At 46.5% G+C, this 142208-nt stretch overlaps 4 protein-coding genes across 5 annotated transcripts; all 4 read left to right on the forward strand.

Moving 5' to 3' along the window:
• The first annotated feature begins 1669 nt into the window (after window positions 1–1669).
• On the forward strand, window positions 1670–19715 carry MOB3C (MOB kinase activator 3C). The gene is made up of 4 exons (XM_074221515.1): window positions 1670–1747; window positions 8607–9060; window positions 15490–15692; window positions 16429–19715. The coding sequence occupies exons 2-4, from the start codon at window positions 8643–8645 to the stop codon at window positions 16456–16458; spliced, it is 651 nt and encodes a 216-aa protein (XP_074077616.1). The 5' UTR covers window positions 1670–1747; window positions 8607–8642; the 3' UTR covers window positions 16459–19715.
• A 1107-nt stretch (window positions 19716–20822) lies between these two features.
• On the forward strand, window positions 20823–68642 carry MKNK1 (MAPK interacting serine/threonine kinase 1). Of its 2 annotated transcripts, none has more exons than XM_074221518.1 (13): window positions 20823–20962; window positions 33401–33586; window positions 37749–37850; window positions 41641–41738; window positions 44534–44613; window positions 46670–46743; window positions 48967–49071; window positions 52355–52410; window positions 58285–58380; window positions 63666–63860; window positions 64630–64794; window positions 66163–66206; window positions 67292–68642. In XM_074221518.1, the coding sequence occupies exons 3-13, from the start codon at window positions 37751–37753 to the stop codon at window positions 67518–67520; spliced, it is 1242 nt and encodes a 413-aa protein (XP_074077619.1). In that variant the 5' UTR covers window positions 20823–20962; window positions 33401–33586; window positions 37749–37750; the 3' UTR covers window positions 67521–68642. The 2 variants fall into 2 exon arrangements, with proteins under 2 accessions (XP_074077619.1, XP_074077617.1); XM_074221516.1 differs by lacking the exon at window positions 20823–20962 and adding an exon at window positions 25124–25212.
• A 12611-nt stretch (window positions 68643–81253) lies between these two features.
• Window positions 81254–91773, forward strand: KNCN (kinocilin). Its single transcript, XM_074221519.1, has 4 exons — window positions 81254–82444; window positions 85546–85614; window positions 87138–87212; window positions 87809–91773. Exons 1-4 carry the CDS (start codon window positions 82294–82296, stop codon window positions 87898–87900), a joined length of 387 nt encoding a protein of 128 aa, XP_074077620.1. The 5' UTR covers window positions 81254–82293; the 3' UTR covers window positions 87901–91773.
• A 23541-nt stretch (window positions 91774–115314) lies between these two features.
• Window positions 115315–115860, forward strand: TMEM275 (transmembrane protein 275). Its single transcript, XM_074220854.1, has one exon. The coding sequence runs from the start codon at window positions 115315–115317 to the stop codon at window positions 115858–115860; it is 546 nt and encodes a 181-aa protein (XP_074076955.1).
• Window positions 115861–142208: the final 26348 nt, after the last annotated feature.

Genomic DNA, 142208 nt, shown 5'->3' on the forward strand with positions numbered 1-142208 from the left:
TTATAGTCACATCAGGCCTCATCATGGTTCAGTTCATACTTGAGATGACCTTAAGATCTCATCCTCTGTCCCCAGGAGAGGCCACCCAGAGCTCAAGAATGCTCCTGCTCCCCAAGGCAGCCGGCCTAGAGTCCCATGCAGCGATGTGGTGCGGTGGGAACATCTAATCTTGGAGTCAGGAGTCTTGACTGTGGAAAATCAGTCCTGTTGCTTTCTATGTGATTCTGGATAAGTTGGTTTCTTTCTCTGAACCTCGGCTTCCTCCATCATTGTTGTATGACTTATTTCACAGGAGTCATTGTGAGACCCAAACAATAGGATATAATGAAGCATTCTGCAAACCTTTGTAGACTATGGAAATGCCGGCTTTCAGGGTTGATTTGACAGGAAGAGTTGGCACAGGTGGGACTGGATCCTATCCTATCCTTGGGTGCTCTAAGGTTCCCTCCATAATTTGCCGGATCCCTGACCCCAGAAACTGTTTGAAGTCCATAAACAGAGAATACAGTTTCTGCAAACTGTTCAACGGTAAGGGAGAAAATACCAAGACTGTTGCCCCACCCCACCCCTTTTCATATGAAGAAGGGCAGGAAGTTAACTCTCCTGTGGTCCAATGGCTAACAAATACCACCACCCAAAATCTACCCTCTGCTCTTACTACTCAAAATGCTACCCAAAAGCATTTGAACTTGCAAGATCTAGAAAGAACCCTACACATATATATGGAGTGATCATGGGCAGCAGCCCACGTGGGGCCCCAGCCACCAGGGCTCTCAGCAAAAGGATCCTACCAGCCCAGTGGGTCACATAAGGGGGGCTAGGTTAGGATCCCCATACCATGTAATCATGATTCAGAATAGGAGGCAGTCTTAGAGTCAGGCCTTATCAGAGACAACGACTTAGTCTAGGATCAAGGCTTAGACTGGGGCAAGGGTCAGGACTCAGGACTCAGGGCCAGTTTGTCCTTTGTTCCGGAAGAACATGATAGCAGGGAGGTGATGCGATGACAAACACATGAATTGGATTTGCTAAGTCTCCGGCCTCTCCTCCAGAACCACTGGCTCCAGGGTCCACCTGGAGACAGTCCTGGATGTGAGGCAGTCAGGGTTAGGTGACTTGTCTAAGGTCACACGACGAGTAAGTATGAAGTGTCTGAGGCTGGTTTCAAACTCCTGTCCTCCTGACTCCAAGCCCGGTGTGCACCACCTAGCTTAGGTGGCACGGCGGATTCAGTCCTGGGCCTGACTCGAGTTCAAATGCAATCTCAGACTGGCCGTGGGACCCTGGGCAAATCACTCACCTCGGTTTCCCTCATTTCTCCCCTGTAAAATAAGGCGGCCCCCCTGCCGAGGCGGCGGGGCAGATCCGATGAAATCCCGGGGCCGCTCGTGGGACAAGAGAGGCTGCTACGTTGTCACTGCCGAGGCGCTTTGGTCTGGAGCCGCGGCCAGGCCCAGGCCAGGATCAGGACCAGGGTCAGGGCCAGGGTCAGGGCTCCGCCCGCACCGGGGTCAGGGCTGGGGCCCCGCAGCCCAGGGCGAGCAGCGGGGCGGGGCGGGCCGGGGCGGGGCCGGCAGCGTGGCGGGGGCGGGGCCGGGGCGGGGCCGGGGCGGGGCCGGGGCGGGGCCGCCCGAGCTCCCCCGGCCCGGAGCCTCAGCCAGGCTGGGCCGGCAGTAGCAGCGGCCGCGGCGGTGCCAGGCCCGGACTCCTGGGTCCCCGCTCGGAGGAAGAGACGGGCAGGCAGGCGGTGAGTAACCCCCGCAGCCCGCCCCCCGCCCAATCGGGGCCCTTAGCTCCCCTGCAGTGCCGGGCCGCGGGGACCCTCCGGAGGGGCTGGCCTGAGCCGGGGGGCACCGAGGACTGGGGCGCCAGGCTGGGGGGATCCAGCTTCCGTCCTCAGGAAAGCCCCTTTTCTAGAGAGCTTCAGTCAGCAGATGGGGGAGTGGGGGGGCGGAGGCCCGGACACAGTTTCCCCTTCTGGAGAATGGGCACGGCCACAAGCCCTGCCAACCTCGGCTCCTTTCCGGCGCTAGGAGCTCTTCCCACCTTCAACCAGGAGGGCGATGTGGGTTTGTATGAACGCCAACCTCATTCTTATCTCTCCCCGGAACTCTTCGGCCCCGGGCTGGGTCTCAGGTTTGCCCTCTATAAAATGGAATATGGGGGGGGGGGGGTCGGAGGAGGGAGATGGGGCCTCTGCTAGCCCTAATTCACCTTGTGGCCCCGGGGAGCTCCAGGGCCAGCCCCACTCTGAGTGACTTCATGTGGGCAGGTTTGGGCAGGGCAGCCTTCCTGGAGGAGGTGTGTTTGAGGCAACTCTTTGGAAGAAGCTGAGATCCATGGGCTGTTGGGAAAATTAGCTTTTATCAGGGAGGACCCTAAAGAAGTCCAAGTCCTGTAGGAAAGTAGTGGCATGTGAGGATTCCCAGGTCAGTGCCCTCCTTCCCTCCTCTCCCACCCTACAAGTCTGAATTTCTTATGTGAGGCAAGGTAGGATGTATTGTCCTGAAATACCCGGAGGCCCAGAGCTGGGGGGGGGGGGGGTAAGAGAGAGGGGCATGGGAAGATACAACTTCCTTTTCACCCAATCCTTTGAGACAGGCTGGACTCATAGTTCCCATTTCCCCCAAAAAACAGAAAACTGAGGCCCAAAATGTTAGGTGACTTCTCTGGGGTCCCAGAGCTTCTAGGGTAAGAAAACTTCAGGCTGGAACCTGGCTCTGCATAATAAATATTACAGCTGAAAGAAACCTGAGATGCCAGGTTACAGTTAAGGAAATTGAGGCTAAGTACGAACAGGGACTTGCCCTGTTCATGCTCAGGTGTCTGATCTCTCAAAGCTGAGTTTTCCCCTTCAGAAGAGGGGCCTCTGGAGGACATCGGAGGTCCAGTGCTTGGAGAAGGAGAGCTGAAGAGGCAGGACAGTTCAGGGTTGGCATTGGGGTCTGTGTGGGGCGGGGTGGGGAAGAAGAAAAGGTTAAAAGGGAGATAAGGAGACAGGTGCCTCTCTGGACCCTCCTGATCGGAGTCTTTAAAGCTGTCCTGGGTGGAGGGGGGAGTGGCATGTGGATTAAATTGGCCCTGGAGTGGGAGGGCAGAACCAGGAGCAATGGAGGGGTGAGGAGAGTTGGAAAAGGGGGAGAGAATCACCAAGCTTTTGTAGTTGAGGCTGTCCCAGAGTGGGAGGGGCTGCCTCAGGAGGCTGAGCTCCTCTTTTCTTGAGGGTTTGAGCACAAGCTGGAGGCTCACCGGCCTAGGATGTCACAGAGGGGAATCCTTCTTTTATGGCTTGGACCAGACACTCTTGAGGTGGCTGCCAACTCCAATTCTGTGAATCTGTGAATCTAGGGAGGGGCCAGCAAAGGCCGGAAACAGTGATTCTTCTCTGTTTGAAAAGAAAAAGCTGTCTGCTCTCTCAGCTCCCTTAGTCCACATCAAAGTCCTGGGACAGTCCCATATCTGGGAATAGCTCTCATCCCTCAGCCCTCATTGTATCATACATTTTACAAAGGAGGAAACTGAGATCAAAGGAGTAGCTTCATGTCTGCCCCAGATTGCCCCAGCAAGGTCAGTCCATTATCAGCCATCGCCTGCACATACGCTGCTCTCTATGCTAGATACTGGGGATTCAGAGACAAGAATGGAAGCCCATGACTGGGGGAGTTCCCCTTCTCTGGGCACTGTGCCCAGATAAAGGTTATTGGATCATAGGAGCATCACATTTTAAACTGAAAGCTTCTAGAGCCATTTTATCATCCCTACCCCCAGGAAAACTAGCCCCTGTCTTGGGGAGGGACTCACTCCTGGGGCATAGACCAATGATTTGCCCCCAAAGAGTAAGATGTGGGAGGGATTGCTTGTGGCCAAGGGGGGGGGGGGTCTTCACACTTGCTACCTTTCAGGAATTTATGGGGAAAGTATTTTATTCACTTCAAAGTCTCAGAGGCTCCTTCGTCCTTCTTCAAGCTAGAAAGTGGGCCCTATCCATTTTCCTGCCCTTTCCCCAACACCCCGGATATGGATTTGCCCAAAGCAACCCACAGAGATTTCCTGTGTCCAAAGACTCAGAACAAAACAGGCAATCAGACTTACCTCCATGTGTCATACAAGGGTGACTTTGGTCCTTCACGTTGTACTTGATACACAATCTCTCTGCTCTAGGTAGGAAGGCCACTTCTCTTTTTGGAGACCCCTTTGGGAGGCTCACCTCTTTGGGGCCTCTTTTCCCTGTTCTCCACAAGGTTCAGTCTCTGTCCTGACTTTCTTCTGGGTCAGGGAAGACAGAGCTGGCTCCTGCTGACCCATTAGGCCTTCAATCCTGTGTAAAAGGAAAGTTAAACACTACTCAGGGAAAGGGCAGGGGTGGATTTGGTTAGGGTTTCTGTCATGGATTCATCTCCTTGGGGTTTCCCTTCCTGGGAGAGAAGCAGAAGAGAAAGGAGGGTTATATCTTAAATAGCAGTTCTGTTTGTGAGGAAGGGCTGTGTGTGTGTGTGTGTGTGTGTGTGTGTGAGAGAGAGAGAGAGAGAGAGAGAGAGAGAGAGAGACTCTGAGAAACTATGTAGTACAATGAACAGATGAACTGTTTTCCAGCCTAGTCCCAACAGTCCCTAGCCAGCCTCAGGAAAGTGAGAATGATTGTTCTAACTCAGAAAGTGCTTTGTCAGTATTGCTGAAGGTCTCTATGTTTCAAGGAAGGACACTAGGCTATCTGAGGAATTAATCTTTAGAAGAAGGAGTTAGACAAGGCCATTTTTAAGGGCCCTTTCAGCTCTAAAGAATGAGAGGAGCTACCAGTGGTAAGACCCACCCACTCTGAATCACTAGGACCCTACAGAAAGGAAGAACAAACAATAGCCATCAGGTTTTGAGGACTTGGTTTGCTTAGAGTATTGTTGAGATGCCAACAGCCCAGGGGAGGGCTAGAGTATCCCTTGGGAGTAACTAGCCAGAAGGTCTTTCCATCTAGAAGAACCATGCCCAATGGGTGCCTCCTCAAAGAAGAAGGAGCAGAGTGAGCTGAGTCCTTGACAAACCCCCACAGACTCTGCAGTGATGAAAGCCAAAAGGGGCTATGTGAATCAGACACATCACTCTGCCAGTCTCCCTGGGCAACACAGAACCCACATCCTCAGGAGAGGAGACCTCAGAGAGGAGAACAGGCTCTTCAGAGGGACCTGAGCCAATCCCCCACCCCACCCCCGAAAATTAAAAAAACTTCCAAGGGGAGATTTGAGGAGGAGGGACTGCTGTCCAGGAATGATCACCAGCCTGTTAGGACCCTTGGGTCAAGCTTGGGGAAAACTGGTTGTTGGCCAGAATACAGAGTGTGTGAAGGGGAGTCGAGAGAAACAAGGTGAAAATCAGACCAGAAACCAATTGTGAAGTCCTCTCTGGCCTGGCCTTCTGGGCATCTGGTAATATGTCAACTGCTTTTCACTCTTATCCCGTAACTACTGTGTGCCTTGTCATTGGAAGGCCCAGAACTAGAAAGGAGAAAGTATACCGGGATTGTCAGTCAATCAACAAGGACCTATTAAGGACCTACCATAGCCAGGAGCCATAGGAAAGCAGCAACCTCATCCCTGCCCTCAAGGAGCTTACTTCCCAATAAGGGAAACAACAAATAAATTTCTAGGCACACAGAAAATCCAGATTGGATGGAAGGTTATCTGAGAGGGGGAGGACTAGCAGCAAAGAGTACCAGGAGAAGCTTCCTGCAGAAAGTGAGATTTGAACTGAGTCTTTTTGTTTGTTTTTACAAGGCAATTGGGGTTAAGTGACTTATCCAAGGTCACACAGCTAGGTCATTATTAAGTGTCTGAGGCCAGATTTGAACTCAAATCCTCCTGATTCCAGGGCTGGTGCTCTATCCACTGGGCCACTGAGCTGTGTCTTGAAGGACACTAGGAAGACTGGGTGAGGAGGGAAGGCCTCCCAGGCACGAATGACAGCCAGTGCACAGACAAGGAGATGGGAAATGGAGTGTTGTGTTTGAGGAAGAGCAAAAATGTCTTTGTAGCTGGATGTGAGGCCTTTTAAAGGTCCTTTGCCCAGAAGTCTTTGGAGTCTGTGGGTAAAGGAGGGCTTGGTTACTGATCAACATAGACAGACTCTGTAGCCTCCCTTGCCCAAGAATATGGGATGGAATGGGAAGGCGTAGAGCCATATTTAAATGGTCCAGCCTTTGGTAAGTAAAGGAGATAAACCGTCCAGTCCCAGAATCAGGAGATGTGTCTATATAAGCTTCCGCAAAGCCATCCACCCTCCAACAACCCCCATGACTAACCCAAAACAGGATGAAACAGTTGAAGGCTGAAAGACAATTTTAGTTTATATGAAATCAGGTTTCTTTGGATGCGTATTGAGAGCTCACAGACTAGGAGAGGTGGGGCACCCCTGCCAGCCTGATCACCCCCAGATAGATATATATATTATATGTGTGTGTGTGTGTGTGTGTGTGTGTGTGTGTGTGTGTGTGTGTATATATATATACATATATATATGATATACCAGCTCTGTGCAGACTAACTAATGAATCCTAGACAAATGCAGGTGTTGGAAAGGTACGGTGCCAAAGTGGATAAGAGCAAGGGCAGGGTTCATGGCTTATCAGGATTCTGCCTATGAGTCAGCAGGGTGGCATACTAACCAAGAAAGCAAGTGAGATGGAGGAGGGGAGAATCCCTCTGGTCAACCTACAGTTGGGGGTTTGTGATTAGTTCTGGGCACCTCAAATAAGGTGGAGGGTCCAGAGGATGGCCACACCCATAAGGTGAAGTGTGTGAGTCTGCCACACCTATTCCATTGGAGTCTCCATGGTCAAACTTCCAGAAATAAGTATCTCAACTGAAGGAACTGAGGATGGTTAACCTGGAGGAGACTCAGGAGACATGAAAGATACCTTCAAGTGTCTAGAGAACTGACATGGGGAGAAATGATGAGTTTTGTTTTCCTTGGCTTCAGAAAGGGGGGGACAGCCAAGAAACACTTCCCCAACAAGACAACTCTCTCCAAAGTCACACAGTCCAAAGTCATCTCCTTTGGGGTCTTCATGTAGATACTGGATAATCATTTGTTGAGATGTGTTATCAGGGATTCTGGGACTAAGTGGCCATTTCTTCTGTAAGGTCTCTTGAGGCTGTATCCCACTGTGTCTGGGTTCTGGGTATAAACAAATGATTGCTAGCATCCTTCCCTGCCCACCCACCCAATGTCCTTGGCAGGGATAGCGATACCTGATTCCTCTTTGCCACACATTTGCTGAATCAGAGTCTTTCTGGGAGAGGAAGTCTATTCTTCCCTGTACCCTCTCCCTAAATATGGAGAGTTAGCCTTTTCTTAGTCCTTCCCCTCTATCACTGCTCCTGTCAGTCCTCGGAGATGGCCCCTCCTTCCCCCCAACAACCTCCCCAGCTTACAGCCCACACATCCTGCTGGGCTCTTTCCTCTTTTGGTCAGAAAAACCGGAAAGAGCTTTTTGGGCAGAGACGTCCCTCCCCCATGCCCTGGGAATCCCCAGGCCGGACGGACTACGGGATATCCAGGAGGAAGTATCCCACTGCCAACCAACACAAAGCATTTGGCAGCTGTGGCCAACAAGGCCATTGTGTCCAGCCCCCTGCCTCGGAACTGTCCCATTGGCAGAACTAAGAGAAAGTTCTTGCCTCTCCAAGGCAGATAATGGCCAGTGACTCTGCAGAGCAGCTCCTGGAGTGCCTGGCCATGGGTCCGGTCCTTGACCCTGATGTAGCATGGGAAAAATGGGAACAATGTTGAGCCATGACTTGAATGGGGCCTGGGGTTCATGCCAGCCCAGCCCCTCCCCTCATGGAGCTCATCTTCTGGCAGTCTGCCTGGACTCTACCCAGACCTTCCAGAGCCCCAAGATGGCATGCTGAGGACATCAGGGAAGGCTCCTGAAGCTTCTGGGAGAGGTTTGAGAGGGGCAGCCTAGGACTATAAATTAAATTATTAAATATCAAGTGGAATTTTAATCAAGAAAGTTTCCTGTATATATACACAAATGTTATGGCCTATTTTTCCTTAAAAACAAAATTAAGTGTAGGTATTTTGAGGTACTGGTGTTTTACTTCTTTGGAAGAGGTGTGTACAGCAAAAAGATTTCCAATTCCAATAGTTTGTGTACAAATGTAATTATGTTTATTATGTTTATATTTATACAATGAGCAGATGCCATATAAGCATAAAAAGTTACTATTATTTAAATGCAATATCCTCCTTGTCCCTTTATTTAAATGCTTATTTCATTGCTTTTCTATCATATTATATGAGTGTTGATAGTCTTAAAAAAAGAATGAAAACTTCCTGTAGGAGATGGTATTTAGGTTGGATTTGGAAGGGTGGTGGGATTTTAGTATGGGGGGGTGGGTAAGTTAGACATTCTAGGTTTCAGGAGTAGGGAGAAAAAAGGCAGGAATGATAATATAGGCTCATAGATCCAGAGATGTCTGGGACCTTAAAGAGCATCATTTTACAAATGAGGAAACCGAGGCACAACCAGGTTATAAAGTCTTGGCCTGGTGTCACCCAGGGTGTCATGGGAGAGGGGGCTAGCCATTCACGGCTCTGTCCATTTCTTCCAGACCAAAGCTGCTCCAGCTTCCTACCCGGCTCTAGCCATGGCTTTGTGCCTGAAGCAGGTGTTCAACAAGGACAAGACATTCCGCCCTCGGAAGCGCTTTGAGCCGGGCACTGAGCGCTTCGAGCTCTACAAGAAGGCACAGGCCTCACTCAAGTCTGGCCTGGACCTGCGGGCTGTGGTGCGACTGCCTCCTGGGGAGAGCATCAATGACTGGCTAGCGGTGCACGTGGTGGACTTCTTCAATCGCATCAACCTCATCTATGGCACGATGGGCGAGTTCTGCACAGAAGCCAGCTGCCCCGTGATGTCGGGAGGCCCCCGCTATGAGTACCGTTGGCAGGATGAGCACCAGTATCGGCGGCCCGCCAAGCTACCTGCCCCCCGCTACATGGCGCTGCTAATGGACTGGATTGAGGGGCTCATCAACAATGAGGATGTCTTCCCCACCCAAGTGGGTGAGTATCTGACTGGGGTAGGAGGGGGACAAAACCCGAGGGAGAGGGGGAGTGGGGAAGAGTAGGACAGACTCAGCCATGGCCTGGTCTGAAGGGAGCTTGAACTCTGGGGAGCTCCCTGAGAGCGACACTGTGACTCTTCCATCAAGTGACCATCCCTGAGTAGGAGACTGAGCCCTTGAGGGGGAGGATGGGGGCTGCTGGAAGGAAAGAACACAGGGATTTTATTCTCCTCCTCCTTGGAGCCTTATCTTATGGCCTCTGTCCAAAAGCCAGGGCTGTGGCTTTAGCCAGTGATCATCTCCAACCTACCCAGTTGCTGAAATGTCCTTGACCTTGGTCTGATGGGGGTGGGATGGGGGCAGCAAGGGAATCAATGAAGGAAAGACACCACAGGAATAACAACTGTGGGATCTCCCCCCCCCCCCCGTTCCCCCACTTAACCCAACTCCCTCTCTGGGGAATGGGATTTCCCTATTTCTCTATGACCTGTGAACTCAGATATAAACATAGAAAGACTCCCTCTCTACTGGTATCTGGGTTCCATATTGTTTGGCAAGCTCATTGGACTGTGCCGGGTCTTCCCAGGAAGAGCTCCATAACATTCTAGGCATTCCATCAGAGAGTGGGTGACTCCCTCAAGGTCCTACCTTGAGAAGGAGGTAAGTCTAAGTGAACTTGGAGGTTCCTTCCAGTTTTGAGACTCTTGAAGTCTCTCTACTCATCCCCTCAAAAAGCTACCCTCCTCCTCAGGATTGGAGAAGGTGTGGGGGAGGGAGAGCTTAGGATCTTGAGAAGAACTGAGAAAGTTTGGAGATTGTAGAGGCCAAGGGATATGAAGTCATGCTGTTAAAGGAACAAGGAGGATCTAGCTTAGAGAACCAAAGACCAAGTGCATGGAGACAGCCCAGTGGTGAGAAGGATGCTGGATGTGGGTTCAAATTCTGCCTTTGCTAGTCACTACCTTGTAACCTGGGACAAACTGCTTCCCTTCTGGGGACCTCCACCTTATTATCTCTAAGGCCACTTCCTAGTGCCTCCAAGGAGCTTTGTAGCACTAGCTCCTGGGGAAATCATAGCTCCTGTCAGGATGGCAGAGGGGACAAGTGGGAGCAGAGGGCCTTCTTTGCCTCCTTTGGAAGACTGGGTTCATTTCTGGGCCCCATATTTTAAGGATATTGATCAACTGCCTGGATGGAGAATAGTCTTGGTCTCATGTCTTAGGAGGATCTGTTGAGGAAACAGTGTTTAATTTGGAGAAGAGAAGGCTGAGGAAGACATGAGAGCTGTCTTAGGTATTTGAAGGGCTAAGAAGGATCAGTCTTGTTCTGGACTGGTCCCTTCAGTCAGAGCTAGGAACAATGAAAGTAGAGGTAATGTTGTCCCAAAGATACCAATTTATTCTAGATGTTAGGAAGAGCTTACTAAAATGAATTGTGTATCTCAGGAACTGACTAAAGTGGATTGGGCTATCACAGGAACTTACTAAAGTGAATTGGGCTATCTCAGGAAGTAATGAACTTCTCATTTTGGGGGGTCTTTAGGTAAAAGCTGGACAACTCCTTGTCTGGGCTGCTACAGCAGAGATTCCTTCTTGAATAGGTCCCTTTCAGACTCCATGAGTTTGACCTCAGACTGCAGGCCTGCTCTGTCTCCTTGCCTTGACTCCAGCTTGATAGAGTCTACCAGAAGTTCTGTATTCTTGACAAAGCCTTTGAGAGCCACCTCCCATCCAAACTAGAGAAGAAACTCCCATGGATCAGTCAGCCACAGATACACAATATGGCCCCAGGACTCAGTGTCCCATATGTATAATGTTTAGGGAGTGCCATCTCCTTTCCCAGACTGAGTAATACAAATCATAGGGAAAGCAAGCTCCATATGGGCTAGGTTCCAGAGATAGAGTTGGCCTTTCTTCCAACCTCTGGTGGCTGAACCAGTCATTCCTTCTCTTCTGGATCCCTCCCTCCCCCAGAAAACCATTCCCAAGCTTCTTTTCTTTCTTGACTATAAGCCAGGTAGTCTTTGAGGCCTTGGTGCAACCTTCCTTGCTGCCTCCCTTCCTGTCTTGGGTCATGCTCCCCTTGAGCCAATCACCAGTCACTCTGACACTCACCTTTTCTATATGTCACACCCATAAGATAACGTTATTCTCCAGGAAAATAGGGTGTAACTGCTTATTTGAAAGATAACAGAACCCTAGAGTCCCCAGTTGGAAAAGACCTTTGAAGTCATCCAGTTCCAGTGAAAAAACCTGTCAACAGGTAACTATCCAGTCTCTATTTGCATATCTCCAGTGACAGGGAGCTCATTACTGGAGCTGACCACACAGCTTAGTTTTAGAATGTCCTTTCTAATATCTAGCAGAAATCTCACCACTGATTTGGCATCAGGGATAAAGGGAGGATAAACTACCTCCAAGTGGAAAAGACCTGTGCTTGGAGTAGATGAGGAGATAGAACTTTGTTCTGACCCAAGACATAATCTCATAGCACTGCCAGGCAATAGTACCCTTGATGTTACCTAATTGGAGAGGAAAAAATGGAGTGTGATATGGGAAAGATGTTAAAGAGTTGGGGAGTCAGGGGAGGAGGTTTCCTGGGATCAGTGGCAATGAAAGACTGAGAGGAGTTCAACAGTAGAATGCAAGCTCCTTGAAGGCAGGCCATTTTGGAGAAAAGGACCATAAGGAGCTTATGACCTATGCAGAGGTTCAGAGGTGGGACTGAGGATGGCTTAGGGCACCTTCTTAAGGCAGAGGTATCTCAATTGGCTTGAGCATAGTGTAGGTGAAGGAAGGTGAAGGAATGAGGTAGGTAGAGCCTTGAATGCCAGAAAAAAATAAATCTAATTAAGACTCAGTGGGCAAAAGGGAAACAGTGAGGTTTAGAGCAGAAATGAATCCATGTGCATGGGTGATAAAGATGCTTTTAGCAGTGATGGGGAAGTGCTGAACAGAAATTAATATCCTTGTGGGTAATGACCTCAAGGCCCATCCCTACTCTGATTGCCTTCCCCTGGCCACATTCCAACTGGTCAATGCCCTTTCTACAATGGAAGGCCAAAAGTAGAACACAGTTCTCTAGATGTGGACAATTTAAGGCAGAGAACAAAGTGATTCCCATCTCCTTATGCTGTTCAGTGATTTCAGTTCTGATTCTTCATCAGTAGCTGCTGGGGTGCTGGTGGGGGGGGGGTGTCCTGCCTGCCTCAAGTCTCCGCTCATTCCAGTTCATCCTCCATTCAGTCTCTAAAGCAAAAGTCTGACTGTGTTAAGATCCTGTACCCTCTCATTAGACTCCAGTGGTTCCCAAGTACCTTCAGGCTCTAATAGAAAATCCTGTGTTTGGCATTTAAAACTTTTCCAATCCTGGCTGTTTTTCACCTACCTTTCCAAGCTTCTCTTCCAGGAGTTACATCGGAGCCAGTGGAGTCAGAGATGAACTGCTTAGAGACACAGAAGAGTGAGAGACTAGAGGGTCTCTGAAATGTTGGAAGGAGAGACTAGCTCAAAGGCAACTACATGAAATAGGGAAAATGAGCAACAGTGGGAGACAGGAGACACCTGTATTCAAACAGTTTCCTCATCTATAAAATGGGGCAAATAACCCTTACCTCCTTCAGAGGGTTGTGAGGAAAACATTTAGTAAATTTTAGCGAGATTTAGGCACTGTTGTAGAGGTGGTTTTCCGGTCACATCAGAGGATAAAAGTGAACACCGAATAAAGTCCTTTAGGGATGGACTTTAGGGATGGATCCTGATGGACATGCTCTCTCCATGCAATGATCAGGGACAATTGTAGGAGATCTGTAATAGAGAATACCACCTGTATCCAGAGAAGGAACTGTGGAGTTTAAATGAAGACCAAAGATTATTATTTTCAATGTTTAAAATAGTTGTCGTATGTATTATATAATTTTGCTATCTCTAATATTTTCTTTTTTCTTTAAAGATATGTTTTTTCTCTCAACACATTCAATTTTGATCTATGCACAGCATGGAAACAAATGTAAAGACCATCAGATTGCCTTCTTTTGGGGGGGGGTGGGGAGGGAAGGGGTAAAATTGTAAAATTCAAAACCTTGCAAAAAATGGTTGGTAGAAACTACTATTGTATATAATTGGAAAATAAAATATTTATATAAGTAAAAAAAAGAATAAAAAATTTAAGGTTGAGAGTGGTTTCAGTGGCATGGAGGAAATGGAGGCCAGATTGAAATGAGTTGAGAAAAGATGTAGAAATGCTATTTTTCCATCTGGTGAATGAGTTAAGATTTTTAGGTTCTCAAGTCACCATCTTGCCAATATTTAGTTTGGGGCTTTTGTATCTGTTGCCTGGCACCCAGTGAGCAATTAATAAGTGCTGGATGAAAGAATGCTTTTTTTAAAAAAGGAATATTATTTTTACAATATATTGGAGCTATTCTTTGCATATTACACAATTTTTCTTACTTTTTCAATGCATTCATTGATAAGACTGATCCCCCCCCCTTTTTAAACCTTTGCAAAAATTGCATTTGTTATAGGAGATGACTCTCTGGAAGGGAGAGGGATATAAGAGAAAATGCACTGATGTTAAAAAAACCAAAACATATTAATAAATATTTTTTTACTCCCAGCTTGGTGACCTTCAGCAAGTTACTCTACTGGATTTGGGCATCAATATCTTATATTTGCAGAATTAGTAAAACAAGCTAGAGAAAACAGTTCTGTCTTAGAACATGAAGACAGAGAGAAGATGAGAAAATGACCAGGAGCCTCAAGTCTGGGTTCTAATCCTTGCTCTGTCATGAGATCCCTGGTTGGGTGATCTCTAAGCTAAGCTTCCCCCTAGCCCTGGCATTCTGGGCTCTTCTGAGATCTACAGAGGACTTGTGTGTTCCAATAAATGCTCCAGGAAAGAAAACAGCGACAACACCCAACTCTTGACTGTAGAATCTATTAGGAGACCTAGTAGAAGACCCTCAGGAAAAGGTCAGCAGTCCCTCATTTAGGCAGATTCAGGAAGAAGAATGGACATTCTCCTGTCTAAAAAAGATAGAAAAAGGGCCAAGAGACAGACTTGGGCAGAAAGGCAGGCAAGGGGCCTCTGGGAGATGGGTAGGTTACTTTCAGCTACTCCCCAACCATTTTCATTAGAGAAGAGGTCCTTATGCTGGTGATGATTCAATTGGTAAGCTTAGTTCTAAAGAAGCTAGATTTTATGGCTAGTTTGGAATAATCAATTAATCAGGAACATTAAGTTCCTATTGTAACCCATGCACTAGAGATACAAAGACAGAAGCAAGATGGTACCTTCCCTTCTAGTGACCATGGGACCCCAATTTTCTCATTTGTTGCATGACTTGGTCTAGCTCCCTTTGTCCTGAATACTTGTGTGGGAATAAATGGGGACTTGTGGCAGATACTTGCCCTATGTTGCCTGTTTATAATTTGTAGGATTGAGCTGGAGTGTAGCCTAGTCTATTCTGGGTCTATGATGAAAAACAGCCGCAGGTCAGCCAAAAACTGGCAGTGTGAGACTGTCTGGGCTATCACCACAAGGGTTAGTATGGAATGGGAACAGTCATCTCCTAAAGACTAGAATCATCCAGCAGATGGATAAAATGGAGGATATCGTTGTTAAATCTAATCATTTGTCTGCTTAAATCCCCAGTGGGAAACAGTGGAATTGATGGGAAGAGTGTTGGGATTTGGAGGTTTGGATTCCAGTTCTGTTACCTTCACCTATACTGGAGCTTTCCATAAAATTCAGAGGCTGGATAGGATGACTGTCAAGGTCCCTTCCAATTCCAAAGCCTTGCTCCTCTGCCTTGCCTAATATGAGCAGCCTGAAGTAAATGAAAAGATGTTTACAGAAACATTTTTGAATTCCACATTAGTCTTGGCAATAGTGGTGTAAGTGGGAATTTCGTTGAGGTCCCAAGAGTCTAAGACTTGTTTTCCAGGGCTATTCTTTCTCTTTAATCATTTACTGCTCTCAGAAGGAAACCGAAGGCAGAATCAGAAGGGCAGGGAGTGATGAACTGGGCAGGGAGACTCAGGACATGATCTTAGAGGAAGATGAAAATGAGAAATGAATTTCTGCTCCTTTTCTTTCTTTAGAATGGGACAGAGGACCATGAGTATCCTGGTTCTTCTCCAATGAGTTTAGAAATGGAGGTTGGGTACACTTGAGGGGATTATTGTACAGGACTGTTGTCCAGAGGTCTGATATCCCAGGAGCTGAAAGTTCAGGGGTCCCTATGTCCAAGGGCCCCTGATGATTTGGGCTCCTGTGTCCAGGGGTCCAAATGTTCAGAGGTCCCTATATCCCTAATGTCCTGAGATCTTAATGTTTAGGCTTCTGGATTCCAGGGACCCAGATATCTGGGGGTTTGGATTCTAGGGCTCTATATTCTAACCAGTTCTTTCTCACTAACCCATAGGGATCCCCTTCCCCAAGAACTTCCAGCAAGTATGTACCAAGATCCTGACTCGCCTGTTCCGTGTCTTTGTCCACGTCTACATCCACCATTTTGACGGCATCATTGCAATGGGTGCTGAGGCCCATGTCAACACCTGCTACAAGCATTTCTACTACTTTATCCAGGAGTTCAGCCTCGTTGACCACCGGGAGCTGGAGCCACTGGTAAGACAAGCCTCAGCTCTTGCCTCCTCAATAGGTGTTCTAAATCCTGTTGCCTCCTTGGCCACCACCATATCTACAATTCCCGGACCTACACACCATTCCCCACTCCCCACAGCCCATTTCTCGGAGGAGGAAACTGAGAGCCCAAGAAACCAAGTGATTTGCCCAGGGTCAAAGAGCAGGATTCCTGTCTTCAGGCCTATTACCTCAAACTAGGTCTTTAGGCTCCATGTCTTCATATCTAGGGGGATTTGAGTAAAAGGAGGAGTCCTACTGTCTTGCCTGGGGAGACTGCCCCCCTTTCTGAGGGCACTGGATTGTCCTCTTTCTCAAAACCTCTTTCCTACTGCCTTTTCAGTGCATATCTCTTCTTTAGATCTGTCCATGTTGTGGTTTTGTTGAAGGAGGCATCATGGTCTTACATCATTAGTCATACTATTTGGGACTTTTAGAGGTGGCTTCCCATAAGAAAGCTTGATGTAAAAAATTCTGATTGTGTCAACTAGATAAGTAAGAGAAATATAATCCCTTTATTATATAGGGATCCTGGGGTACCATTTTATTGCTACAAACCTTCATGGAGTCCTGAGAACTCAGATGGGAATCTGCCCCAGATCACAACCTTCTCAAAGGAGGAATGTACTGGGGGGGGTTGAAGAGAGAACAGGCTTTGAGGCCTTGGGGCTTCTTGATCCTCAGTACTGACCTTTCTTTGTCCATGTTTTTGACTTTACAGAGAGAGATGACAGAGAGGATCTGTCTTTGAGCCCCCAACTGCCTGGGGAAGATGCTAACCTTTGGCCTGGAGCTCCCGGGACTTTGGTGGAGAAAGGCAACCAGCCCATGACTATAGCCTTGGAGAGACCCTTAGCCCCTCTCCTTCCCTGAAGACCTCCACAAATCCAGTTCTCATTTTTCCAAGTCTGCCCAAATTCTCTCCTGCTAGAAGGGGATTGGAAGGGACTAGAAAGAAAGACAGACAGAAAGAAAAGAGCAACTCTTCAGAAACTGTTGGGGGGGGGTATCATGAATTGGAAATTTCCTTTGCAAGACCTCCTCCACCCTCACCCCAAGCCCAACAGGGCCCCTGAGCAGCCTGGAGAGATAAGGGATGGAGGGGTATGATTAGAACCAAAATTTCTTGGACCATGTAGGCAGTCAGGAGGGCTGTGATGGTGACCTTGTGAGATCACCTGCCTTCAAGGGGCTTTCAGTGAAATTAAGATGATTGTTTTCTATCTGCCAGTCGCTGAGCTGAAGGCTGACTGGCCCTTGTGCCTAGGTCTGTGTAGTTTGGACCCCTTCCTGTGTGCTTATATGTGGTTGTGTATGTATTGTGTTGGACCTTGTGCATATGGACCAGTAAGTGAGCAATATTTTGGTAGGGAAAGGGTGTCTGTGACACTATTCTCTCAACTCTCCCACCCTCAAGGAGGACCCTGCAGAACCAAGGATTAAGAGGTGGCTCAATGAGAGGATGGTCCTGACTGGCCTGAAGACCCCCTACCTATCTGTGGTTTCCAGTCTAAAGCTCTCCTAGGAGCCATCACCTGGACTCAGGGCAAGCCCTCACTGTGACTGTGTTGGAAGGGAAGGGGAAGTGTGAAGGGACCCTATTTGCTCTTGTCCCTCCTCACCTCAAGAAGTCATTTTCAGGGGATTAACCACAAACCCACCAGCCAAACCAGATGTGCTTACATCTGGCAAGATCTCTCATGTGGTAGTTTGACCTGTTGCTGCTACTCCTTTGGTCTTGGTCCAGATGGAAGGCATCCACTGAGCTGGGCTCATGAGGCTACCCTTAGGCTGTCAAGATGTCACTAAATAAGCTTTTTGGATTGAAGAGACCATTCTTGGATTCTCTTCCAAAGCTAGAGCAGATCTGTCCTTTGTTACAAACCTTTAGGGAAAACCACTTTCCCAGGATTCTTTCCTGCTTAAAACTAAGGGGTTACCAGTTACAGAAACATGGAAGTGTGTGTATGCAGCCCAGACCCCTCCTCATCTGGAGCACTACTAGAAGACCCAGTGGGGTTAAAGGCAGAAACAGATTGAATGGGAGAAAGCTGAGGCCTGTTGGGGATGCCTGCTGAACCCTCCCCACTGCCTTCCCATTCACCACCCTAATTAGACAGCCCTGAATCCTGCTCATTTATTTAAAGGATCATTACTGAACCTTCTCTGCCTTCCCCAGCCCCCCACCCCCACCCCAGACTCTGAGCCAGGCCTTGCCTTGGGGAAGATGTGAACCAGAGCAGAGCTAGTGCCTGCCCTCAGGCAGCTTCCAGTCTCAGTTTCTCAGATTGCAAGATCTTTGCCTGCTCACCTTGTAAACTCTGTTGGAAGCTTTGGGACTAGAGCCAACCCAGACTAAACTAAACTAAGAGGGTGGGGTGGGGAGCCCCCCATTGACTGAGACCTGAGCCTAATTGACTTTTGCCATTCCCAGGGACTATTCATTCTGAAGACATGGAAGGAAGTGAACTGGGGAGAGATGGGGTTAGGGTCTGGAAGGAATCCAGGAAGCCTTGGCTTCTCTGCCCCCCCCCCCCCTTTATCCAGTGGTCAATCAGAATGATTGGAATCCCTCTTTGCTAGGGTCACTGCTAATCCATAGGGAAGGGAACATTATTTTTATTAAGTGAAGGGAAAGAGTGTATTGTTTTTATTCTAAACAAAGAAAAATAAAAAATAAAGACAGCCAGTGTTTCTGACCAAAAGAATTCCTTTGATGTCCAATGATTTAAAAAGCAAAGACTACCACACCCCTAGGGAGAATGTCTCCAGCCTTGGGTTGGGTTGGATTGGTTCTGAGAATTATAGATTGGGGGAGTTCAGCCTGGGGCTGGGGGTGGGCTTCCAAGTGGGGCTCCCCTAGAACTGCCCCGGGGCCTTGTCTTTGGTAAAATGTCTGTCTTCTATGTGGGAGGAATTTAGGAGGGAAAACTTAGAGCCCCACCCAGGCTCCTGACCTTGCCTTATTCTCTCTCTCTGATCCCTTTTTGGGCTTGGGGACACAATACACAAAGCTAATGGACCCAGAAATGGGTTTACATCCATATTTTTTCTGAGTTAAGGTCAGACTCAGGGGTTTGGGGGCTAAGGAGGCCTCTCAGCCTCCTCCCACCCATGAGGTGGGCCCCATATTCTTGGGGTTAGAAGGGACTAAGAACCCCTGGACAGCATCCCAGACAAATCATCCGACCTTCCTTGCAGCACAGATGGATTGTTCCCTTCACCAGACAGCTTAATTTCTTTGACTAGGAAAGTTCTACCGGCTGCTCTCCTCCTCCTCCACCAGCCATGGCTCCCTATTCTGCCTGGTGGGACTGAGCAGAACTCAGAAGAGTCCACAAATTCTCGAAGACAGGTCTAATTTCCCCAGGGAGAGACACACAACACCTTCCTTCATTCATCAATAGCAAATATAAAGTCACTTCAGCGATTTCGTGAATGAAGGATCACTGACAGCTAGGAGAACCAGCTGGGAAAGGGCACCTGTCTGAGGTGTCCCCTGGACTGAGCCTTAAAGGAAAGTTATGTTAGGTGGCATAGTGGATAGAGCTCTAGACTTGAAGTCAGAAGGATGGGAGTTTGAATCCAGCTCCAGACACTTGACACTTACTAGCTGTGTGACCTTGGCCAAGTCACTTAACCCTGACTGCCTCAAATCCAGGATCATCTCCAGTCATCCTGATTCCTATCTGGCCACTGGAGCCAGATGATTCTGGAGGAGAAAGTGAGGTTGGTGACTTAGCATACATAGCAACCCCTCATTCAAATTCAATTCATTTGCTTGTCATGGCATCAACTCCCTGATGTCATGGCCTTCAAGAACCAAGAACAAAACATCATCACTCTAGGAACACCTGGGGGCGGGGGGCTCCCAGGCAGGATCTCCCTATCACCCTGAACTGTGTTACCTTCATATCACTAATCCTGAAAGGTCTGTCTGATCACATTCTCCTGCATTAACTGATGAACCAATCAATCAGAACTTGAGAAAATTATATAAGGCTCAACAATTAATAGAATCAGAGCCCAAAAGCACTTTAGAGGCCATCAAGCCTCTAAAGGCACAATCCCCTTCTTTACAGATGGGGAAACTGAGGTCCAGAGAGGTCAAGTGATTTGCCCAGAGGCACACAACTAGTGAGAGCACAAAATGAGATTTGAACCTAGATCCTGACTTGAAGCCCTGTGAGAGATTTCTCCAATATTCCCTCTTCTCTTTCCTGACACTGACCCCCCCAGTTATTATTATTATTATTATTATCATCATCATCATCATCATCATCATCCTTCTTTGTAATCCAAGAGGTCCATGATATCAACTGAAGGATGGTAAGACTTGCACAATGTATTTCTTATTGTGAGGGCAGTGTTGTGCAAAGATATCCTTCTCATGTCTTTTCCAGAACCTTTGTGACCTGATTTAATAGGAAACAGGTGAGGGGGGAGAGAGAGAGACAGAGACTCAGAGAAAGAGAGACAGAGAAAGACAGAGACAGAGACATAGAGAGACAGAGAATGAGACAGAGAAAGATAGAGACAGAGAAAGGGAATGAGAAAGAGAGGAGAGAGAGCTGGGGAAGGGAAGGGGAAAAGAGAGGAGAGGAAGGAGAGAGCAAAGAGGGAAGCGGAGAGGCAGACACACAGAGAGAGATCTGGGATTTGCTCTGTAGGGATGGATGCTCCCCCTGTTTGTCTCCTGCTCCCCTCTCAAGAGCAGGGTGTCATGGAGTCTTAGAGAGCTGCCTGGGGGGGGCAGCTGTTCTGAACCCCTCTCTCTGCTATTTCCACACTATTGATGGATCTGTTAAGGGTCGGGAGAATCACTGGTCATGAAGTGGACACTCCATTCTGCACAGCTGCTTTAAGTTTCTAATTCTTGTCCCTGAGGTCAGCTGAGCTCCCACAGGTGACCCAGGAGCATGAGGCTGAGCAGGATACTTCCCCAAGGTCAAGGGGTTTTAACCTCAAAGGAGACCGGATGGAACAGGACTGGCAGCAGCCTCGTGAACTATCTTGTCGGGTGCAAGGGGAGGAGGGCAGGAAGAGGGGGGGATGAGAGGGAGTCTTGTGACATCACACGTTATCTCTGGAAGGATATTGCAGGACAGCTGACGAGAGACAGTTCCCTGGGAAACAGAAACTTAAAACAGAAAAGCAAAAGAAGAAATGAGTGATGAGATTATCTCGTAAAAAGGTCAGGAGACCCCACAGATGGAAAACCTGACTTGGTGTCCAGAAGACCTTGCCTTTGTTGGGTAAGTCACCTAACTTCTATCTCATTTTCCTCAAGTGGGATCACTCTTTCAATCCCTCTCCTCCCGAAGGTTGATTTCTCGGAGGGTAGCTGACTGCCTGCTCCATTTCGACTTCTGGGGATAACTTGTAGGGCTTGTGGCTTCTAATACTTCTAATACAGCCCCTATCTGGTGTGCTTCCCAATATGAATCAGCCAGGAAATGCTGGTTAGCTTTTACAAAGGAATATTTATTGAGACGGTATAGCAGGGATAGAAGTAATAAAAACACTTTCCCATGCTCCTCCCCAAACCAAGAGGCACATTTTCCATTCACTTTTTTGTTTTGTTTTGTTTTTCTTTTTGCAAGGCAATGGGGTTAAGTGACTTGCCCAAGAGTATCTGAGGTCAAATTTGAATTCAGGTCCTCCTGACTCCCAGGCCGGTGCTCTATCCACTGCGCCACGTAGCTGCCCCTCACATTTTTCATTCTTACACACACAAACATACATATATTCACACAACATACATACACACCCATGCCCTGGGGGATGTTGGTTCAAAATCAAAGGGCAAAGATAGATCACAGTAGGGCCAAGGGATATCTTATGAATCCTATCCTTGAGGATTTTTTTCTCCCATAATAAAGTCCCCACCATATTTGTTTTGGGTAATGCCTTCCAATTTGTAGTGTACTGGATAGAGCACTGGGCCTAAAGCTAGGAAGACCTGAGTTCAAATCTTTACTTAGACATTTACTAGCTATGTGACCCTGGGCAAGTCATTTTTAACCTCTGCCTGCCTCAGTTTCCTCATCTGTAAAATAGGGATGATAATAGCACCTCTCTCCTAGGACCATGAGGACCTAATGAGAAAATATTTATACTGTAAAAGCACTTAGCCCAGTGTCTGGCATTATAGAATGTTTATTCCCTTCCCCACTTCCAATTTTGTACAAGCCACCTCCTCTCCCACTACCTTGCTTATAATGTTTTATCTGGTTGCCTCTACTACTGCTGAAATAAATTGCCTAAATTATTTCCTATTTTTTCTATATAGATTTGCCAGTCTTCCCTATTAGATTTCAAACTCCGTGAAGGCAGGGACTCTGTCTATTTTTTAACATAATAAACACAATACAAGTTTATTGAATATATGAATGAATGAATGCATTTTCCCTGCCTGACCATATCTCTCCACAGTGACTCTTCTAAACTTTGTTTCCCTGTAAATCTCACTCTGTCTCTCCCTGTCAGTTAAGGATCTTGTCTTTAACCAAGTATTCCATCTTTGGCCTTGAATGACGACTCTTCCCCAATTCTCAATTGACCCTGTCCTTGAAGAGACTAGACCAGTTACAAAAAAATGCATCTGGCCTGGAGAGGACAAAACCAGAGTCACCAAGAAAAGAAGCTTCGGGAAGAAGGACCCAAATCCTAGGACCCCAGTAGAGTTATACACACCATAGGGAAATGTCACAAAGACTCCAGGAAAGGAGGGAGAAAGGAACATGTATCCAGCCCAGAGAGGCGCCACAACTGTTCTCTGAGTTTGAACCCAAGTTTCTGCAGACTTTTCTTGATGTTGACCTGATTGATTTTATTTTCCTATCTCTTTTTAAAAGCTAAGGAACTCTGATTAGTTGACTGATATTGGGAACACACTGGATGGGGGCTCATGATAGGACTAGAAGCATTCTCAATCCTTCAGGTTACCTCCTAGGATCCAGAGATGCTGCCCTGGAGGACTCAGCTGCCTATGAGAGAGTAGGAGATGGAAGAGAGAACCCAAAACATGTTATTCTAGGGAAAAGCACCCAATGAATTAATAGCCCTAACAGGCAGTACCTGGGAAGGTGCTAGTCAGTAGACTAAGGGCATCCACACAGGTCCAGACGAGGACCCTTATTACCATTGCTTAGGATATCAAAAGTTATCTTATAACCAAGAGGTATTAAAACTTGAAAGAACTAGTAACCTTTACCAGCATATTGGTCTTCCTACCCTCACACTGAGGGAACATTCTCTAAGCCAGAGCATAGAAAATTGAAATTCAAAAGGATCTCAGAGACTATTTACGGCAGTCCTCCTGAGACCCACAGGGGACGGAGGTTGCCTAAGATTCTGTAGCATCTCAGCATCAGGGGCAGGGCTAGAAGCCAGGAATCTTAAAGGTAGGTAGTGGGTACCTCAGATGCTTAACTAGCTGTCTAACCCCAGGTACATCATTTAACCTCAGTTTCCTTAACTGTAAAATAGATTTCCCTCCTATAGTTACTGTGAGAATCAAATAAGATTATTACTTAATAATATATTATATATTAATTATTATATAACCTTAAATAAATGTTAATCCCTCCCTCCCTCCCTTTTTATTCTGATGCAATTCTGTTCCCAATATTTTCCTTTTCTGTCCTATGTCCCATTCTCCTGGGGGAAAGGGAGTCTTCTGATCATTCTAAGGTTTCTTCCTTTTTTTTCCCTTATTTATATTTTATTTTTCCAATTACATGTTCTGAAAGTTTTTCAACATTCATCCACAAGTATATTTATGTTACTTAACTTTCTTCCACCTTCCCTTCCCACCCCCCCTCCCCTCAGAGCTGAATTGTCTAGTGAATGTTGTACATGAACATTTGAGTTTGGCATGTTTACATATTAGATACTTTCTTCTGAGGAATTGGGACTAAGGGGAAACAAAGAAAACCATGGGATAGGAAGGAAAAATGAGAAATTTTTAAAAAGTGAACATAGTGTTCATTCAGATTCTGTAGTTTGCCGTTGCTTGGCTTTGATGTCTTCATCTGGATGTGGATGAGGTTGTTCATAGCAGGTCTCCCAGGGTTGCCCTAGCACTCTGAATCGTTGAGAGGAGCTGCATCCATCCAGGTTGGCCAACTCGCCATGTTGATGTTATTGTGTACAATGTTCTCTCGGCATCAGTTCCCGTAATTTGTTCCTTGTTTCTCTAGAGTCCAACCATCCAAGAATAATAGTTCCCATAATGCTCATACACCACAGTTTGTCCGGCCATTCCCCAATGGGTGGGCATCCCCTCAATTTCCAATTCTTTGCCATCACAAAAAGAGCCGCTATCAATATTTTGGAAGCCGTGGGACTTTTCGCAGGGTTTCTTCTTAGGATTGTTTCTAAGTTGCTCATTTACTAAGGGGAAGTTTCCTAGCGCCACCTCCAGCCCCTCCACCCTGCCCCCTCTCCTGCTACCAGTCTTCTCTCTGCAAAATTACTTTCATCCTCTGAGCCCCTTCATGGGCCTGTGGTTCCCCCCAGAGTAGCGAATGCAAACATTGCTTCAAGGTTAAAAGGCCCTTAACAAGTCTCATCTGATGGTCACGACAAGCCTGTTGTTATTTACAGATGAGGAAACTGAGGCAGAGGGTGGGTAAGCACACGATTGTGTGCTTACCCCAGAGCCCGCCTCTGTGGCCACTATTGGGGGCAGGGACTGCCCTTGGCCCCGGTGGCTCCTGGCAGTGCCCGAGCCTCGGCCTGGCGGCCACTTGATGAGTCAGGGGAGGAGGGGAGAGTGGCATGGGTACCAGGGTGCCCAGGGGAGGGGCCCCTCCAGACAGTTGTTCTGAGACTCAGTTTCCCCATCTGAGAAATGGCGAGAACTGTCCTGGCTCTCCCGAGCCCCAAGGCGCGGATGTGGCACTGCCAGGCCTTAAGGGGCCGCAGGCAGGTCGAGGGGGAGCGCCCTGAGGGCAGACCCGCCTTTTGCCCTGCCCTGTACCCCGGGCTCGTATACAGTAGGCGTGTAATAAATGCTGGCGGACTGATTATTCTCCCGTGGACGCGGGAAGGATCCCAGTTTGGCACAGCGTGGAGATTACTCGGCTGACGTAACTACGTCCCCAAAGCGCCTGCGCGCGGCTCCCCGCTCCGCCCCCGCCCCGTCCCCCTGGGTTTGAGCCGCCCCATTCCTTGGCCACGCCCCTAAGCTGGAAGGGGAAGGAGGCCGGGGGGGCGGGCCTGTGTGGAGAGGCAGGGCGCAGGCGTAGTCCCGCCTCAGCTCCGTCCGGCCTATTGTAAGAGAGAGAAAGTTCCCGGGAGCCGTGGGGGAGGTGCCCGGCGGGCTTCAGAGCGCAGGCTCCACCCTGCCCGGACCACCTTCTGGCTACAGCAGGGCCCAAGGCGCAGGCGCGTGCCCGCCCCCGCCCCGCCCCGCGCTTCCGGGTTCCCAGCTGAGCGCTGAACGGTCTGTGGAGACCCGGACTCGGCTCCCAGGGGCGGACCGGAGAGGCCGGCGGAGGTGAGGGGCGGAGCGGGGAGAACGGGGGCCTGCGGGGACGCCTCCTCCCCGCCCGAGGTGCGAAGGCGATCCGGGGGTCTTAGCGGACCGCCCTGCCCCCGGCAGCCAGGGCGGCAGAGGCCGGGGCCCCCCGGACCTGGGGAGGACGGGCCGGGAGGGGGCGGGAGGGCAGATTACAGAGGGGTCCCCGGACCCCGCCAGGGAGGGTCCCCGGACCCCGCCAGGGAGGCCCCCCCATCCCGCCAGGGAGGGTCCCCAGACCCCACCAGGGAGGCCCCCCATCCCGCCAGGGAGGGTCCCCAGACCCCACCAGGGAGGCCCCCCATCCCGCCAGGGAGGGTCCCCGGACCCCACCAGGGAGGCCCCCCATCCCGCCAGGGAGGCCCCCCCATCCCGCCAGGGATGGTCCCCGGACCCCGCCAGGGAGGCCCCCCATCCCGCCAGGGAGGGTCCCCGGACCCCGCCAGGGAGGCCCCCCCATCCCGCCAGGGAGGGTCCCCGGACCCCGCCAGGGAGGCCCCCCGATCCCGCCAGACCCCGGGACTTTTAACCTGGGGAAGAGCAGACCTGGAGGAGGGCGGGGTGGGGGCTGGGGGAGAGGCCGGCAGGCGGACCCCCCACCTGTCCGAGCGGCCAGAGCCGGGCCTGCGGGAGCAGTGGGCTCCTCCTCCTCGGGGGTCTCCAGGTCAGGCCTCCACTCTCCTTGCGGGGCGGCCTGAGGCCCCCTCCAGCACCCCAGCGGGGGTCTCCCAGGGGCTGCCCTCGCAGGCCGGGAGGGCACACCTGCCTCCCGGGCTCTCAGGTGTGCCAGCCGCAGCCGGCAGGGCCAGGACGCTTTTCCTCTGTAGAAGTCCCCGTTGCGGGGAGGGGAGTCGTGCGGTGCCGTGGCATCCACCCCCTTCCCCTGGCATCTTCCCCACCCTCTTGACCTGCCCTGGCTCTTCCCTGGCCACCTCTCCTTAGCTTCCACCATGGAAGGCCCTTCTGGAGCCCTTTATTCTTTTTCTTCCTCTTTTGCCCGGAGTTACGGATCGGTCACAGATGTGTTGTGCACTGGCTGGGGCGGGAAGGTGGGGTGGCATTCCCAGGCCCGTGCTCTTGCCCCCCTGAGCAGCCCACATCTTCCGGTGGGCCTGGCTGCCAGGGAAACCTGATGGTGAGGGGCGGCTAGGTGGCACAGTGGATAGAGCACCAGCCCTGGAGTCAGGAGGACCTGAGTTCAAATCCGGCCTCGAACACTTAATAATGACCTAGCTGTGTGGCCTTGGGCAAGCCCCTTAACCTCATTGCCTTGCAAAAAAACCTAAAAAAAAAACCTGATGGTGAGAAATTCTGTGGTCTCCTGGGTATCTGTCAGCTGCTGCCAGGGCTCAGCATTATCCTGGCCGGACCCTAATGAGCTCTAACAAGCTAGTGCTGGCGTGGGTGGGGGGGTTCGAGAGGCATTGGGTATTGTGCTTGGCACAGCTTTGTAAGCTGGGTGGAAATACCACGCTCGTGGATGCAGCCATCTTCTAAAAATAACCCCACTCTTCCTCATGCAGTGAGAAGTTTTTCCTTCCATCAAGCTTGAACGCATCCCTGGCTTCCTCCTGAGCTTCCTGGGCCAAGCCTAATTGGTCTCTCTGACTCTTCAGACTTGAAGAGCTCTCATCTTTCCCCAAGGCATTCTTACAACTCTGCTGAAGGATGGGCACTGGGAATATGTCACCTAAAAATAGCCAGACTGTTACTTTGGCATATCACCAACCCTTTCCCCTCTTCTCAAGGCCAAAGAACCTTCCAGATCCTTCAGCCCTTTCTCATATGTTGTAAGGCTCTGCTCATGTGGTTGTTCAGGTATTTTCAATCATGCCCGACTCTTTTTTTTTTTTTTTAGGTTTTTGTGAGGCAAATGGGGTTCAGTGGCTTGCCCAAGGCTACACAGCTAGGTCATTATTAAGTGTCTGAGGCTGGATTTGAACCCAGGTCCTCCTGACTCCAGGGCCGGTGCTTTATCCACTGCGCCACCTAGCTGCCCCCTGTGCTAGACTCTTCTTGACCCCATTGGGAGTTTTCTTGGCAAAGATACTGGAGCAGTTTGCCATTTCCTGCTCCAGCTCATTTTAGAGAGGAGAAAATGGAGACAAACAAGGCAAAATGACTTGCCTAGGGTCACACAGCTAGCAAGGGTCTGAGGCTGGATTTGAACTCAGGTCTTCCTGACTCTAGATCTGGAGCTCTATCCACTGTTCTTCAGATAGTTCAATCAGTGCTTCATGTGTAGTTTGGAGTTTCTGGAAGACTTCACCATCTTCTATTCAGATTGCAGATCTAGATGCTTGGAATGAGTAGAAGGAAGCAAACATCTCTCTGTTGTGTGACTTGCTCGATAGATAGTAAGACTTTTCAGGGATTGGCAGACTTTGATCTGTTGTTTCCTGGCCAGTAATCTCTGATTTTTAACTCATGTATTAGCCACACATCCTTTTTTGTTTGGTTGTTTGTCTTCTAAAAGAGATTTTATAACTTTAAGGAGCCGTATTCCTCCAATTCAGATGCTTTTTGCAAAATCATTATCTTCTCGCCACTTTCCTCTAGACTGAGGCAATGTTGCTCTTCAGTTTTGCTGTCTTCCAGGTGCTGCATGTTGGTTTGTCATTGGTATTGCTCTTGATTGCCACATTTCCCTATTTGGTAAGAAGGACTCCATGTTTGTGAACTCAGAAATGCTTCTCCAATCATTCTTTTTTTGTTGTTGTTGGTTTTTGCAAGGCAACAGGGTTAAGTGACTCGCCCAAGGTCACACAGCTAGGTAATTATTAAGTAACTGAGGCTAGATTTGAACTCTTGACCCCAGGGCCAATGTTTTATCCACTCTGCCACCTAGCTCCATAGCCCTGCAATCATTCTATCTCTCTTGATACCAAATTCTTCCTCAGCCTGCCTTTCATCCTCTCTTTGACTTCTAATCCTTTCACTCCTCAGTACTTTCCCAAACCAACAACAACAAACTCTTCAGGTCTCATCGCCTTGAATCTTTAATGAACCAGCAAGTGTGTACTAGTCTCTCTTTGCAGGTCCTACTTTCCCTGCCCTAGAGCCTTGCCAGATCATGCTACCATCAGCATCCTCCCCTGAGCTGGAGGAAAGCCTTCTTGGGGTTACTTTTTCATCCCACCTGGATTCTCCCTGCAGTAAGGCAATCCTTTTGTTCCTCTCTGATTACTATTCCACTCTCCACAATGGTTATTCCAAGCCCATTTATCCCTCCTTAATCCTCCCACAGGATCCACTCCCTTCACCCTCTCAGTTGAGCTCCATATTTCATGTTTTACTCAAAAAAATTGGAACTGTTTGTGGAGAGCTTCATCTTTTGTCCTTTTCTTTTTTTGATAACCCATTGACATCATGCCCCACTGTTTCCTCTTTTACTTCTGTCTCTGATAAAGAAATGGCACTTCTCCTTTATGTATGGGAACCCTAACTTCTTTTCATGCACCCTCAGGTCCTCTAGTCTTGGCTTCTGACAAATCCTTTCTCTCTAATTCTCAGTCCTCCTCTCTTGCTTCCCTCTCTTACCCTTAAGCTCTCATCCTGTAGCTTGCCTCCATTTCCTAGACAAAGCCCTTCTCCTCTCCCTCTCTCCTGAGCCCTCCACAGTCTGCCTCCTGACCTGATCACTTCACTGAGCCAGCTCTCTCCAGTGACCAGTGAGCCTTTACTGGGCAAATCCAGTGGCCCATGAATTCCTGCTCCTCTGGACTGCTCTCCAGCCATCCTGTCTCCTCCAAGTTTCAATGACTCTGCTCCCCCCAGCTCTCCTCCTCCATGGCTCCTCAAAGCAGGAACTTCATGCCTGAGCCGCCTTATTCCCTGTTCTCTCTTTGCTGCCTCTTGGTCACCTCGTCAGCTTCCAGAGAAGCCAGACAACTCCCAGATCCATCCAAGTTCTTCTATTTGCCATTTTTTTCTTTACAAAAATTATTTATTTAAGGCAATGAGGTTAAGTGACTTGCCTAAGGTCACACAGCTAGGCAATTATTAAGTGTTTGTGGCCACATTTGAATTCAGGTCTTCCTGACTCCAGGGCTGGTGCTCTGTTTACTGCATCATCTAACTGCCTCCCTACATTTGTCATTTAAAGCTCTCCTTCCCGGGCCCCATCAGGCTTCTGTGCCCAGGTTTCACTGGGCCTTCCCTCCCTCATTTGTCTCCCCAGAACCAGCTTAGACCCTCTTCCTGCCCTAGACTCTTCTCCCTGGCCCCTGCTGTCTTCCTTCAGAAATGACATATAAGCTATGCGAATCTCTGGATACAGTGGTTTAAATGTTGACTTCTCCATTCACCCATGAGCTCCTTGAGGATCCTTTGTGTGCCCAGCACTCAGCATGGGGCCTGGTACACAGTAGGTGTTTAATGATTGCAGGTAGACTGCTGGACTTGCCTTCCTCCTGAGCATCAGTGGCAGCTCAATAGACTTTTGAACTGGATGCCTCTCTGGCCTTCCATGGCTCCTCTGGCTCCCTTTGGTGCACCCCGGTCCTGCTTCTTCCAGCCTCTGACTTTTCCAGCTCTCTCGACTCCAAAATGTTTCCCCTCCTCCTGTTTGCCTCTCCAAAGCTACCTTTTTTCAGAGTCCCTCTAAAGGGCCAGCTCCTCTTTGGGACCCATGACCCGGTCTTTACTTTGAAGGGTCTGGTAGAACTTGGCTATGAAGCTGCCGCTCCCCCCACCTAGCAGGACTTCACTTCTTTGAGATCAGGACCTTTGGGTTTGGGGCATCATTGATCCAGAGTCTCTGGCACATAGTAGGGGCTTAAGCTCTCTTGAGACTCTTCCTTTAACTTGAGGGTGATTGGAATTTAAATTTGAGGGCCAAGCATCTGGCCTTGTTTTTTCTTCCACCTGTCTTTCCTGAGCCCCCACAGTCTGCTCAGATTGTCTGTGCATCATGCTGGGCCTAGGGGAGGTACAGATGGGACCCATTCCATGCTCACCCAAAGGACAGCTCACCTCCAAAGCTGACCAGACACAGAGAACATGCTGCATGCATCGGGGATGGGCTTTTGAGGCCCAAGGAGGATAAGTTTGTTCCAACTGGAGGAATCTGGGCAGGCTTCCTGGCAAGATGGGGTGTTTGACTAGGGCTACAGAGGCTGGGCATTCCAGGCTGAGGGTCTGCAACTTGTTTCGGGGACTCACTGGGGATGAGAATATAGAGAAGGACCAAAAATGTCTGCAGAGGTGCAGGATGTTAGAGACATTGTAGGGGGGCTGGATTCTTGTCCTTGACTGACTACTAATTGGCTCTGCCACTCTCCAGACCTCTGAGACCTGACTACAGAATCAGGGGGATTGACCTCCCTGGAGCTGCCAGGGATCTGGGGATCAGGGATCAAGAGAGATCACTGGTACACTATGGGTTAAGGGGACATTTCCTTTCCCTGTGGGAGGTGGGGCAGCAGGTCAGAGAAAGCTGATTTCAACACCAGAACAGGTCAGTAGTTGTATGGATCTCCTTCCATTTCATATAACTTTGGCATCTAATAGAAGTTGGAAGAAAAGGAACTGTAGACAGTCTCTGACTTGGATTGGAGCAGGCTTTGTTGTGGGCCCTTCAAAGGGGGCCCTCCTCAGGGGCCTGGCCCTGTGGCCTGGTGGGAAGTGCTCTAGGTATGGAGCCAGAGCCAACTAGGTCTGTTTATTCCTGGAAAAAAAAATCCCTCTACCTCTTGGAGACTCAGTTTTGTCCTCTGTGAAAGCCCATCACTGGACTGATGAAAGGTCAACTAAGAAGCACTTGATAGGTGCCTACTGTATGCTTCTCACAGGCCAGGTGTCCTTGAGGAACCCATAAGGTCTTCTAGAATTGAGAGTTGGGTAGAGTCCCTGAATGGGGCCCTTTGATCTCCAAGTTTGGCTTCTTTTATTGGCAAGTCCAGCTGCCTCGTTTCCTGGCTTCTTTCTGGCTTCTGGTCTGGCTGCTATGAGGATGTGACTAAGGGAGGAGTGGTGTTTATTATGGCCATCAGTGTTGGCAATACTTCCTCTGGGCTGCCCTGTGCTTGGTCTGAGGACTCTGCCATCTTTCTTCTTCTTGGCATCTCTTGTCAAGGCTTCCTGGAGACTAGGTGAGTTCAGGGGCCTGGATTCAGGAGGTGAGAGTAGCAGGTGAGAAAAATGCCCCTTTTTAAAAAAAAAAAACAAAAAAAACGACCTCATTCTCTTTGGCTTGGGGCATAATCATACAGATCCAATGCCTACCTGACTAAGATTCTCCATGTCTATGGCATCCCCCCACCCCAAGTGATCATCCTGCCCCAGAAGGGAAAGGGAAAGGTAAGCTTCTACCCCAAAGACAGCTCATATACCTCTGCCATAGAAAACAGATTTCCCCTTTCAGCAAATCTAAATTCAACTGAATTCAGTGAACCTTGTGCATGGGAGGCACCACCTAAAAGGTTGACCAGTCCCCAAAGTGATACAGATCTATCTTACTTTCTGCAAAAATGTTGTGTCAGATTATGCTTTGAGCTTTCTCAAGGAGCTCAACTGGAGAAAATGAACCCTGCAGAATGGTTTTCAGCATGACTCCTAAGTGATCTTATAACTGGTTTTATCACTGGACTCCTAGAGTAATCTTAAGAAACACCCTGGGAATGAACGGAAGCAGAAGACCTGGGGCTGTTTCCTCAAACTAGATCTATGAACTTGGGCAAGCCATTCATTCTCCATCTCTGAGCCTCAATTTCCCCATCTGTAAAGTGTGAGAATTAGGCTAGATCTTCTCTAAGGACTCTTCCAGTTCTGACAGCATTCCACATAGAGACGATAATTAATCATTGGGAGCTACTGAGATCTCCAAGGGAAGTTGTACTGAGGGAGCAGAGACGAGGGCCCAGGACAGAGTCCTGAAGGTTAAATAGAGGTAAAAGGGTGACGCAGAGGAGACACCAGCAGAGGACACAGAGCCTTGTACACGATAGGTGGTTGATGTTTGAAATTTCTCTCCACTGGGCCAGGCCCTCTGTCTGGACTTTGTTCACTGGCCTGACATGCCAGGGGGCTATGACTTCTCATCTCGGCCTCTCTGCCCCTTTTCCCTTTGATAGTCACATGTGTCACCCTCCACACTCAATCCTTGGTATCTGCTTGGAACTTCAGTTGGCAATTTTATTCCTTGAATCTTGAGCAATGCCAAAAATATAAGATGCTTAGACAACTAGTGGTACAGTGGTTAGAGCCATGAGTCTGGAATCAGGAACACCCACATTCAAATCTAGGCTCAGACCCTCACTAGCTGTGGGGCCCATGCCAAGTCACTGGACCTCTCAGATTCTGAGGTATAAGGAAGATACAACCCAGCCCTGATTGAAGGCATCTCCTCATGGGATGTTCCCCCAAATCACCAACCCGGACAGAACCTACTGATCCATAATGTACATCAATACAAGCTATCATTTATTCTCCTAGTCTCCTCCTTGAAGATGCTAAAAATGGACAACAGTAGAGAGAGAGAGAGCTCTGTAAGGTACCTGGGAGACCCATCACCAGGGGACCACTGGCTGGACCCTACTGGATAATTAAAAAAGGGATTTTCTGTTTGAATGAGATGGAGGGAGATGGAGGCCAGAGAATTATGTGTCTAGGATTTTTGATGGTGCAAAGAGTCACCAAAGGAAAGTCTGGAAGGGCCTGGTAGCCAAGTAAAAGTTCTTTCAGACATTTTTTTGAACGGAAGCCCAGAAATATTCTTAGGGTATCAAGTCAGCACTTTTTGGATAGAGGAAGGAAGTACAAGCTTGAGGGTAAGAAAATGGTCAGAATATCTTGGAGGAGGTAGCCAGGCCTGGGCTTTTCAGTAGCTCTCCTGCCCTTGGCTGTGCGAGGCCCCCCAGACCTAACACTGTGCTCTGGATTCCAGAGCCCTTGCTCCATGAGAGTCTCCACATGACATGTGGGGTCTGTTGTCTTTCTGTCTTCTCCTGGCTCCACCCAGGGTCATAGAACTTCATGCTGCCTGTGCCATAGTTGGTGGATTGGGTCTTTTTTCATGTTCCCATGGCTAATATTGAAAAAGTTACCATGAAGCAGTGTTGGCTGGGGAGGGGTCAGATGGGTTCTCTTGTCTCCAGAAGTGAGCACTTGGAACTTCCTCTTGGGGACCCAGGGCTTCTATCAAACTCTTTCTCTTGGTCTCTTTTAGATGCCACATGTGATGAGATACCAGCAAATTGGGGGACTGAATGCTCACTGCACTTTTCAGGTGAATTACGAGGACCGATGAAACCCACCCCAGAACTGCAGAAGAAAAGAACTGTCCTGTCGGGTTCAAGTTCAGTTGAGAAACGAATTTGTGTCTCTGTGTTCACTTAGCCAAGAGAAAGTCTAGGTAAGAATTACTTAGTATTGGAAATGCCCTAGCTAGTTGTTAGAGAAATCTGGACTTGGTTTTGCTGGGCCACGACTATTCTGGGAGGCTTGGGAGCAGTTCTTTTTTTGTAGCGGGAAGGGAAAGGAGGGACTAGGGACTGGATGAAGTGCCGGGGTTAATGTTAGTTTGAGTTGCCAGAACCAGCTGGGAAGGCTTGGCTTTCTGCAGAGGTTTAGCAGAGAGACGCTTAGTTGGTTTCACATATGACTTGTTCTCTGAATTCTTCCTCATGGTGACAGCCCATAGGAGGTTTCCAGAGATGCCCCATAGTATTTAATCAGGAGGTGCCTCCCCTTCTCATCTTCCATCTGGTTATAGTGTGGTTTTCCATACCAACGTCCTACGGGATGAGCTGAGTCCAACCATGTCTTAAATGCTGTTGTTGAGCCCTCTCTCTGAAGATGCTGTTGGTGACGCGGCTAACCAGCCCTTTGCCTTCCCCATTCTGATCACTGGCATCATCCTCGGACTAGAAACCTGAGTCCTCTTGGACTTTTCAAGTCCTGTCCCCATCATGACCTTGGGAAATTTCTCAAGAAAAAGACTTGGTACTGAGTCTCAGCTTAGCTTCGGATTCAGTCCCCTGCTTTCTTCTGAGCCTCAGTTCTCTCTCCTAACATGGGAGTAACCACACCCATGCTTCCTGCCTCCCTAGGAACTTTTACAGATAAGGACTTTGTCATTGCAGGTGTGCTCAGGTCTACCTGTACAAATCCTCTCCTTCCCTAGGAGCTCTGGGCCTGTCACATGTATTTGTTCCTCTGCAGAAGGTTTTCCATGCTTTATCAATCTTAAAGTTGATATGAAGAGAAGTGAACCATAACCTCAGGCCTAATGCTATTCCATCAGTCTCCTAATCAGCCTCCCTGGCCCCAAATTCATCCCACATGTGGGAATCTTACTGATAAAAAGGGCTGAAGACAGCACTCCCCCTCACCTCCACAGAGGAATCGAGAGGACAAAACAGTTCCATGGATCAGTCCCAGAGGGACTCATGGTCACAATCCTCTGCCACCGAAGAGCTTTTGGCCCCAGTGTCCATAGCTGCTTCCTAGGGCAGAGTGGGGTCTGAGGCTTAGAGAAGAATGGGGAATCAGATTATTTCTGAAGGGGGGACACAGGACTGAGGAGGGAGAGTATTGCAGACATTGTGCACCCCCTCCCCCCCCCCATGTGGCTAATGGGAACATTTGGAAAGCAGCTGGCTGAAGTGAAAGTGCCTAGAGAAATGAGATCAGCAAGACACCTGCAACAACTCAGAAGAAGGAAAATCCCCCCCAATTGCTGTCTCTGCTCCTGAGTCTTTGCAGCTGAGTAAAGGTGGAAGAAGTCTCCACTGCAGAGAGGTTTCAAGACCTCAGCTGGGCTCTCTCTGCTGTGTGGCAGTCTGTCCCACTACAGTGGCCCTTCTAGCACTTGTCCAACAAATTCTTCCCTCCATCCTCTGGGATCTTGTGTGGGTTTGACTGAGAAAATGGAAGCCAGTGGCTGTGAGCTCCCCCTTCTCCCTCCTTATTGTATCTCCTTGTGCGCCTTCTGCCCCAGTCTCCTTCATCCAAGGCTGACCTTCTCTCCCATTCCATCCCATATTCTCCAGCAGACTACCTCCTTAAGCCCACCCTCTCCTGCTTCTCTGATAAAAGGTTAACCATGTGTTCCTCCTCTGCTGAGATCATGTAGAGTAGGTATTGGCTGGGCCAGTGTGCATGGTGTTTGGTGTGTGTGTGTGTATGCATGCAGGCACAGGGAAGGAGGATGTGAATGGGAGGTGAGGGTGTGGGGTGTGAGAAGTGTGTAGCCCCAGCCTGGCCGTGTGCTGCTTCTACAGGAGGCTGTCTCAGAATTTCCATAGTAAAAACCAAGGAGATGAAGCAGTTGGTTAGACTTTCTGGGAGAGGTCCTTGAAAAGTCTTAGCTTTGCTGATGGGGGTGAGAGCTACCTGCTTCTTTCCTGTGATTCCCCTGGGCATCAGTCTCACCTTTTCCACTTCAGGGGATTGTGATCAAGGGAAGGGATGAAGGGGAAGATTTTCCCTAAATTCCTGTCTCCTTGATTGGTCCTCAGCCTCCTGAAGCAGTGAGCTGGCTGTGTGGATGGAGAACAAAGCCCCTTTCTCCGGACAGTCTGCTAGGGACAAGTCTGATGGAACTCCAGGCTTTTCTTCTCACTGCCCCTTCATCTAGTCATGTCATCCTAGGGAGGGACCATCTGCATTGCCCTGAAATCCCAGAAAGGCTGCCTTGCCCTCCTGGCTGGGCCTCTTCCCTCCAGCCCACTTTCCAAGTCACCCAGGAAAGGCCAGGGTTTAGGGAGCTTCAGGAGGGCAAGGACCTACCTGTTTCTCATCTGAACTTTACACACAATTGGCATTTAATAACATGTCTAATGTGTGTATGAATATCAGAAGGGATGGGGCACACCTCCTGGAGCTCTCCCAAGTGTGGATGGTCCCCAGAGTGCTTGTGGCTGTTCTGTGAAGCTGATTGCCGAGGTCTATGGGTCTGGATAATGGAGACTGAGCTGTACTCGGGTTTGACTTTGCCCTTTGGCCCCTCACCCAGATTGAGCCGTCAGACACTTGACTGCTCCACCGTCAGTACTTGAACATTGTGGGATTTACCAAGGAACACGTCCGGTGCATTTTCTCCAAATAGCTGTTCTGTGCTTGTATATGGGAACAGCAGGCAGAACTGCGCCAGCGGGCATCAATCTTCCCAGGCAGGCTTGCCATTTCTTTGCTAGTTTCAACTGGGGCCCTTAGAGAAGCATCTAGCCCTTGCCTCTGGTCGAGGTTCAGCCAGGCAAGCAGCTCGCCAGCTTCCATTTTAAAGTCCCAGAGAAAAAAAACAAAGCCTATGTTTATTGAAGCTTGGTCCCGAAGACTCTCCTCCTCTCTCTCCACCCCATCAGTGCACCAGGGCCATTATTTCAGAAGGATGTAAAGGTTTAATTGCCCAGGTGGGGATTTAGACACAGAGACTTCAAGAAATCTTATTATTTCCAACTGCAGGCAAAGAGAGTTAAGCCTCCATTCTGGATCAGTGTGTGGTGTGTTCTACGAGTAATTTATCTTTAACCAGGCAAGACCCTCACTATAGTCTTAAAAGCAGCCCTGTGATTGGTTCCTGGTGCAGGATTTTATTTATTTCCCCTCTCTACTTCTTGGTCTCATACCTGCTTTCTTGATTGCTCCCACTTTGGTGCCTGTGTCCATCTGTCTCAGAGTCACTTTGTCCTGGCCTCAGTCTCTCTCTGTCTCCCCAGAAAGGATGAGAACCAGGTGCTTTTCTGAGAGAGAACAGTAATGAACTGGGGTGGCAGGAGCCTGAGCTAAATCTTGGTCTCTGGGTATATCTGCCAGAAGGGCTACAACACCCACCCACCCCACCCCCCCGTGGGGGGGGGGGGCTTGAGTTGTCACCTCTTGCTCTATACTGTCTACTTTCCTTAATGGAAAAGATTTCTTTTGAATAATTATGGTCAGCCTATCCTGGACCCTGATTACTTTTGGACTTTCCTTTGAAAAGATCATCGGCCCAAAAGATACCTAAGGAATCCAGGGCAGCCCTAACCTAAAGTCTGTGTACCTACTGAAGATTTACCTGATGCCATCGGTTTCCACAACAACCTTGAAGAGAGAGGGAGGGAATAGGGTGAGGTTATTTTACTGACAAGGAAACTGAGATAAACACTTGCCCAGAGCAATCCAGGGAGAGGCAGGATTAGGGCCGTGCCACTCAATCTCAGCACCTTTTGGGCCTCTCTTTCCCCATTTCCAGAAGGGCAGCAGCCTCCCTTTCTGGATCATGAGATGCTGGTCTAGAAGGCCTGGGTAAAGGTGGGGTGCTCTGGGCCAGGGGGCCCCCTCGGTCTGTGGACTCACAAGCTTGTTTTTTAATCCTGCTTGCCTGTCTGAGTTTCTTTTCACAGTTAACGATCTTCTATAATGGCTTTGCCTTTCATTTTGCCTCCAGGGCAAAGCAAATCAATAGTCCTTCTTGTGGAGATTTACCCAGCAGCTTCCCTTTGCCCTCCCTGACTTTTCCCTCTTCCTTCTTTGATGCTGGAAGGTGGGAGAGACAGCAATGTGATTTTAGTTCTCTCCCCTCTTCCTCCTAGAGATGGGCAGCAGCCAGCCCTTTCCTATCTCTGAAAGTGGTACCAGGAGAAAGAAAAAGCGGAAGGCCCGAGCCACGGATTCCTTGCCTGAAAGATTTGAAGGTCAGTTGGGTTACTTTTCTCCCATGTGCCCCCAATAGTGCAGTAGCCACAGTAAGGATATGAGGACTGACTCTTCTGTAGCAAATCCCCGCCCCCCCCCAGTAAGAACCTCCTCTAAGACTGTCTAACTGGGGTCCTCCCCCTCTCAAGCAGCCTCATTTTTCTCATTTCTGCTCCCCTGGGACCCAATAGAACCAGCCTGATCCAGATGATACTCCTTCTACTACTCAAAGTCAAGATATTAGCTTGGAATTGGAGGATAGGATGACTGAGGCCCAGAGAGAGCAGCTGGTGAAAGGTTCCACCTGAGTTCAAGTCTTGCTAACAAGGCTGAGAGGCTGACAAGGCTATGGTTGATTAGGGCTGGGTCATTTCATTGCTCTCTGCCTCAGTTTCCCCACCTGGGGATAGCATCACCTGTACAACCTTTCCATGTCATATCACTATTCTTGTTCTGACTTCAGATTTCTCAGGATAACATGTCTCGGTCCCCTAAATGAGTCCAAAGAGGGACACAGCTTGGAGATGGAGGAAAAGAGACATAAGTTGGTTTTCAGATGTCTGGGCTGAGAGGATTGTAAGGGAGGAGGAAGAGGAGGCACAGGAAAGACATAAAGCGGTGAAACTCGAGGGAGATGGGCCCTTTAGTTGGGAGCATAACCAGACCTAGTCACACAGCTCATGTTGAAATGGGACTTGAACCTGGACCTACCTGGGCTCCAAGTCTGTAGAACTGCTGCCTTTCCGTCTTCCCTGAGAGCAAAGCTCTCAGGCCACAGGGCTGTCTTCCTGATGTATGCCTATGAGTCCTCCTGCTCTAGCCACTGTAACCCAAATTATGTATTATTTGGCTGGTTTCAGCCACTGGTAAGGGCATGGCAAGTCCTTGACTTGGGGCTCCGCTCTGCAGCTTCATGCTGTCTATCCAGCCACCATTCCCATCTGGGGGAGTCTCTCCCATTAGGTCAGGGGCTGGTCCTTATCCAGTCTGACCCATAGGAGGGAGGCACCTAATAAATGCTCCTTTATTCTTTCCTCCCTTTCCTGGCTTCAAAGATTAGAAGACCTGAGTTTGAATCCTGCTTAAAATCCTGATTTATAACCCTGCACCAGTCATTTCTAGGCTCCAAGCCTCAGTTTTCTCATTTGTAAACTGGTAGATAATACTGCTACCTGCCCTGACTGAGGATCTAACCAAAATGTAAAGTGCTTTGATCCATTTAAAACACCATAGAAATGCAGACTGTTGTGAACCACAACAAAAATAAACAACAACCGCTTTTCACTACCTCAGCCCTCCTCTCCTTAGAAGAGAGGATGTGGGTTTTCTAGGAATCCTGCCTAGTTCGAATTTCAGAACCCAAGATCTTCCAGCTGACTCAGCTCTGTTAGAATAGGACTTCCTGTCAGATTTGGTTTGTGCTAGTTCAGGGACCCTGCGGGTCCCCTCCAACCCTCAAGTTCTGTTAGTTTGGAAAGGTCTCTGGGTGGTCCCCTAGTCATCTGGGTAGAGGTGGAGCTCAGACTTGTTGAGTTTGGAGTCCCAAAGCTGAGAAGAAGAGCCTCTATATTGGACAGTTGAGTTGAATTAGATGGATTTTAATAGTAGTTATTGGTATTAGATGCAGGAGAAATGGTGGGACAGCTGCTGATGTGGGGAAAAAAGATCTCAGGGAAGGCCTTCCACTGTCAGGAGTGTGCCGTGATGGTGGCTTAGAAAGGCTTTGGGGACCTAGAGAGTGTCAGTGTACAGTCTCAGAGAGAAGGCCTGATCCTCTGCCCTGAGAGAACCACATCTGAGCAGCCACCCAGGCAGCAACACCACATTTTAGGAAGGACATTAACAATCTGGAGTATCCAGAGGAGATGAAGAGGGCAGTAAGGGTAGAGAACATCTTGAGTAATGCCATGTGAGAGTTGCTGAAGGAAAAGTCTGAATAACAGGTTTAGCTGTGACGTAATCCTGAAGGGTTGTGTCCAGGAGAGGGAGAAGATGTGGATCAGAGGGACCCCCATGGTCCAGGGGAAAGAAGACTGGACTTGGTCAATGGTTCTGGGCTCAGATCCCAGCTCTTTCATTTGCTCCCTGTTTACCTCAGCCAAGTCATGTAACCTCTTGAGGCCTCAGTTTCCTTTTCTTGAAACTTCCTTTGAGGTTGACTTCTGATCCTATAATTTGGTCTGCTTGGTCCTCAGGGAAGGAAGCAGGAGCAATGGAAAGAAGGCCCCCCGGGGGCAGATGTAGGCTTGGTGTCCAGAAGGCTCCTCCTTTAAAATGAGTGCTGTCCTAGGGAGGTGGTGCTAACCTGCCTCTGGAGTTCTCCAAGGAGAGGTTGATGATGTAGAGATTTTTATTCAGTCATCAGTCAGATCAAGTGACCTCTGGGTGACTTCTAACTCAGAGGTTTGGTGATTCTGTCTCCTCTGACCAGAAGATTCTCACAGTTATTGGGGGAGAAAGGTGGGACCAGGATGGTGAATTATCTCCATCTTAGAGATGAAGAAACTGCAGTACAGGCAGGAAAAGTGGCCATTGGGGTTGCACAGCCAGTCAGTGGCAGAATTAGGACTGAAATCCAGATGGTCTCCTTCCTATGCCCATCACCTTTTCATTCAGTGCACCTTTTAAATTGAGGGCCCTGGTGGTATGTCCTTTATTTGGATATGAAATGAGGGGTGTTGAGAGAGTATGAGAGTCATCTCCTAGTGTTGGAGTGCTCACAAAGAGGCCGGTTTTGGCAATTGGGACACACAGGTAGTGAGGTCTCCATCCTGTCCCTAGAGGGGAATTCCTAGTTGGAGGTGTTTTGTAGTCTATTTTGATTCTAGCATGGTCTGAACTAGAGGCCTCCTAAGGTCACTTCCTGTTCTGAGGTTTGGAGAATCTTGGTAAGCAGTTAAGTTAGGGTTAATTGAACAGAGTGATTTCCCCTTTGTTTCATTCCACTAATAAATGTAATCCCTTAGCACTCCTGGCCCTGCTTCACCACTTTGTAGACCAAGTTGGAAATTGATTTTTTCCAAGCTGAACCGCCTGTTAGTCAGACAAGGCTAACCTCTGGACCCTTTCACTCTGATTGGCTGTTGAAAAAGACTCATTCCAAACCACCAAATCCATTAGGAGACATGATGTCATCTCCAACCCTGAGTTTAGGATGTGGGCAAGCCTGGGGCCATCGGGAGCAGGGGGCTCAGCGTTTCCCTGCCCACAGGCCTTGCTCCTTCAGTGAACAGGCTCATGGCTTCCTGCTAAGAAGGGCATTTTGTGCCAGCCCAACTAGGGGTTTTCATGAGTCAAAGTGATCCAGATCTAACTGCTTGGTAAAAAGGAGACCCTTAGACCAAGATGTTCCGATGTCTGCTGGGCTGGTGCTGGTTTGCATTTCCTTTTTCCTAGCTGCTCAGCCTGCTGGGTGGGGGGAGGGGTTGGCTTGTGCCTCACTGCAGGGGAGGCCCAGGCCACCCTTCTCATCCCACCCTCTATCACCCCCAGCCCTCCTGGCATCTCAGTTCATTTATGGGGGGAGATGATGACTGACTGTGTTCTGCCCAGAAATTTGTCATGATTAACTCCTCATTAAAGTTCAGCAAGTGATGGTTGCCTAGCTTAGTGAGCTAGACCAGCTCCCTCATTGGGCAGAGGCAGAGAGGGCCCAAGCCTGCCAGGAGTGAGTGCCAAAGGCAGGATTTCATCTTCATAAGGTTGCTGCCTGATGGAGGAAAGGCTCTTCCTAGGAGGATGTTTTCTACTCTTCCACGAACTTGTTTCCTTGCTCTCTGTCCTTGTCAGATTTGTACAGACTGACTTCTGAGCTGCTTGGAGAAGGTGCCTACGCCAAAGTTCAAGGTGCTGTGAGCCTGCAGAATGGCAAAGAATATGCAGTAAAGGTAAGTATCCCCATAAGGGGACAATTTGGATTTGTAAAGAGACTTTTAGTCATTATTGAACTGCCCATACACTGTTCTAACACAGTTGCATCCTTTGAAAAATGAATGGAATACCCAGAGCTCCAGATATTAGAGGCCTTGAGGCTGGTGGATGACTGGAGCTAGGGAGTACTGAACTTCAGGAATCTAAGCCCAATGCATCCTTCCCACTGACTAGCACCCTGGGGAGTATGAACATCCTAGATCAGAAATGGAGCCCATCCAACCCCTTGGACCAATCAGTAATGGGGTTGGATCTGAGTGAGTCTGGGACATCCAGGGTTTAAAAAAGGAAAAAGAAAGAACAGATGAAACCTATCTCCTCATTTTGTCCTTTGCTCCTTATGTTTGGGATAGATTACCCTTCCCTCCCATCTCCATCTGTGGAAAATTTAGTGTTTGAAGCCCAAACACAGTTAGCAAGCATGACCTGAGGGGAAGTCCCACAGTGGAGACAGAGGAAAAGCAGGAGGGGGAGAAGACAAGAGGGATTAGTAGGAGAAAGTGGGAGGAAGAAGAGGAAGGGGAAGAGGATTTGGACTAGGACAAAAGAGCCAGGAATGAGGGCTGTCAGGGGAATCCAGGGAAGACAGGGCTAGGGCAGGAGGGTGATGGCCAGTAGATTGGGGTATTAAGAGCTCAGTGAGGACTTTGGAGAAGAAGGTTTTCGTTGAACAATGAAGTTTGGAGTTAGATGACAGAAGGCTTATAAGAGGGTGAGACACCCCCTTATGGCATTCTAATGGTAAGAGGTTCCCATCATTTGGGGGATGAAGTTTTGGTATATGGATGTCAGAGAACACAGTTGTGCTCCAAGGGATGGATTCTGAGAAACCAGGGAAGACTTCTATAAGCTGGAACAGGGAAGTAAGAGTCAGGAGCTGTGTCTACATGTAAACATATAATATGTATAACTACATTATTATAAAAAACAAGAAAAGCTCTGAGAGACTCCAGGACTCCAATTAACCTAATGACTGACTACCTATCATTCCAGAGGGCTAATGATGGGTGAATAATGCCACCCCTCTCCAAACAAAGAGGTCATAGGCTAACTATGCAGAATTTAACCCAGTTTTTGTCATGGCTAATGTGGGAATTTCTTTGGCTTGCTTGAGTGTCATGAAGTTTTTTGGCTTTATTTTCCTTTTTCTTTTCTCTGGGGTTCAGGTTGGGGGAGACAGGTGGATGGTAGAGAAGATAAATACGGGTTAATTTTGTAAACTGTAAAATTGTAAAAAAAAAAAAAAAGAAAGAAAAGAAAAGAAAAAGTAAGACTTCCTGGCTCCATAAAGTAATTTAGCCAGGGGGAAAGAGAAAGCTAGGATGATATGGTCAAGCGAGGGGTTTTGGGGAATGGAGGAGACATGGGCATATTTATAAACTGTAGGGAAACAGCCAATAGACAGGGAGAGATAGAACAGAAGAGAGGGGAGCCGATTTTCTGGGTTAGTGGAGAAAGTGGGGTCTAAGGTGCACGTGCATATAGAGAGGTGAGGAGCAGACATGAACCAAATGGGAGCCCAGAAGGTAGTGGGGGAGGGAGGAGGAGGAAGGGAGGAGCAGCTCTCAGAATGGTCTTGTTTGCTCAGTGAGGGGAGACCAGAGCAGATAGGCAGACAGGGCTACTGTTGGAGCCTTCCTCTCCATTCTGGCCTAGCATGCTGGCTTTCTAATTGGGCTTCCTGCTTTGGATCTGTCTTTCCCTAGTTCATTCTTCCACACAGCTGGCCTAGATCTGATCATGACATAGCCTCGTTAAAAAAAAAAATGCTGGGGCCTCCTGTCTCCTAAGTCTGGCATCTGAAGTCTATCATGAGCTGACTGTGGCCCATCTTTCCATCCTGCTTTCATGGTACACCCACCTAGTCATACCTGGTGTGTTCCAGTAAGATTGGTCTCTTAGCTGTTCTTGGACTTCTTTGTCTCCCCTTCCCCTCAGCTCCCCCAGGCCTTTGCCTTGTAATATGCTGTTTCATGCTGTATATAGGTCTTTGCAGACCTTGAAGTACCATAGAAATGTGAGCTCAGGGGATTACCACCTCTGTCTCTCAGGCCTCTCTTGTCTTCCTTGAAGGCTTTGCCAAGGTGCCACAGCCCAGATTCCCACCCTCACCACCCCCCGACCAACACACACAGACAGACACACAGACACACACACACACATACACACACACACACACACACACACACACACACACACACACTAGTGCTATCACTCTCTTCTGATTATTGCCTCATGTTCTCTTGTCTGGAAAAACTTTAAGACCAAGGGTCTCCCTTTTGTCCTGGACCCCTCAGGCAGACAAACTGGACAGGTCTTGGGACCTCTGCTCAGACTCAGAGTTTTAAATGCATGAAATACAATGTCTACAGTTGTAAAGGAAATGTATTACATTGAGATAATATTTAAATACAGTCGTCAGAATATATGATTTTGAAGATCATGGAACTCATTTCTTCACGAAGCCTTGCCCCAGGAGAAGGTGAGGTTCTTTGGGGCCAGGATAGTTTGAATTTGTCCAGTCTCCTCATCCCACAGCATGTGGCAAGTGTGTGGGTTGGGGTTGAGCTTTGGAGGAGAAGCAGTCATCCCCTTATTTTAACATGACAACTTTGGCAGGATCCTTCAAGATGTCTCTGGCTTCATCTAGCCCAGAAACCCCCTTCATTTGGCACAGTCTGGCTGCATCACCCAGAATGTCTCGATCCTAAGCTCAAGGACTCATCCCTGACCCATCTCTTTCTTTCCACAGATCATTGAAAAACAAGCCGGGCACAGTCGGAGCCGGGTGTTTCGAGAGGTAGAGACGTTGTATCAGTGTCAAGGCAACAAGTGAGTCTGAGAGGAGTCCGGCAGCTTCTTGGGGGTTCCTTCAGGGGAGTGGCTGCTTGGGACTTCTGACTTGCCCCCTCATCCCTATGGTTGGGTGGGGAGGGAGTGGGGTGAGGACAGCTTACAAAGCACTTGACTTTTGATCTTTAGTCCTGGAGGGTCCCTATGTACAGAGTGTTAACCTGTGGAAGTGACCTGTCCATAGTCTCCAGGCTTCTAAAGATCAGAGCCCAGGATCCAGTCTTGAGATTGTGACGGGCACATTGTGTGCCTATTGACTGGTGCTGCTGAGGTGCCCCCTTCCTCAACTTTATGAGTGAACCCAGTTACTGTTTTCAGTAGCAAGCCCACCCTTCAGAGAAGCCTCATCATGTAGTGGCTGCTCAGTGACCCTGAGCTGATCACTTCCTATCCTGAACCCTCAGGGCTCCTTATTGGTGGGAGTGGAAGGAGATAATGCTGGGCACCACCCTCCTGAATTATTGTGAGGGGAGAAGCTTTTTATGTCATGGGGCTCTAGAGTAATGAGAGGACCAGGATTGTTTTAGACTTGATGACCTCAGGTCTGTGGTGGGGCCAGTAGATTCTGTGCCTTTTTTCCTCAGACTTTGAAGAGCTCTGATTGTGGAATATTCTGTCGTGTGTGTGTGTGTGTATGTGTGTGTGTGTTGTAGGTCCTCTCCTAGAATCTGCTCTGTCCCTCTCCCAGGGCAGGGACCAGCTCTGGGCTCACGTGTTTCTACATCTGGGCTATTAGCACAATGCATTGTATATAGTAGGCACTTAATTATTGCTTGTTGAAATGAGGGCACCCTAAGAGGCCTCAGATTGCTGGCATGTCAACGGAAGAAACTTTTCTTTCTTTTTCTGGCTGACCTTTAGTGGAATGTGGGAGTGATCAATGGGTTGGGGGCAGGCTGGTGATGTCACCCCAGATACTGTGGCCTTATGCCTCCCTGCACTCAGTAAACTCCCCAACTCCCTGTTTCCTCCAGGATCCAGTTGATAAGCCCCGACTTGGCTCCCAGAGCCCTTCCTAAACCCAGTGCCTCCTGCCTTTCCCAGCTTCCTCTACCTTGTACCCTTACACACACTCTGGAAGCCCAGCCTCCCTTCCCCTTGCCCACGTCCTTCTCTATCCTGGGACCCCTCTCTCTCGGTCATCTCCAGGTGATCACACCTGTCTGCTGCTCCCACACAGCTCCCCAAGGCCAGGGCCCGAGTAGTCTGCGTGTTGCCTGCCTGCCACCTACTTGGCAGCCTGGTTAGTCATCCTCCTTAGCCTCCATTCTGGGCCCCCTGGAGGGGCCAGGGCTTCATTGGGACCTGGAGGCCAGGCTCTCTGTAGCTTCTTCCTTCAGTGTTAGAAGCTGGACTTGGTTTCACTCTAAGAAAAGACCAGAAAGAAAAGAAAGCCCCCCTGGGTGCCACTCCCCGCCCTGGAGTCCAGGCAGGTGGTAGGTCTCCCTGCTGAGCTACAAGACGACCTTGCTGGCAGAGCCTGTAATGCTGGGCAAATGGAGAGTGTTCACCGGGGAGCGCTACAAGTACCCACGCTGCAAAGCTCCCGCTCTTTCATTAAGCAGCACTTAGCAGTCGGGGGCTGGCGGTGCCCGCGTTCAGCCCCCAGTCTGTTTGACAGATGTTTCCATTTTCTCCAGGCCATGTAAATACTGCCCCGTGATTTATGGGAGAGGAGGAGGGCAAGTAATTATTTTATACTTGCCTCCAGGACACGCGCTACTCGTCCACGTTATTAACCGCAATTGCTTACCAGCGGCTGCTGTGGGTTTTCTGGGGTCTAATGTGACCGGGACTTTTTTATAACCCTACCTGGCGGATTTTAGGGCTGGGTTTGACAGCACGGGCTTGGTGGAAAAGCCCAAGGGGCACAACATTATGGAAAGCTAAGGTGACCTGGAGCCAGTATGGCCCTAGCTCCCAGAGCACAGCCATTCCAACTGGAGCTTGGATCCACAGCGGGGTGTCTTGTGGCCAAAAAGGAACGTCAATGCTGGTTCTCCCATCATGTCTTTCTTTTTTTCTTCCCTTTTAGGAACATTTTGGAGCTGATTGAATTTTTTGAAGATGATGCAAGATTTTACCTGGTCTTCGAGAAACTGCAAGGAGGTACTTAGTGCCCCTGCTGCCGCTGCTGTGGGCAGTGATGATCCGTCACCACTCCCAGAGTCCCCTAGACCGATTCTGGAATGAAAAGGATGAAGGACTTTAGAACTGCCCTTGATTTGGGAGAAGGGAAGCCGGGGGGAAGGAGGATAATTACCATTTGTGCAGCTTAAATGGCAGGCCGCTTGGCATTCTATAAGCACCTTTTCATTATAATAGGAATTGCATATAGATAAATTTAGTCATCAATTTACCAATCCCCCGCTTTGACAGATTCACCACTTAACAAAATTAATTATGAGGTGGGAGTTTCTGAATGCATTGGTTATACCAGAAACAATCACTGGAGGAGGGACTAGCTTAGGGCTTGGAGCCAAGGTGGAGTGGGACCAGCAGTGGGCCAACTGCCAGGAGGAAGCTGGTCCTTTGGCCCACCATCTGTCTGTGTGGGAGCAGCTCCCAGGAAGCCAGCTGCTTGCTTTCTCTCCCTGATGTTCCCTTCTGTCCCTCCTTAGTCTAAGCCCTTTGGGGTGTACCTGAGTGAGGACTTGCAGAGGTGAGGAGGGCTGCAGCCCCCCCAGAGACTCAGTCTTTGGGGGAAGCTCACTGACTTTGCTAGGAATTGGGCATAGACCCTTGACCTCATCTGCCTTGGGCCTGAGCCACCTGAACTGACCGTCCCAGGATCAGTAAGCTTGAAGGGTCCAACACTTGATAGAACTGCAAGGGTCCCTGAGTATTATTGAGGAAGCTGAGACCCTGACAGGGGAAGCTATTTACTGCTGTCACCCATAGGGGCCACTTCTACTAGAACAGGAACTGGCTCCCCACACAAACTGCTCACTGCCATCCCACGTGATCTGCAGTGGGTCTGGAAGACCCCTGGACTACCCTGCCAAAGGGGAAGACCTCAGGAGGGCAGAGACCAGCAAAGCTGACGTGGGATAAAGCCCAAACCAGCTCCACCAACCCGGGCAGACCCAGCATGCTTTCCTGCTGCTGTTTGTTGACCTTACTTTGTTGAATCCATCTGGGTAGAGATGGGGACACTCCCCCTTCTCCTCCTAGGAAGCTCATAGCATTGCCTGTGTGTGAGCCCATTTGGAGGTGGAGCTGATGAGGGTAGGGGTGCCCAGAGGTCTGATCCCAGCAGGTCCAGAGAAAGGCAGCCTGGACAGGGAGGGCCCTGGGGGTAGCAAGAGAGCTGTCTGTAGAGAGGCAGGTCTTAGCTTGACGCACTCATGGTGGCAGCTGTCATTGTAGGGGATGTCCAAAAGAAACCCAGAGTCCCTGGTTGGATGAGACATTTCTGAGATCCAGTTGGCCTCTGTCAGATTTGTGTAGGAGCTCCAGGCTTGGTCACTGTCTGTGGACAGAGACCTCTACCACCTTCAGCCTAGGAGCCTGGGCCATGGGCCCATTCCAGTGTGTGGGAACCCAGGAGAATCTGCCTTGGAGAACATTGATAGAGGGAGGTGGGGGAGAGGTTGTAAATGGACTTTTCCTCTCATACTGCCCTCCCAATCCTTTTCTCTTTGCCTTTAGAGTAAAGGAATCCTGGGGGGGAAAGAAAAGAAAAAATATCACAAATGGTGCATGTTTGCATCTCTCATCAGATGTTTCAGTGCTCTAAAGGGAAGTTCTCTGTGTCTGGGAGGTCAGCCCCTGCAGAGGGGGCCCCTCACCCCCAGGGGTCTCATGAGCCATAAGTAATCCCAGCCCCTTGAAATCCAAAGCACCTGGGTTCAGATCTTGTCAGTCACTTAATAGCTGTATCAACTGGGACATGCCATTTAATGTCTGCCTGCCTCAGTTTATCCATCTGTAAAGTGCTTGGCAATCCTTAACACATCCTAGAATTGCTAAGCTTTTGGTTTTTTTTTTTTTTAGTTTTTTCAAGGCAAACGGGGTTAAGTGGCTTGCCCAAGGCCACGCAGCTAGGTAATTATTAAGTGTCTGAGATCGGATTTGAACTCAGGTACTCCCAACTCCAGGGCCAGTGCTTTATCCACTATGCCACCTAGCTGCCCCTAAGCTCTTGTTATTAAAGTGGTTCCTGCCTCATTCTTCTTGAACCGAACTGAATGGTTTGTTGTTATCACATTGTTCCAAAGTCCTATTAATCCTCGGTAGATTGTGTTGTTTGATCATTGAATTGTTTGACAGACTGTTGTCTGACAAATTCCTTTTCTTGCATTCATTCGGTCCTCTTCTCTTTTGTGAAAGGCTCTATTTTGACCCACATCCAAAAGCGAAAGCATTTCAATGAAAGGGAAGCCAGCCGGGTGGTCCGGGACGTGTCCTCTGCCCTGCACTTCTTGCATACGAAAGGTGAGTGAGCCAGAGCTCTGGGCACACTTGCCTGGAGGCTCATCTTATTTGGGCCCCTCCAGACTAACTGCTTGGCAAATATTTTGAGTTTGATTGGTGATGTGGAGGTCAAAGCGAGGCCCAAGCTCTCTTCTTTCTCCCTCTTTCAGTTGAAGCTGTTTAAGCCATGCCTCTAACTGGGAGGTTTTCTACTGCTAGTGAAGTGAGGGTGGTATGTCGGTGGTTGTGAGACTGCTCATTCCTACTCCATGACCCCATGAGCAGCCCTCTGAGAGTAAGGTCTCTTGGGTAGCTGGCTCCCTGCTCACTTCCAGGAGCTGGGGCTATCATCTGCTCATTCATAAAAGATGACCTAACTAGGAGAAGTGGTACAATTGAGACTCTGGGCCTGGGTTTTCTCAGTCTTGTGGAACATGCCCCCTCACAGGCAGGGGGTGAGGAGTAATGTGTTCTGAGACCCTCTGTAAATGGGTATCAGAAGCTGAGGACTCCTTTTCAGCGAGCACACCTCCATCCTAAAGAGTAGGCTAGATTAAAATTGGCTGAGCTGTGTTGGCCTGTGTAGAATCTCCTTAGTTCTTGCACCTATTACAGACACAGTTGGGCTTGGACCAGCAGGAAAGAGCTTTCATTTAACATTTTTAGTTGTAAATTGGGTCTCATTCCCTTTGTCAACTTTAGCAGTAACAAAGGTTTTTGCCTACGGCCACTCTTGGGTGGCAGGTGTGTGTGTGGGGGGGTTGGGCTGGGGTGTGTCTGCTTGGAAGGATCACTGCGCCTGGGTTGTAGTGGTATTGGGAAAGAAGAGTTAGTGAGTCCATGAGCCCTGCTTCTGTTCTGTCTTTTCCTGAAGTTGGTTGTATAAGGACCCACTGAGGACTTTGGAGGGGAAAAGACCCCTTGAACTATAAACAATTTTCTCCTGTCCTGGGCTCAGTCAAGACAAAAGCCTTCACTGAAAGAAGGAAGCCAGGAGAATGCTGAGTTTGGTCTGGGCTGGAGGAGGGCAGCTTCCTGGGCCAGGCCCTGGGGGGGAGGGGGTGTCAAGGTCCTGTCCTCAGGGAAAGAAATAAGCATTAATTAAGTGCTTGCTGTATGCATTTGATCTTTACAATAACCCTGGGAGAGAGGAGTTCTCATCCTCATTTTACAGTTGGGAAACTGAGGCAAACAGAAGTTAAGTGACCTTTGTCCAAGGTCATACAACTAGGAACTATCTGAGATGGGATTTGAATTCAGGGCTTTCTGACTCCAGCCCATCTCTAGCCCATGACCTGCTCAGCTCCTTGGATTACGAGGCGGGAAAGTGCCTCTAATAATGACACATAAAAATCCCTGTTGTTGAATGATGGAGGAATGTCCAAGAGAGGTCCAGACCGAACTGTGCTGTGGCTCTTGGCCAGACTGTGTTTTTAGGGCTACACAGGTCTGCCGTGTGATATGTTACACATGGGTGCACATACCTATACACTTGTGCTTCTCCTCCCCTCAGACAATGTGGTGATTGGGGGTAGGATTTGCACCTGGGAGGATTCCAGGGAGTTGGGGGGGGGGTTCTGACATGTGGCATCTGTGATGAATGGCATAGACTCCATGGCTGAAGGCTGGGATGTGTTCAGGTAACACCTGCCTGACAAAGATTTACAACGACCGCTGTTGATTGCAAAAGTGGGTCACGCCTCCTGGAGATCCCTGGTGGAGGGGGCTGGGCTCCAGCCGGCTTCCAGGGGTGACTTGGGGGCCCAGGGGCGGGGATGGGGAGCTGCCAGGAGCCCCTGAATTCTTCTTCCCCCACCGCCAGCCTGCTCCATCACATGATCCTTGAAATGACTGAAAAACGATTGCCGACTGAACCTTGGAGCTTGATAAATAACTTTACTCTGCCAAGATGGATGAGGCCTCAATGGTCAGCCTGGAAACAAGGTCTGTACTTTGCAAATACCGGCCACGCTGCAGCAGAACCTCTGGGAAATCGGTGGAAGGCGGGCTGGTATCCAGTGGTTGTCGACGCTTCCAGGCCTGGGGTCCCTGGCCTGTCGCCTGGCCCTGGGAAGTTGTAGGCAAGGGGCACCATGACCACCTCTGGAAACATTAGCCGTAATGGGAAAGTACTTTCCCTTTTAGAGCTGCCAGTGGTTGCCCGGCTCCATTTGGGCAAATTGGAACTTGGTTGCTGTGGGTTTTCATTCAATTAGGTGACTTGGATGAAGTAACTCAACTCTGCAAAGCTTCCAGTTGGTGAAGGGCACTCACAGGTGTGCTGGGGGGAGGGGCTTGGGGGGTGGCATGTCAGGCGACTTTTGGAAAGAGATGGATTTCTGAAAAGTTGTGGCGCCCAGAGCCGGGCCTGTAGGAAGTTCTTTTTGAAATAGAAAATCCCAGGTTTCCAGTTGACTTCCATGACAGTGATGGCAAGCTGGCCCACCCTGGGCCTCTTGGCCCACTACCTCTGCTTTAGATCCTGCCAACCAATTGTATGATTTCATTTAACTTTTGTATGGGGAAACGTCAATCTCACCTGCCCTTTCTGCCCTGAAGAGGGAAGGAGACAGCATTGTGGCCTGTATTGGAGCTTCCTGGGGGCCTTTGTCAGCCTGGTAGCTAGGGGGTGCCCTGTTGCCAAGGACCACAGTTAGTAATGTGTGGTCACACACCAGTGGGGCCCTCAGGAAAGAAGGAGTCTTGGCTCTGTCCCCTTGAAGTACTCTCCAAGGACAGGAAGAGATCTCTCTGCCTCCCCCTAGATGGATCAGATTATCCCTTGGATGCCCCCCCCCCAGCAGCCAGTTTGTTCTGCAGCCAGAGGAGGGGGGAGAATTAGGCGAGCATTAGGAGACTTGTTAACACTTGGTCCAGTGGAAATTCAGGGCATCCTGTGTGGCGGAAAGCTTTTGTTGTGGCCACACAAGAAGAAATGAGCTACAGCAGTGCCAGTCCCCCTGAGACCTTCTAAATGAGGACCTAATTATGGCTGCGCTGCTGTTTGGAGCACCAGGGGCTCTGGGCTCTTTACTGCCCTCAGTTTGTCCTCCCTCTTGGCCACACTCAAAGGCGGATGGCTTGATGCCGGCTGACTGTTGAGGCCTGGTTTCTGCAGGCTCCCGAGTCAGCAGGGCCCTCCCTGTGGCCCCGCTTACTTCTGTCTCCTGCAGCTCGTTAATTTTTTAATGTACCATAATTGGGAATTAATCTGTGAGCAGCAATATTTGAAAAAAATTAATTGTGTGTGGAACATCTAATAATTGTATGCACTTTAACTATTTCTTTCCCTCCTTCATTTCAGGCATCGCTCACCGAGATCTGAAGCCAGAGAACATCTTGTGTGAATCTCCCTCTGAGGTACTTTGGGGTCCCTGAGAGGGTGGGGTGAGCCTGCCTGTGGCCATGTGACTGGAGCCCATGGTGTCCTTGAGTGTTTGTGTCCTTCTGGCTCATTCTTAGCAGTGGTCGGAGAGCTAGGTGGCTTGTTGAGTTTTCCTAATATATCTGATCTGCTGAGAATAAATGCTGCCTTTCTATACTCTGTCCAGAAAGGAAGTCTGAGTCTGGCATTGAAGCATTTTCTTGTGTGTTTATGGCCCAGGATATAGATAAGTCTAGGGGTCTATTATGGCCTAATGGAAAAAGCCCCTCCCTCACCAGAAGACCCCAGTTCCAGGCCTGTCTCTCATATTAGGTAGGTGACTATTGGTGTGGTGTCCCACCTCAGTTTCTTCATCTATGATATGGGGGTCATTCTACAGAATTACCTCCTTCTGGGGGTAGCTAGGTGGCACAGTGGATAGATCACCGGCCCTGGAGTCAGGAGGACCTGAGTTCAAATCCGACCTCAGACACTTAATAATTACCCAGCTGTGTGGCCTTGGACAAGCCACTTAACCCCATTGCCTTGCAAAAACCTTAAAAAAAAGAAAAGAAAAGAAAAGAATTACCTCCTTCCCAGGATCGAAAACCTCAAAGTGCTATTTAATTGCAATAGGAAAGAATGATAAATTGATGCCTATTTTTCTACTTAAGTCCTAGTTCCAAAGATTATTGCTTTCAATTCATGCCTGTAATTTAAAATTGAGAAAAAATCCAAATTGTAGAATTGCAGAACTGGATCAGACCTCCAAGGTCTGATTGGCTGAAGACTTTGTCAATAGGACAGATCCTGTCCCTAAGTGGTGCTTCAGCTTCTGCTTGAAGCCTCCAGGGATTGGGGATTCACCACCTCTCCAGGAAGCCCCTTCTGGTTTTAAGTGATTAACTAAGAGAATAAATATACAGATCCAGACCTCACTAATAGCTCACAAGAGCTAAGGCTTAAAACTTGAGATGAACCAGGAGATCTGCCCCAAGTCCCTCATTTTATGGGTGGATAAATGCAGCCCTAAGGAGGACTGAAGAACAGAACCCACTTTTGGCTCAGGCCTATTTCTTACTTGATGGAAGATTGCCCTTATTTTGAACTGAAATCTGTGTCCTTGCAGTTGTCACAGATGACTTCTCCTTTTGCCTTTTGGGGCCAGACAGAACAAGTCTGTTCTTCCTGCCACATGGCTTCCTGTCCAGGTTCCCACAAACCTTGAAGTCTTCTCTTCTCTTCTCCAGCCTAGACATCCCTGGTTCCTTCAGCTGGTCCTCCTGTAGCCTGATCTCCCAGGTGCCTTCCTAGGGATGCTTCACCTCATCTCTGGCCTTTTATGACTATGGTGTCCAGAGCTGACCCAGAAAGGGTCAGAGGACAATGAACCTCCTTTCTCCCTGGCTTCTCTCTTCTTTCAGTTAAGCCCAAGGTCCCACCTGTGTGTTGGACTTCCGCACCTTGACTTTGACTCATTTGTAGTCATTCACATTCCTAGCTGTGCCTCTCCTGTCTTGTATTTGTGAAGTCAGTTTTTTAAAACCTGTGTGCAAACCTTTACCTTTGTCATCTAATTCAGTTTGGACCATTGTGCTAGCCTGTAGTGACCTCTTTTTAAAAAAATAATGATTTAGGGGGCAGCTAGGTGGCGCAGTGGATAGAGCACCGGCCCAGGAATCAGGAGGACCTGAGTTCAAATGTGCCCTCAGACACTTAATAATTAGCCTAGCTGTGTGACCTTGGGCAAGTCACTTAATCCCATTGCCTTGTAAAAACAAACAAAAAATAATGATTTACTGATTTCTTTATTTTTTATATCACCAAAATTTCTCTCAACATTTCTTAATAGCTTTCCTTTTCCCTACTCCCAGAGATTCATTCCTCATAATAAATTTTTTTTTGTTTCTTTTGGTGAGGCAGTCAGGGTTAAGTGACTTGCCAGGGTCACACAGCTAGTAAGCATCAAATGTCTGAGACTGATAACAAGTGTTTTTTAAAGAAAAAGGGGAAGAAAAAAAAGAATCAGCAAAATCAGTCAGGACATCTTGAAATAAGAGCAGTACCCTTCCTCTTCATGGACCTTGCATTTCCCAAAAAGCTGGGACAAGAGGATTTTTTGTGTCCCTTCCTCATGGCCAGGTGTGATATTTGTCATTTTGCTGTCATTGAATAGACTTTTCCTGGTGCTACTTCATACATTCCAGCATTTTGCATCAAATTGTGTCAATTTTCCCAGGCTTCTTTGTTATCACATTTGTTTTCTCTTACAATCCAGTAAGAGTAAGATTCCATTAGATTACTGTTCCATACTTTGTTTAGCAATTCCCTAGTAGATCTGATCTACTCTGCTTCCAGTTGTTTGTTATTATCTAAAAGTACTACTTTAAATATTTTGGTGCATTTGAGGACTTTGTTCTTATCAATGACTTTGGGATTAATTGCCCAGTAATGAACCCTCTGGACATTTGGATCACTTTCTTTGTATAATTCAAATTGCTTCCCAAAATGATGGTGTTGATTCACAGCTCTACCAGCAATACACCTGTGTGCCTGTCTTCCCACAACCCCTTTCACATGGACTATTCCCATCTTTTGTCATCTTTGCCAATTTGCAACGTGTGAAATGAAATTCAGAATTGTTTTGATTTACTGGTGATTTGAAGCATTCTTGCATATGGTTGTTAATAGTTTGCTAATCTTTTGAGAATTGTTTTTTATATCTTTGATCACTTGTCTGTTGGACAACTCTTGTAGATCATTGGCAGTGGCAGTGTAGTTACCTGGGCCTTGTAACTTGAACACTTAAAGGGCGGCTAGGTGCACTCTCATTATCTTTATTTAACTTAGGTTTCATATTCCCCATTAGCCATTTTGTTTTGACCTTTCTGCTCAGAGTTCAAATCTGGTCTCAGACACTTACTAACTGTAATTCTGGACAGATCACTTGACCCTAGTTACCTTCAAAATAAATAAATAAATTCGCTACTAGACCTAAATCTTTAATTAAAAAAAGAAAAAAGAAAGAAAAGATTGTTCTCCTTGTAAGAAAAAAGAGATGTAGAATAAAAATTGAATAGTTCTTCCTGCTCTCCATTCTTTGTTATGCTACCTTGGGCACTGTTCCCTCGTAGGCCTCAGCTTCTCTGTAAACTGAGGGGATTGGCCTCAGGGCTCTAAGGTCTTCTCCTAGCTCTCAGGCTAGTATCCAATATTCATCCCAGCTGCTCCTCGAGCTGTGCTTGAGCCCTTCTTGGAGCCTTCTCTTGACTTTAGTGGAACAAGAATAGTATGTCATTCCCAGTTAGAGAACACCTTAAAGTTTTCAGTGTATTTCCCTCACAATAGTCTCCTCCCAATGGAGGACTCTTAACTCCATCGGATGAGGTTAAGTTCCTTGCCCAGGATCCCAGAGCTGATAAATGTTTTGAGGCATAATTAGAGACTGGGCCTTCTGCCTCCTTGCCAGTGCTCAGTGGACTTCCTGGATGGGTTTTCATCATCCTGTTGTCTTTAGCCTCCATTACTTGCCTTGGTTCTTGTCTTCTTTATAGGGCTTTGTTTGGAATATTTTGGCATGAATGACTTTTCAGTCAACCTTCCTTCCAACGACTTCCCTAAAAAATAAATCAGCCACCCATTAAACCAAGTAATGGGATCAAGTGATTGGAACCAACAGATTTTCACATTTAAAGTTTGCAGTTTCTCAACACAGGAAAGAGAAATGTTTCAACATCACGCCTCTGAAACCTGCAGCAGTCGTCCTATTGCATTGGATCTGAATTCTGTTGTCTTTTAGTGGTCTTCCTTTACATCATTAAGTACAAGGAAGCATTCATTAAGCATTCTTTGTTTCATCATCCGTTATGGCTGGAAGACAAGAGCCCTCCAAGGCTAGAGAGGAGCAACAAGGCTAGTCATCCAGGCTAGAAGTGGCCAAGCCAGACCATGAACTGAGGCCCTCCACCTCCAGATCCAGCACGTTTTCCCCCTACCATGCCAATCCTGCTTTTTGACTGAGTCATTCTCTCTTCCCAAAGATGTGACTTTTTAAAATCAGTGGGCAAAGTCAGTGCACATCCATACCCTTCTCTTGTGACAGTTCCCCATCTTCCTTCTCAAAATTATTACATGTTGTGTCATCAGAATTACATTCTTGTTGGTCATTTTTGGTTGGGGGATCCTGCCTTTCCTTTCTCTAAACCCTTGAAAAAAATCTGGTCTTCCAAGATGTAGGGAGGGTATGGGCCAGACTTTGCTAGGATTTCCTCTTTTTTGTGCCACACCCTCTGCAGCATCCTGGTTTGGGGGCATCCAATCCTGGCTTCCTCCAGAATCATCATCACCTTTCCCCTTCAGGAGCTACTAACTCCTTGCTGCTTAGGCTCAGATTCAGAACTGTTCTCCCTCTTCCCCCCTGACTTTTGAACCATGAAATTAAGAAAAGACTGGACATTGCAAGCTGTTGGACCCACCAGAAGTGCAGACAGCTCCACCTCTGTCACAATTGCATCCTGCCTTTGGGCAGAGCCAATCATCTGCCCCCACACAAGTATTATTTCTGATTTTCCTTCCATTGATCCTCTGCCTCTCAGTTCTCTACTAGTTTTTACCATCTTGGGTTTCTGGGTCTCCACCTAAGTCTCTCTTTTTTTTAATCCAGCTCTTTTGTCCCCTTTAAAGAAGGTTGACCTTTCCAGAGCCATGACAAGTTATGAATTCCATTCCACTAAATCTAAGTGCCTCCTCTAAGTGATCGTGTTTAGCTTCTTGGGTTAGCGTTGCTATAGCTCTACATTTGATTTCTCATCCCATTGTGGAATGGGCTCCTCCTTCTTGGAGGGGTCAGGCAAAGGCTGGGCAGTGGGACCATAGTCTACTGAACTTTAGGGGAGGGAATTCCTTTGGGATGTGGGTTGGACTGGATGGTGTCTTTCGTCTCTCACATACTATGAGTCTTTTTTATGTTGCAAAGGAAATCAATAGTGTAAATACTTTCAAGAGAGCTCCTTGTGGGAACTGAAAAGAAAGGCTCAGCTGAGGAGGCAGCAGTAAGAATATGTCCAATCCAGGGAGTGAAGGCACAATCGGGAAGTGGAGGTGTCACATCTAGGCCACTCTTCCCAGGAGTTGGGCAGTGAGAGGGAGGAGAGAATAAAATCAGAGGTGAATGATTGGAATGATCTGGAAAGAGCAATCCTATCCATGTTTGAGGAACCAGGGCCCCCAGAATGTGGGGATTAAAGGTTCATGAGCGAGAGGTGGCAATATCTGGATCCTGGCCCTGGAAGAGAGGAATCAAAGATGAGGTAGAATTGGCCTCAGTAACTAGTAAGGATGGCTTTTCCGGGGGAAGGTGTTGGTGCTGAGAATGGTGCTGGAGGAAGCTGGGATTGGATGGCATTCATCACAACAAGCTCTTCTGTCTCTTAACTAAGTGACCTTGGACACCTCCCTCTACCTCTCTGGGCCTAATTTTTCTCTATCATTCCCTCCCAGCACTAACCTTTTGTGGTTCTCTGATTCCTGGGAAAAGTTAATTTTATAGGAAGAAGTCCGGGCAGAACCAGAGCCTCCCATTGGAAATGACAGGATTGGGTCATTAAGGGTGGTTGGCAGGACCTCTCTGAGGAGGGGTCTAGAGGAATCTGGCTAGAATGTCTTAGTGATCTTATGACATAATATGGGTTGGGGCAACCCCAGCCTGGCCACAACTAGGCTAACTATTGTCGGTCCACATAAACAAAAGGCAGAAGCTTTAGAAGACTGTAAGCTCTATCTCAGGCCGACCTGAGTCAATGTGTGCTGTAACCCGGACATGAGTCAGGACAGGGCCTGATGTCTGTGACCTTGCCTCTCTGTCTCTCCAGGTGTCCCCAGTGAAGATCTGTGACTTTGATCTGGGCAGCGGTGTGAAGCTGAACAGCTCCTGTACACCCATCACCACGCCAGAGCTGACTACACCAGTGAGTGTCTTGGGTCTTGGCCCCTCTCCTCTTCCCCACTACAGCCACCTTTGGGGACCCCTGTCCTGACCCCTTCTAGGAAGAGATCTGGGCCTCACCAGAGTTCTTTTGGGTGACTCCTAGTCTAATGAAGCCAGCCTAATGGGCCTCTTCAAGACTTGTGAAATGAAAGCATGCCGGGCTCTCTGTCAGTCCACAAGCACTTACTAAGCCTTTGCTGTATACTAAGCTCTGTGCTAAGGGCTGGGGAGGCAACTCAAAGCAAAAGAAAGGAAGTGACTGGCCACCCCACCTTCAGTGGGGGAAGCCTCTGGCAGGCCATCTGTACCCCCTAGCTTGGGCCGCCATCTGTAGCCATCACCTGACTCCCCCACTCCAGATCCCACCCGGGCCGGCCAAGAGTAGGATCAGTCAATCTGCAAGCAGTTTTCTTTCTCCCTGAGACAAGTGGAATTAAGTGACCTGTCCAGGGTCACACAGCCAGTGAATGCTTTGAGTTCAGATCCTAGGGCCAGGGCTCCACCCACTGCCCCACCTACCTGCCCCAAGAAGCATTTTATTTTGTTGCTGTTGCTTTAATTTGTTAAATTTTTTTAGTTTTTTTTTTTTTTTCTGGTTACATGTAAAGATCCCCACAGGTGTTTTAAAGCACTTGCTGTGGGTTCAGAAGCCTGTTAGGGGCTAGGAATACAAGCACAGGAACAAAGGGAACTTCTGCCCTGGAAAAGAGCTTGTGTCCTATGGGGGTCCGGGGTGGGAGGGGGTAATGTATGTGCACACAGAATGTCTCCCAAACAACTGGTAAAAGCTGCAGATGGTCCTGAGACTTTTCAGATGCCTTTGCCTCGATGTCTCCAGAATGAGGAAATGGACTGCAAAAGGGGAGACCCCAGAGAGAGGGGACAGGACTTGAAGGATTGGGGACTAGTCAAGGCTTCCCAGAGAAGATGGTGCTGGACAGAGGAGAGGGAGGGAATCTATGCTGGGGTGTGAGCAGGGAAAGATGTTCCAGGAATGGGCTCAGTCAGTGATGGGAGCATCAACGTTCCCATGGGGGCCACCCCAAGAAGTCTGACTTTTTGAGGCTCCAAAGTGACTACTGAGGCTAGAAGAAGCAGATAGAGCTGTTTGTTTTATCTTGCACATGAGAGGAAGGGGGCCCTCGTGGGTAGGAGGGTGAGCCAGTGGGCCAAGGAGGCCTGAGCATGTGGGGAAGGGAGAGAGGAAAAAATAAAGGGAGCAGGCATTTCTTGTTTTTTTTTGTTTCTGTTTTTCCATCTGGTTGTGTATAGCGTTATCCATAACAGGTCTCCCAGGGTTGTCCTGGCTCTCTGAGAGGAGCTGCTTCCTCAGAGTTGATCAACTCACTATGTTGTTAATGTGTATGATGTTCTCTTAGTTCTACTCCTTTCACTCAGCATCAGTTCCGGTAATTCATTTCACGCTTCTCTAGAGTCTGACCATTCTCATGGTTTCTTATCGAACAAGAGTATTCCATAATATTCATATACCATAACTTGTTCAGCCATTGCCCATTTCATAGGCATTCCCTCAATTTCCAATTCTTTGCCATTACAAAAAGAGCTGCTATGAATATTTTGGAACATAAAATTTTTCCAATTTTTTTATGATTTCTTCTGGATATAGGCCTAGAATTGGAATTGCTGACTCAAAGGATATGATCAGTTTTACTGCTCTTTTGGCATAGTCCCAAATTGCTCTCCAGAAAGGCTGGATCAGTTCACAACTCCACCAACAATGCATTAGTGTCCCAGTTGTCCCACATCCTCTCCAATATTGATCATTTTTCCTTTTTTCCTCTTAGCCAGTCTGATAGGTGTGGTTGTTTTAAGGTGTATTTCTCTAATCAGTAATGATTTAGAGCATTTTTTCATATGACTATATGTACATTTAATTTCTTTATTTGATAGCTGTCTGTTCATATCCTTTAACCATTTATTACAGAATGACTAATCATATAAATTTAGTTCAGTTCTCTATATATTTTAGAAATGATTCCCTTATCAGAGCCCTTTCCTGTGAAAATTGTTTCCCAGCTTTCTGTTTTCCTTCTAATCTTGGCAACATTGGTTTTATTAGTGCAAAACCTTTTTAATTTAATATGGTGGAAATCATCCATTTTGCATTTTATAGTGTATTCTATTTCCTGTTTGGTTATAAATTTCTCCCCTTTCCATACATCTGACAGATGAGTATTTCTTGATCTCTCAATTGGACTACAGTATCATCCTTTATGTCTAAATCTTGTACTCACTTTGACCTTATTTTGGTTTAGGATGTAAGGTAGGGTTTGCCAACAGTTTTTGTTGAATGGTGAGTTCTTATCCCAGAAGCTCATGTCTTTGACCTTGTCAAACATTTACTAATGTTTCTTTGTATCCATTCTAATGCACTGGTCCATTGCTCTATTTAACCAGTACCGGGCAGTTTTGATGATTGCCCTTTTATAATAGAGTTTTAGATCTGGTAGAGCCAGGCCACTTTTCTTTACATTTTTTTTTTATCAGTTCCTTTAATATTCTTGACCTTTTGTTACTCCAGCTGAATTTTGTTACTATTTTTTCTAGCTCTGTAAAGTAGTTATTTGGTAGTTTGATTGGCACTGAATAAGTAAATTAATTTGAGTAGAATTATCATATTTGTTACATTAGCTCAACCTAACCATGAGCATTGAAGTTTTTCCAGTTGTTTAGATCTGACTTTATGTGAAAAGTATTTTGTAATAGTGTTCATACAGTTTCTGGGTTTGTCTTGGGAGGTAGATTCCCAAGTATTTTATGATGTCTGCAGTTACTTTAAATGGGATTTCTCTTGTCTTTGGGCTTTGTTGTTCATATATAGAAATGGCTGGTGATTTATTTGAGTTTATTTTATTTTATATCCTGCTACTTTGATGAATTTGTTAATTGTTTCCAGGAGTTTTTTAAATGATTTTCTCAGGTTCTCTAAGTATACCATCACATCATCTGCAAAGAATCAAAGTTTTGCCTCCTCATTGCCAATTCTGATTCCTTCAATTTTTTTTTCTTCTCGTATTGCTAAAGCTAACATTTCTCACATTATATTGAATAGTAATGATGATAATGGGCATCCTTGTTTTAATCCCTGATCTTGTTGGAAATGGGAGTATTTCTTAGGCCTACTGTGGGCCAGGAGCTGGACAATTCTTTTATCTGGGCCTCACAACAGCCCTGGGAGATGATGCCATCATTATCCCCATTTTACAGGCAAGGAAACTGAGGCTGCAGAGGGGAAGTGACTTGTCAGGGGCCCAGTCCGTGTCTGAGGTAGGACTTGAACTCGGGTCTTCCTGACCCCAGGACCCATGCTGTGTGTGCTCTGGTGACTGCTCCCCCTGCTGTGCGGCTCTGGATGGGAGATAGGGGAAGGGAAGAGTTGAGGATGAGCAGAAATCTAGGTGGATGGTGGAAATAGAGACGTTTGGGGGAGGGCAAGCTTTGTGTGGAGCAGTGGCATGGTGATGATGAGTGTCTGTTCTGCACCTGTTGGGCAGAGGTGACCTTGAGACAGCCAGTCGGAGGTTGGTGGTTTTCCCTCCTCCTCCTCTTGGAGGACGCAGCCACCTCTAGAGCAGGGCCTGGGAGAGAACACTTGTTTTCCTCCTCTCAGACTCATGACAGGCGTAGATGGGGCTGCCGGGAGCCCAGGCAGCCTAAGATGTTGCTTGAAAACCCTCAAGAGATGGCACTTCTTGTTGAGGTTCCTGTAAGAGATTTACAAGCTTCATAAGCTTTTCATGTCTTTGTTTTTTAAAACATATTTAAAAATGCAAGGCATGCATTTGGGTGTCATTGTGAGAAAGCAGTGCTGGCTTCTAATACTGGATTACCTCTTCCAGCCAGAAATCCTATTGTGTCCAGATGAGCAATTTATTGGGATGGCTGCCCGTCAGCAGCAGCTTCATGAGGCCACCAGTAAAACCAAGTGTGGTGAGGTGTGGGCTCTGATTGTGAACAGAGGGGCTGCCTCAGAAATGGGTCCAAGGAGCTGTCCTGGCTGACTTAAGGTTCCTTCTGACTTCTGACCGTAAAGAATAGAGTGATGAACTGTTGGGACATAGAGAAAGGCCTCATTGACAGCTACCTAACACTCTAATGGAGAATTGGGGCTTTTGGGGTACCCCAGGTCTCTCCTTAGTCTGGATTGGATCCAAATGCAAGGTTGTGTCTCTAAACAGAACCTTGGGATTAGGCCTCTCCCAGGAGCAGTTAGTGGGGTGTGTTTATGGAGCGTCCATTTGAAAAGGGTGCTCTAGAGGCCACTTGTTGGTCAATGCTTAGGAATCAGTGCTTGTTGGTCAATGAGCTCAGGAAGAGGTGGAGATCTTCCCCAAGTAATTTGTCTTCTCCAGTCACTTCTGTTCTCAGGTTAGGGTTCTCCAGCACCTAAGAAGGGAAGAATGAGCCGCTTTTCTGAGTCTTTAAACCAGGATTACTTAGTTTGGGCAACTGCTATATTCTAGTAGAACTTGAAGTCTCTGTGCACCCCAGTCCCTTGCATTCCTACTTTATTTCTTGATTTCCCTGATGATTCGAGAGCTTTTGTTCTTCCAAATAGCCTTCCATTATTTTGTCAAGCTCGACAAAGTGTTTCCTTGGTAGTTTGATTAGGGTAGCACGAAATCTGAAAATAAACCTAAATCTCTCCTCATTTTATTGGCTCTAGATGTACTTCCAATTCTTTGTTCTGCCTTTGTCCTGCCTTTGTTCTGTGTTCCACAGTAATGTCAGTATAGGTGTTCAGTGTCGATGGACTTCCTAGATCCTGAAGACATTTTGAAGTTGGTTTTTGTGGTTTCATTTTGTCTTCTGCCACTTTACTGTGGCTGTGTTAAGAATGACATCACACCTATCCTCGGGTCCCTGGGGCTGTTGAGACTGCCTGGGGGGTGGCGCTCCTCTCTGCTCAGGGCATGGGACTTGTCCCAAGGATAGCAGGCACAGGAAGGTTGTTGAGCCTGGAGAAAATGAAGGTGGAACTGGTTCTATTTGATCCCAGAGATCTTTACCAGGGGCAGAGGGGAAACCTTGCCTCCAGTGTGGTCCTGGCCCTCCAGAGGCTGGAGGGGAGGCTCCCCCAGCCAGGTTCTCCTTGACTTAGCCTTGATTCCTTCTGGGAATCCTTTTAACTGAAATCTTCAGTGCGTGTGGTTCGCGTGTTCTCTGTCCTGTGCCCAGCCCCATATTCCCTGTAAGCAGCAGGGGCTTCACAGGGCTTGTAGCTCTCCCCTCTCTCTCCTCTAGTGTGGCTCAGCCGAGTATATGGCACCCGAGGTGGTCGAAGTGTTCACCGAAGAAGCCACTTTTTATGACAAGCGTTGTGACCTCTGGAGTTTGGGGGTGGTTCTCTACATCATGCTCAGCGGCTACCCCCCCTTTGTGGGCCACTGCGGCACCGACTGCGGCTGGGACCGGGGCGAGGTCTGCCAGATCTGCCAGGTGAGGGCCCAGACAAGTCCTGTGGGCTCTTTCAGGGTGGGAGCCCACCTTCCCACAAGGGCTATCAAACACCAGTTCCTTGCAGAAGAAGAGGCTTGGAGACCCAGGCTAGGGCCAGCAATTCCCCAATATATTGGCATCAGAGGACTGTGACAGAAGTAGCTGAAATAGGAGCAGGAAAAATGCACTGATGAGTCCCTGGCCAGCGCTGATTAAGCTCCTGCTGGATACCAGACCCTGGGCTTGCCCTGGGGATCCAAAGCAAGCCAGCCAACGGGTCCTACTCTTAGGGGGCTCCCCAACTAAGGTGGCGGGGGAGACAACAACAGCAGCCTGGTCATTGCTGGCATTTCTAGATGTTTCCCAGACTGGTATATCATCACATTTGATCCTCTGTGCTCCTCCAGGAGGTGGGTTCTGTTGTGATCCCCATTTTGCAGATGAAGAAACTAAGACTCAGAGAGGTCAGGTGACTCTCACATCACAGAGTCACGACTAAGTGTCTGAGGTGTATCTGAACTCAGCTCTTCCCAACTCCACATCTGGTGTCTCCTCAGTTCTCTGATAACAGTTGTGTTGAATGTTTTAGAGAGCAAGAGGTCCTGCCAGACAGGCTCTCTCGAGGGCAGTGCAGAGAGGATCCCCCCAGCTCCCTCTCCTCATTTTGCATCTGGAGAAACTGAGGCCTGGGGCTGCCCCTAGGGAGTCAGGCCAGAGGCAGGAACAGACGGACTGGTAGTCAGTCAGGTGATGGCCTTTCTCTCCCCAGGACAGGTTGTTTGAAAGCATCCAGGAGGGGAAATACGAGTTCCCTGAGAAGGACTGGGCTCACATCTCGCAGGAGGCCAAAGATCTGATCTCCAGGCTCCTGGTGAGGGATGCCAAGCAGAGACTCAGTGCTGCCCAGGTCCTGCAGCACCCCTGGGTACAGGGGGTGAGTACCCACGCGGCCCAAGGAGGGAAGGGGAAGGGGGCTGTCCATGGGGAGTACTAACTAATGAGCCACAAGCTCAGGATCAAGTCCCAACTTTCCTCTAGTTGTGAGGCCTTTTTTTTTATTTTATTTTTTAAGATTTTATTTATTTTGAGTTTTACAATTTTTCCCCTAATCTTACTTCCCTCCCCCCAGCCCCCACAGAAGGCAGTTTGTCAGTCTTTACATTGTTTCCATGGTATACATTGATCCAAATTGAATGTGATGAGAGAGAAATCATATCCCCAAGGAAGAAAAATAAAGTATAAGAGATAGCAAGATTACATAAGATATCAAGTATTTTTTTCTAAATTGAAGGTAATAATTGGTCTTTATTCAAACTCCACAGTTCTTTCTCTGGATACAGATGGTATTCTCCTTTGCAGACAGCCCCAAATTATCCCTGATGGAATGAGCGAGTCCATCAAGGTTGATCATCACCCCCATGTTGCTGTTAGGGTGTACAGTGTTTTTCTGGTTCTCTCATCTCACTCAGCATCACTTCATGCAAATCCCTCCAGGCTTCCCTGAATTCCCACCCCTCCTGGTTTCTAATAGAACAATAGTGTTCCATGACATACATATACCACAGTTTGCTAAGCCATTCCCCAATTGAAGGACATTTACTTGATTTCCAATTCTTTGCCACCACAAATAGGGCTGCTATGAATATTTTTGTACAAGTGATGTTTTTACCCTTTTTCCTCATCTCTTCAGGGTATAGACCCAGTAGTGGTATTGCTGGATCAAAGGGTTTGCTCATTTTTTGTTGCCCTTTGGGCATAGTTCCACATTTCTCTCCAGAAAGGTTGGATGAGTTCACTAGCTGTGAGATCTTAAGCAAATTCCTTTGCCTGTGGGCCTTGGTTACTCCATCTGTAAAAGGAGAGAAATGGACTGATGATCACCAAGGTCCTTTCTTGCCCTACATCCTGTCATTCTCTGAATTTGAATTTAGTAAAGTCCTCGAGCAAATCTCTCCCCTGAGCCTCAGTTTCCTCATCTGTAAAATGGGGTGCTGATTCTTGCCCTATTCTTCCTCCCAAGGGTGGTTGTAAGGAAAACACAATATCACAGAAATGGCAACCACTGTTAGTGAATGGAACCTCACAGTTTATAGAGTGTTTCTCTCCAGGAAGGAAAGGATTCATACCCAATTTACAAATGAATAAACTGAGGCTGAGGTTGTCAGAGAATAGAGAAGTGACCTGGCCAAAGCCCCCATTGAGGCTTTCCTTGCTGAGGCCAGAGCTCTTTCCCTGTGCCTGGGGACACAGTGAGGGGAGGGAAGATCTGCTCTGTCCTGACTCTCTGTCCTTTCTATTTCAGCAAGCTCCAGAGAGGGGACTGCCCACGCCACAGGTGCTCCAGAGGTAAGGAGGCCTGGCTGTGTTCTCCCTGCCTCTTCCCAAAGCCCCGTGAAGCAGACAGAGCAAATGCTTATGGGTGTCCCTTGAATCTCGGGCCTGGGGAGAACTGGCTCAGTCTCAGGGCCCCAGTGATCGGGACTTTGAAGACTCTAGCTTGGAAGGAGGTGGTGCTTCTTCCCTTGTAGAGAGAGGTTCCTTGCTCCCAGTTCTCCCTGTCAGACATTGGGGCGATCTCCCAACCCAGTCACTTGGTGTCATTGTGTGCAGGTCAGCCTCTTGACCTGCCCCCCAGGAGACAACAGCTAATAAATCAGTGAAAACAGATCCTAGACTTTTTCCCAAAGCCCAGACTAAACGAATGCTTACTGGGTGGGGTAATCAACTCTCCCTGGCTTGGAGAGTCGGCATGCTCTTTTTTCCATCAAATTCATGAAGGTTTATAGGTCCCGGAAGCTTGTTCTTCAGACCTCTTCTCCTCCCCTCCAGGTTGCCCTGGATGTATTAAGACAGTGGCCCCTCCCACACATCCACACCCCCCCCCTTCCATTTCTGTGAGGGGAGGAGGCCCACCCAGGGTCCCCCTACAAACCCAGCTGCTCCCCCATCTTAGCAAGCTGTTGCACATGTGGAGCCCAGGCTTTTCCCTTACTGAACCCAGAATCTTCTAGACTACTCCCAGACATCTACCATCCTTCACCCAAAACGGCTGAGATTTACCCTTAAACAGTGGATGAGTTTTTTTTAAATTATTAAATGTTTACCGTGTACCAACCACTGCAAATCCTTTTGGATGCAAGGACAAAAGCTTCTGTTTTCAATACCAGAAGATAGCCCCCCAGTGGGGAGAGGTGACTGGGAGGGGGCATTTGGGTTTGGAAAGTTACTGGGATGGAGTTGGGTCCTGGCAAAAGAGGTCCAAGGCTGCTCCTAAAAAATGGTTTCCCTGTATGCTCTGGGCCTGTGGTAGCATCCGTGGGGTAATGGCTCAGCCTTCCAGGGGAAGGCCCCCCATTGGATGGGGGACTCTCTTTAATCTGCTTTTTGCCCGTGTCACTGAGCTCTTCCTCCCTGTCTGCCTCTCTCCTCAGGAACAGCAGCACCAAGGATCTAACGCTTTTTGCGGCTGAGGCCATCGCCCTCAACCGGCAGCTCTCCCAGCATGAAGAGCATGAGCTGGGGGAGGACCAGCAGGCCCTGAGCGAAGGCCTCTGTGCTGTGAGACTCTCCCCCCCCTCCAAGTCTCGTTTGGCTCGTCGGCGTGCAGAGGCTCACGGCAGCCACCCTGGAGAGCCGAAGCCCGCCCTGGAGGCCCTCTGATGGCTCCCGGGTGGGCGGCAAGCACCCCTCTGCCGCCAGGCCATCTGCTCCTCAGCAGCTCCCCAGCTCCGGCCTGGCTGGCTCTGGCCCTGCGGTTGCTCACAAACACAATTCATCTCTCTCTCTCTCTCTCTCTCCCCCTGCCTCCCCCTTCTGGTAATTCTGCCATTCCCCAGGGGGCCTTGAGAATGAAGCTTTCTCCAAGGGGGTTGTCATTGGAAAAGATAACAGTCACTTGTCAGTTTGACTAATAGGGTCATTTCATCTGGCTCCTGAGTTCAGTTCAAGCATTGCGCTGCTCTGAGTCGGGTTTGAAGAGTATCGAGGTGGGCGCCGCCGTCCGGGCAGCAGGCCTCTCCCTCCCAGCTCCATCCAGCCATGTCACTGCCCCCTTGTGCTGCTCTCCATCCGTCCCCACCCCCTCCCTCTCCTCCTGCTCATCTTGGTTGAGTTCATCAGTCCCCTCCCCCCTTCCTCCCCCTAACCAACCTTGGACTCAGGAATGGAAGAAGAGGCAGCGTTCCGATTTTCCAGTTCAGGAAATCAGATCCATCTTCCCGTTTTCAGCCTGTCCCCAAGCACGGGAAATGCATCGCTCTTGTCTCTCTATGAAGGAACTGTCCCTAATGCATCAGCCTCTGCCTCATTTGTACTTGCTGCTAAAGTCCATTAAAAAAAAGAAAACAGTGTTTGCTATGCCCCTCTGGCCAGGAGGGCCTTTTAAACTCACCCAGTGGACCTGCAGGCACTCCCTAGAAGCGTGGACTCCAGGACAGAGGGTTTTGTTGTAAGCTTCCCCCTCTTCAACTAATCTCTTTTGAAATCTGATTGGAGAAGTTCTCAGCCAGCCAGTCCACCATGGTAGCCAGGGCTAGCTGGGAACCCCTGAAGAATGTGGGGGGGATGCGGTCAGCCCCTGGGGCTCGGAGCAGGAGGTGGCCAGGCCAGGTCCCCAAAGTAGGTCGGCATCAGCCCTCTGGAAGTCCAGAGGTGCCAATGTATTTTTATATATTGTGCTGTATGGATGACCAGCATTAAGAAATATGATCATGCCTATTTAAAACTTTTATACACTGACGATGGAGTTTGGGGCTGTAGCTTTAATAAAAATTATTTTAAGAATAGTTGGAGTGTTGTCCTTGGGATTTTAAAGGCTCCTGCAAGGATTGGGAGGGGGAAGTAAGGCATGCTTTGTGGTGGCTTCCCTACAATTTAATCACTAATTTGAATTTTAATTCAATTCATCAAATAGTTACGAAGAGTCTGTTTGCCATGTCTTTGCTGGAAGTCAACATCTCCGGGGTACAGCTTGTATTATCGGGGTGGGGGGAAGTTGATGGTGGAGTGAGCAGCAGGGAAGGCTTCATGGAGGTGGCGTGTCCGAGTTCACACTTAGAGGTATTATGGTTTTGGGGAAGAGATGAAGTACATTCCAGGATGGGGGGCGGTTAGACCCATTTAAATAAGAAGGGCTGGAGGACACTACATCACTCAGTGGGGCCCTGGAGTTAGAACAGTTTAAATCCAGCCTCAGACACCTAGTAGCTGTGTGAATTCTGCCTCAGTTTCCTCAATGCCCCATGGCAATGCCCCAGTGATACCCGCTGTCCACGTGGACATCTTTCTGACCACTCCTCATGTATTCTGACTGATGTAGGGCCTTCCAGGTCCAAAACTTTCATTCTGAAGCCCATGATCATGCCCAGCCCTGATTGTTGAACCTCTGAGTTGTCTGCTGGTGCCTACACACACAAACATGCATGGATGTGTGCACACCCTCTAGTCAATAGGCTCTATCTTCTTTGTTTTTTCAAGGCAATGGAGTTAAGTGACTTGCCCAAGGCCACACAGCTAGGGAATTATTGTCTGAGGCCAGATTTGAACTCAAGTCCTCCTGTCTCCAGGGCCGATGTTCTATCCACGGTGCCACTTAGCTGCCCCCCAATAGGCTCTATCTTGTGACCATCCAGAATCTTGGAGTTCCCAGTCCAACCTCCAGGGGAAGAAGCAGCCTTGAGTTGGGGCCCCCTGTTCTTAGACATCCAGGAGCTGGGGTAGGAGGTGAGCCCAGCTTCCCACTCCAGCCAACCCAGGCTTGCCCCAGGAAGCTGAGGATGGCAACAAGCACTTGGACCACAGACTGCTGGGAACTGAGGAGGTCATGGACTTGACCTCTAAATGAAATAGGACTTTGCTCCGTGGTTTCCCCCAATAAAACTGGTCAACCAGCTTGTGCTTCAAGACCTCCAGAGCTGGGAACCTCCCTCAAAAGCCCCTTCCCCTTCCCCTGCTTGCTAGGAAACTGTCTTTCCCATTGACTCGGAATCCCTCCTTCACATAGCAACCCTCAGGAAAAGAAGACAACTCCATTGTCATCCTCAGTCCCTCCAATTGGTCCTCTGGCCGCCAGTCCTTCAGCACTCCAGTCTCCATCCTGGACGTCTTTCCTAAGCAGACCCCCTGCCTTTGCTCAGCCTGGACCTGCCCTAGCTGGGCTGCAGGGTTAGTAGGCAAGAAGTCGGGCTGAGGTACCTCTTCCAGGCAAGCCCTTCGGGAGCTTCCTGTTTCCCAAAGGTGTCATCCCATTTCCAAGCCCTCCTCCATCCAGTAGTTGGGTTCCAGTGTCTCTTCAGGACTTTCCCTTTTTGGCAGAATTCATACAGAATGTGAATACTTAACTGACGTGAAGAGCTATGTCCCATCCTGACCCCATCTTGTGCTGTCTTAACCTCATTAAAATAGAAACTTCTGGAGGACAAGGGACAGGCCTGCCTTTCTATTTGCTTCTCTCTCCAAGACTTAGTGCCTGATTGTGTCTGGCGCAAAAAAACCCTGTTATTCTGGCTCGTGATCTATACAGACAATTAAAAAACTAGGTTGCAATTTATAAATTAAATAGAAATTTAGACTCCGCCCATACATTCATGACTTTCTTGTACCTCACGAGCACTCTGGGAGAGGGAGGGAGCTACCACAGCTGTGATGAGGAAAGTGAGGACTGTGACTTAGATCTAGAAGACCATGCACTCATTTTACAGAGAAGGAAACTGAGGTTCCAAGTAGGAAAGTAACCAGTCCAAGGTCATCCAACTAGTAAGTGGCAAAGCTGGGATTCGAATCCAGGGCTTCCTGACTCCAGATCCTGTCTCTGGCTAGCAGACTCCTCTTCTTGAGCCAGATGATGAAGGCCAACATCCTGAGCTCAATCCTCTGCTCCAGGGGGTCTGCCCAAGGCCAGTGAGGGATCACAGAGTTGAGAGGGTGTAGACTCATTATTTGTTGTTGCTTACTCTGTGAGAGACACTGACTGGGCTTAGTCCTGGGATGAGCAGACAGAGCTTCCTCTCCAAGAGCTTCCGATGTGATGGGTTGGGGGGCCACAGACACAACTGGGTATGACAGAGGAAGGGTGAGACCACAGCAAAAGAGAAGTCCAGGCAGGCTCCGATGAGCAGTTGGGGGAAGGAGAAATTCTTTTCTCTTGGGCTTTCTAGAGAAGGTGCTATCTGAGCCTGGGTCTTGAAGGAAGGGACAGACTTCTGTTGAAGCCAACTGGGGTGGAAGTGGGGAGTGGGCCGCAGCAGGAGCACAAGGGCAAACGAGAGCAGGGAGAGGATTGGCTGGAGAGCCCAGGATGTAAAGGGCAGGGGGATGCAACCAAACTGAATAGGTAGATGAACCTTGGACCTCAGGGAAGCAGGAAGCTCCTGGAGGGTTTGCCTAGAAGAGGTACAAACATAGATTGAATGAGGACAACGGGGAGATTCTGTGAGCAGGCAGAGGGAAAAAACACAATTCCTAGACCTGGGGAATGTAGAACTTAATTAGGATGTGCCACCCTTAGGAGGCAGGATGGGATAGTGGAGCTGGGTTCAAGTCCTGCCTCTGATTTATGCAGGCAATGTGACCCTGGGCAAGTCACAGCCTCTCCGGACTCTAGGTTGAAGATGCCTACCTCTGCTTGGAGCATCTTCTGACACTGAAGTTCCAGGTCCAATCTGTCCCTTTGAAAATCCTTTGGCAGAGACCTCAGGAGGCACCTTGCCATGCCCAAAGTGAAATCCCAGTTCCCCCTTCCTCTACCCCTACCCCCAAGTGACAATTGTCAAATCCTGGAGAGTCCAGTTGCTTGGGGCGTTCCTGGTTCTTTGGGAGAGGATATGGAAGAGGTCCCCCAGAGGGTCATCCTCTCCACTTGAAGAAAAGGAGCCTTCCCAGGTTAGCAAAGTGAATCAGCCCTTCCGCTTACAGGGGATTGGGGGGCTGACCTCCCAGACTCCCATTCAGAACATTCTAGGGAGAGATGTTCACAGGATCTATTTCATTGGCAAAGCCCCTGGCTATTGAGGAAGCTCCTTCCTCCTCAAAACTCCCCTCAGCTGCCCCATATTCTGCCTCAATGGGGCCTCAGTGAGGCTGGACAGTCAGCCCCAAGGGCCAGAGCCAAGACAAGGTGAGGTCTCCTGAGGCCCAGGCTCAGCCCCTGAAAAACATGTCACATATCCTCCAGTCTAAGAATTCCTTGACCAAAGTTTGAAGCTGCATCTCAGAGTTGAGGTTACCTCAAGGTCTTGATGAGGTCTAACAAACCGTATCCCATAGGGTCATGGGATTTAAAATGATAAGACCTAAGAGTCATGGCGTCGTGTCACAAAGGAGGCAACTGAAGCTTGAGAGGAAAGGCACCTGCCTGAGACCAAGCCAGGATTCTGACCCGAGGGCCTCCCAGTTTCTACCCTGTCCTTCCCATCCTCGATTCTCCCTAGAGATGCTCTTGACCATGATTCTCTCCACGCATCGGTGCTACTCGGGCTGACCTGGTGAGTCACTGCAGACTACAGGGAAAAGGCAACTATGGGGGAGGAGTGTCTTCGAAGTTCCCCACAAAAGTTCCCCTCTCCTCCCAGTGACCCTCCTCTCCATTCCTCAGGGCAGGAAATAACTCTTGGGAGGCTTAAGTTCAAGGTGAGATCTTGGTCTCTGAGTTCAACCAGCAGGGGCCCGCTGACTGGTCCCTTTAATAGTCAGCCAATCAGAACCCCCTTCTCTCAGAAGCAATGCAGTGGAATAGAGGGGGACTCAGAACCTCTGGACTCTAATCTTTTTTTTAATTTTTGGTTGGGTTTTTTTTTTTTTGCAAGGCAAATGGGGTTAAGTGGCTTGCCCAAGGCCACACAGCTAGGTAATTATTAAGTGTCTGAGGCTGCATTTGAACTTAGATCCTTCTGACTCCAGGGCTGGTGCTCTGTCCACTGTGCCACCTAGCCGCCCCTAATCTTATTTTTCTCAGGAGCTCCCTAGGGGACCTGTACCAATTCACTCAATCTCTCCAGGACTCAGTTTCCTCTACTGTCAAATTGGGAAGCAAGTATAGAATTCAAATCCAGCCTCAGACACTCACTGCCTGTCACTTACCCTCTTTCAGTCTCAGTTTCTTCCTCTGTAAAATGGGAACGATACTAGTACCTCCCTCCCAGGGGTGTGATGAGAATCCAAAGAGCATATAACCAAAGTGCATCACAAACCTTCCAGGGCTCCAGAAATGCTGACTACTAGATCAGCTGCCTCTTCTGGGCCTCGGTTTCCTCTTCTGTCAAGTGAAGTGGCTGGACTTCCATGTTTTCTAGGTTCCCAGGGATCTGTGCCTGTCTCTGTCCTGGCTAACATTTCTATCAGACCCTGGGACAAAGGCACACTGACCAGACAGGCAGGTGACTAAGAGCTGATGGGAGGGAGGGCCTACTAGGAGCCAGACACTGTTGTGTCCCACAGTTATCTCCTTGGATCCTCACAACAGCTCTGGGAAGTGGGGGCTATCATCATCCCCATTTTATAGTTGAGGAAACTGAGGCAAATGAATATGAAGTGACTTGCCCAGGGTCACTCAGCCAGTGCATATCTGAGGTCAGATTGAACTCAGATTTTCTTGACTCCAGGCCCAGAGTTCTGTCCACTAGGCCACGAGCTGCCCTTGGTAACAGGGATAATTAGGAGACTGGATGCCCATGGCACTCTGAGAAAGCCCAGAGAGGCCAGAATATTGGGCCAAAGTACAGAAATAAACCTGGGTAAGGGATGATCTAAAGACTTCTTTATGGGCTTAAAAAATCACCTCCCCAACTGCAGTTATCAGGTGTTCTGAAAAAGATCTGGGGAGGTCTTAGTGGACCACAAGTTTAACAAGCACCAACAGTGTCACATAGCAACCAGATAAGCTAATGGAATCTCAGACAGTATTGAGAGAGGCAGTGTCCAGGACTAGAGAGATGCCCATCCGTTGCTCAGGCCATATCTGGAGTCATTTAGGAAGGACACTGATAAATCAGAGAATAGTGTAGGGCTGTGACCAGCCCAAGGTCCATTGTGAACATCTCTGGGATATGGAAGGGTCTTAAACTCATGTCATATGAGGATCACCAGTTCAAGGAATGAGGGGTGTTCATCCCAGAGAAGAGAAGACTCAGAAGACAGAATACTTGGCTCCAGATTTTTAAAGAATTATGTGGAAACAGGAATAGGTTTGTTCTGCTTGGCCAGAAGCAAGGAATATAACTGCAAGTTGCTAGTTTTGGCCTCGGTTTGGATTTGCTATCAGGAAAACCTCCTAATATCGAGGAGAATGGGCAGCTTTGCAAGGTAATAAACTCCCTGTCCTTGGAGATCTGCAAGCAGAAACTGGAGACCCATCTGCTAGAAAGTGCTATGGAGATTCTTGTTCAGGTTGGGATTGGATCAGAAGGCTCTGAGATACTGGGATTCTGGGAATGTTTCCAATGCTGAAATCTCTTTGACTGGGAGGGTGAGCAAGGAGGAAGGCAGTAAGGGGTATTATGAACTTCCAGTCCCCAGCTCCTCATTGAATTAGAGCCTGGGAAAGCTCCTGTCAGGCCACACACACACACACACACACACACACACACCTTGGGCATCTTCTCTGCCTCCCCTCCTCCGGCCAGCATCCTTATCACCATGGCAGCTTGTTGCCGTGGAAGCCAGCTCGCAAACCGGGCCAGGCTGTTGGCATCCTCCGCATGGCCCCAGGAAGCAGCTCATTCCTTTGGGGAGCCAAGCATTAATCACATTGCCCACCCTCCTCAACCCTCCCTCCTCAAGAAAAATCAAATGGACTTCAGCCTCTCCAGCCCTAGCCTTGCCTCCCCACCCCCACTCTACCCCAGAGGCTTAACAAGGTAGACTGCTTCTCCCTGGCTCCCATACCTTCTCTGATTCCAGGAAAGATGAGTAAAGCTGGAATGGATTCCCAAAACCTCCCCTCTGGGCTCCATTGTGAACATCTCCATCCTTCCTGCTTTCCAACTGCCTCAGCTTGAACCCTCCTGTTTATGCTGGGGAAGTTTTCTCCAAATCTATCCTAAATCTCTGGCCCTTTTGTTCCTCTTGTATCTAGCCCAGAGGAAAATGACCTCTTGAAATGCCACTTTTCTTTCCTCTCTGCCCTTTCCCTTCTGCATCCATGCCCAAACACCTTTGTTCCAGGCTTCCCAGAGACAGAACCCAGGCTTCCCAGCCTGGTTTGAGATAGACGGGGAGGCAGCCAGACTGGGCTCTGCCTCTGATCTTGGCCAACTTCCTTCCTTCCTCTTCTTGGACTTCATTTTCTCTCTCTGGAAAATGAACTGGATGGTCTCTAAGCAAGCAGCTCTCCCTCGACTCCTCTGCCCACTCTGCTCTGTCATTCATGCAATGCTGTTTAGTATTTCCAGTGTTGGCAGAAGCCCAAGGGGCATCTAGTTCCATCTCTACTGAGCAAGAATCCCCTTCATAGCATCCTCAAGAAGTGGCCACTGGATCATAGCCCTCCAGGAGAGGGCCTTGGCAAGCAAATAGTCTAATCCCCTCATGACAGAGGGGCTGTGACCAGCCCAAGGTCACACAGGTGCTAAGTAGCCAATATTGCCTAACACCAAAGGCAGCAGTCTTCCCTTGGTGCCATGCCTTTTCTTGGAGACCTCCAAGGAAGGAGAGCCGAACATGGTCTGGGCAGCTCTGATGGGAAGGTTTTCCGATCATCTTACTTAAACCTTCAGCAGGGTTGGGGCACCTCCTCTGTGTGACAGCTGGGGAGTTCTTCTGGAGCTGTTGGTGTGGGCACAGCTAAACAATGGCCACAGTGATGACAAAAGCCCTTTGTTTAGAGCATGCCGTGTCCTGGATATAGAGATGTTCCAGGCAGATGACACAGCCTGGGCAAAGTCTCAGAGGTGGGACAGCATAGGGTGTGGTTGGAGACTTTGGGTGCTTGACTGAGTCTGAAAAGTCTGGAAGGATGAGGTGGTTCCAGATGCTGTCTACCAGGCAGAGAGGTTCCAGAATTTTCCATGCTATCAGGAAATTCCCCAGACATATTGCTCTTCACTCTACCATCTGGGTGGCTATCTGGACTTGCTCTCTCTCTGGATCGGCCCACCTTGATGCCTCCCCATTAGTATGTCAGATTCTTGAAACAAGAGAATCTATGGACTTTTTCTATTTGGATCCCCAGGATTAAGCCTACTTCTTCCCTCCCTCCCTCCCTCCCCTCTTCTACATCAAGGAATCTCCTGTGTGTCTCTTGATAATTTCCTCTTTGTGCTAAGTGTTTCCTCTATAAAATGAGGATAATAATTCTGGCATCCCTTATATGTTATGAGGATAATGGGAGCGAATTATAATGTTATGGAAAATGTTTGCTTTGATTCCTGTGATCAACCACCTAGCAAAGCTTGAGAGTGTAAATCTGCTTTCTCTGAGTTCATACCCCCCAGAGGGGCTAGAAATGTGACCAGAGATCCAGGGAGCCAGGGTGGGACTACCCCACCTACAAGCCTACCTGTCTATCTATCTAGTTATATGGATACAGAGCTAGGTATGCAGAGACTGAAGTCTACTACAAGTCTAGTCAAATGATCCTCTCCCTTCTTCCAGTCACACATAGTTAGTTCTGGCCTTCGATAGACACCATCTCCCATGGCCTAGTGCTCATGGGTTAACAGCCCTCACCAGCCCCCTGTAAGTAACCTGGGTACAAAACCTACTTTGCGTATTCTGTTATTTGTTCTGCATTCTGGAAGAAGACCATGCCATCAGGGAGGTGATGTCACCTCATGCATATGAATTGGATTTGAGTGAGGAGTGCTATGATAAGTCACCAGCCTCACTTTCTCCTCCAGAGCCATCTGGGGCCAGTGGCCAGGTATGAATCAGGATGACAGGAGATGGCCCTGGATGTGAGGCAGTCAGGGTTAAATGACTTGTCCAAGGTCACACAGCTAGTACGATTCAAGGGTCTGAGGCTGGATTTGAACTCAGGTCCTCCTGACTCCAGAGCTAATGCTCTATCCACCATTCCATTTACTCTCTAGTCTACATATAAGGCAACTGAGGAATCTCCTCAGTCAGGATGTGATCAGGGAGCCCTACTCCCAGGGCTAGCAGTTCCTGCCTTCCCGGCCCAACACTCCGCTCCACTGCCTCTCTGCGCTAATAATGCCATTCTATTCTAGGATAACAAGGACTGAGAGGGGCACATTCACTTTGAAATAATAAGTGATTTCAGAGAGAGCTAGAGCAGTAGGTTGGAGAAACAGAAAACATTGATTTAAAAGAAAATTCCACCCACCCCAGAGAATTCCTGAGATGTGACTCTCCCCACTGCCAATATCTGAGCATAACGCTCCCCTACAGTGGATTTCCACGGCTTCCAAAAAGAAACACCAAACTCTATTCTAACATTCGGGGCCTTGCCCATCTGACCCTAGCCTTTTTTTCACATCTGTTCCAGCCAAAAGACCAGTTAGAGGAGCCCTGATCTCAGGTTCCCCTCTCCAGCCTCTAAAACCTTTGCTCACACTGTTCCCTCATGCTGGAATAGGTAAAATTACATCCAATTCTAATAGGTCTATCAGTCTGTCTCTGTCTCTCTGTCTCTATCTCTATCTCTGTCTCTGTCTCTCCATATATACATATATATATACATATATAGATAGATATATAGATATAGTTATAAGTATACCCATCTGAACAGTAGACCATGACCCATCTTAACTTAGATAAGGCTCCTGGGGGCCAGCCTTCATTATGATTTTTCTCTCTTACAGCCAGATGTCAGGAGGCCTGACCTTCACTTCATCTTCAGATGCTTAGTAATTTTGTGGTTCTAGAAGAATCCCTTCCCTTCTCTAGGCCTCCCTTTTCACATCTGTAAAGGATGGGGGGGGGGGACTAGCACTTGTCCTGCCTGTCTGCCAAGTCTATTGATAGGATCAAATAGAAGCTTCCCAGTGGAAGCTATTGGCATTCCATAGCATCAGAGGCCCTGCCACCATGGGTCTGTGCCAAGATCTACCTTGGAAGTAAAGCAGCAGTGAACAGACTTGTCCAGAGACTCCTAGGGTCCAGAGCCTCAACAGCTTCTCTGAGCCTTAAGGCTTCATTTGGAGATTTCCAGTGATTAGGGCCATTACTACCTCCATTTTAGGAGTGCCTTTTTTCTGTTTGCATTTTCTACTATTATTTTCAGACATTTTGATAACTTTAGCTCTCGGCTTTCTTAGAAGATGTTTCTTGTAGGGGGCCTCATTCTCTTAAATCAGTTCTCTGGTGAACATAGCTCATTGTGGCTGGCATCGATTAGAAGAAACCCAACAAAGAGCCCTGGGAGTGATTATATTGTGCAGAAGGAGGAAGCCAGAAAGAGAGGCAAGAGAGAAAAGTGTCTTCTATCCAAGCCATAATCCTGGTCATGCACTAAATCCCTTTCTGTGTCCCATTATGAGCCTGGATCCCAGGCAGTCTTCATCCTTTCCATGCTTAGGCTGATCCCCAATCTCACCCCGGGTGTCCTGGCCACAGAGAGAGCCCTGGCACCACCAGTCAACCCACTAATCACCTACCACTTAGTCTCAGGGCAAGTAGAGAGAGCAGGGATGAGAGCTTCCAACCTGTCCCAAATTTGAGGACCAAACTCAGGTCCCTGGTTTGTTGAGAGGGAAGGTCAGGGTCTCTAGAGATGATGGTAAAGATCCTTTGGCATCAGGCAAGACAATCAGGACTGTGGATACAGTGGGTGCGGGCTGTCTCTGCTCAGAGCCTGCAAATAAGAGGGGCTTTTCATGCACAATTATTCTGATGCCTCCTTCCGCAACAGATCTGCAGGGGATAAATTCTGAGTCCTGGGGACTCAGGCTGTCATTTGTTGCCTAATTAGAGGACTAATCAGATCCTGTTCTAATATTGAAGTTGGAAAACCGAACATCTGGGGACAAAGGCCTCTGCTATCCAGGAATGTCTGATCCAGGAGGAAGAAGGGAAGATTTTTCAGGGGTAGTATTCACATTACAGACTCTCGGAGCTCACTGGGACCCCAGAAGGTACCTAGTCCATCTTCACAACCAGAGACGAAAGACCCTCTACAACCTTTTTGATGGGGAAATGTCTCGACTGTTTGAACACTTCTAGTGCCGGGGAGTTCATTACTTTATGATATATTCCCTAGCCCTGCTCAAGCCCCTATACCTCACTGTGCTATGTCTTATTATTAGACAGATCCTTCTCACGGAAAGATTCAGGTGAATCCATACTATTTGAATGTCCCCTACAACAATGCAGATCACAGCTGCTCCATGCATTGTTCCTGGGGTCTGAAAAAGAGTCTGATCCCTTTCCCTCTCCCCCCACCACCACTGAAGGCAGCTCTTCAGATACTTGAAGGCAGCTTTCACTTCCTTCCCTGATTCTCCAATCTATCTCTATACAATGGGTATTTCAGGTCTCTCTCCATCCTTCCTCTGGATTCTCTCCAGGTGATGAATGACCTTCTTAAACTCTGTCTATGCATCCGTTAGACACATAGTTATTTTCATCTTGTCTCTGAAGCTTCACATACCATAAGTTCTTTTTTTTTTTGGCAAGGCAATGAAAGTAAGTGACTTGCCCAAGGCCACACAGCTAGGTAATTATTAAGTGGCTGAGGTAAGATTTGAACTCAAGTCCTCCTGATTCCAGGAGCAGTGCTCTAACCACTGTGCCACCTAGCTGCCCCCCCCCATAAGCTCATATCATAGTAAATGTTTATGGGCTGACTGAGCATAACTGTTTAGCCAATGTCTGATGAGGACCATGGGACCATTTCCTTCCTCTTCCCAGAAGCTCTGTCCCTCTTCATGCAGGCCAAGGTCCCATTAACTATTTTTTTGGCAGTTCATCTCACACTACTGATGCATATTGAGCTTGTGGCCTCCTCAGAACCCCAAATCTTTTTCAGAACTACCCTCTGTCCATACCTCCCTAATCTTACCCTTGTGGGTGATTTTTTTGTAACCAGGTCCAATCCTTTATACTGCTCCCCTTAATTTCATGTTGTTACATGAAACCTCTCAAGAAGCAGTTGGGTCCTACTTCTGTCATCCAGTGTTATTAGTTATCCTTTTCAGCTTTGGGTCATCTGAAAATCCATTGAGTAGCAGCTCAGGTTAAGCACAGAACCCTGATGTTCCACTAGAGACCTCCTACCACGTTGACATTGAACTCTTCTTTAAGTCCAACCATGCAACCACTTCTGCATCTATCTAACTGGATTACCGTGTGGTCCTCATCTCTCCATCTTCTCCACAATAAAAGCCTGGAAGATTTTTATCAAAAGCTTTACTAAAAATCTTAGAGAACTGTATCCACCACAGTCTCCTCATCTACCAGTTTAATGTAGTGTTAAAAAAGGGGAATTACATCAGTCTGGTAGGAATTGTCCAAACTTGATGAATCCAGTCTGACTGTTGGTGATTGCTTCCTTTTCTGATTATTCACCTATCGTCTCTTTAATGGTCTAATTTAGACTTGGATAAGGAAGCCAAGTCAAGTTTCACTGGGCTAGAATTCACAGGCTTGATTCTCCTCCCGTTATTGAAAACTGGGACATTTGCCCTCCAACTTGAGGCAGGTTCAGTAATCACACTTGGCCAGCCTCTCAGGACCCCAGGATGTCCTTCCATTTGAATCAGCAGATTCGAATTCATCTCGGGCAGCTCCGAGCTCTCTGGTTGTTTCCTTAACTATTGAGCTATTGGATAGTGAAGGCTCAGTCCTTAATATAAGGAAGGGAAGGGAGCAAGCAGTGGTAAATACCTTCTGGGAACCGAGCCCTATACAAAGTGCTTTTATTATGTCATTTGAACCTCACAATAACCCTGGTGTTATTGTTCCCATTTTACAGATGAAAAAACTGAGGCAAATAGAGGTGAAATGATTTGAAAGTGTCTGAGTTTGTGAAAGTGTCTCAGGTTTTCCTGAATCCAGGCCCCATGTTCTAGGTACTGTGTCACCTAGTTGCCACCTAGCAGGTTTAGATTTGCTCTTCCTAGTGGATTATACTAAGCATAGGCAGACACTCCTGGCCTGGTTCTCATCCAGATGACTTGGTGAACCACCTTTTGGCTATTGAGGGAATGGTACCATGTGATGACAGAGTTTTTTGGCTGAGGAGTCAGGACTGATGGCTCCTGAGTTGCTCAGAGGGAGCCAAATGTACCCACGTAAAGTTCTCAGAAGGATTGCTTGGAGCTTCTTGGGATGGGAAGGACAAGGAAGAAAACTGCCAACATCACAGGGACACACAGACACACGCACCTGGATACCGTATGTCTCTGGGAGCATGATATCCCTATTTCTCTTGTGTTTTTTCTGTTCTGATCTTGAATATTTTGAGTGGGGATTGCCTAAGTGACTGGAGCTCCATCAGAGGTCCCCTTGGCAACTAGAGTCTATAGCAGAATGCTCAAGAACCATGGGATTGATGATGTAGGAAGCTCAACAGACAGAAGTAGGAAAAATAGTCCTCTGAGGATGGTGAAAGAGAAATGCTGGCTGTAGTTCATTGGAGACCTTAGAGCAGATGTCAGAGCTGGGAGGGGCAGAGAATATAAAATACAAGAGCCAAGAGGGACCTTAGAACTGTATCAGAAAAAAAAAATATCAGAACTGAAAGGATCTTAGCGATCATTGAATCCAACCTCTTCATTTTACAAAGAAGATAAGACTTAACTAATGTCACACATTTAGGATTTGAAAGCAGTCCTCTGACCTCTTTCCCCTCCAATACTGGGCTCTTTGTACTATCCCCCACTTCTCTGTCTGAGCCAGGGCAAAGAGGAAGCCTTCTGAAGTAACCTCCCCAGCCCAAGCAGTCTCCCTCCCTGCCCATCCCAAACCACTCCCCAGCTCATGTTGCTTTGGCCTTATTCATAATGCAACCCCTGCCTTTATCTCCTGAAGAACTTGAGCTCTTGTGGTCTCTGGGTTTCACCTCTCCCTCCCCATTTGGGATCACAGGGTCCCCATGCAGCCACCCTGGAAGGAGCGATAAGCAGATGCAAGATGTATAGGGTGGGAGGAGCTCATCCCTGAGGTCTCTCTGAAGTAGGTACACAGTGGGCAGCTTTCAACAAGGGAAGTCATGGTCCTCCCAACTCTCCAAGACCCAATCGGAAATCCTACCTCGGTGGTACCTGGATGGCAATCCTATCCAAAGGGAACTTTCTAGAAGGGAGACTGAGTTTAGAAGCACAGGAAGATCCAGGCCCTTGGAAAGGCAAAGATTGGGAAGGGGGAGATGGGTCTGGGACTAGGCCTACCCAGGATGTTGATCAACTTGCTGGAGACCAGCCACAACCAGGAGGAGTCACCCAGGTTCTAAGGAGAGGTCAGGGTCTGGACTGCTGCAGCTGAGAGCCAGTGGGTGATCCTACCCAGAGGCCAGAGACAAGGCCTTGGCCAACCCTACATGGATGTCCCCATCAGTGGTCGGGACTTGCGATGCCTGCAGCTGGCCTGTGCGGCCCTAGGCCTGCTGGCTGGCATAATCATTATTGGGGTGTCTGTTTCATCTGCAGCAGCAGCTGTGGGAGGCATCTTCATTGGAGCTGCAGGCCTGGGTGAGTGGAGAGATCCTGGGGTGGGAAGGAGGGAGGCAAGGTGGGTTGACAAAGTGGGCAGTAGAGTCATCTGGGGAGGGGGCTCAGGTTGGGAGGGGGCTCAGATTGGGAGGGGGAAAGAGAAGGAAGAGTTTGCAGGGGAAAATATGACTTAAGAAAAGAAGAAGGGATCCAGGCCCCTGTTCCCCTCAGTGTACCATGCCCATCTCTCTCTAGCCCCAGGCTATTGGTTGTCTCCAGATGGACCCCACCACTTTTTACAAGAATGAGGGACTTTCTCCCCACTCTATCAAATTCTCCTTAAAGATCCAAGCTCTGATCTGATCACCCCCTCATTCCCCATCCTCCATCCCAAGCCAGTTCTTTAGTCAGAGCTTCTAAATTAAAGAGAGGGAGTAAGGAAGAAGGCAGGTTTGTAAGGGAGAAACAAGAAACTGGACATGGGATTGAGGCTGCATGATACAATGGACCCAGCCCTGGACTAGCATTCAGGACCTGACCTTAGAGAAAGTCCTTACACTTCTGTTTTCCCCTCTGTACAATGGGAGTATGTTTACTCTGTCTCCCAAGGATTCTGAGAGCAAAGAGGTCAGTGGTATAGTGGTTGCATGTGGGCATCCCCTTCCTCCTTAGCCCCAAAGAGCTGGTTCCTCTTCATTGTTTGAGAGGGAGGAGTCTGAGGAGCAGCCAGAATGGGGTGGGAATGGGTGGATACCAGCAGGATCAACTGAAATAAAGATAGCAGGATTTAAGCTAGATATCTGCCTAACTGGCAGAATTCTCCCATAGTACAGTGGGCTGCTTCAGGGAGTAGAGAGTTCCCCATCCCTGAAGATCTTCAAGTGGAGGTTAGACAAGTGACCCACTTGTGAGATGGGTTTGGAGTTTCAGAGAACCCCAATTCTAGCCTCAAGCCCATGGGTTTCCCCAGAAACCCATTCCTTGCCATTATTTGTGCAGGGGAGAGAGAGAAGGCAGTGGGATCCCAGACTGGTTGATTTTCTGGGCATAGAAAATAGAATTCAGATCCTAAACTTCAGGGCATCACAGTGACCCAGCTCTTGTGGGGGTGTGGGGGAGGGAGAGAGGAAGGGAGCCAGGAGTGTGATTGAGTTCACTAGTGTTGAATATCAGAGTGGCCTCATTTTCCTGACCCAGAAGGAAACTGAATAGCCCATCTCAGGTTTATCTCCCCTCTATCTCTCAAATGCTGAGCCTCAGGCTAAGGGGCCCAGGGAGGGAATTTGTCATCTTTCAGGGTACTGGATCAGGCTTAGAACACATAGGCTGAAGAAGGATCCATGGCAGAGAGAGAGAGAGACTTCAAACTCGACCCTTGTCCTCCCACCAGGAAGACCTCTCATGTCTCCCTCAAACCAGAAAGGACCCCTGAGGCACTTTATCCCAAGTCCCTGGTGTAGAAATAGTTTCTTTGATGAAGATCCATCCAGGCTGTCCAGGCTCCAAGGATAGAAGGCTCACTCCCTCCTGGGGAGGACAGAAGGCTCACTCCCTCCTGGGGAGGACAGAAGGCTCACTCCCTCCTGGGGAGGATAGAAGGCTCACTGCCTCCTGGGGAGAACAGAAGGCTCACTCCCTCCTGGGGAGGACAGAAGGCTCACTCCCTCCTGGGGAGGACAGAAGGCTCACTCCCTCCTGGGGAGGACAGAAGGCTCACTCCCTCCTGGGGAGGACAGAAAGCTCACTCCACCTTGGGAAGCTCAGACTATTATTAGGGAGTTCTTCCTGCCAGCAAGATGAAGCTGGCCTCTCTGTTACATCCCTCCACTGTTCCTGGTGCCCTTTGGGACCAAGGAGCCTCATTTTCTTCCAAAGGAGAGTCTTCAGTTAATGGGATACAGCTCTCATGTCATGCCCTCAGCTCAAGGCTTCGCTTCTCCAACTCAAAACACCTCCATTCCCTTCACATCATCTTCTTTTGGTTTGTATAAAGAACCTTTGCTATCTCTCCAATTTTCTGCCAGCCTGTCCATGTCTTTCCCAGACCTAAACACTCAGCTCAACACTGATAGCGCCTCATTGGAAACCCTGATGTTTGGTGACACAGACAGAAAGTCCAGACCTGCCCCCTGCCCCAGATCTAGGCAGTCCATGAGGTCAGAGGCAGTTTTCCCCTGGGAGGTCAAAGGGAATACTGGCGATCCATCCATCTATCTGCAAGCCTTTGCACTACGACCTGTGTATCCAGATGTGTCCCAAGCTCTGCAATGGGAGAGGAAGAAGAGGAAAAGGAGGAGGAGAAGGAGAAGGAGAAGGAGGAGGAGGATCCAAGGTCTGCCTCCCCTAGAGGTTGTAGGTTTCTCCTCTGTAAAGCCACAGAGAAAGACTCAATGGCCTCTAAGATCTCTTCCAGTTTGGCCAACACTCCCAGGGTGCTTAGAGAGGGAGACGCCTGCCAAGAAATGTCCAGAGATTTGGGGGACTTCATTTATTTAGTCAAGTACTGGTACCAGAGTCTTGCCATTGCTTCAGGTTGTGCTTCATAAATAATTCCTAAATTTACAAAACTCATTGTTAAGAGTTTGAGGTTCCCGAAGCTATCAATAGGGAATTCTGAAGAAGGAAGAACCTGATCCAGCCTTCTGGGAAGCAGAGATCTCAGCGATAGAGAGTATGGGACCAGGGTGGGGTGCAGTGGTGATATGAGGGACCCCCTGAGCTCACAGGCAGGAAAGACCCGAATTCTCTGCCTGCTACTTCCACACTCCTCAGAGACTCACATTCCTGCAACTGTTTACCCATCTTGGACACCTCCAAATCTCCAAATCCTCAGTTTCTACCTTCTTCCTAACTCTCTAGAGCCTCCAGTTCCATCCTCCTTTGGACTGAAGTCTTTGACCTGAATTTACATACTGACTGTTAACTTGGCCACCTCTGTGACCTTGGGTAGCCCACATAAGTTCTCTGGACCTCAGTTTCCTCATCTGAAAAATGAAGGCTTTGGACTTAGGAACCAGCTCCAGCTGTGTGACCTTTGATTGTCCCATGAGTCTACCCTCAGGAGTGGTTTAAAACGAGATCAGAGGGGTAAGTAGAACCATAGTAACTCACAAGGTCTCCCTCCCCTCCCTCATGTCCAGGGCTCTTCATCTTGGCTTATCCCTTTCTGAACTCCCGGTTCAATCTGGATCGATTCCTGCCTTCCTTAGGTAAGTGTGACCTGGGTTACTGGGGTGACTGGGGGAGGGGGAGAAGGGAGATGGGACATTTGATACTATGGGTGATTGTATGACCGGGGAGTAGAGGTGGGACCAGGGGGACTGAGAAGCAGTTCAGGGCAATAGAGTTCTTGACCCTGAGTCAGGAGCCTGGTCTGAAAGCCAACGCCAGCATTTCCTAACTGGCTAATCACTGACTGGGTGAATCCCTTAGCTACCAGAGCCTCAGTCGCTTCATCTGCAAAAGAAATATTACCTGTAGCTCTGACTTCACTGAGGGACTAAGAGCTCTTATGAGCTTGGGTGGCTGTTGACAGGGTAGGTGTGTGTTTGTGTGAGATTGGTTGTGTATTCACATCTGTGTGGGTTTGAAACCTTCACAGATGTGTTTAGATGTTCCTATGACAACAGTGATGCCTTCAAGGACTGCAGATGCTCTTAGATTTAGAAAAAAAAGACATTATCCTGCTCTTCCTTCCCCCCACCCCCAAAACACACACACACACAGACACACACACACACAGACACACACACACACACACACACACACACACACACACACAGAGAAACACACATTTCCAGTGCAGTTTCTCCTAGTCTTGGACCCTCTCTTCAGGTGCCCATCCCTTGCTACCCTTGATCCCTCCCTACTTCTCCACAAGAAAACTGGAGAGGATCAAAAATCTCAAAAGAAAAAAGCTATCATTTTTACAACACATTGAAGTTTGCATATGGTTTTACAAATATTATCTCATTTTATTTTCATAGCAAGATGGGAGGTAGGTGCCATTATTATGTTCATTTTTGCAGTTATAGAAACTGAGACAAACAATGGCTAAGAGATTTGCCCAGGGTCACATAGCTAGGAAGTGTCTAAAGCTGATTTTGAACTCAGGTCTTCCTGACTCCGGGTCCAGTACTCTACCCACAATGTCGGTCACCTACTTGTGGTGCCTTCCATGTAGCCATTCAGACAATATACATTTAGCTGGGGATACCAGCAAGTCATGAGGAGGAGGACATTGTGGGGGTAATGAATAAAGAGACACCCTCACAGTTGGGAAGATGCAGATTCAATTCTCAATCCTGATGCCTGCTGGCAGAATGACCCTGGTCAAGTCATTTAAACTCCCGGTGGTCCCAGGCATCTGTGTAAGACCATGAGCTGCAGGGAAAGAGGCCAATTTAGGAGTTTGGTTCTTGATTAAATCACAAATCAAGACACACCCCAAATGGGTCCAGCCCTGTTCTATATTTTGGGGATAAAGATAAAAACAAAACTTCCTTCTGTCAATAGCTTCCATTCTACTGGAGGAGGGATTAAATCAGTGCAAAATATGCCTCCAGGCACTTGTAGGGAAGCAGGAACCACTGGGATCCAAAGAAGGCCAAGTTAAGAGAAATCGGATATGAAGAACTTCCCCTCTCAATCGGAAACACAAACAGGGAACTGAGGTCAGGAAATCAGTGGACAAGTTACCTCTTGCCAATTGAAATCCCATCTCTCCCTGTAGGCAATCTAAGGATCCACCCCCAACCTGGGAACAGTGGAGAGGAAGGAGCCTCCAGTGGAGGAGGGAAGAGTGAAGGTAAGTATGAAGAACCCCACGGTCTGCCTAATTCGCTTTCCACTTGATCCCAGCCCCAATCATAAGGGGGACCCATCAATAGAAGATTCCAAGTGAAGAAAAGTATAGGAAAGTTGTGAGGGGGACTTCTCCTCTACCTGGAATTTCACAATTCTTTCTCCTCTTCCCTTCCTTCCTAGAGCTAATCAACCAACAAGAACTCATATTTATTGAGCCCCTCAGCGCTCTGCTAGATGCTAGAGATACAAAAACAAAAATTAAATAATCCTTGTCTTCAAGGAACCTATATTCTGTAAAGTGGGAGAAAGACATATGTATACATATTTGTGCATTCCAGATAAATCCCAAATAAATGCAAGATATTTTGGATGTGGAGGACACTTGAAAACCTCCTAGCCTCACCAAATCCTGCCTCCTTAAGGTTTAAATGCAAACCCCCATCTCCTCTCTTCACCCTGAAGTCATTAACTCCATCCCATGGCTCTAAAAGGATGTGCCAGGACCCATCCTGTATAACCAGGGTATCTCTCTTCCCATCCCGCCCGCCCCAAGTTTGTTTTCTAACAGTCTTGGTTTTTTTTTCCACCTCCCCAAAGGAATAAGGAGTCAGATGTCTAACAGCCTCTCCACTGTGAGCCGGACTTTGGAAAAACTAAAACCTGGAGGTGGCAATGCCAGTGGAAACTGAGGGACAGAAGAGGACTGAGAAAGCTTAGGCTGGATTCTGTCTGGTCAAATCCATCCCTTCTGCTTGAGGATGCATCACCCAGCAAAGAGAACAGGAATGGTGGCCTCATCTATCTCTTCCACCCCTCCCTAATCTGGCTGACTTGGGATAAGAACCCAGTTGAATAATCCTAAACCCCAGGCAATCTTAGTGACCACCAGAGCAGAACAAGAAACCTAAAGGACAACTCTAAGGGGAGGGAGTCATCTCCCAGATGAACTCCCCAACAGTACAGAATAATTCCAAATGATGGTGTTCAACCCCATTGAATTTATTCTGACCACTGGTGAGTGGGAGCAGGAGAGACTAGGTCCTTCCTCAAAGTCACATGGATCTGGGAAGGGAACACAGGAAACCAGAGACACCAGGCAAGGTAGCAGGAGGTAGATTCCATCATGCCACATCTCCATACTCTCCACCTATGGCTCTAAACAAATAGCACTTAGATGCCTTTCTGCAGACCCATTGCCTTATTTCCTTGTCAGACTATCAGTCTGATTTCTTGTGAGACTGTCTTTTTTTCCTTTATGAACCTATTCATTTGGGGCCTACTGTCTGGTTTCAGTTTTAAAGGCTGGGAAATTATCAGTTTTTAAGTCTGGATTATGGTTGGCAAAAGAAGATTTTTCAAATTCCAATTTTGTCATTTATTACCTGGTATAATATTACTTACTCTGGGTCTCCATTTCTTCATCTGTAAAATGACTTGACTAGATGAATTCTAAAGTATGAGGAGTAGCATGTCAGGACATGAGAGGATCAGGGTTTGAATCCTGGGCCCTGCCACTTACTGAGTGATCTTGGGCAAGTCACTTTCATCTATTTGGGACTCAGTTTTCCTCCTTGTAAAATGAGGGAGTTGGACTAGAGAGCCTCTGCCATCCCAACTGGCTCAAGACCTATGATCAGTGCAGGTGTCATCTCCACCAGGAAGCCTACCCTGATTCATCCAGTCAGAAACTTCTCTCTTCTTCTTTTTAAACACTGCAGACATTTGTACCTCATCTCATGGTCCTTTGGAATCCAGATTGTAGTTCTGTGTACCTGTGTCTTATCTGTGACATAGGCTGGGAGCTCCCTGAGTTCAAGACTTGGGACTTATTCTGTTTCATTGTTCAATGTCCTCCTCTTTTCACTTAGTACCCTGAATATAATACTAAGCATGGGCTGAAAGATTTCTTGCCTCTGGGACCCAACCTCCTTTTTCAGACTTTTTCAGACTCCTCTCCAGATCTATGAAATGAGCTGCTTTCTGCCACCACACCTTTGCTCATCTCTGCTCCTCTTCTTCAGCCAGGTCCTCCCTCTTCTTCTAGGACCACTTCAAGACAAAACTTTTTTTTTTCACAACTCCATGGGGGGAGGGAAAAGAAGGCTTGTTGTCCTGGAGGGAACAGAAGGACTGATCTTCTCCCTGGGATTGGGCAGAGAGGGATTGGTTTGGACCTGTGGTTTCAAATACCTATACTGATATCAACCTAGCAAAGGACAGAGAAACATCCCTGAGGCAGCCTGATCACTTTGGTGATCAATTCTTTGGTTGTGGCAGCCCAAGAAACAAATGACAATACATGGTCCTTGGTGTTCTGTGGTATTTTCTACTTCTTAAGGGATGCAGTCAGGGTGCTGGGAAAAGAGGCAGAGGGGATGAGGACTAGTCCAGTCTTTATTATATCTATAAGCATTGCCATAACAGATGATGACCACAATTTGGAGTGTTTGTCTTCTATCCGACAAGTAGAAAGAATAGAAAGGGTCCTGGACCCAGAACTGGAAGGAATCTCAGAATTTAAATCTCACTTCATTTTAAAAGTGTATTAAGACTGTCTCCCATATTATGGGGCTCTAAGGAAGGCAAAATGGTTTATCTCTAGCCTCTTTCTCTCCACATCTTTCTCCAAAGGAGCCTTTATTTCCTATCAGGAGATGACTCAGGAGATTGGGGCCAGAAGCTTGGTCACTCAGAGAGAAGGTGTTATATCTATCCACTCCATTCTGTTATTAATCTAGGAGATGTAATTTTAAGGTTCATTTGAAATTCTGATTGCAGTTTATTATTGTGGTAAGTAGGATCCCAAGTCTTATATCCAAGGTTTGATTTCCTTCCCACCAAATACCAGTTCCATCATGAACACACAGAACAAAGAGCAAATGAAGCAGAGAAAGTATACATGGAGGAATATGTTAGATGGTACAGCATGACGAAACTCTTCCATTGGGAGTGAAGTCACCCAGCTCAGTCCAAACAGAGAGACTCAGATTTCAAGAGAGAGACCCAGAAAATTCTTCAGTGTATTTAGTAGAGCAAGTTGAGGATGGGGCCATGATAGAGACTGGCAGGTCTTCTCATGTCATCTTCTTCCCATAATTCTACCTCCAGCAAATTGAAGTGGTAACCAAAGCTCTTCTCTCTACCCTCTCCTCAGCTTCATCTTACCCCTCAAGCAGGTTCAGACATTACACTTCAATGAGGAGAGAGTCTAATACCAATGGGTTTGGGGACTCAGGCTACAAAGGTGAGGAAACTGTGGTCAATGGAGATGAAGTGACCCTGAAATGAAAAAGTTATACATGTGGAAAACATCATCATTGGTTATTCAAACCATTGGGTATTTATTCATCTCTAGAACTTTGGTCCTAGAGCACATCTTGGTTGACTGGTGGGTGAATGTGTGTCATCACACTTCATCCCTTATATTTAACACCAGGTAATGCTTCAATATCCCTCTAGCCATCCCCATGGGTCACCTTGACAGCACTCCACCCTTTCAACTAACACTTTCTACCTCTCCAGAACAAACTCCCTTCCTTGGTCATCTCTTCTCCATATAGGTTGTCCTCTCCATTAGAATGTAAGCTCCTTGAGGGTAAGGACTGCTCATTTTAGTATCCATAACTTAGTGCCTGGCATACCAAGTAGTTAATAAATGTTCATTCATTCATTCACTCCATGGTACTATGCTATAAATGAAGCCAGAAAATGGAAAATTCACAGCTAAAAAGAGAAGCTTGGAAGAAGTGGAGCAGATATAGTGCTGGACCTGTAATCAGGAAAGCCTGAGTTCAAATATGATCTCGATACTTGTCATGTGTCCCTGAGCAAATTACTTCACAGTTCTCTGCCTCAGTTTCCTCTTCTGAAAAATGGAGATAATGATGGAACCTAAGTCCTAGAGTGTTTGTACAGATAAAATAGATATTTGAAAAGTGCTTTAGGGGCAGCTAAGGTGGCATAGTGGATAAAGCACCAGCCTTGGAGTCAGGAGTCCCTGGGTTCAAATCCAGTCTCAGACACTTAATAATGACCTAGCTGTGTGGCCTTGGGCAAGCCACTTAACCCCATTTGCCTTGCAAAAACAAACAAACAGAAAAGTGCTTTAAGTAATGTTATTTTTATGAAGGATGGCTTACAGATAGTAAAGCTACCAGATTAAACCTTCCAATCACAGCCCTACATTTATTTAATGTGGAAGGTATATGACTGAAGAAAATGAAGATGGGAAGAGAGTGGTTAAAGTAGACTAAGTCTACATAGAGAAAGTTCATGCTGAAGGCAGTGTACTTAGCCAAAGGCATGGAAAGAAAGCTTAAACTTTCACATTATTATCACCACCCCCATGAACAAAAGAACGATAACTAGTGATTGATCTGTTTGTCCATTTAGATAATATTTTATAAGAAAACATTTACCCACATATTGAAAGCACTCTTTTTTTTCCAATTTTTTAAAAATTTATTTTAAGGCAATGGGGTTAAGTGACTTGCCCAAGGTCACACAGCTACGTAATTAAGTGTCTGAGGCTGAATTGAACTCAGGTATTCCTGACTCCAGGGCCGGTGCTCTATCCACTGCAACACCTAGCTGCCCCCCCCAAAGCATTTTTTTTAAAAAGATTTTTTTTTGAGTTTTACAATTTTCCCCCATTCTTGCTTCCCTCCCCCACCCCCCACAGAAGGCATTCTGTTAGTCTTTACATTGTTTCCATGTTGTAAATTGATCTCAGTTGAATGTGATGAGAGAGAAATCATATCCTTAAGGAAGAAAAAAAAGTATAAGAGATAGCAAAATTACATAATAACATAATAGTTTTATTCTAAATTGAAGGTAATAGTCTTTGGTCTTTGTTCAGACTCCACAGTTCTTTCTCTGGATACAGATGAGATTCTCCATTGCAGACAACCCCTAATTGTCCCTGATTGTTGCACTGAAGGAATGAGCAAGTCAATCAAGATTGATCATCACCCCCATGTTGCTATTAGGAGTGTACGATGTTTTTCTGGTTCTGTTCATCTCAGAAAGCATTCTTGATAAGGGTAGTAGAAGAGAATAATTAGGTAATATTCCATGGCAGATTAGATATTTATTTTCATATAATTGACTGAGAGGTATCAATAGGCCAGAATCTCACTGACTGTTGGTTGAACAGACAAAGGCATTTGATTCAGTCAACCAAAATAATACTTTAAAGACTTCAAAGAGGTGTCTCCTGGACACACACAAGATGCTTTACAAGATGTAACAATCTTGTACATCACCATTGATATCAAGTGAGACATGAGATATATATATATATATATATATATATATATGGAGAGATTTGTCTAAGATGCTTGTGACTGTTATGGGAGAGAGATAGATATTTAATCAAAGACAGATTCTTTATAAATGATTAAGTTCTCCAGATGTTGGTGAATGACATTATACTGATTGCAACAAGCCCAGAACACTGAAGAGACTCCTAAAAGAGATTGTTATACCTCCAAAGAATTTATCCTATCTACAGAGGGAAATCCAAGCGATAAAGAATGCCTACTCACTAGGTTGCAATTGAATAGATGGTATCTATAAGAGCTCATCCATCAGTGTTTATATCTTGGTCAAACATCACAGATGTACAGTGAGCTGGATCCAGAATCGAACAAAAGATGTCTAGACTTGGTTGCCTTTGAGAATTCCAAAATTCTCTTAATGACCCCAAATTTCTCCCTGAAACAAAGATCTATCTTTTTCATACTGAATTCTTCAGGTTATGCTATTTGGCAAACCAAGTAAGACCATAGAACTAAACTGAAATTGAGGATGTAACATTCCAGTGAGTAAGAAAGGAATGTAGGCAATCACATATTAATACCAAGCAAATATGAAGGTCAGCTGTAGGGAAGGATGGTATTAAAGAAATTGATTGGAAAGGAAGATAAGGGGCAGCTAGGTGGTACAGTGCATAGAGTACCTGCCCTGGAGTCAGGAGGACCTGAGTTCAAATCCAGCCTCAGACATTTAATAATTATCTTGCTGTGTGACTTTGGGAGAATCACTGAACCCCATTGCCATAAATAAATGAAATTTTTAAAAAAACAAAAGGAAGATGAACTGGGAAATGACCAGTGGAGAGATCACATGCCTCACTGTTTTACTCACAATGTCAAGAGCACTTGAGAACTGTCACTATTATGTTGAATGACCCTGCTATGATGGACATATGGGAAGAATGAGACAAGACTCTCACAAAATGAGCAGGTATGGAGAGGCTGCAATCTACATCCTTGGAGGGAATACTTACATTGGAGAGATTCTAGATTATTATATTCAGAGGTTGGGGAACTTTCTATACTGAAATTCCTTCTACCTAATACACATTGGCAATTTCTCTGTAACTGGAAATAGAGGATTGCTTGGAAGTACCAAGAGTTTGGATCAATCAAGTGATTAGAAGCAGGCACTGTGTTAAGTTCTGAGTTCAAAAGTCTAAAATGAAACAGTCTTTCAAGGAGTTTATATTCTATCAGGGAAACAACATATACACACATATAAGCATAAAATTTAAATAATATATAAAATATGTTATGAGGAAGGGTTCCACCTATAGCTGGAGAGATCAAGAAAGTCTTCATGTGGGAGACAGCACATCACCTGAGTTTTGAAGTAAATTCACTGTCCTCCCCTCTTTTCACCCCCTTTGTCTAACATAGCTCCCTGACACAGTCCAACAGCTTGTTGGAACCAGTTCTGACATTCTGTGTTCTAGGTATGTTCTCAGATTCCTAGTTCTGAAATTCTTTCTAGCTCTGACTTTGTTTTCTGCATTCTGATCTAATTAGAGAGTTCCTGGCTCATAGAAAGAGTCTAATAAATGCTTAATCTGAGGGAACCTCCAGGCTCTGAGAGTCTAAGAACTATAAAATCATAGGATTTCTACACCACCAACCTCTCTTCCATCAAATAAACATTTATTTAGGGAATAGAATGAGTAGGGCTCTGTGCTCAGCATTAGGGGAAGTACATAATGTTCTCAGTCCTTTCAGCCCCTTCCTTAAGCTGAGGACAAATGGCGAACGTATTGAAGAAAGGAGTGTACATGAAGTGGTTCACTAGAGTGCCTGAGTTTACATCTGACCTCAAGACATTTACTAGCTGTGTGACTCTGACTGAGTGACTTAAATAGGTTTGTCTCAGTTCCTTCACCTATAAAATGAGTTGGAGGACATGACAAACCACTCCATTGTCTTTGCCAAGAAAACTTCAAATAGGGTCATGAAGAGTCAGATGCAACTGAAAAATGACTGAACAACAATAATTGAAGGAGGGAGAGAGAATTCATTCAATCCATGAATCCATCCATCCCCTCTATCTTTTTTTTATATGATCTATCTGTACTCTGCTTCCCTTCATATTTGAGGGTCCTCTGGACTTAGCCAGGAGTGTGTAGTTGCCTCAGATCCTGTTGAAGAGGGGGAGACAAAGATACTGTCTTCAATAATGGCTTCTCTTCCCCATCTTCCCTGGTTGTGTGAAATTGGTGGATGAGTGGGTGGGGGTGATATGCAGGGTCCAGTGAACTGATGAATGTGCAAGGGAACATCCTCCGAAATAGAGAGTTGAGTAGCCTCCCCATACTCTGTCCAGGGGCTATCATATGAGACACACACACATGGGTACAGAACAGACACAGTCAAACACAAACACACACACACACACACCAGCTGAAGAGCCCTGAGAGATGATAATTATCATGTAGTGTATCACCCATGACTTAAGAAGGGGAAGATGTCCACAAGCTCTGGTTTCTCCTGCTCCCTGGATGCCTTTATCAATCCCTTGCTTATCTCAAACTGTGATCACTGACCATGAATCAATCAGACCTGCTGCTAATTAAGTGTGGAACACTGGACAAGTTACTTTGCTTCTGAGCCTCAGTGACAGCTTCATTACTTGTGAAATGGGGAGAGTAAACCTTGAAGGAAGTGTTTCATATCCCTTAAATACCATAGAAATGTCAGCTGGTATTGTTATCTGTGAAGTCCAGGGCCCTTAGCGCTGGAAATCTATTTCAGCACCTGGGGGAGGACAGCTCCACCGGAGCTTGTTTTCAGGCCTTCACTGACCCATTCCAAGATCTGGAAGCTCCTTGCTCTACACGGGAAGTTCTCAGTGTGACCCCAACACTGGCGAGAGGCTGTTCTGAGCCGTTCACAACAGGAGTCACAATGTACCCGCCAGTTCGAGGCCTGAAAGGCCTAGGCGGGTACTTACCTGCAAGGTTGTCTGAGAGTTAGGAGATAGGAGGAAGGCGAAGGAGACAAGTGGAAGGATGGGGGGAGGGGAGAAGGAGAAAGAAGATCCTTTCCTAGAGCATCAGTTGGTTCAGTTGTGGGGGGGCGAAGATGGGGGAATTGGAAAGAGAAAGGAGAGGAGGGTTGTTGGGTCAGAGACCCGGCACCCAGTGGGTGAGCCCGCCATATTCTTCCCGCCTGGGAATAGTGGGATTGCGCGTGGCTCTCTTTCTCCCTCCCTCTCTTGCTCCTTGCTCGCGCGTCCCCCCGCCCGTCTGTTCAGCCCCTCCCCGCGCCAGCGGCTGCAGGTCGCCTTGAAGCCTTGAATCTGAGATTGAACATTGGGACCCGGAGCCAGTGGCCTGGACCGCCCCCCCCCCCAGGCAGTCCCCCGGGCGTGGTCCCCCCGCCCCCGCCAGTACCTCCTGTTGGAGGTGGGGCAACCAAAACCACCGGATTGGGGAAGACTCAGAGTCTAGCCCCGCCCGTTGCCTCCACTCTGGGAGCCCAGAGAGGCTTAGGATCTCCAAGCGGCTTGCGGATCTGGAGTGAAGCCAGACTTCTGTCCATGGTGGACTTGAGACCCCCAGATATTCCCTCCTCAGCTCGCACATCTATAGATCTCTTTCTTAAATTCGTCTTCCTCTCTCCCCCAACCCACACCCCCGCTCACTGCAAAGTTAGTGCCCTAGAGAGGGAGGGGTGCAGAGCCCCGTCCCGGAGATGCTTCTCTGGACGCCGTGTCGCCAGTCTTCCTCCCTCCCGGGTCACCCCCGCCCCAACTCAGGCCCCAGCTTCAGCACCTCCGGGTCCGGACTTCTGGCTCCAGGCAAGTGAAGGAAGCGGATGGGGAGGGGTGGGGGTGGGGATGGGGCAGGGGCAAAAGCAGTGGGGAGAAGAAAGGGGGGCGAAGGGCGAGATGGAGCCAAAATGGCAAGCCCAAGGCGGCGATGGGGCGGGGGGGGGGGCCCTCGTGATGAGGGAGAAACAGACTGGAGGAAGAAGGAATCGAGACACATACCGACTGGTAGCTAGGAGATGCCCTGGATTGGCCTCAGCTCTGACCTCTCGCTGGGCTCTGAGCTAAGATCTCGCTCTGGAGTCCGGACTCTGGGCTCTCATTGCTCCCTGGGCTCTGATTTCTTAATGGGTTCTAGGTTCTGAGCCGGGTCACCTGTTGAATGCATGGCGTTCCTCCTCCAGGGTTGAGGCTCCGGCAGCCTGCTCCCTGGAGGACACTGGTTCTGTAGCACTGGGAGAGAGAGAGGGAAGAACTGTCCCATATGAAGGTAGACCTCAGTTTAAGCAATCTCCCAAATGGAAACGCACCAGCCCCGATCCAAGGATGTTTCACTTTGCAAAAGCACCCCACCCCCACCCCACTTCCCTTTTAAGTAGCATAGTCTCCCGGTAAGGGGGGAGGGGCGGTGCAGCCTTTGGACACAGGTCGGATACCTGGAGAAGCAAGGAGTCTTGGTACCCCATTTCCCCCATCCCACCTCTCACCATGTCCCCTCGATCTCATATGGCAGTGGAAGCTGGAATTGGAACGACATTAAAAGACCAACTAGTCTAGTCCTCTCTACCCTCCCGCTTCAGGAAAGATGGAGGAACTGAGGGCCTTGAACATATTAGATGATTAATAAGTCATTGTTAACTTGATTTACATCCAAATGAGTGCTCAATCCTGTCTAGCAATCAACAAACATTGGTTAATGGATGGATGGATGGATGGATGGATGGATGGATGGATGGATGGGTGGATGGGTGGATGGGTGGATGGGTGGATGGATAGATGGGTGGATGGGTGGATGTGTATGTATAAGACTCCCAGATCAGAGTTCTATCCCAAAGTGACGTTGCTTTATGAGTCACCCAGTCCTGCAGGAGCTAGTGTACTAACCTTGACTGGATCTACAAATTCATGTTACCTAACCTTAGCCAGGCTCTCACTTCTCTGTAACAGTTCTATTTCTTCCCTAATGGACTCTTTCCCACTCCCCACGGAGATTATTGTAAGACTTGTAATATTCACCCAAGACTGTTCTGGCCCCTCTTTTCTCTATATGTTCTCTTCCTCGGTGACTTTATAAATTCTCATGAATTCAACACACAACTCTATGCAAACAGCTTCCAGATCTTTATACTTGCTTCAGCCTCTCTCCTGAGCTCCATTCCCACATGCCCAACTGCCTACTGGACATATCAAACTAGGTATCCCAAAGCATTTGAAATTCAGCATGTCCAAATCTCATCATCTTCCTCCTTCCATCTCCAATCCAGCCCTTTTTGCACTTCCCTGGTTTTGTGGATACCCTATTATCCTTCCAGTCCTCCAGATTCAACATCAGAGCCCTCCCTAATGCTTTGCTTTTCTTCACTCCTCACTTTTAAATCAATGTCAAGTCTTATGGCTTTTACCTCATAAGATCATAAGGTTTAGAGCCAGAAGCACCAGACTTCTTTTTTAGGTTTTTGCAAGGCAGTGGGGTTAAGTGGCATGCCCAAGGTCACACAGCTAGGTAATTAATAAGAGTTTGAGGTCACATTTGAACTCAGGTCCTCCTGACTCCATCTACTGTGCCACCTAGCTGCCTCTAAAATTGATATTTCTAATCATGTCACTCCCATGCTTAAGAAGCTCCCATTATATGATTTCTCTCTCAACACATACAATTTAGATCAATGTATAGCATGGAAACAATGGAAAGACTGACAGACTGCCTTCTGTGGGGAGAGTGGGGGGGAGGAAGAAAGATTAAAGGGGGGGGAATTGTAAAATTCAAAATAAATAAAATCTTTTAAAAAAAGAGAGAGAAGCTCCCATTACCTGTAGGTTATAAAATAACCCTCTTTGGCTTTTAGAGCTCTTTGCAGTCTGACTAGAGCCTCTCTTTCAAGAATTAGTGCCAGTCACTCTCCTTAATGCACTCCCTGCTCCAGCCCACCTGCCCTTCTTTCAGTTCTCCATACATGAAATTCCATCTCCTGCCTCTGCCATTTATACTCTCTATCCTCCCTACTTAGAATGCTCTTCCTCAACTCCCCTCCCTCCTCTAAGGAAGCCCTCTTTTTTCTAAAAGGCTCAGCTCAGGTGTCATCTCCTCCAAGAATCCTTGCTGATTCACCTGATTGTGATTGCCTTCTCCATCACCAGGTTTTTCTTTTGCATGAATCTTAGACTGACTGATCTATGAACATATGTTCAGGATGTCAGCTCCCTGAAGGCATGCACATCTCATGTTTATGTTCATGGATCTGGGCAGGACACACTAAGTGGGGTCAGCACTTTTAGTAAGCTTGTTGGTTGAGTGATTGAGCTCTTTGCTTGAGACCTCCTTCCAAGCTGACATCAGACCATTACTTTCTACTCTTTGGGTCTGGTCATTCAATCACCAAAGACCATTTACTTGTGCTATTATCTAACTCATATCTGAACACTTTGTATATAATAACAGCAGGACAGACCACTAGGAAAATGGCTTCAAATCTCTATTGGTTATATGCAACCCGAATAGCTCTTTCTAGATGAGCAGCTAAGTGACACAGTGGATAGAGCAGTAGCCTTGCAGTCCAGAGGACCAGAATTTGAATTTGACCTCAGACAGCTGACACTAACTAGCTGTGTGACTCTGGACAAGTCACTTAACCCTTATTGCCTTGCACCCAGGGCCATCTCTAGTCATCCTGATTCATATCTGGTCACTGGTTCCCGATGACTCTGGAGGAGACAGTGAGGCTGGTGAATTAGCACAGCCCTCTTCACTCAAATCCAATTCATGTGCTTGTCATGGCATCACTACCCTGGTCTTCTTCAAGAATGAAGGACAAACATTATTATTATTATCAACATCTCCCCTCTTCCCCCTCTCTGTCTCTGTCTGTCTGTCTGTCTGTCTGTTTGTCTCTCTCCTCCTCCTCCTCCTCCTTCTCCTCCTTTCTCATATCTCCTCTTTTCTCCCTCTCCCTCTCCTTCTCCCTCTACCTTTCCTTCTCCTCTTTCTCCTCCCTTCCCCTCTCTCTCAATGGACACATCTACCTGGATATAGGAGTGTGTTGAAATCAACTTGAACCATCTCTGAGTCAAATGTTCAATGTGAGCATTGTTACCCAAGAAATTGGAAAACATGAAAATCAGGGTTTAATTTATTGTTCTTTATTGTTTTGTTGGTGTTCTCAACTTAAGAAAGTGTTAGGAAATATGTAGATTAATTATATTCTAATTAATTTAGAAATTAATAGATTTAATAATTAATAAAAAGTAATTAATTTAAGTTTAATGTAAAGAAAAATTCAAATTATTTTAAGTTGTGATGTTCAGATCTAGTGGCTTCTACATTAACCTTTCTTAATCTATTTTCCAATAATTTTCAGTTGTCTTTGATAGTAAACTTTATTCTCTTTTTCTAACTTTTGGTTTTGTTTTAATGCTTCTTTTTAAGTTTTTCTAATTGCTTAATTTCCTTCAATGTTTCTTTTCTCATGAAGTCCTGAAGTTATTTTGATCTTGGGGTTAGGGAGGTAGGGTTTGGGGGGGGCTTACCAGTTGAGTAGGGCAGAAAACCTTTCATTCTTAACTATTTTTCTTCTAACTCATTTCTCCAGACTGATTTATCTGGAATTCTTATTTCACTTATAATTCTCTTTTTTATCTCTTTCTTCATTCCTCTCAATTACTACTGCAATCCTTATAACCAAAATATATTTTCCTCTGAGGTTCTGCCTTTAGTTGTTGTAGAAGAACCTCTTCTTCTGACTTTATCTCCTGGGAATCTCTTGCTTCACCATATCTTCCCACAGTATGCATTGTCTTCTTCTGTTAATACATATCTTTAGCCTCTTGGACCCAGACATTGTGCCATAGGCAAACTTGACCCCCTCCTCAACTTTTGAATGGTGTGGTAGGGCCCTATCTGGATCTGATCTCAATTTACTGGGCTCCTGATACTTACTGGCTTCCACTTCCCCTGATGTGTCTGTATTGAGAGTACTGGCAGACGTCACTGTCCTAAATCACAGCTCTACAATATTGACCACGTCTTGTCAGGGCACTTCTGGGTTCTTCATATCACCCTGGAACATACTGGATCAATAAGCCAACAAGCTCTTATTATGTGCCAGATTTTATACTCATCTCTAGAGATACAAATTTCAAGGAGCTTAAGCAACAGAAAAGAGGAGTTGAATGGGGAAGAACCAGGAAGAGGTAAGAGGAGGTACCACAAGGGTGACTGAGTCCAGAGAATCTAGTCTGATGTCCTTCTCCAAAATGGAGGTTTAGGGAAGGTCTTATCAATAGGAGAAGGGATCTACAGGAGCAGAGTTGAGGCACAGTAGCTCAGCCCAGAAAGTGAAAGATGACTGGTCTGGGGCCTTTCCCCAAAATGGAAGTTCTAAGAAAAGCTCATTAATAGAAGAAGGGACCTGCAAGAGTAGAGGGAGGTGGCAGTTGCGGCATGGTGGTTAAGTCCAGACAAACAGAGATGTCATAACCCTCCTTTGGTCTTCCATCATTCCTGGAAAGTCTCTAATCAAGATGTAGGTAAAAGCTATTCAATTGGTCACTCTACTTCTATTTTCTTTACTCTCTAACTTATCTTTTCCACTGCTACACAATCTAGAGATTCCAGAATCTCAGACTCTGATTTGACTTCAAAGACATTTAAACAAAAATCATTTCTACATCATCCTCCACAAATGGTCATCCAATCTCTGTTTAAAGAACTACATTGAGAGGGAATTCACTTGTTTCTTTAGGCAGCTCATTCTTTTGAATAATTCAAATTATTAGTGCAGGATGTTGCACTCACCCCTCAACTCTCTCCAAGATCTCTCTTTCCAGCCTGGGATTGGCTTGATCATCCTTACCCTGCATTAATCTTGGCAATTTTAGGTGCTTTCCCAAAGGGTACCTATAAATAAGGTAATCCTGGTGTTGGTATAAGTCTACACTCATGACAATCCTTCCCAAATGTCTGCCATTTTCCACAAATCATTCATAATACCATCAGCTCTTTTAAAAAATGAATGAATCAATTCAATGACACCATCAACTCCTTTGTTTTGCCTTTAATTTTAAAATCATTTATTTTTCCAACTACGTGTAAAGATAGTTTTCAACAATAATTTTTTGTAAGGTTTTGATTTCCACATTTTTCTCTTACCCTCTCATGTTTTTTTTCTTCTTGTCCTGATTCTTCTTTCACAGCATGATTACTATGGAAATATATTTAACATCATAATACATGTATAACTTAGATTATTCTTTATCGAGGGGAGGGGGTGGGAAGGGAGAGAGGGAGAAACTGCGCTACTATAAATATTTTTCTTTATGTGGAGTTCTATGATCTTATGATCTCTTTGGGATACAAACCTAGTAGTGGTATTGCTGGATCAAAGGGTATGCACAATTTTATCGCCCTTTGGGTATAGTTCCAAATTCTCTCCAGAAAAGTGGATCAATTCACAACTCCATTAACAATGCATTAATGTCCCAGTTTTCCCATATTCCCTCCAATAATGATCATTTTCCTTTTTTTGTTACATTAGCCAATCTAATAGGTGTGAAGTGGTACCTCAGAGTTGTTTTAATTGGCATTTTTATGGGCGGCTAGGTGGCACAGCGGAGAGAACACTGGCCTTGGAGTCAGGAGGTTGAAAGTTCAAATCCAGCCTCAGATACTTGCCACTTAATAGCTGTGTGACCTTGGGCAACTCACTTAAATCTGCTTGCCTCACATTCAGGATCATCTCCAGTAATCCTGATTCACATGTGGTCGCTGGATACAGATGACTCCAGAGAAGCAAGTCAGACAGATGACTTAGCACGGCACCTCTCTAGTTCTTGCGCTTCACATGGCATCATCTCCCTGAGGTCATGGTCTTTTTCGAGAAAGAAGGACAAAGACAACAATTTGCATTTCTCTAATGGATAATGATTTGGAGCATTTTTTCAAATGACTATAGAAAGCTTTAATTTCCTCATCTGAGAATTGTCTGTTCATATCCTTTGACCATTTGTCAATTGAAGAATGACTGGTATGCCTACAAATTTGACTCAATTCTCTATATATTTTAGAAATACCAGTTTTACAAATTATTTCCAATATACTGCATTCCTTTTAATCTTGGTTGCATTGGTTTTATTTGTGAAAAAAACTTTTTAATTTAATGTAATCAAAATGATCCATTTTTGTATTTTATAATATTCCCTATCTCTTGTTTGGTCATGAACTCCACCCATTTCCATAGATCTGACAACTTAATTATTCCTTGTTCCCCTAAGTGAATTTTGGTATCACCTTTTATGTCTAAATCCTGTTCCCATTTTGACATTATCTTGATATCCTGTGCTAAATTTCTACTGTACTATTTTTCAGTTTTCCCAGCATTTTTTTGTTAAAAAGTGAGTTCTTATCACAGAGGTTGGAGTCTTTGGGTTTATCAAACAGTAGATTACTATAGTCATTTACTACTGTTTCTTTTATCCCTTATCTATTCCACTGATCCACAACTCTCTTTCTTTTTTGGGTTAAGTGACGTGCACAAGGTCACTCAGCTAGGACCACTATTTCTTAGCCAGTACCAAACAATTTTGATGATTGTTGCTTTATAATATAATTTATAGATCTGGTATGGCTCCAAATTCTCTCCTTTCTTCTTTTTCCACCTTCCTTCATTAAGAAGGCAAGCAATTTGATATAGGTTATTTATGTGTAGTCATGCAAAACATTTCTATAACAATCATTTCGTGAAAGAAAATATAGACAAAAAGCCCTCAAAAAAGTATGCTTCAATCTGCATTCAGACACCATCAGTTTCTTCTCTGGGGATGAATAGAATTCTTCATCAAGGTCCTTCAGAGTTGACTTGGATCATTGTGTTGCTGAGATTAGCTAAATCATTCATAGCTGATCATCTTCTAATATTGTTACTTTGTACACAATACATTTCACTTTGCATCAGCTCATGAAAGTCTTTCCAGGTTTTCCTGAGAGCATCCTTGCTCATCAATTCTTATAACAGAACAGTATTGCATCATAATCACATTACACAATTTATTCAGCCTTTTCCTAATTGATGGTCATACCTTCAATTTCCAATTTCTTCCCACCAAAAAAGAACTATAAATATTTTTGTCCCATAGGTCCTTTTCTTTTTTGTTTTTATCTCTTTTGGGATATAAAATTAGTAGTGATATTACTAGGGTCAAAGGGTATGCATGGCTTTATAGTTCTTTGGGCATAGTTCCAAATTGCTCTACAGAACGATTGAATCAGTTTACAACTCCACCAACAATGTATTAATGTCTCATTTTTTCCATATCCTTTCCAACATTTGTCATTTTCCTTTTTTGTCCTATTTACCAATTGAATAGCTATGAGATAGTACCTTAAAATTGCTTTAATTTACATTTCTCCAACCAATAGTGAGTTAGAGCTTTTTCCCCCCTATAACTAAAGATAACTGGATCTTTTCTTCATTTATTAACTGGGGAATGGCTCTTATTTTATAAATTTGACTCAGTTCTCTAAATGTTTGAGAAATAAGACCTTTGTCAGAGAAACTTGTTCAAAAGTTTTTGCATAGTTATTACTGTTCACTGTATTTTCCTCCATTCTATTTCCCGCCCCCTACCCTATTTATTCTAATTCTCTCTCCTTTCACTCTTTCTCTCTACAAAACACTTTTGAGGGACAAGATGAAAGGCAAATGAGAATAGAATAAACAGGGGGAGAATAGAATGGAGGGAAATAGCAGTAGTAACTGTGGAAAACCAATTAAAGCAGGTTTCTCTGAAAAAGTCTTAATCTCTCAAACGTATAGAGAACTGAATCAAACTTATATAAATAAGTACCATCAATTCTTTTTTTTGTTTTTAATTATATATGTTATTTATTTTTCCAATTACATGCAACTGTAGTTTCTACCAATTAATTTTTTTTGCAAGTTTTTGAATTTTATAATTTTTCTCCTTTCCTCCCGTTCCTCTCCCCTCCCCTCAACAGAAAGCAATCTGATGTAGGCTTTACATTTGTATTCATTATAAACATAGATCCAAATTGAACATGTTATGAGAGAAGAATCAGATCCAAAAGGAAGAAAGAAAACATTAGGGATAACAAAATTACATAATACATAAGACAACTTTTAAAAATTAAAGATAATAAACTTTAATCTTCATTTAAAGTTCACAGTTCCTCCTCTGGATATGGATAGTATTTTCTATTGCAGGTCCCCTAAAATTATCCCTGATTATTGCATTGATGGAATGAACAAGTCCACCATGATGGATCATCACCCCATGTTGTTAATGTGTATAATGTTCTTATGGTTCTGCTCATTTCACTCAGAATCAGTTCATGCAAATCTTTCCAGGCTTCTCTGAAATCCCATCCCTCATGATTTCAAAAAACAATAATGTTAAATCAAATACTTATACCACAATTTGTTCATACCGATTGATGGGCATTCCCTTAATTCCCAATTCCTTGCCACTACAAAAAGAGCTGCTATGAATATTTTTGTACATGTAAGATTTTTACCCCTTTTCATGATCTCTTCAGGATACAGACCCAGTAGTAGTATTACTCGATCAACTCTACATGTTATCTGTGATGTCCACCAAAATCTGTGCTCAGTGCCATTGGTTTTTGTTTTTTATCCTCTATGAGCAGCTTTTCTTGATATCTTCTCTGTGATTTCTCAAACTGGCTTCTCAAACTTTTGATCATTGGCTTCTAATGCCTCAATCAGGACTTCCTTTTAAATAGTGACTCATCTCTAATATAGGTTGAGTCCCCCAATTCCTATTTCTGTCAGATATAACACAAATAGCTATTATACAATAGTGCCAAACAGTTCTTTAATTTACAATTTCTCTGCAATAAACCCCAAAGTCCTAAAAATAGTCATATTCAAAGAAGCTGAGCAGGGAAACAATGCACTACATACAACCTTCAGTCAATCATTTTGCTTTCCCTTAGGTTTTCAGAACTCTCCATGTTTTTCCCCAAGTTTTTCCTTCTGTTTCTCCCACCAATCTCTTTTTTTCTTCCCCTTTCAGAAAATAAAATGTCAACATAAGAAAATGTTACATTAGGAATACTTTAGGGGCGGCTAGGTGGTGCAGTGCACTCTGCCCTGGAGTCAGGAGTACCTGTGTTCAAATCTGACCTTAGACACTTAGTAATTACCTAGCTGTGTAGCCTTGGGCAAGCCACTTAACCCCATTGCCTTGCAAAAACCCTTTTAAAAAAAAAGGAATACTTTAGAGATTGTACAGCTAAATTGCTCAATCTGTTCATTGTACAGGAAGAGAAACTGAGGTTCAAATAGGGGAAGAATCTTGATACAGAAAAATAAATGCAAACTAAACTCATTACTAGACCAAAGAGAGTAGAGATCCTTTGAGCTTGTGCATGTATGTGTATGTGTATGACTGACAGACATACAGACAAGCTGGAAGAGACTAAGACTGAGACTGTGTCTTCTTTTAGACTGCCTATGGATCTGTGTGACACAGAGGGAGAGCAGAAATTACAGAGGAGGATTTTTGCTCAGGTACAGGTTGAAAATTTCTTTCAGCTCTCAATTTCTAAAATGCTATTATTTGAGTTAAAATCATAGCTAGGGATCAGAATTTCAGCTTCCAAATTTGAATTCTACTGCCAGAATTCCGTAAGCCTCAGTGAAAGGCCCACAATGGTCCCTGTCTTCTCCCCCAGAGCCAGACCATCATCCCTAGGGACACATCTTTGGATCCAGGGGAGATACAGGCAGCTTCTCAGACCCCAGGACCAAGGATGTAGTCTGGAACAAGCAGCTCCAAGGCTCCCTGAAGAGTGAATGATATGAGCTCAGTGCTAGCATCACCCATTCAATTAGAATGACTCATAATACACCCATCTTGATAGAATTGAAGTGAGATGGAGTCACTGAATGGGTGAGCTGGAAAAACCCTCTGATTAAAGAAGAGAAAACTGGGGTTCAGAGAAAGGAAAAATACCCAGAACTCTAATAGTGAAGAGAAGATGCAGCCCAGGTTTTCCAGCTCCTAGTCCAGGTCTCTCTCTCCTCTTGTTTCCCCGACCCAAGGAAGCTGAGAAGAGATGATAGCAGAGGTGGAGACAAATTCAGTTTCATTCCCTGAGTTGGTCCAAAAGAGGTCTAGGTTCACCACAACTTTAGAGAAAGCCATGGACATAGTGGAGTCAATGTAGGACAGCAAAGTCCAGCCTAGCCCAACCCTGTGACAACAGTGTAAGGGAAGCTAACCTAGATACCCTCAAGCTATTGTGGCATAATATAATTAGAGCTAGAAAGGTCCTTAGAGGTCATCCTGTGCTACTCCATTTTATAAATGGAGAAACTGAAACTTCAAAAGGTTTAGTGACTTGTCCAAGCTCGCACAGTAAGTAGCAGTTAGAATTTGAATGAAGTTCTATACTCTTTCCAGGGCTGTATCCATAGATTAGCCCTTTTATATCTGAGATTCTTTCCAAATCTGTGGTTTTGAAATTGCATGTAAGGGTCTGTTTTGGGTAGAGGATGAGGAGAGGCAGAAAGGAATCAGTCCCAAGCCCTGCTCTCATAGTGTTCATAATCTATTGGTCCAAGAAAAAGAGAAAAGAGGGCATTATCAGGCTCAAGCCTTTCCTTCACAGTACCCACTTTGTCAGGGGTATGATGAAGACACCCAGGTCTTTGATACAAGGTAAAATATGAAAAGTGGGGGGATTCAAAAGGCTGGCACAGAGATAGAGGCAAGAAAATAAGGCTGAACACTGGAATAAGCCAGCAGGATTCAGGGCAAAGGGTTTCCTTTGAAATCTAAGAAACTCAAATCAAATCCAGTTCTGCCTCTAAGTACCAGCCTGTGTGTGAACCACAGGAATCTTGGTACTTGGTATCCATTCTAGTCCCTGGTTTCTTCTTGTTGTTGGCTCAGGGAGGGATGGGAAAGAACTGGGATATACTATCATCATACAAGTGTTCTTCACTGTTGTTGACTGTCCAAAAGTACCCATACACTCCAGACTTCCTATTTGCCAGGTCTCTACTCTTTACTGCTTCCAACTGGGGCTATGTAGGGGCTGGTCTTGAGTTCTGGGCAAGTGACGGACCCTTCCAAGTGTCAAAGCTCTGTGGAGAAGAGAATGCAAATCAATTTCCAACTGCCAGGGCCTCCCCCAGCTTCTCCTTGACTTCCATATTTCCTGGATTTTTCTATTCCTGTTATTTAATTTCCAAAGTGAAACCCTTAAAATTCTATTTTTTTTAGGTTTTTTGCAAGGCAAATGGGGTTAAGTGGCTTGCCCAAGGCCACACAGCTAGATAATTATGAAGTGTCTGAGGCCAAATTTGAACCCAGGTACTCTTGACTCCAGGGCCAGTGCTTTATCCACTATGCCACCTAGCCGCCCCAAAACCCTTAAAATTCTACAAGGGTATATCCCTAAAATCCAAGTATCTAAGTCCCCCTCCAGGATCCCATTAGAGAATCACTCTAGTCACACTGGAGCACCTGGCAAGGGAATCGAGACATTCTCTTGCTATAGATAGGTTCAGGTGGCTGAAAGGATCATTGACTGGGACTAGCTGAGTAAGTGCCCACTCTCTATGAGAGACTCAGAACTGAAAGAGGCCTTTAAAACCATTACTTCTGACCTCTCATTTTACAAGTGAAGAACAGAGATGCAGATACTTGACCAAAGTTACACAGCAAACCAATAACCACAATCAGCACTGCTAAACCATGATGATATTTAAAAAGTCTGTGTTGCCAAGGAGCATCCAATCTAAGTCACCAGCTCTACTTCTCTCCTTCTAGGACTAACATGACTGGCTAAGGAGGCACCTATGGAGGGGAAGGGTAGAATGGAAGACCTACAAAGAGGAGAAACGTAATATCCCCCAGGTGAAGGGGAGAATGGATCCCTCCTCCCACAGAGACCTTGGTCTCATGAAACCTCAGGTGCAAGCATACACATCCATGGATAGGAAGGACAATGGGATAAAGAACCCAGTCAGACTTACAGATATGGGCATTAGAAAGGACAGAGGATTAGAAAATGTTTGGAGTAGAGTGACCCCTGGGTCATGTTGGAGACTACTGCTTCTTACTCTCCAGTCAGTTCAAGAGGACTTCCCAGTAGAGAGGGAATGACGCATTCTTTATTAATGACAGAGGCATGAAAGACTGAAGTGAGAACTAAGGGAGAACTGTTCTTGATTATAGGTAGTTAGATTAATCTGGAATCAAGTCATGGTAAATAGGGGAATGATGGGATAGTTTACTTTAAATATGAAAGGGTGGGGTGGTCTTTTCTAGAGGCTAGGGATCAATGCAATTATCTCTTCAGTGAGGCAGGCTTCAGTCTCTGTTTCTATAATGGCACACCCCCATGTATCTGGATCAGGTTTCTAGAGGCTCCTGGGTCCTAGGGTTGGGGCAAGGATTAGTGAAGAAGGTATCTTATTAGCTATGTGACCCTTGACAAGGCACTGTATTAGAGGTTTGGCTTCTTGATTTTCAAAACTGGGATAAAAGACATGCGTGTTTCCCTTCCAGTGTTTCTGTGATAATCAATTGAGAAAATATGTAAGGTGCTTTACAAACTTTAAGATATTGAGATAAGTCCATTAGATTTGTTGATTAAGAGATCACCGGGCCTTTGGAGAGAGCAGTTTTTGGTAAAATGATGAAGTTGGAAGTGAAACTGCAGGAGCTAGATAAGCCATTGATGAGGAAAAGTTATCCATTTAGTCCAAAACAGAGAGCACTTTTTGCGATAACTAAGAATTAGAAACAAAGTAGATGCCCATCCACTGGGGAATGGCTAAGCAAGCTGTGGTATGTGAATGTAATGGACTAATTACTCTGTTCTGAGAAATGTGTGTGATAGATACAGAAAAGCATGGAGGAGCAGCTAGATGGCAAAATGGATAGACCACTGGCCCTGGAGTTAGGAGGACCTGATTCAAATCTGGTCTCAGACACTTAATAATTGTATAGCTGTGTGATCTTGGGCAAATTATTTAACCCCATTGCCTTAAATAAATTTTAAAAAGAAGAAAAGCATAGAAAGATCTATATGAACTGATGCAGAATGACATAAACAGAACCAAGAAAACAATATACATAGTAACTACAACAATACAGATGAAAATCATATGAAAAACTCAAAAGTAGATGTAACAAAATAATAGAGGATTTTTTTATTCAAGCAGGATTTGAATGAAGAATTATGGAAAAAAAACACACCCAATCCACTCCTTGGTGGAGTTGAGAGATCCACAACCATTTACACATTGCACATGTTTTCAGGATTTTTCAATATATTGATCAGTTCTATTGACTTTTTTTCCCATCTTAAAAAAAATACTATTGGGGTGGCTAATTGGCACAGTGGATAGAGCATTGGCCCTGGAGTCAGGAGTCCCTGAATTCAAATCTGGCCTCAGACACTTAATAATTACCTAGCTGTGAGGCCTTGGGCAAGCCACTTAACCCCATTGCCTTGTAAAAACTAAAAAAAAAAAATACTATTTATCATATGGGATGGTTCTCAGAGGAGAATGATGCATGAGATAATGTGGTGATTTAAGAAACAGAAAACATCAATAAAAATTTATTTTAAAAAATTTAATGAAGTATAACTGTAATGAATGCCCTGGATATGGAATCACAATTTCCTAGCTTTAAAATATCCATTTTTTAATATCCTATCTTTCTCTGAAGAATCCTCATTAAGTTTGCTGTGAGGCATAGTATTAATGGAAGAAAAATCATCACAGTTCTCAGCTGAACTTGTTCTCTTTAGGGCACAGCATCTCCACTACCGCTAAGCTAGAGTGGATGTTCAGCTGCTGCACAGTGTCTCCACTGGATGAGGCAATCCACCACTGAGCTAGGCTGGGCCCAGGGGTTGCTGGGTGGGACCAAGAAGGTCATTTATCACTAGGCAACTACTTTTGCCTCAAATAAGATGGGCTACTTGGCGAATAGGTAGAGTTGCTGCTGGGCCTGGATGAGGAAGAACATTAACTATAAGACCCTTCTCAAGAGCATGGCATCTCTATGGAAGAAGTCGATGATGATGATGATAAAAACTAATAGCTTACATTTACATAGTGCTGCAAAGTTTGCAGAGTTTTACAAATATCTCATTTTGTCTCACAACAACCCTGAGAGTTAGATTCTTTTATTATTTCCATTTTTCACATAAGGATACTGAGGCAAACTGCAGTTGAGACTTGCTTAGGTTCACAGCTGGATTTGAACTCAGATCTTCCTAACTCCTAGTGCAGTGCTCTAACCACCTAGTTGATCTGATAGATTCCCTGAGCAGCTGATAGGCAGCTACAGTACAGCTTACCTTGGCTGGGTGGTACTGTGCTTCTTCAGTCCTCTTTCCAGATGGAGTGCTACGATGTGCTTCCATTCAGGGCAATGACAACCTAAGATTGCCAGAAGCCTCTCCTGTTTTGAAGAGAGTCCTTAAAATGTCAGCTTTGGGTTTGTCACCCCAAGCAGGTGAGAAAGTATGAATGTAGCCTGTGACTCAGAGGCAACTTCATTGTCTGTTCTGGCCTCTTCAGAAGCGATTGAGCCATTCTTTCTAAGGTACACATTCTTTTGTATCTTCACCTTTACATTTCTATGCCTCTCTTTTTTGTTTCTCTTGACCTTTTGAGTTTGTTGTTGCTTTTTCTTTTGAAGTCTCCCTGGAGTACACCAATGCATTAATAAACCTCAGGAAAATGTTCTTATGATCCACAATGTGTGGAGATAGGTGTCTTCAGAGAAAGAGAGAACAGGTCTCAGAAGGAAAAAAACTTGGGAAAAAATAAAGGAAAAAACAGAGCAGATAAAAAACATCCACCCTGGAGTCAGGAAGACCTAAATTCAAATCTGACCTCAGACAGTTGACTTACTAGCTGTGTGACTCTGGGCAAGTCACTTAATCCCATTTGCCTCTGTTTCCTCATATGTGAAATGGACTCTGCCAAGAAAACCCCAAATGGAGTCCTGAACTGAAAAATGACAGAAAACTGGGTTTAAAACTGGGAATGTAAAGAAAAATAAGAGACAGTCCCTGCCCAGCAAAGAACTCAGTCTTGTAGAGAAGATGGCTTGCTTAAATCTATGTGCAACGAAGATATAGATAAGATAAATTGGAAATAATCAGCTTAATCAACTAAAGCAAAGGAAGACTGGCATTGATTTCCTGTTGAAACTAAGATTTACACAGTCTATATTAAGTAATTCTTTTCTTTTTTTGGCAAGGCAGTGGGGTTAAGTGGCTTTCCCAAGGCCAAACAGTTAGGTAATTAAGTGTCTGAGGTCAAATTTGAACTCAGGTACTCCTGACTCCAGGGCTAGTGCTCTATTCACTGATCCACTTAGCCACCCCCACAGTCTATATTAGAGGCAGGATTTGAACCTAGGGTTTCTCAGAAGACCAATTTTCTATCCACTGTACCACTCTGCCTCTCATGTCTTTAGATGTTAAGTGAAAGTCACCTAGGAAGTGGAACTTTGGCTGGTCCAGTCAGAGTCACTCCAGCACTGGATTCCACCTCAGAGGGGAAAAGGTACTATTCAACATCTAGGCAATATAATTTAGTGGCAGGAGACACTAGTGTCTTTGGGAATTTTGAAAGAGGAGAGATGGCTCTTGAGCTGAATTTTGAAGAAAAGTAAGTATTCTAAGAGGCCAAATGAGGAAGAGAACATTATAGATGTGAAAAATTAAAGGTTGTGTATAAGGAACAGAAAAAGGCCCATTTGATGCATGAAAGGGAAAGGGATGATGGAACCAGATTCTAAGGGAATTCAAAATTAAATATCAACTATCATCATTCAGTAAATCAACACTGATTAAGCCCCTACTGTGTACCAAACACTATGATAAGTACTAATAATAAAAAGAAAAGCAAAAGACTGACCGTGGGGTAGGTAAGTAACACAGTGGATAGAGTATGAGAGAACCTGAGTTCAAATTTGACTCCAGATACTCATTACCTGTATGACCCTAGGCAAGTCACTTAAACTCCAATTATATATATGACTGACCCTAACCATGAGGAACTCATAGTTTAATGGGGGAAACAATTTTCAAACAACTATATACAAATGATTATGTGCAGGATAAAGAAAAAATAACCAACAAAGAGAAGGCACTAGAATTAAAAGAGATTGGGAAAGTCTTCCAGTAGAAGGAAAAGTTGAGACTTGAATGAAGTCAAGTCAAAAGGTGGAGATGAGGAGGTACAGAATTCCAGGCATGGGGGGCAGTCAGAGAAAATGCTTGGGGCCAGGGATGAAAATACTTATTCAAAGAATCACAGGACAGAATTGTACAAGGGAGATGGGAATGGTGTTGGTAAAGTATTGGAAAAAAAAACCTGGAAAGAAATTAGGGGGCTAGGTTATGAAGACTTTTGCCAGATAAAGGATTTTATTTTGGAGGTTATCAGAGAACAATTGGATTTTATGGAATAGGGAGTGATGTGGTTAGATCTGCACTTTAGGGAAATCATTTTGATGACTAGTAAATGGTGAATTAGATGGGAAAGGAAATTTGTGTCAAGCTGACCAACGGCAGGCAATCATAATATAGGTGGAAGGTGATGAAGATATACACTGAGAAGACAGTAGTGTTAGATGAGAGAAGGGGGGCATATTTTAGAGGTTATAAAGTTATAAAAAGGTTATAAAGTTAAAATTGATAAACTTTGGTAAAAGTGAATGAAGGAGTGGGGGGTGAAAGAAAGTGAATAATTGATTATTATTCAATAATAATAATTATAGGGGTGGCTAGGTGGTGCAGTGGATAAAGCACCGGCCCTGGAGTCAGGAGGACCTGGGTTCAAATCCTGTCTCAAACATTTAATAATTACCTAGCTGTGTGGCCTTGGGCAAGCCACTTAACCCCATTATTATCTTGTTCCCATCTTTTTCAATGGAATTCAGGTAGAAACAGCCCTGAAACAAGATGATATCTTGCTATTATTTGTTTCTAAACAACCTTCTAATGACTTGTGCAAATATGGCTGAATAAAAGTATTAGCATCACATGTAGGCTCGGGGAGAGTTTAGTGACAGAAAAGTCAACAGGAAAGATGGAAATCTCATTCTTTTTCCATTTGCCTTTGATTTCTTGCCCGGGTCTCTTATTCTTTCCCCTTTCTGTGTAGCTTTAAAGATAGTGATTTTTTAGATTAATGGCATCTAATAAATTTTAGTGTAACTGAATTTTTATGAATAAATGTTACATCCAGGCGACAGTGAGCAAGCCAGTTTAGTCTGTTTTTAATGATCTCGTTTATTGACTGAGCTCTCCAGGACATTTGGCACTCTGTATTTATAAGATGGGGATTTGTCCTGTCCATGAAAAATAACAAGCTTAGGAAATAGAATTCTAGTCCTCGGGTCATGTCTTTGTGGGGATTCAGGAGTTGCTCAATTTTTATAGTCTTCAGTATTGTGTGCCACAGTCCCTCCCATCTCCTCATATAATCTAGATTAGTTACAAAATTGAGTTCCTTAAGGCTAGTCCTTCTGAAATTTCTGGTAATTCAGAAGATCTAGTCCTGAGTATCTGTCATAAACTCCTATTCCCACCAACAAACCTGGTCCCCTTCAGTCATTACTTGCACTCCTTTTGGTGGATTTATTTATTGGAAGTCACATTCCTGTAGCTGTCACTCATGAGGAGACTTTTGATTCTATTCTCATATTTTAGTTAAGCTAGACTTTCTACTGAGTTCATCATTTTCTATACATTCAACAAACCTGAAGGTACAATGCCTGTTACTGACCTTTATTATAACTTGCTAAAGTAATAAGATCTGCTTATCCTAAGACCATTTTTCTAAGTTTTTAAAAATTGATTATTGTGGTCGTTGTTTTTTGATTTACTTATATAAGGGAAGAGATGAAAAATAAGGGCCATAGTCCCAGAAGTTTATGTAATTTGGTGGCCCCAATTCTCTGGAAGTGTGTGGTGACAAGTGGAGTAGCCCAGCAATCCACTTCAGAGCATAAACAGTTTTGGTGAAGGTGTCTTATCTGCTTGCTGCATAGTGAAGATGGTTGACTACTGGGCCAATGCATTCATGTTCTCCTCCTTCCTGCCACCTCAAAGGTATGAGGATAACTCTCTGAGGTGTAGAGGGTAGATGGGGATCCACCAGGGTCTGTGGTATGCATTCTTAGTTCTAACTCATCAGCCCACCCAAATACTGGGTCACCACCCAGTAACCAGACAAACAGAGTCAATACAACTAATACCTGAACTGAAGTCTCTGAAATGAAGGACTAGGACCCTCCATTGGACATCACTTCCATCAAACACACCTGCTCCTATAACTGGGTTCTCATCTGTCATTTTCCTCATTAGACTTACTGGCTATGTGACGTTGGACAAGTCCTTTCCTCCTCTCTGGGTCCCTCACTATATAGTGAAGTATTTGGTCTAGATTAAGAGTTTTTAAACCTATAATCCATGAATGGGTTTTTTAAAAAATATATATTTTGATAACTATAATTCATTGTAATTGGTTTCCTTACAAACCTAAGATATTATATGTTATGTGTTTTAAAATATTATGATGAGAACAGGCTTCATGAAGCTGACAAAAGTATCCATGACATAAAAAAGGTTAGGAAACTCTCATCCAGAGGATCTCTGAGATTCCTCCCAGGTTTAAGTTGTGTGATTATATAATTTGCCTTATCTCTCTTCAGGAGCAGCCCACCCCCTGGCCTTGGAAGAGCAGACAGAACATTGATGACTGGCTGGTGGCACCAGGACAATGGCTGAGGAGAAGAGCTTGGGAAGTCAGGCTCCCAACACCCTGAGGAAAGCTCGCCCAGCTGGTCTCCCTTCCCCTGCCCTTTGCTGTGCCTGTGGCCTTTGCATCATGCTTGCAGGTATCAACATCACCCTGGTGGGTGCCTTTGCCACCTTCCTGCCAGGCCACAACCCACCCATCATCATTGGGCCAGTCCTACTTGTCCTGGCTCTAGGCTTCTTCGGGGCCTGCTGTGTCTGTAGCCGTCGGCCCCCTGCTCCTGGTGCTCGCCATGCCAAGGCAGGCAATGCGCCAGGCCCTTGTCGGGCAGGTCGGGCTACATTTGAGATGGAGACCAGTGAACACACAGTCCAAGACACAACAGCTGTGCAGCTGAGTCCCATTCCATCCCCTGCTTCCTCCCGCCACTCCAGTCCTGGCCCCGAAGGGGGTCCTCGGACCTGCCGCCTCTTCACTACAGAGTCTGAGGGCCCAGTGGGAGCCAGCTATGTATCTGGAACAGAGGGAGTCCAGCTGAGCCTGCCTCAGGAACTTTCCACCTCCTAAGGGATCCCCCTATGGAACATTTGAAGAGAAAGTCATTAAACAGAGTACACCTTGGGACTCTCCAAGGGTCTCAGGGTGATGGATGAAGTGTACTGGAAAGCCCACAGACAAAACAAGGGGATCATTAAGTTTAGTGGTCTGGGACTATTTGGGTTTGAATCTTGACTCTGCTATTTACTACCTGTTCTTCTCTGAATCTCTAAAAATCATGAGCCCTCTCACCTGACCTTGTGCCTTCCTCTACTTAAAGACAGAGAGAAGGTGAAGGGAGAGGAATATGGAGAATGGACACAAAAACTTCAAGTATTTCCCCATGACTCTGAGGCAGCCCAGTGTGGGAAAAGGACCCTGAGTTTGAGGTTCAAGAGTCCCTGAACAAGTCTCTTCTTTTTCAATCTGTTTTCTCCTCTATAAATTGGGAGAGTTAAAGTCAAAGTCCCTTCCAGCCCCAAATGGTCTTATCTAATGACCCAGCAGAGAACTAGACTAGCTGCTGTTATAGGAGCTGATATTATCATCAGAGAGAATCCCCAGTGAGTACTGTCTGAGATTCCAGGGGAGGAGGTCACCAACAAGTAAGGATTCCTGGGGGAGGGGACCTTCAGAGACTGGGAAAGAGCTGAACCCATACAGATAAACAATCCAACCCTTCTGTGCATATAGAGTTATTCTTAGAGTACAAACACACCATTACATCCATACACTTACAACCTATGTCTTGCCATCTTTATCCATCAGTCCCAATGAAACCAGTCCACAGAGAAATATGGCACCTATGGTCCTATGATCAGGCCTCTGACTGCTGTCAGCCTTCTTGGTCTCACCCAAAGTCTGGGGCCCCTCTGTCTCCTTCTGCCTGTCTGCTAATTACTGCATAGATCCATCTCTATCAGAGTCCATGGATATGCTCATTTCTATTCCTTTGTGGCCATTGATTTGTATCCAGCTCTTTATCTTTGTCTAATAACCCCTGCCACCCATTGATTGGGAGGGTCTCTCAGTCTATGAATGAGTGACCTAAGGTCACAGCTTTGAGTTTTCCCTCCCTCCTTCAAGCAGATCTATGGATCTCATTGAAGGTTCTCTGTATCCTCAAGACTGCTTTGTGTGGGAGGAAGCACAATTGTCTGTTGGCTGCTGATCTAAAAGCTGAACAGTAGATTTCTCTGGCAAGTCTATATCATCCATGACTGATACCTGCCAGCCTCTGGATCCCTCAGCTTCTCTGTTGATTCCTGAACGGATCTATGTGTCTCTCCAACTAGTCAGTGGATCAGAGTGATTCTATAGGCCTTGGTTGTCAACCTGCTGCTTCCTCATGGGCTGTTAGCCCAGAGGGAACTGGGAGCCTTGCCTTCAAGGGAGTTGTATTTGCTGGAGTCAAAGAGTCTCTGCCTCTTCCCAAAGACATCTACCTTTCCTCCTTCTCCCAATGTAGGCTGGGCCCTGAAATTCATCATGGCCAGAACCAATAGACTTAAGGCTGTCATCCCTAGAACAGTGCAACCCTCCCTATACAATTCTCAGATCCAGGCCCTTCTCATACTCTCTTCTCTCATTCAGGGATCAGAGGAGAAGGAAGAAAGAGGAGGATGTAAAGAGAGAAGGGCAACAAAGAAGAGAGGGGGAACTGGAAGGGACTAGACACCGTATCCTACAGAAAGCATTGGGACTGCTGAAGGGTTTGTTGGCTGGCAGAGAAGACTTGAGGGACTTGCAGTGGGATAGCATAGGAAGGGCTATCCTGAAGAGAAGGGATCAGTTTTATTCTACTCTCCCATAGAGGGCAGAACCAGAAGGAAAAGGGCCGACTGAGTTAGGATAAATCTGGTAACAATGAGAAGCTGTTCAAATCTAGATGGCTTTCCTCCATAGATCACCATGGGTTGCCTCTTTTTGAATGACTTCAAGCTGATGGTGGGGGTTATTAATCAGGTACACGCTAGAGAGGTTTCTTGTCCAGGTCACAATAGAACTGAATGCCTCTGAGAGTCCCACCACCTCTGAGATTCTGATTGGCTAAAGCAAACCTCTCTCTGCCACTTACTCCTTCTTTGACCCTGGTGGTTAGCTTCCTATTACTGTCTCCTACTTGCCACTTTCTCAATCTAACTTCTTTCCTTGGGATGGGCTCGGGTCTTTTTTGTCTCTCTTCCCTGGGAGGTTGGAGCTGGGGACAGAGGTAGCCTAGCCTACCCCTAGCTGTCAATCATGATAGAGGCTCTTTATGAATATTGGTGATGAATTCTAGATAAAGGAGGATGGAGATAAAAGAAGAGAAAGGATTATAGGAATATGTGAGGAAGGAGCAAACACTTTCAGTGGGAGGCTTTCAAGAGGAGGTAGCACCTGAACTGAGTCCTAAGAGAAGAGAGAAGGATTTTGACAGGCAGAGATGAGAAGCAAGTGTATTTGGTCTTAGGGAAGGACTTGGGCAAACTCATGGAAGTGGGTTTATGCAATATTCAATAACAATTATATTAAAGTTACAAAAGAAAAGGTTGGGTGAGATCTCAGGGTGATTACCAGCTAGGAAGATCTATGATGGGTTTCCTGGAGGTGGAGGCATTTGAGTTGGGTTTTAATGAAGGGTTAGAAATTCAACTGACAAAGAGTTGTGAGGACATTCCAGACAGGAAATAGATCATGAGAAAAGACAAAAGAGGTGGAGGAGCCCAAGGTGGGTCCCAGGGCAAAGAACAATCCAGAGTGTGGCGTCGGTAGCAAGGAGTACTCCAGGGTCAGGCTAAAATAAAGTGAAGTGAAGATGTGAAGAAGGCTTTGAAACTTAAACAAAGGAGTTCGAACTTGGGCAATAGGGAACCATTGGTGGGTTTTTATGAAAGAATTCTGACATAGACTGTAATCTATGCATTAGATTAACCTGACCAGGCATGAAAGATGGATAACAGTGGGGATTAAAGCAACCCAGTTAGGAGATCATTGCTTGAATCCAAGTGAATGTTTCTCAGGGCCTCCCCTTGGGTGGAGGAGGAAGGGGGGAGCCAAAAGATATTACAGAGATGACATCTCTAAGAGTTAGTCACTGGTTGTGGGATACTCTCCTTGCTGTCCTCCATGGGGTCAAGAAAGGAGAAGAGAATGAGTAGGATATGCATCACTCCACAGAAAATGGACACGCCTGCTAAGCTTCTTCAATTGAAAAAGGCAAGAAAAGAACTAATGGCATAGAAATGATGCCAAGCACAATCAGTATGCCTGAGGAGAGACCAAGGACAAAAGATGAATGACTTCATTTTGCCCTTGAGAAATGCTGAACAAGTCTCAAGGTTTGACTCAAGAATTCTATTCAGCCTAGGTGATGTCAGCTCTTTGGGGGAGCTGTTGCAAGGTTGAGGCTGAGATCTCAACCAGAAACAGAGTAAATGAGTGAGGAAAAGCAGTCCAGAAAAAGATTCAGTGCCTTGGATCCTCAGTTCCCTCAGGTGATTAGACACTGACTCTCTGAGAAGCTGCAAGTAGGGTATTATTAGGGATGCTTGCCAGCCTCCAGGAGGAGACACTGATGGGGCAATCTGAGTCCAAGCATTTGAACTATGTCCCTGTAACTTGTATGATTTGGCCCTACCTATAGCCTGGGTCACCTCAGTCTGGGGAGAGCTACAGGTATGCAGTATTTATGTTTTAAGTATATTTGATTTTATTCCTTTGGCTTCTTTTGTTATGGCTAAAGAACCATATATATATATTGAAACTATGCATGTATCATTTTTCCATTATACCAACCTCATGTGATGGGGTCTATTAAAATTAAGCAAGGAAAAAGGCAAAAAAAAAAAAAGAGTTTCCCAGTAGGTGTAGGCTGAGTCAAGAGTCTAGTTTAACAAATCCACATAGACAATCACTGCAACACAGGGTGTGACAGAAAGTGGGGGTGGAGAACAGGAGATGGATGTTGCCAGTTCTGTGAGAACCACAAAGAGCTTGGCATTTCTATTAAGGAGATATTAGATGGAATTTATAACCAAGGTGATGATCCTGGGACTTCTATCCTGTTACTCACCATGAATAAATTCATGCATTTGCAAGCCAGAAGCTCTTGTGGTTAAAACTATATATGAGATAGAGAGAAAGAACCCAAGACCAGCCCCGGGGTTTGGTTTGGTTTGTATTTCAATATTAGGTACTAGGTTAATGTTGGTGCCACAGACAGGAATTATGACATCAGAAGGAAGAACCAGTTTAGGATAGGGGGAAAAATGAATTTAGATGAGCCCATGTTGAATTTGAGGAGCTGAAGAAAATTTCAGGTGGCACTGATGTTCAGGAGACCAGGTGGAGATGGGGAACTGATATTCCTAAGAAGGATCACAGCAATCATTGGGGCAGCTAGGTGGTCCAGTGGATAGATCGCCAGCCCTGTAGTCAGGAGTACCTGAGTTCAAATCTAGCCTCAGACACTTAATAATTACCTAGCTGTGTGGCCTTGGGCAAGTCACTTAACCTCATTGCCTTAAATAAATATTTTTTTTTAAAAGGTGTGATCATTGAAACTATGGATGTGACAGAGGTTGCGAGAGGGAAGATAGCTAGGTTAAAATCCTGAGGAACACTCACATAAAGGGGTCAAGATTCAAATAAGATACTTAGCGTAAATAAAAAGAATCTAAGCAAGCATGTCAGGTAACTTGAGAAAAGGGGAAGGAAACCTCCCCAAAAAGGAAAAAGAGTATCCCTATAAAAGGGTTTTTTCAAGAGTGCCCAGCTTAACAAAACGATTTACAAATTGCAACAAGAGAAAAAGTATGAAGAACAAGGAAAACAGTCCTCAAACATAGTGAAGGAGAATACATTGGTTTCCCTGCCAGTTCAGAAGGTAGAGGGGTTCAAAGGACATTTCTGCAAAAGCGAGGAGTGTGACTCCCAACTCAAAGAGTATCTGATAACATGGATAGGATTTAGGCACATACTAATGAAGTGTATGTGTTAACAAATAGCATCCTGTGGTCTTTTTATGAGTTGTAAATGCCTCTTTGATTGAATCATGAAAGGAACAATGAAGGTGCCTAAGCAAACAAAGTCATTACAATTCTGGGAGTGTAAAATTTGTGAATTGGAGAGTTGGAGACAGAGTAGGGCACTACTTATGAATGAGACTACTAAGAGTAAGGAGGGATTTTTTTCCTCTTCCATCAAGTTACAGATGGATTTGCCACATGTCTTGGGGCTTTAAATATCTAAGCTAATTCTTCTTGTTAGGAAATTTTTCCCCTGATCTCAACTTAAACAGTAGGAGATATTGAATCTAGCAAAGAGCAAATGTTTACATTCCAATTGGACATGAATATACAGGGGGAGGAAGCAGCTTGGAGGAATGGGGCTCCTGGCAGCAGAGAAGAGAGCTGACCCTAAGAACCCAATGGAGCAAATCACCAAAAAAGAACTACATGAGAACTTTATGAAGAAAGGATTTCCATGTCCTGTAATATTAGGAGTTGTAAGTTGCCTTTATCACACATGCATCCTGTATCTTTGCCTCATTACCATAGTACTAAGTTTGAGCCTTTTCTTTCAATGGAAACCATGTGTACTTGTGGAAGAATGTGCCCTTGGTTTATAGGGGGGGAATGTTTTAATCCTTCAGTTTTTACCATTCTATATTAGTAAATACCTTTTCTAACAGCCAAATTTGACTGCTGATTGATTTTTTAAAACCATTTATTTCTTTTTTCCAGCTACATGCAAAGATAGTTTTCAACAATCTTTTCTTTGTAAAGTTTTGAGTTCCACATTTTTCTCCCGCTCCCTTCCCTCCCCTTTCCCTGACAGAGAGCAATCAAATATAGATATTCATGTATAACTATGTTAAACAAATTTCCATTTTAATCATGTTGTAAAATAAGAAAAACAAAAAAGAAAAAAACAGAAGGAAAAAAATCATAGAAAACAAATGAAAAATAGTAAGCTTTGGTCTGCATTCAACTGTGGGTGGTATTCTCCATCACAAGTCCTTTAGAAATGTTTTTGATTATTGTACTGCTGAGATGAGCAAGTCCATCACAGTTGATCATCATGCAAAGTTGCTGCTAATGTGCAGTGTCTTTCTGGTTCTGTTCCCCTCACTCAAGTCTTTCCAGGCTTTTCCAAAATCTGGCTGCTCATGATTTCTTCTTTTTTTCTTTTTTTGCTCATGATTTCTTACAGAACAATAGCACTCCATCTCATTCCTATATCATAATTTGTTCAGCCATTCCCTTAATTTCTCATTCTTTGCCACTACAAAAAGAACTACTATAAATAATTGTACCCTTTCTTATGATCTCTTTGAGATACAGACCTAATAGTGGTATTGCTGGATCACTGAATGTTCACAGTTTCATTGCCCTTTGAGTGTAGTTCCAAATTGCTCTCCAGAAATCAGATCAGTTCACAACTCCACCAACAATGTATTAATGTCCTAGTTTTCTCATATTCCCTCCAACATTGATAATTTTTTATTGATTTTTAAATAAATTGTCTTAATATTTTTTCACATTTTTTTTTACATTTTCCCCCTGTATCTTCCCTCAAGAGTCACTGAATAATTGTTCATGGGAGTTACACCTGTGGGGTTCATAAGTGATACTGTTGAAAGTGCTGATCCAGGGGCTGCTCCTAGAACAGGAGTTAATAGCCACTCTCAGGAGAGGGATCCATGAATTCACATGCAAATTGGGAGAGCAATTCAGAGGACTGGCTATACACAGAGTTAGAGAATTTCACAGTTGGAAAGAATCCCATTTGTCACAGAATCTAGCTTGAAGACCTCTAGTGAGGAAGAGAGCACATCATGCCTCCAGAGGTAATCCATTCCATTATTGAGGTATGGGCACTTCTCTGAATTAAGAAGGGAACAATGAGATTGACTGAGCAGATGGATTTGCCACATATCTTGGGGCTTTAAATATTTAAGCTAGTTCGTCTTGTTAGGAAATTTTTCCCTTAATCTCAAGCCTAAATTTGCTTTTTTTTTTTTTTGCATCTTCTACCCATTGCTGCTGGTTTGGGTCTCTGAGACTGGGCAAACCAAATAATTTTTCTTCAAATTTCACTTGAAGAAAATGATCATGTTCCCCCTCACATCTGCTTCAGGCTAAACATACTCTGATGGCATGGGCTTGGGACCCTTGCCATACTCTTGTGCACAGAATTGGAATAATATCATAGATATGGTGTGACCAGGGCCAGTGACTCTTCCTTCGTTCCTTTCTGGAAGCTCTGCCTCTATGAAAGCAATCCCAGATTCAATTGACTTTTGAAACTACCTCATCATTTTTGCTGACTCAGATTGAGCTTGCATTCAAAACTGTTTTTTTTTTAAACAAACTTTTGCCTGACCAGGACTCCTTGTTCTTGGGAGGTGAATTGTTCGAACCCATGTAAGTCTCTATTATCTAGTTACTAAATATTTGTTTTTATTTCATCTTTTTTTATTTCATTTTAAAATACATCTTAGAGCAGAAAAGAGCCTAAGTGCATTGAGACTGAATGGTCCTGACTTTTCCATCTAGGGGCTTGTTCTCAATCTTTCTCTCTCTCTCTCTCTCTCTCTCTCTCTCTCTCTCTCTCTCTCTCTCTCTCTCTCCTCTCTTTTTTCTCTGTCTCTGTCTCTGTCTTCTCACCATTGTTCTCTCTCTCTTGTCTGTCTTTCTATCTTTCTGTGTCTGTCTCTGTTTCTCTCTCTTCCTCTCTGTCTCTATGTGTGTCTCTGTCTCTATGTGTGTGTCTCTGTCTCTGTTTCTGTCGCTCTCTGTCTCTCTCTCTCCCTCTCTCCCCCTCCCTCCCCTTTTCTCTCCCTATCTCTTTCTGTCTCTGTTTTCTCTGTGTGTCTTCTCATTGTTGTTCTCTCTCTTCTGTCCCTCTGTCTATTTGGGTTTTTTAATGATTGATCCCTGAGTTACTTCACAATAGACTTCTTGACATGTTGACATTGACCCATTCTCAACACCTCTTTAGGTCTGATTGCTTAAACCATTCCAAATCCATCTATGTGGACTTCTCACCTAGACTCCTCTCTCCATCTTAATTAGCAAAATCAGAAAAACATTCTTAAATTCTCTATCAGAGCTTGGGTTCTCAGGTGGGTTGACAGACAGTTCTTTGGGTGCCATAATTACTTCTAGCATCACTGAAATACCTCCAACTACCTTCATTTGGGGAAATAGGCTCATGCTTCCTCCCCTCCTGGCTGTGCTTAGGACTCTCTAGATTTCAATTCCATGTCCTCAGGCAGGGTACCTTCTTCCTTATCTGTACCTCTCTTTCCTTGTTGACTTCTACCTCTAGAATATCAACTCCTAGAAGGCAAGGACAGTCTGTCTTTTTGCTTTTATTTGAATCCCCAGAACTCAGCACAGTGCTTGATAGAATACTCTTTTTGTTCAGACTTTTGATTCCAGACTCAATGCTCTTAGCTGCCCCAATTTAGTTCTTAATCCTGTCCTTTAGTACGTTAGGTCCCTTGTTTTTTAGTCACATCTGACTCTCCAAGATTCATTTTGGGGTTTTTTTTTTTTTGGCAAGGCAAATGGGGTTAAGTGACTTGCCCAAAGTCACACAGTTAGGCAATTATTGTCTGAGATTGGATTTGAACCCAGGTCTTCCTGACTCCAGAGTCAATGCTCCATCCATTGTGCCACCTAGCTGCCTCATTTAGAGTATTCTTGACAAAGATACTGGAGTGGTTTTCCATTTCCTTCTCCAGCTCATTTTACAGAAGGTGAACTGAAGAGAATGGTTAAGTGATTTGTCTAAGGTCTGAGATCAGATTTGAAATCAGGTCTTCCTAACCACAGACTTGGCACTCTAGCCAATGTGTCACCTGGCTGCCAAATATATATTGTCTTCATAAATGCTTATGAAGTACTTGCTTGTCTATCTTGAAGGAGACAGGAGCCCTGTCCTTATCTGTTGGCATTCCCTGACTTTGTTTTGGTCCAAAAGAGGATAGGAGGACATGGCAATGTGACCAAACAGCTGATGTGGGGTTCCTGCCTCAAAGGGATCATAGGCCAGAGCTGGAGCTGGGGAGCTAACTTCAATTCCAAAGTAGCCCCCACAGATAGTGCATAGGTGCTGCCCAATTTAGGTGACAACCATTCATCACACCCACTGTGTCCAAAATCATGTATTCAGCTCTAGGAATGCCCCCCCAAATTTGGCACTCAAGGTCTTGCTCTGCTCTCCAAAGTTGAGTCAAACATGACAGGATCATAATAAGAATATTTAAACATCTTTGTTTACTTTAACATTATTATTAACATTTATTAAATCCTTTGAAATTGATAAAACTTTTCAAGTGCATCATCTTATTGGGTTTCATGAGAGTCTCTTGGGATTGGTACTTCCATTATCCCCATTCTATAAAAGAAACTGAGGCTCAGAGAGGTCAGGCAGCCAGTCAGGTGAGATTTCAAATCAACTATACCTGATCCATCAGTCTTCCTAGTAGGAATATTGATTCTTCCTGCCCAGTTACTGATGCCCTTTTTCTGAATCTTATGAATAAGCCCCCCCCATGTCCTTTGTGGTATTTTGAGATATTATTGGAAGGGGGCTGATGAGACAAAAGGAAAGAAGACAGCAGAATCCTGAGGGTTCCAGGAGACAGGGGCAGTAATTGGGCATCCTCTAGAGATAGGCAGGTGGGGAAGGAGATCAGAAAACTCAATCACCTCCTGCTACTATTCATTTAGGCAGAAGAGGTGACCTATCTTTAGACATAGTCTGAAGGGGTCCCAAAAAAGTAAATAGAAAGAGATGGGAAAATGTTGTTTAAGGCTTCTGAACTTTAGGTTCATCCTTTGCAACGGCCCTTCCCTCTTCCTTCCCAAGATTAGGGGACAGAGACTCGACTAAACCTATAAACTAAGGCATTCTCCAATGTCTGTCCGCAAGGTTGTGTTGCCAGGAACTGGCCACCAGATGGCGACTGGGGTCCACACCTGTATTGGTCCTAGCTGAGACCTGGAGTAATTTCTTACCCTGAGTTTTCATAAGACTGAAGTCTTACGATGCGGATTCTGATCTCTGTGTGCTCTGCCCTGGGCTCCATGATTAAGGGTACAGGCAAGGAGAGGTCCAGAGGACAGTGAGCCACTGGGGATGGGCTTTGACCACATGTCCTATGAGAAGCTTCTATAGGATCTGGGCAGGTTTCAAAGCCTGGGGGCAGGGGCTGGGTGGTGGGGCAGGGCATGAGAGCTGTCTCCAGGTATTTGAAGGGTTGTCAAGTGGTGGAGGGATTAGCCTTGTTCATCAGGAGGGAGGTGGGGAGGGTGTTACTAAGAGGCAGATTTTGGCTGGATGTCAGGAAAACTACCTAACCATGAGAGCTGGCCCAGAACAGAAGGCTCAGACATAGGAGGGGGTTATTGGTGGGAGGGCCACTGGTGAGAGCTGATGAGGGGAGGAATACAGGATGGATGTCCAGATATAGGATGAATCAGATGTACATTGGCCCCTGAAATCTATTCTAATTCTGAAAAAAATTAAGAAATCTCCCCTAATCCCAGACTGAAACTGAAACCTAACTCTGGTCCCAGACATCAGACTAAACCCTGATCAAAGACTGAGCTTGAATGCTGGTCCTAGGCTAACCATAAATCTGGACCTGGTCCAGGGAAGAAGACACCAAGTTGTCACTTTTACTTGTAAGGGATAATCCTCTGCTTTTTTTTTTTTTTACCTTAAAAGACATCCACTATCCAGTCTACATGGTAAACCATCTATTATCTGAGACAGTGTTCAACTCCATTGATGGAGCTTTCAGGAAGCCAATAGAAAACTATCTTCAGCTTGTGGAATTATTGGATGTAATTTTAGAAATCAATTCAACCTCCTGTCTTTCCAGACAAGGAAAAGGAAGATCCAAAAGAGAAAATTACTTGCCCCGGTTCACACAACCATCAGATCATGGTAACGGACCTTGGGAACCAGTTATTCCAACCCTCTTGCTTCACATAGGAAGAAAGTGAGGGTCAGAGAGATGATTTGCCCAAGGACACCCGGAGAGTGTGGATCAGTACCACTGTTCCACAAAGCACACTGTCCAGTACAAAATCTTGGAGAGTACATTGCTCTTGGGAGAGTGCAGTTTAGTGGGAAAGGAGATGTCATTGGGAGAGGTAATGAATCTTTCAAGGCTAGAGAGCCCTAAGGGCCTAGTCCTTGGTTCAGCTTGATTGGGCTCAACTCCAAGCTTCTGAGGACAGGAGGAGGGGATCCCTAACTTGGGGTAAAATGACCACAACTAACAGCCTGGAGACGCTTGGAGAAGAATGAAATAAATGCCAGTGGGGAAATGAGGCCTAGGCTGTCTGGTGGCAAGTTGTGAGGGAAAGTGAAGACTGGGGAGCGGCAGAAAGGCTAAGATGGCAACCATGACCCAGGCTTTGCAGGAATCATAGGCCTGAAGACACATAGCATGAAACTCGGGGAGTGGATTTGTAAGGTGCTGCATCTTCTTAGCATATGACCCTAAGGTAGAGAACCAGATCTAGCTTCTGAAGGCCTGGATTTGAATTCCAGATCATCTGCTGTGTAATTTTAGGGCCTTTCCCTCCCTCTTCTATAAAATGAATGATTTGGAGGAGGTCTCTGGGACCCTTTCCAGCTCTAAGTCCTACAAGTTTGTGATGAGACAGAGAGGGAGAGAGAGAGAGAGAGAGAGAGAGAGAGAGAGAGAGAGAGAGAGAGAGAGAGAGAGAGAGGAGGGGAAGAGAGGAAGAGGGAGAGGAGAGGAGGAGAGGAGGGAAAGAAGAGGAAGAAAGAGGAGAAAGATGAGGAAGGAGAGAGAGGAAGGAGAAATAGAGGAAAGAAGGAGATGAGAAAGAGAGGAGAGAGGAGAAGGAAGAGGAGGAGGAGGAGGAGGAGGAGGAGAAGGAGAGAGAGAGAGAGAGAGAGAGAGAGAGAGAGAGAGAGAGAGAGAGAGAGAGAGAGAGCATTCCAAAAGCTGGGAATCATGCTTTTGGGCAAAGAACCAGGTTCTGGTCCTGGCCCTGCCACTAGCACATTGTATGAACTTTTGCCTCTTGAGGGCTGTTTCTTCCTCTGTAAAATGGAAGCACTGAATTAAATAATTCCTGAAATTCTAGGAGTCTAAGAAGATGACACATTTCCTTGGTGACTTGCATCTGAGTAGAGGAAGGAGTCATCAGGAAAAAAGTCTCCTCCTTCTCAAAGAGGAAAATGATTGCCTCCAATTCTTCAGAGGCTTGGTCCCCAAATTTCTGGGATACACACCCAGGTAGAGTCAGGAACCCTAATATCCTAGAAGGTCCAAGATGCAAGAACCCTTCAGCCTCATTCCTACTGCCAAAACAAGGCTTCCTTCTTTTCTATCCCAGTCCAGACTGAGCTGAGGGCGTCCAGTTCTCCCACTGAATTTTAGAGAGTTCTCTGTTGAGTTGGAAGGACTAGAATATGATGGGCCTGAAAACCATGGCTGTGGGAGGATTAGGGGTGGAAGCTAGGGTATCTAGCCTGAAGGAAAGGTTTCATTGTCATGTGAAGGAGGAGGGTACTCCAGGGAGATCATTTCCAAGTAAGCTGTGGAGGCTCCCAGGACTCAGAGTTGGGGTCAGTCCAGTGAACCCCAGAGCTCGCCCTCACTCAGAGCTGTCCGATAGGAACCTGCAGTTTTAGGTTGTGAGTCCATGATGTGGGGGTCGACTGGATAATGGTTGGTTCTTCTCTATTTGTCTGACCACTCTTTCTGAGAGTCCTTTGCTGGTTCTTCATCCATCTTGTCCTCTCCAATGATGAACATTGATCCAAGGTTCTGTCCTAAGCCCTTTCCCCTTTTCCTCCTATACTCTTTCCTTTGGCGATCTCATGAGCTCCCATGGGTTCCGTTATCTTCATAGAACAGGTGATTTCCAGATGCTCTCCCTCCCCACCTTCCCCGTGGCTGCCTTTAGGACTCAACTCACATCTGGCCTTCTCATCATCTGCAGGAGGCTTTCCCCCACCCCATCGCTTACAAATAATTTCCGCTTGTAAATGGGATTACCTCCCATTTACACTGTACATAACTGAAATGTATCTAGATGTGATCGGAATGTGACCTTTGGGGGGGAGGGGGAAGGGAGTGAGTGACCGTGGTTTTGTTCGCATTTGTCTTTCGTGGTGTGCCCCCTCTTTAACACGGGGATTGGCACTTTGCCCCAAGACTGCTGGACTGATGACTAAATGCCTGGATGCCGAAGGATCCTGGCCTGAGCCTGGGACCCGGACCTGGGGAGCTGGGAGTCCCTGGGACTTTTCCAAGGTCCCTCCTCCCTCTCCTCATTCCCCCCTCCCCCGGGGAGGGGGAGGGGAGGTGGCTAGCTCCTGGCAGAGGGGGGCTGCATTCCCGGCAGCCAAAAAACGCTGACGCGGATGGGACGGCCTGGAGCGGAGAGGACGGCCGGGCGGGCGGGCGGGCGGCGCTTTGTGGGCTCGCTGGCTCTCGGCGCTCCTCGCTCTCGCTCTCGCTCTCTCTCGCTCTCTCTCTCTCGCTCTAGCTCCGGCTCCCGCTCGCACGCGGGGGCAGCTCATTTGGGGCCGGCCACGCTTTATTAAATTCTCATAAACCTGTCGAGGGGGACAGCCAGCGCTTGAGTTTACCTCATTAGCTCAACACAATGACAATGCGGGGGGAGGGGGCGCAGGGGGAGGGGAAGGGAGACGGGGGGGGGGGGGGCGAGGCAGCTGAGCCGCCACCGCCACTGTCGCCTCCGCCTCAGCCGCCGTCTCAGCAGCCGCCACAACCGGTTAGGGGAATATAATTGAATTAAGTGGCTTTTGTTAATGGTGTTTAAGACTCGGAAGTGTAAATAAAAGTTAGGGGCTTTCTCCTAATGGGGCCTGGGTTTTTAGGGAGAGGCGGCTCAGCGCCCAGAGAGCTGGGAGAGAAGGGGAGGAGATGAGGAGGCCAAGGGCCGGGGGGCAGGGGGGAGGGGAAGCCCTGGATGGAGTCCGGAGACCTGGGTTCGAGTGTCTGAGCTCTGCCTCTGTCTCCAAAGACTGGAGCAACCAACCCTATCCCTTCTTCTGGGTCTCAGTTTCCCCACAAGTACCTGAGGGTGTTGGTTTTGATGTTTTCTCAAGACCCTCTCAGCTCTAACCTTCTACATTTTCAGGTTACCAGGGATCAAAGCCTGCAAGGCCTTCTAAGGCTTGGTCCCATCCCTACCTTGTAGAGGAATCCCTCTACAGCATCAGCCTACAAAGAGTCCTCAGCCCCTGCCCCAACCTCCTGTCCCAGCTAACCTTTCCAAGCAGCGCCTCCTACTGGTAGCCATCTCTGAGTGCCTCCCTGGTGTCCACTTCTCTATTTTGCTCCTGTTTCAACCCTAATCCCTCCTCTCCATGACAACCTTTCAAATACTGGAAGACAGCTCTTATGGCCTTCCCAGAGGCCTCTTCTCCAGGTGCCTTCAACCTGTTCTGTGTTTCATGACTTCTGAGCCCTTCACTAGCCCTGATATCTCCCAGCTCTGACACTTTCCTGTCTCAGATTTGAGGAGGAACTGATATTAAAATTGGAAAGGGAGGGGGTGCAGTTCCTTCCCTAAGGGAAGATTGGTGAGTCCATAGAAGGAGGGTTGGAAAGGGATGGAGAGAAAGAGAGATAAGCATCAGAGAAGGTCCTGAAGAAGAACCCTGCCTTTCTGGAGAGAAAAGCTTCAGTCCCAATGCTTTGCTGGGATGGAAGTTCTCATGAAAAAGGGAGGGATAGCCTGCCCTGTAGAGCCTTTGGGTCATAGAAGTAGCCATTGACTGAACCCCTTGAGCTGGGCATGATGGGTGGAAGGGAAAGATTTCTTGGAGTTCATTACATTGAACTCCTTCATTTTACATGGTGGCAAACTGAGTCTCAGAGCTGAGGAAAGACTTTCCCAGAGTCAAATAACCAACAGGGATGAAACACAGGATATGAACCTGTTTCCTCTGTCCAAGTCAGGCACCTTTTCTATTTGGGAAAGATAGGAAAAGCTGGTTGGAAGATGGAGGCTGGAAGCTGAAGAGGGGAAGTTGAGGAAGATGGTGGGGAGGGGCAGTAAGCACAATAGGAGCAGCAAACACACACACACACACACACACACACATACACAAACACACACAAACACACCTTGGGTCTTCTCCTGCAGGTCGGCAAGGAACCTGCTGAACAGGAATTGGAATCACTGGGCCAGAAGAGCTGAGGCCTTGATAAGGTTTGAGGAGAGGAAGGGGAGGAAAATGGGGAAGGGGCAGCTTATAGGGAAGCAAGAATGGCAGTGTGATGGTAGGGACAGATACCAACATAAATTTTGTCACTAGTGAGCTCCACTAAAACAGAGAGAGATAGATTTACTGAGATCTCTCTCTTTCTCTCTCTCTCTCTCTCTCTCTCTCTCTCTCTCTCTCTCTCACACACACACACACACACACACACACACACACACACACACACACACACCCAGACACCTCAGTTCCTCCCTAGAACTTGGGATTCAGAGTATCACCCCCCCCCCACCATGGAGGGGGATGAGGAGAGGATTGGTCCTGTCAGGGACAGGAAATTCCTGGTAAATTCTGCACCTGCCTGTTCCAGGGAGCTTGGATGGAGACCAAGATGGGAACTTGGATGAGGAAGGGTACAAGGGACTGAGGAAGGAGGCTTGCCTTTGGCTGGCACACAAAGAGTTAAGAAGATAATAGCACCCCCCCTTCCCTTCCCCCTGTAACAAAGGGAAGTGCGTTTTCTGATCCAGAAAGGATCAGTCCCCGGGAAGCGCCATCAGGCCCTTCAGCGTGAAATTACAGCCCAGCGGGGCCCCATTCCCCCCCAACACACACACACACACACACACACACACACACACACACACACACACACACACAGCCTGGCACAGGGGATTAGGGCCGGCAGCCATCAGCTTAATAGGCCCGGCTCAGCATCTCCCCCCCCCCCAATCAGAAACTACCCAGCCGCTATTGGTCTAATTATTATCCCTTCTCCTATATGTGTGAGTCTATTTCATGTGTGTTGATCACGGGCATCCCATATATGTGTATTTAGATCATATGTGAGTATCTCGGGTGTCCCTTCACCAATAGTATGTGCCTGCCTACTTATCTAGCTCTATAAAAGGGGACTGACCCATAAGAGTCCAAGAACTTGGCCACCCAAAAGAGTTAAGCCCCCGTGTGTGGGCACCACATGGGGGCCTGCTGAAGGGAGGTGTGTGCTGCTGCTCCAGGGAGCCTGGCAGTAATGCTCTCAGAGAGTCTCTGGGAAATGGATTCCCAGACATCACAGTCCCAAATACATCTCCAGACCAGGCAGAGGGGTATTTGGTATCTCCACTGTGGATGAATTTCTGTTCTGAAGACTTTTCTTCCCCCCATCCTCAACCCCACTGCAAATAGAGTTCAGGAAAAGGTCTCAAAGGGCTTTCTTTCTTCAATGCCTAAAGGGCCCATACTGAGAATCTTGGCCCCTTGAGATCAGGTTGAGGCTGAAAAGATTGGAGCAGACAAATTCAAATTGGGAATGTGAGAGGGTCCCTCAAGAAATAAGAGCCATTCAAGAGAGGTGGGGGGGTCATCAGAGTAATCCCTTAGAAAGTCTTGAGTAGTATCTGGTTTGGGTAGGGGACATATGGGAGGAAGTAAAAAGGAAAAATAGATAAAGTGGTAGGAGAGTGGATGTGGTCCTAGGACCTTCGTCACAGCTTAGAACTTAATTACAGTTTCAAAGCTTCAAGTAACTAGGGAGTATCGGATCCAGCCCTTTTGTATAGCTGAGGAAACTGAGACCCTTGATGAAGATCACATAGGTAAGGGGTCACAGAAAATGCATTTGCACTCATGTCCTCTGATTCATCTGTCCCTTCTTTTTCTAAAAGGTCTAGTGACTCCCCCACATCACCTTCTGTGTCAAAGAAGTCTTTTTCTTTGTGAACAGTCCTTGTTTATGACTAACTAGAAGGGTAGTGGGGGAAGCTAGGTGTTGACATGGTGCCCAGAGTGCAAGACCTGGAGTCAGGGAGACCTGAATTCAAATCCAACCTTTGACACTTACTAACTGTGAGACTCTGGGCAAGTCATTTAACCCTATTTGCCAAATATGTAAAATGAGCTGGGAAAGGAAATGGCAAACCACTCCAGTATCTTTGCCAAGGGTTGAACACAAGTGAAAAATGTGTCTGAACAACAACGGAAAGGTAACAGATATGTTGAATGGAAGGGTCCAGGAACCTAGAATGCAATCCCAGATCTCTCACCTGTCTGACCTTAAGTTACTCACTACCTTCTCTCTGAGCTTCAGTAACTATCTCTGTAGATGACTTTCAAGGCCTGTTTCAACTCTAAATTTGCATCTGAGAGTCTCCTGATACAATGAGACATTTCTTCTTTCTTCCCCAAATGTTATAGATATTGAAGGGGGAGGAGAAATACACCAATAAGTTACATTCCTCCCCCTCCCCTTTCTGAATGGAAGCAGGAGAATGGATTTGGCTTTCAAGACTCCAGAGCTGTCAGAGACACCCAAAGGTGGCAATTCTGCCTGTAGGATTGTGGGCAGTAGGTAGGGCCTTCCTGATGCAGGTGAGGGAACAATGACAGACTTTGTGCTTGGGGACCAAACCCACACCTTCCACCCTTCCCCCCTACGAATATATATTCTCTCACACCCACACTTATACAAGAGCCTAGAGTGAAACACAAGCCCTTTCCAAGAATAGGTGTCAGTCAAGGGGAGGGAAAAGGAAGTGTGTGTGTTGGGGTGGGATGGGGGTGGGGTGGGGGAATCATCCCCCAAGCTTCCCAGAGATAAAGGAGACCATTAGTCCCATACTCAAACAGGAAATGTTGGGCCTTGTTTTGCTTTTTGTAAAGGGTTTTTATGAAACCTATTCTCGAATCCTCAGTTACCTACTCCAGCCCCTGCCTCTGTCTCTATGTGGATCAGTGCTTGGTCTCCTCTTTTGTTTTTTGTCTTGGTCTTTAGCCCAGACTGCCTCTGTCTCTTTCTCTGCCCCCCCCAGCCCCCCAGCCCCACTACCAGGTTGTGGCCTTGCTAAGGGAATAATGAGGGAAAGGGGCCTAGCTTTTAGAAATAATAGGAAGTTAGAGAATTAGAACCAGGGGAAGTAGGGCAGCTGTGTGAATATAGACTCAGCTTGACATAGGAAAGAATCTCCTATCATTTTGTCCTTTACAAAAATCAAATGAACTGCCTTGTTAGATAATGAGCTACCTGCCAATAGAAATATACAGAGACCAGGTCACCTCAGAAGGGTATTCCTTTTTCATACATTCTGGTATGCTTTCTAACCCTCAGATTTCTTCTGGTTGAATTTAGCTATGAATTCCAGGAGCTCAGAAATTTCGAACCCCACCTCAGGTCCACACTAGAATCAGTTCCAGAATCTCTCTAACAGGAGATGACTAATTTAAGGGGGCTGCAGTATATCAGGATGGGAGATCGCTGAGAGGTTTGAAGATAATGATCAAGGAGTGACTGAAGGATTCCAGTTTCCGAGGCAAAGAGTTGCTAAGGGTTGGGGAAGTGTCTGCTCTGATCATATGGTGGTCACCCGGAAACAAAGGATGAGCACAGAGCACTTTCTTTAAGCTAAGAGAGTAGGCACCTTGGACCTGGATCTGCTTCCCAATCTTTGCTTTGTCTTGTTTGGTTTTGTAGATTTTTGCAAGGCAAAGGGGCTAAGTGACTTTCTCAAGGTCACACAGCCTGGTAATTATTAAGTATCTGAGGTCAAATTTGAACTCAGGTCCTCCTGACTCCAGGGCTGGTGCTCTATTCACTACACCACCTAGCTGCCCCTGTTTCCCAATCTTGATTTTTTTTCCCACTCCTCCCGCCCCACTCCTGCAGAGGTTATCAAAACCCTGTCCACTCTGACAGGTTCATTCAAACCTCAGCTGCCATAGCAAGCCTTCCCTAACCACCAAGACCCCAAAGAGCTTTCCATCTGTACTACACAGACTCCTCTCATGGCCATAAGCCCATGCTACTTTGCTCTATATTAGTCATGTCTCTACCTTCTCTCCCCCACCTACATTATGAACTCTCCATGAAGCTCCAAAGGCAGGAACCCTGTGCAATTCAAGACTTCAGTTCTCTTTAGCTGCTTTGGTAACTGGTAGGAAAGGGCATCTTTGGGTGTCTCTAGGGGAGGAGAGATGCTAAATCTCATTGTTTCTTATTTAGCTCTGCTGTTGAGTGAAAAATCTTGTGCTTGGAGCTAATGTCTTCTGGTTTGATGGGAAAAGAAATCTATCAGTGGGGGCTTCATCAGCTCTGGTTTTGAGGCATGTTGACCCACAAAGCACCTGGAATCTGGAAAGGTTTTTGGTGTAAGAGGGGGCTTTATCAGTGGGATGCAATGTAATTCCAATTGGACATTACTAACTAGTCTTATCACCGTGAGGGGAATTTTCCTAACATGGAGCACAAATCTGCATTTTGCAACTTCCACTTAGTGCTCTAGGGACAAGAACAAGTCTATTCCTTCTTCCAGGGGTAAAATACTGAAAAATAGAATTCCTGCATTGGGAGAGCTTTGGTCGGCTCCCATACTGGGGGGGGGGTCCTCCTGATCCGGAAGGCCTAGCTGAGCCTAGCTAGGGAGTATGTTCCTGGGGAGTATGACTATGTACTGGTTGGGAGAAAACTTTGGCAAGCAGCCCTGTGGTAGACATGCTATTACACATTTTTGTCTCTTCTATGCAAAGAATTAAAACATTGAATACTCCTAGATACTTCCCTGTTGGTGTAAATAGCTGGTCCCAAGGTCATGTGGTGAAATAGTGGAGGTTCTGAGAGGAAATGAAATTTCCTGTAAGAAGAGTTTGTCACCTCTCCTCTACCTGAACACGTCCAGTGATGGGGACTTCACCAAGGCAGCTCATTCTGGTTTTTTGGAAAGGATGATCTTCGACCAGTAAGGGAAACACTAGTTCTATAACCCAGAGAGATGATTAGCTGGTGAGCAGGTCATTCATTCTTTGAGCACTGTACAGAACCTGACCTGAGCTGAATTCAAATCTAGACTCAGACTACACTCCCTTTCAGGAACAGCACCAGACTGACTGGGAAAGCAGGGAAGGGAATTCTCTTCCCCCAGGTGCTAAGAAGAAGGACTATGGCAGGGGTGAAGCTATTTGTGGTCTCCTGTTTGTGTGACCCCAATTTCCTCAGTTTCCTCAACTGTTAAATGGAAATAATAACAGTCCCTACCCGCCTCTCGGGTCTGATGTGAGGCTCAAATAAGATATTCATAGAGAACTTAACCCAGACAGAAATGTCTGTTTCCTTCCTTCATTCCTTCCAGCCTGTCACTGGTCTATGTGTCACTCACTGTGTGACTGTAGTATCTGTCTATGGTGGCTGGGGTCTGTGGAAGGACCTCTGGCCCCCATGTGGGGCTGAAGGCAGGTCAGGCTGGGCCCCTCAGACACATTCCTGCCTCAGGGTGGGGCAGCCCATCGGTCTGGGCCTGAGGGTAGGAGTGGGTGAAACCTCAGGTGTCGGGTTCCCCTCCCCAACATTCACCCGCCTTGGTCCTTTAGAGTGGTCTTTGTTGGGAGCTCAGACAGACCTGGCAGGGGGGTGGGGAGGGGCGGGGTGGGGCGGGGCAGGGAGGGCAGCCTCCTCATCTGTTTGCCCAGAAGCCAAAAGCAATTGGGGGGTGGGAGAGAGAGTTCCTTGGGAAAGGGGCCCTGGGAAGGGACTTATCCCTATCTACCCAGAAGTCCCCAAACTTCCACTGCCCTCCCCCACATTCCACCCCCACTCTTTCCCAGAAACAACACCACAGGGTATGGGAGATAAGGTGGGGCTCCTTTCCCTAATTGGGCAAGGCAAGGGTGAGACTGTGCCCTCCTGTATGTCTTCCTCCCCTTTGCTCCCCAAACCTCAGGATCTCCCTGCAGGCAAGTCCCCTGCTCCATGGAGAAATCCCCTGCCAACAGAATCTGCTTGTTGCCTTATTTTAGAGTTTTCATTTTACATATGGACCAATAGAAGTTAGTTGTGCAGACATGCTCCTCCCACTTCCATGGTGGATGGGGGGGGGGGGCAATCTTTCCTCGTGATTCAGTGAAAAGAGCCTTAGGGAGAAGGGGAGAAGTAAGAAGCCCCTGGTCTTGCTAGCTTCACTGATTGCTCCCTAGCTTTGGGACCTCCATGGAGTCATTAAATTTCTCTGAAACTCAGTTTTGTCGACTGTAAAACCCTAGAATCATATAATATCAGGATGCAAAGGAAAAAATCACAGGACATGTGCAGCAACCAATCCAAGACTTGCAATGAGGAACAATTATGTCTCGAAGAATTCCAATCCCCTTTGAGGGGGGTCACGTTGGTCTTCTGGAGGCTTTTCTTTTAGTGAGCTGAATTCTGATGGAAACCAGAGCCAAGCATTTTGGTGAGGCAAGATAAGGTAGGAGAGGTGGCAACGTGCTCTTCACCACAGCTATGTGACCCAGGCCAAATGCAGCTGGGTCTGGCATCAGAGTCAATTTTCCTAGTTGTGTGATACTTCCTAGCTGTGTGACCCTGGGAAAGTCATTTAACCCCTGCCTCAGTTTCCTCAACTGCAAAATGAGGATAATAACACAATAGCATTATTGTGAAAATTAAATGAGATATTTATTTAAAAAAGAAAAACCCTTAACTCAGTTGCCTGGGACTTAATTAGATACTTAATCAGAAGACCCCTTCTAATCTGCAGTGCCACCATGCTTGTGAAAAATGAAGATGACACAAAACTGGATTGGATACTCAGAGATCACTATTGGCCAAAGCAATGGATCCAGCCTTAAAAGATATGGGAGAAGGGCAGATAGGTGGTGAAGTGAATAGAGCACTGGCCCTGGAGTCAGGAGGACCTGAGTTCAAATATGACCTCAGACACTTAATATTTGCTTAGCTGTGTGACCTTGGGCAAGTCACTTAACCCCATTGCCTTGGGGGAAAAAGATATGGGAGAAATGTACCATTCTACTTTAGTTTTTTTTTTTTTAGTTTTTGCAAGGTAATGGGGTTAAGTGGCTTGCCCAAGGCCACACAGCTAGGTCATTATTAAGTGTCTGAGGCCGGATTTGAACCCAGGTCCTCCTGACTCCAAGGCCAGTGCTCTATCTACTATGCCACCTAGCCCCCCCATTCTACTTTAGGTTTAAAAAATCAACTCCATAAGAACGGAATGGGGGATTTATTCAGTGTAACTGAACAACAGTTTTCTTGTAAAAACAGACCTGGGGATTTTAGTGGCTTCCAGCTCAGTATGAGTCAACCATGTGCTATGGCAACCAAGACAGCTAATTTCATGTTAAGCTTCCTTGAAAAAGGCCCAGCATCTAGGCCTAAGAAAATAATGGCACCACTGTCTTCATCAAATCCCCAAGAATGGTGTGGTCACTTGTGGGTACCATTCTTTAAGATGGGCAACTGGGAAGTCGGAGAGGGTGGCCAAGAAGTTAAGGGAATGTTGGATGTGGATCAATCACCAGAGGTAGGGGAGGGATATTTCACCTAGAGAAGAGAAAACTGTTGGGTGAAGGGGCAGGAGGTTGAGGAGCTATTATTGGGGCGGCTAGGTGGTGCAATGGATAGAGCACCAGCCCTGGAGTCAGGAGGACCTGGGTTCAAATGCTACCTCAGACACTTAATAATGACCTAGCTGTGTGGCCTTGGGCAAGTCACTTAACTCCATTTGCCTTGCAAAAACAAAACCTAAAAAGAAAAAAGGAGCTATTATTACATGAAGAGGGATTTGACTTATTCTACTTAAACCCCAATGAGTAGGACTAAGAGCAAAGGGTGAATATTTCAGAGAGGTAAACTGAGGCTTGAGGTAAGAAAAAATGCATTAAAAATGGAGAACAGGTCCAAAAAAAGAGGGAACTGTCATAGAATGAAAGGAGCTCTCCTTCACTAGGGCAGTGAGGCACTGGCCTGGATGACTCTGTTGGAATGTTGCCAAAGGAATCCAAAATCAGAGGCAAAAATCACAGGTTACTGTGGTATCATTATCTCAGATGATTCTATTGTCCTTTCAGCTCAGACTTTTTGGAGTATTTAAAATGGGTTTAATAATCCTCAGACTAGATGTTTTTGTTTCTGTCTCTGTCCTTGACCCAATCTGTGTTCCAGTCCCTGTCTCTGCCCTTGCCTTTCTCTCTTCCAGAATCTAGAAATGGGACCTCGGATTATGATGACCAATGAAACAAGTTTCTTCATTTGCTCCTCTATGGAACACAGTCTCCAGCCCTGCCTCGTTTCCCCTCCTCCCTCGATTTCTTCTTTTGTCTCAGAGCTTCTCCAGTCTTCCCAATCAAATCACTGCCCCACTCTTCTCATCTTTTCTCAAGTATTTCTATATCTCTGTTCTATGTGCACATGTGTGTGTGTGTGTGTGTGTGTGTGTGTGTGTGTGTGTGCCTGATCCCTTCCATAACTACCACTAGGGACTCCCTGAGAATAGGAACTGGTTCTCTGAGAGCTCAAACCCTCTCCCAAACCATCCTGGCTCACTATAGCCTCTTTGAAGACAAAATTCCATCCCCTTCCCCACTCCCATCTCCATCTCCCAATCAACAGGACCAGAGACCTTCCTCTTTGGGCCTTTTGCCTTTTATTTATGGAGTATGAAAAACAGCCACGAGGTCACAGGAAGCTGGACAGACAGACAGATAAGACACAGCACAGATTGAGCGGCATGCGGAGTGGGAGCCCAGCAGGAGGGCCAATGGCAAGGACACGTGCCTGGGGTCTGGTTTTTCAACTAACAGAATAAATAAATATTGTACCTTACAGTGTCTTGGCCATGGGAAGGCCTTGATCTCTAAGCACACATTGTCACACAACAGCAGTTTGTACAGCCCTCCAGCCAAGGGGCTTGGGGGTGGGGGGGTGAGGGGAAATCTGGAGGTTCACAGGTATCTAGGGTCAGATGGTCTCTTGGGCACCCCCAGGGTCTGGGTCTACCCCAAACTTTGGACCAAAGTAGGAGGCAAGGGTAAAGGAGGGACTAAGGATCAAGATGCAAGACGGATCTATCCCAAGACAAGGATGGAGACTGAGTGGAGCAGGAAATGGCCTGGGGTTTTTTCCTTGAGGTCAGAGGTAGCAGCTCCTATACACTCAGGACAATTGGTGAGTCCTGGACTTGGCCCTTGAGAATGTATGTCTTTTGGGAGATAGGGTTATCAGTCCTTAGTCTCTCTCTCTCTCTCTCTCTCTCTCTCTCTCTCTCTCTCTCTCTCTCACACACACACACACACATGCACGCATGCACACATGCATGCACACACACATGCACGCGTGCACACACACACACACACACACACACACACACACCAGGTCATAAATCCCCAGTCTAATTGAAGAACAGGCCAGGTGAACAATGGGCTCTTCACAGAGGAGATGATCCCAAACACAATATGACTGCATTGATTTGGGAGGTGAGAAAGGCCCTAGGTCCATAAGGCCAGAAACTTGAGCCTGGTCTGAGTTAGCTATGGGCTGGATCAGACCAGGCTAGGTTGAGCAGGGCTCATTGGAACACTGAATATCACCTCTAAGTAAGTCATTGCCCTAACAGTGTCTAAGTTCATACCATCTCTGGAAGACTATCCCATGACCATTATCTGATAATGACCTTGTCCAGGCTCTCCCCTCTTACCCTTGGATTATGGAACTTTCCTAAATTCACAGAGATAAGAGAAAGAAGTTTGGAGGAGCAAGGACTGCTGGTTACTTGGATTGGAGTCTCCCAAGTGTAGAAGTTGGGGTACTCCAGAGTCATTGTATGGACTCAGGTTGCTTGTGAGCTCAAAGCTCCAACCCGACCCTTAGGGCCCCTACCTCTGAGCTATTGTTTTCACTCACACATTCCCACTAGGGATGGAAGGAAAGCATAGAGAATGAGAAACTACTTCCTGGTCTATTCCTGTGTGCAAGGCCTGATTCTGGACATTAAAGATCCAAATGCAATGATGAAATGTTCCCTGCCCCCAAACCTCCTCCTGCTTTCCAGATTATCTTCCTAAAGTTCAGTTTTAATCATGTCAGAAAATGCCAGAACGCCCTCCCTCAGATACCTTCCATTGATTTGCCTACAGAATAAAGAACCTACTCACCATCCTGGCCTCCAGGATCTTCTATCACCTACACCCCTTCCCAGTCTCAATCTCATTTACTCCCCCTTTTTCCAGCCACACAGACTCCTCATCATTCCAGATGACTTCTAAACTCAGTTCCAGCTGCAGATCTTTTGCTCAGGCTGCTCCTCACCTCCTTCCTGCCCTGCTTCTCCAATCCTCCCTGTCCTTCCAAGCTCAGCTGTGGCTCCACCTCCCTGACAACCCCACCCCTCACCAGATAAGTCAATGATTACTCCCTATTCTGAGTTCCCAAAGCCCTCCTATAGCTCATAGTCTTTCCTGTCTTACCCTCTGCTTCCAGAAGGTACTTCTAACCTTCCCCATCTACCTGGATATTCCTAGAGGTCAAGATCCTCCCTTCCCCATTATTCCCTCTTCAATGAAGCTATGAGCCTGGCCACTGGAAGAAGCCCAGGAAAGTTGATGAATGGAGGAAGCAGGGATCTAGTGATGGGAGAGGCAAAGTATCTGCTCCCAAACTAATCCCCTAAAATTCCCAGAAAGCTACTGGTCACCTTCCTATGTAGGTGGGAAATCATGGCAATCTTAGCACTCTGTTACCAGAGACTAGATCTGGAGTACCTGGACCTACAAAAGAGCTTTGTTTTGTTATCTAATCTGTGTGCATGACTTTGGGCAAGTCTTTGCCCCTCACTGGGCCTGTTTGCCCCTTTGTAAATTGGGTTAGATGGTCTTTAAGCGAGGAATTCTTATGTTTTTTTGTTATGGACTCCTTGGGTTCCTGATCAACTCCTCAGAATAATGTTTTTAAATCATTGAAGGAAGTGCTAGGTGTAAAATAAAGCTGTATTTTTCCCATCCAAGTTTGCAGACCCTCATCCCTTAGGGATGAGAGGGTGAGGATCCCTGATCTACATTCTCTTCCCCTGAGTAAAAGTAACCCCATCCTTGACCAATCAAGGGGCATAAGTTTGAATGCAGCAGGTCAACTTCCTCATTCCTAACCACCCAGGGACTCCTTATCAAGCCTCCTTCCCTTCCCAATTTCCTCTCCTGAGGGAATTGGAGCAGCTGGATCAGGGGAAAGAGCTTAGAAGCCAAAAAAGCTTGGGTTGGAAGGGAAAGGGGGAAGAAATTGAGGGATCCTGGATGATATACATCTGGCAACATCAGCTCTGGATAAAGGGAAGTCAACAATATTATCCCAAGCTATTAAGTCC

This window comes from Macrotis lagotis, chromosome 2, assembly GCF_037893015.1.
Source record: "Macrotis lagotis isolate mMagLag1 chromosome 2, bilby.v1.9.chrom.fasta, whole genome shotgun sequence".
Taxonomy (NCBI): domain Eukaryota; kingdom Metazoa; phylum Chordata; class Mammalia; order Peramelemorphia; family Peramelidae; genus Macrotis; species Macrotis lagotis.

Excerpts from the sequence above, each read along its gene's own strand:
- MOB3C (XM_074221515.1), top strand. The coding sequence starts at position 8,643 with ATGGCTTTGTGCCTGAAGCAGGTGTTCAACAAGGACAAGACATTCCGC. Across the intron at positions 9,061-15,489 it reads TGTCTTCCCCACCCAAGTGG|GGATCCCCTTCCCCAAGAAC; the intron begins GTGAGTATCTGA and ends ACTAACCCATAG. Across the intron at positions 15,693-16,428 it reads ACCGGGAGCTGGAGCCACTG|AGAGAGATGACAGAGAGGAT; the intron begins GTAAGACAAGCC and ends TTGACTTTACAG.
- MKNK1 (XM_074221518.1), top strand. The coding sequence starts at position 37,751 with ATGGGCAGCAGCCAGCCCTTTCCTATCTCTGAAAGTGGTACCAGGAGA. Across the intron at positions 37,851-41,640 it reads CTTGCCTGAAAGATTTGAAG|ATTTGTACAGACTGACTTCT; the intron begins GTCAGTTGGGTT and ends TGTCCTTGTCAG. Across the intron at positions 41,739-44,533 it reads GCAAAGAATATGCAGTAAAG|ATCATTGAAAAACAAGCCGG; the intron begins GTAAGTATCCCC and ends TTCTTTCCACAG.
- KNCN (XM_074221519.1), top strand. The coding sequence starts at position 82,294 with ATGGATGTCCCCATCAGTGGTCGGGACTTGCGATGCCTGCAGCTGGCC. Across the intron at positions 82,445-85,545 it reads CATTGGAGCTGCAGGCCTGG|GGCTCTTCATCTTGGCTTAT; the intron begins GTGAGTGGAGAG and ends CCTCATGTCCAG. Across the intron at positions 85,615-87,137 it reads TCGATTCCTGCCTTCCTTAG|GCAATCTAAGGATCCACCCC; the intron begins GTAAGTGTGACC and ends CTCTCCCTGTAG.
- TMEM275 (XM_074220854.1), top strand. The coding sequence starts at position 115,315 with ATGGCTGAGGAGAAGAGCTTGGGAAGTCAGGCTCCCAACACCCTGAGG.